General features: G+C 36.1%; 1 protein-coding gene and 1 pseudogene across 3 annotated transcripts; both read left to right on the forward strand.

The window, feature by feature from the left end:
- Nucleotides 1-40102: 40102 nt before the first annotated feature.
- Nucleotides 40103-40707, forward strand: LOC109249273 (60S ribosomal protein L13a-like; annotated as a pseudogene).
- A 9375-nt stretch (nucleotides 40708-50082) lies between these two features.
- SCAF11 (SR-related CTD associated factor 11) lies at nucleotides 50083-120305 on the forward strand. Of its 3 annotated transcripts, none has more exons than XM_019419116.2 (16): nucleotides 50083-50196; nucleotides 69180-69233; nucleotides 77026-77107; nucleotides 80269-80426; nucleotides 90692-90769; nucleotides 94110-94210; nucleotides 96299-96360; nucleotides 102962-103020; nucleotides 103372-103481; nucleotides 104464-104565; nucleotides 106244-106350; nucleotides 107248-109959; nucleotides 114856-115202; nucleotides 116182-116400; nucleotides 116750-116869; nucleotides 117130-120305. In XM_019419116.2, exons 3-16 carry the CDS (start codon nucleotides 77047-77049, stop codon nucleotides 117274-117276), a joined length of 4383 nt encoding a protein of 1460 aa, XP_019274661.2. In that variant the 5' UTR covers nucleotides 50083-50196; nucleotides 69180-69233; nucleotides 77026-77046; the 3' UTR covers nucleotides 117277-120305. The 3 variants fall into 3 exon arrangements, with proteins under 3 accessions (XP_019274661.2, XP_019274662.2, XP_019274663.2); XM_019419117.2 differs by having other exon boundaries at nucleotides 116182-116352; XM_019419118.2 differs by having other exon boundaries at nucleotides 80356-80426.
- The last annotated feature ends 1591 nt before the right edge of the window (nucleotides 120306-121896 follow it).

Below are 121896 nucleotides of genomic sequence, written 5' to 3' on the forward strand. Positions count from 1 at the left end.
GTATCTTCCTCTCTCTCTGCCCCTCCCCCACTTGCACTCTGTCTCTCTAATGTTAATTAATAAACATTACAAAAAATTCCATATTACTAAAAGCAACGTATGGATTCAGTGCAATCCCTTTCAAATCCCAATAGCATTTTTCACAGAAATACAATAAACAATCATAAGATTTGTATGAAACCACAGAAGATCCTTAAAAGCCAAAGCAATCATGAGAAATAAAAACAAAGCTGGAGGCATCATGCTCCCTGATTTCAAACTATATTACCAAGCTAAAATAATCAAAACAGTATGGTACTGATATAAAAATAAGACACACCAATGAATGGAACACAATAGAAAGCACAGAACCCCCTGCCCACCACATATATGGCTAATTAATATATGATAAAAGAGAAAGAATATATAATGAGGAGAGGACAGTCTCTTCAATAAGTGGTGCTCGAAAAATTGGACAGTCACATGCCAAAGAATAAAACTGAGATGCTATCTTACACTATATGCAAGAACTAACTCAAAATGGATAAAGATTTGAATATAAGATCAGAAACCATAAAATTCCTAGAAGAAAACATAGTTTGTAAGCTCCTAGACATCCTTCTTTGTGATACTTTTTGGATGTGACTCCAAAAGCAATGTCAACAAAAGCAAAAAATAAATGAGAATATATCAAACTAAAAAGCTTCTGAAAACTGAAGGAAACCATCAGCAAACTAAATAGGCAACCTACTGAATGGGAGAAAATAATTGCAAATCATATGTTCAATAAGGGGTAAATATCCAGTATATAGAGAGAGAATTCATGCAACTCAATAACAAGAAAATGAACAATTTAATTAAAAATGGGCAGAGGATTTAAATATATCCTTTTCTTTTTCTTCAAATTTTTATTTAAATTCTAGCTAGTTAACATATAGTGTAATATTGTAGAGTAGAATTTAGTGATTCATCACTTACATATAATACCCAATGCTGAACACAAATGCCCTCCTTAATACCCACCACTCATTTAGCCCACCCCCTCACCCACCTTCCTCCATCAACCCTCAGTTTGTTCTCTATCATTAAAAAGAGTCTCTTATGGTTTCTCTCTCTCTTTTCCCTTCCCATATGTTTGTTCATCTGTTTGTTTCTTAGATTCCACATGAGTGAAATCATGTGGTATTTGTTTTTCTCTGACTTATTTTGCTTAGCATAATATACTCTAGCTTCATCCATGTCATTGCAAATGGCAAGATTTCGTTCCTTTTGATGGCTGAGTAATATTCCATCACACACACACACACACACACACACACACACACACACACGCTATTCAGACATAACAGTGAAATCTTACTTTTTGGGACAAAATGGATGGATCTTGAGGGCACTATGCTAAGTGAAATAAGTCAGCCAGAGAAAGACAAGTATTGTATTATTTCACTTATATGTGGAAACTAAAACAAACAAACAAACAAAAGAAATGAACAAACAAAACAAAACTCACAGATGCAGAAAACAGACTGGTGGTTGTCAGAAGGAAGTGTTTTGTGATGTAAGAAAAATGGGAGAAAAGTGTCAAGAGGTACAAGCTTCCAGTAATAAAGAAGATAAGTCATGAGGATGTAATTACAGAGTGGTGACTATAGTCAACAATATTGTATTACATATTATGTAAATTTATATGACAACAGGAGGAACTAGACTTATTGTAGTGATTTCATGGTATATACAAATATTGAATCATTATGTTGTATGCCTCAATTATTCTTTAATTAAAAAGAAACAAGCAATTACAAGTAGGATGCATGTCACAAATGGAGAAATATAGTCAGTGTATTGTCAAGGATGGCAGGGAAGACCTTCCTGAAAATATGGCATTTCAACTGAAGGATGAGGTAGAATTAATTGGGCAAAGGTGGGGCTTCAGACTTGGAAAGAACTGCAGGTAGAAGGAAAAGACATAGAGGTGAGGGAGGGTATTGCATCTATAAGGAACTAAAAAATTCCAGTGTAGCTAGATGTAACAATCAAGAAAAGAATGCTATGAGAAGTGGCTGCAGAGGAAGCAAAGGAAATCTGAGCAGCTGTACCTACAAGTCATGTGAACATCTTGTTTGTGCTCAGTAAGAGTTATTAACAACCAAGTCTACTATGACTGTTGAGGGCAAGGCTCTAAGCCCAGAGCACCCTATCACTGCAGTCTCTTCTGACTCAGTGGGTACAGTCTTACTAGCACTAGTAATGCATACGTCCAGTTGGAAGACCTTATCTACTTATATCACCCATGAATGCATCCTTACATGAGAAGTTCTATATATTTTCATTTTAGAAGAGTTATAGAACAGTAGCAAAAATAGAACATGATTTTCCATATACCTCCTATTTTCCCCTTTTGTTAACATTTTACATTAATATGGTACATTTGATACAACGAATAAACCAATATTGATATGTAATTTTTAACTGAAGTCTACCTTTTATCCTAATTTTCTTCATTTTTACCTGATGCCATTTCCATGATCCCATCCAGGATATCATATTACATTTATTCATTCATGTTTCCTAATGCTCCTCTATACAGTGCCAGTTTCTCAGACTTTCCTCATGTTTAATGACCTTCAGTTTTGAAGTGTCCCGGTCATTATTTTGTAGAATGTTCCTCAGTTGGGTTATGTCTGATGTTTTTCTCATGATTGGACTGGGGTGTAATGCATTTTGGAAAGAAAGACTACAGATGTAAAGTGCCTTTCTCATCACATCACATCAAGTGGTACATACTATCAACATGACTTATCACTGTTGGTATTGACCTTAACCTCCTGGCTAAGGTAGTATTTGCCAGGTTTCTATACTGTGAAGTTGCTCTTTTTTCCTCCTTTTCATACCTTATTCCCTGGGAGGAAATTACTATGCACAGCCAACACTTGAGGGGTAGAGAGATATGTTCCACCTCCTTAACAGCAAAATATTTATATAAATAATTTGGAATGATTCTGCACAGAAAATTTGTATATTGTCTCACATTTAGTTTTTATTTAATCATTCCCTTATATCAATCATGGATATTTATGTTATACTTTGGGTTATAATCCAGTATTACCTTATTTATTTTGTTGCTAAAATTGTTCCAACTTTGGCCATTGGGAGCTCTTTCAGTTGGCTCTTGTGTCCTTTTGACACACTCACATTGTCTCAGTCTTTACTTCTTTGAGAGCTCCTTTACTTACTGGAACTACAAAACACTCCAGGATCACCTTGTATATGTTCCTTGCACCAGCTCTACTATCAGCCATTTCTCCAAGGAGCCCTGGTTCCTTTTGTTGAAGAGTCGTATTAGAAATCAAGATCTGGATGTTGGGTGTGCTCATTGCTACTAGTGTGTCATTGCTTCTAAGCCCTGTTAGCTGACAGAGAAAGGAAATATATGTGTGTACTCACCCATATTACATACATATTTATAGATATTTCTTTATGCACCCATCTGTATCTACATTAAGCTAAACATGAATTCATACTGATGTCATACCTCTATAAGAAACATCTTTACCAACTAGAGTACAGTGCTTATTATGTACAGTTCTTTTTGCCTTTAACCTTAGTTCCCACTCTTTACAAAGTTGGTAACGTGAGCACCTCCCCTCACTCCAATTTTCTTTTCTCAGAGTGTGCATTCCATCTTGAGATTGCCCAACCTCCTAAATGGGTATTTTAAAATTTACTACATTAAGGTTCACTCTGTGCTGTAGTTCTACGGGTTTTAACAAATATATAATGTCATATATTCACCACTGGCATTGTTTACAGAATATTTTCCACCATAAAAAAATCCCCTGTGCCTCACCTGTTCAACCCTCCCTGCTCCAAACACCTGGGGCAGAACTGATCTGTTTACCATCTCTATACGTTTGCCTTTTCCCAAATGTGACATAAATGGGATCATACAACATACAGCCTTTTCAGACACTTCTTTTTCTTAACAATATGAATTTATTACTTAACAATATGAATGATTCACCCATGTTTTGCGTTGTTGCTAGCACATTCTTTTTATGACCGAATAGTATTCCATTATGTGGACGTACCATAGTTTGTTTATGCATTCACTTATTGAAAAATATGTTAAATTGTCCCAGTTTTTGGCAATTATGAATAAACTGGCTTTAAACATTTGCATGTGGGCTTTTGTGTGGACATAATTTGTTCAAATCAGTTTGGTAAATACTTAGGAGCATAATTCCTGAATCATATGATAAAACTATATTTAGTTTCATAAACTCTAATCTTTATTATTTCCTTCTTCTTGCTTTGGGTTTAATTTAGTCTTCTTATTCTAGCTCCTTCAGGTGGAAGCGTAGGTTATTGATTTGAGACCTTCCTTCTTTTCTTAATGTAATTGTTTAAAGCTAAAAATTTCCCTCTTAGCATTGCCTTTACTGCATTCCACAAATTTGGGTAAGCTTATTTTTCTTCCCCCACCCCCCACCAGCTTTTTTGAGATACACTTGATTTATAACATTGTATAAGTTTAAGGTGCACAATGTGTTGATTTGATATATATTGCTAAATTATTATTACCATAGAGTTAGCTAAACCTCCATCATGTCACATAATAACCATTTCTATTTTGTAGTCAGAACATTAAGGATCTACCTCTTGCCAATTTTCAATTATATAATACATATTAGCTATAATCACCAAGCTATACATTAGATCCCCAGAACTTATTCATCTTATAACTGTAAGTTTTACCTTCTGACTAACACTTCATTTCCCGCCCCCCCCCCAACCACTAGTAACTGCTGTGTTTTCATTTTAATTTGTTTCAAGATATTGTTTCATTTCTCTTTGTGATATCTCCTTCTTTGGTTTTTCAAGGGCGTGTTGTTTAATATCCATCTGTCTGTGAATTATCTGGACTTCCTTCTGTTATTGATATCTACTTTGATTCCATTGTGATTGGAGAAGAAACTTTGAATGGTTTCTATCACTTTAAGTTTATTGAGACTTGTTTTGTGGCATAACATATAATCTATCCTGTAGAATGTCCTATGTGCACTTAGTAAGAGTGCAGAGTATTCTTCTGTTGTTGGGTAGGTTTACTTATCTTATAGTGTTGTTAAAGTCCTCTATTTACTTCTTGATTATCTAATTGTTTTACCCATTATTGAAAACGAGACATTGAAGTCTCCAACTACTATTATTGAACTGTCTATTTCTGTCTTCAATTCTGTTTTGCTTCATATAGTTAGGGGCTCTGTTGTTAGGTGCATATATAATTGTTACAACTTTTTGATGTATTCACCCTTTTATCAATGTATCATGCTCCTCTTTGTATTTTGAAACAATTTTTGGCTTAAAGTCTTTCTGATCTGATATTAGTATAGCCACTCCATATCTCCTTTGGTTAGAATTTGTATAGCACAACCTTTTCCATCCTTTCACTTATGATGCATTTGTGTTTTTAGATCTAAAGTGTGTTTCTTATAGACAGCATATAGTTGGATCATTTTAAAAATTAATTCTACTATCTCTGTTTTAATTGAGTTTAATCCATTAACATTTCACGTAATTATTGATAACTATTCTTAATGGTTACCTGGTGATCACAATTAACAATTTAACTTCTAAGAATTTAAAATACAACTGAATTTCAGTAGTATATAAAAACTTAGCTTCTACATAGCCCCATCACCTTTATGTTGTTATTGTCACAATTAGCTCTTTATGTATTGTGTACCTATTAATATATATTTACAATTATTGTTTTATACGTCTCTTAAATCATATTAAAAAAAGAGGAGTTACAAGCCAAAAATACATTAATACTTACTTTATATTCATCTACATAATTATCTTTACCCAGGTTCCTTATTTCTTCATATGGACTTGAAGTACTGTTTTTTTCATGTTTATTGATTTATTTTGCGAGAGAGAGCACGCGCACACACAAGCAGTGGAGGGACAGAGAGAGAGGGAGAGAGAGAATGCCAAGCTGACAGCATGGAGCCCAATGTGGGGTTCAATCTCATGAACTACAAGACCATGACCTGAGCTGAAATCAAGAGCCAGATTCTCAACTGACTCAGCCATCCAGGCACCCCTGAAATACTGTTTAATGTCATTTCATTTGAGCAAGAAGGAATCCCTTAGCATTTCTTGTAGAGCAGGTCAGTTAGCTCCCTCAGAGTTTATCTGTGAATGTCTTAATTTATCCATCTTTGAAGAATAGTTTGATTGGATATAGGATTCTCAGTCATCTTAGACTGCTAGGGCTACCATAACAAAATACGACAGTCTGAATGGCTTAAGCAACAGAAATTTATTTTTCTCACAGTTCTGAAGGCTGGAAGTCTAAGATCAAAGTATCAGGCAGGGTTTGTTTCTGGTGAGGCCTCTCTCTCTTTGGCTTTGTAGACAGAATCTTTTCACTGTGTCTTCAAACGGTCTGTTCTCTGTGCATGCATGCACTGAAAGAGATCTCTGGCATCTCTACCAGATTAGGCCCTACCCATATGACCTTATTTATCCTCTCACTAAAAGTAAGCTTTTCTTTTTTCTTTTTTATTAAAGGTTGCTCTGCTTCTTGCAAGCTTTTGTTAGATTCTAGAATCCCTTAAAAAGGTTTATTGTTTTTGTTGGTTTTTGTTTTTGTTTTTGTCTGTGTGTGTGTGTGTGTGTGTGTGTGTGTGTGTGTGTGTGTGTGTTTTCCCACTTACTCATTGCGTTTATGGAGAGAAGAACTTCTAGAGTTCTCTACTATGCCATTTCATTGATACCTCTCTTTTGCCCATTTTAATTTTTATTATTTTATTTTCAAAATTTTATTTAAATTCTAGTTACAGTGCTATATTGGTTTCAGGAGTAGAATTCAGGGATTCATCACTTACACACAACACCCAATGCTCATCACACCATTTAGCCCATCACCCATTTAGCCCATCTCCCACCCATCTCCCTCCATCAACCCCCAGTTTGTTCTCTATCATTAAGAGTCTCTTATGGCTTATTTCCCTCTCTCTCTACTTTGTTTCTTAAATTTCACATGAGTGAAATCATGTGGTTTGTCTTTCTCTGACTGACTTGTTTTGTTCAGCATAATATACTCTAGCTCCATCCATGTCATTGCAAATGGTAAGATTTCATTCTTTTTGATGGCTGAGTAATATTCCATTGTGCATATATAACTACATCTTCTTTATCCATTCATTACTCAATGGACATTTAGGACCTTTCCATAGTTTGGCTATTGTTGACAATGCCTCTATAAACATTGGGGTGTATGTACCCATTCAAATCTGTATTTTAAGTTCATTTATTTAATTTTGAGAGAGAGAGTAGGGGAGGGGCAGAGAGAGAGGGAGAGAGAATCCCAAGTAGGGTCCATGCTGTCAGCATGGAGTCCCACATGGGGCTTGATCCCACAAACCACATGACCATGATCTGCGCTAAAATCAAGAGTCAGACACTTAACTGACTGAGCCACCCAGACATCCCTCAAATCTGTATTTTTACATCCTTTGGGCAAATACCTAGTAGTGCAATTGCTGGAATGTATGGTAGTCCCATTTTTAACTTTTTGAGGAACCTCCATACTGTTTTACAGAGTGGCTGCACCAGCTTGCATTCCCACCAACAGTGCATCCTCACCAACACTTGTTGTTTCTTGGGTTGTTAATTTTAGCCATCCTGATAGGTGTGAGGTGGTATCTCAATGTGGTTTTGAATTGCATTTCCCTGATGATGAGTGATGTTGAGCATCTTTCCATGTGTCTATTAGCCATCTGGAAGTCTTCTTTGTAAATGTGTCTTCTGTCCATTTCTCAATTGGATTGTTTTTTGGGGTGTTGAGTTTTTGATAAGTTCTTTATAGATTTTGGATACTAGCCCTTTATACAATATGTCACCTGCAAATATCTTCTCCCGTTCTGTAGGCTGACTTTTAGTTTTGTGTATTGTTTCCTTTGCTGTACAGAAGCTTTTTATCTTGATGAAGTCCCAATAGTTCATTTTTGTTTTTGTTTCCCTTTCCTAGTAATGTGTCTAGTAAGAAGTTAGTGCAGTCGAGGTCAAAGAGGTTTCTCTTGTTTTCTCCTGTAGGACTTCTATGGTTTTCTGTCTCACATTAGGTCTTTCATCCATTTTGAATTTATTTTTGTGTATGATATAAGAAAGTGGTCCAGTTTCATTCTTCTGCATGTTGCTGTCTGTTTTTCCCAACAACATTTTTTGAAGGGACTGTCTTTTTTTCCATTAGATATTCTTTCCTGCTTTGTCAAAGATTAGTTTACCTTATAGTTGTAGGTCCATTTCTGGGCTTTCTATTCTGTTCCATTGTTCTACGTGTCTTTTTTTTTTTTTTTTTTTTGGTGCCAGTACCATACTGTCTTGATGACTACGGCTTTCTAATATAGCTTGAAGTCCAGAATCATGATGCCTCTAGCTTTGCTTTGCTTTTTCAGGATTGCTTTGGCCATCAGGGTTTTTTGTGATTCCATACAAATTTTAGGATTGTTTGTTCTAGCTTTGTGAAAAATGCTGGCGGTTCTTTTACCTATTTTTAAATGTTTGTTTTCTCATTGTTGAGTTTTAAGAGCTCTTTTGTATATATTTTGGATACAAGTCCTTTATCTGATATGTGATTTGCAGGTATCTTCTACCAGACAATGATTTGTCCTTTCATTCTTCTAACAGGATCTTTTGCAGAGCAAAATTTTTGAATTTTAATAGAGGTCAACATCCATTTATTCTTTTATGAATCATGTTTTTGGTGTTGTATATAAAACCTTATCACTAAGCTCAAAATCATGAATATTTTCTTATATGTTTTCTTCTATAAGCTTTACAGTTTTGCATTTTATATTTAGATCTATGATATGCTTTCAATTAATTTTTGTGAAGGGTATAAATTCTGTGTCTACATTAATTTTTTTGCTTGTGGATGTCCAATTGTACCAGCAGTATTTGTTGAAAAGACTATTATTTCTCCATTGAATAAAATCACCTTTGTACCTTTGTCAATAATCAGTTGACTATATTTGTGAAATTCTATTTCTGGGTTCTCTATTCTGTTTCATTGAGTTATGTGTCTATTATCTTGTCAATACCATCCTGCTTGATTAGTGTAGTTTTATAGTAAGTATGGTGGTGTGAGTTCTCCAATTTTATTCTTCTTTTTCAGTTTTGTGTTGGTTACTATATGTTCAGATCTGTGTCTGTGACCTTAATTATCTTTTTCAAACACACCATAACAGAACAACTGCCAGGCATGGTAAACTTTAAAGTATATAATATTAGGTAAATGTGTTTGAGAAAGAGGGATAGACACATTCCAAGGATCCCTTGTCATACAATCACAAAAAACAACAGGAAGATGTGTTGTAAAGGCATAAGGAAGGGCAGAAAATTTATGAGGATTACTGCTCTACACCACTGGAAAATGTACAGTTATTAACACTACGATCCTAGATCCCTAGGTTGCATATATGATTATCAGTTCAAAGACTTATTATTTATTTATTTATTTATTTATTTAAAGTTTATTTATTTTTGAGACAGAGAGAGAGCATGAACGGGGGAGGGGCAGAGAGAGAGGGAGACACAGAATCAGAAGCAGGCTCCAGGCTCTGAGCCATCAGCCCAGAGCCCAACGCAGGGCTCGAACTCACAGACCACGAGATCGTGACCTGAGCTGAAGTCGGACGCTTAACTGACTGAGCCACCCAGGCGCCCCCAAAGACTTATTTAGGTCAATGTCTGAAGTAGTGAATCTACTCACTATCACCAAAACCATTTATAACACCTTGATCATGACAGAGATCTAATTTTGCTAGAATTAACACAAAATCTTTCAAATAAGTCTATCCTTTAAAAATAGAATAACTAAGAGCCTTGGGATTTTTATGTAAAAGTAACGTCTGTGACAAAAAGCACATAAGAGATGGTCTGTCATAATCCATACTAGTTTTTCAAGTGAAGAAATTTTAAAGTGAATTTGTTGCTAAGGTCAACAAGTGCCCTATACTTATTCCTCATGTTTCTGTAAAACTTGAGTAAATCTGAGAAAAAGAGCCAATGTGACAGAAGTTTCTTCTAAAGGACTGTAAAATGTTCTTAAGCTTAAGGGACAATTCAAGGCTGCCACAGAATTAATGTTCCTGATTCCAAATTAGTCCAAGTACTCAGAATGATGGATTTTCAAACAAGCCAGAAAGCTCAGGAAATTTTATTTTTATCACCATTTAGAAAGAAACATAATGCTCATTTCTTCCCTTGAGTCATATAAATTTTAGTGTCTTCTCTTTAGTAACTAAGTGTTTCAGAATCTTCAGGAAATGTTAAATGTTAGAACTAAAACAATATGATATTAAAATAATCAGTGGGGATTCCACTTGAAATAGCTTGGTCTCTACTTAAAGAAAACCATCTATTCAGTATCTTCCTCAGGAGACAATATGGCAAAATAGCATTATATGGTCAATTATCTAACATCTCATTTCGTTGTTCCTCCATAATATAGGAGCTCTTTGTTATAGGTTTTATAATGAGATAACTTTTTCTATTGGATGCTATTACAATTTCCTTTGTGTGTTTTAATTTGAAAGGAACAATGTTGATGTTGGTGGTGTCTAAATTAAGATTGCATTTTTTATAAAATATATTTGTTAGTGGAGTGAGTCATCAATTTTGTTTTAAAAAGTTAGAATGTGTCTTTTCTTTAACATGCATTATAAAATGCATTCTAATATGCATTATAAAAATATAAAAGTTCATTTTGAAAATGGCATATTGTGACTTATGGATAATCAATATTGGCTTGCTTTACCCCTTTGACATTATATGTAAGGCAACATGAGTTTTACTTTATCCTCTTAGCAGTTGAGTGACGACATTTAAGCAGAGGTTCTTTTACTTATTTGCTTCATACACTCATTGATAACAATCTTAAACCTATGATAAAAATCTGCTTCTTCTCACTAATGGTAAAAAGAGTAGAAAGGGCTTACGTGTCAAGACATTGAATGGATATTAATATAACATAGTCAAATTTCACTGGCATCACAAATTATGTCACGGTTTTATTAAGGCACAAGTTTTACTTCCTAGTTACTTACTAATGATGATATAACTTCTCTGATTCCTTCCAAAGTATGCCCTAAGTAATCCTAGGATATCTCACTTGTCCTAAACTCCCATATTTGTTCTACTGTGCTACAAAAAACCTCTCCTACTGTTTCATGTAGCAAAGCAATTCTTTGCTGATGACTACTGCTGCTCTGTTGAGCACTGGTGGGAACTTAACACCATCATATGTTGTTCCTCCGCATTTTGTAGTCCTTCCTGCAGCTTTGCCAGGCACAGCAGTTTTCCAAAGACAAATACCACACTTAGCTCTCAAGGTGCCCAAACTGCATTGTTGTCCATAGCAGGGGTGGGCAGATCGCTCCCTCAGATTTCTAACTTACTCTATGAGTACAGTACCAAAGACATATGGGACCCAGCGGGTTAAAAATTTTAATGAAACAACACTTTTCACTTTTTCTTAAAGCCATTTAGTTTTGTCTCCCTGGGACTCAGAAATGTATTCAAGGGGCTAGACCCAAGATAGCTTGAGTAATAATTATTGAACTGTACTAAGAATCCTTATTCGACCAACAGAAAATATAGTCAAATCTCAAGCTGAGAATCTATTATGCTTAATTAGAGAGAAGCATTAACAAATTGTTTTTTCTTTTCCTTTTTTTAAAATGTTTTATTTATTTTTGAGAGAGAGAGGGGGAGAGAGAGAGAAACAGCATTAGCAGGGGAGGGACAGAGAGAGAGGGAGACACAGAATCTGAAGACAGGTTCTAGGCTCTGAGCTAGCTGTCAGCACAGAGTCTGACGTGGGGCTCAAACTCATGAATGGTGAGATCATGACCCGAGCTGAAGTTGGATGCCCAACCAACTGAGCCACCCAGGTGCCCCACAAATTGTTTTTTCTTATTAAATATACAAATGAATAATATATTTGAATTGAATATTGATGATATTTGAATTGAAATGTACAGAGGAATAATATTTTCTTGAATTTTAAACTACCTTACATTTTATTCAACAATTCTTCATTACTCCTTCAGTTTTCTTCATCATTAAAATGACATCATGGTACTTCTGGTTTCTAGTCCAACATTTAAGGAGCATAGAAGTCACCACTCAATCCTGACAACAAGTAAAAGCTGAACAGATTGAAAAACCAAAAACTATTCTTATGACTGATGAATTTATGGAAACTCAGTGTGGACAATTCTGATAGTTAAGAACTTCAGGAAGACCCACTTATAGAAGGGCTTCCATACTTTGGTGAGAACTCCTGGAGCTCTACCCAATTCTCATAGTGAATATCAGAGAAAAATACTCTCATGCTTACAGCAGGGGGAAGGGAAAGTAAACATTTTTAAATATGCCAGAGCATTCTGTTCTTAACAAGGCCTATCCTCAAGAGAAACTGTTTCAGCAGAGCATGAGCTATTGGGAGTTTCATCAGATACTAACTGACCCGGAGGGAAGGAAATACCTAACACCAGTCCACTCTTCCCACCTAAGCAGGAAATGGGGGCACTGAGAAGCACTTGTGAAGCCCACAGTCCAGAGGACAATCTTTACTAAAAGATTGAGACTAATCAGGATGCCTGGCTGGCTCAAACAGTAAAGCATGCAGCTCTTGATCTCAGGGCTGTAAGTTCCAGCCCCACGTTAAGTATAGAGATTACCCAAAAATAAATATTTTAAAAAAGAAAAAAAAAGATTGAGATCAATCATAGGACTATAGAACACTTCTCCCCACCCCCTACAATTTACTGTCATATTCTTAAAGGCCTACTTAAAGTAGTCACTTTCACCCGGTATGTCTCAGTCCATTGGGACCACCAAATTTTTGTTATAGTAGCTTATAAACTGAGTGGGTTAGAAACCACAAAAATTTAGTTCTTACAATTGTGAAGGCTAAAAAGTTCAAGATCAAGGTATCCTGTAGGTGCCTACTTCCTGGTTCACAGAAGTCATCTTCTGGCTAGGTCCTCAAATGGCAGAAGGGCAAGGCAGCTCTCTGGGGTCTCTTTTTTATTTTTAGTTTCTTTAATTTATTTTGAGAGAGAGAGGGAGAGAGAGAGCGAGAGAGAGAGAGAGAGCGCACGCACTGGAGCAGGGGAGGAGCAGAGAGAGAGGGAGAGAGAGAATCCTAGGCAGGCTCCGTGATGACAGCTGGTGGCTGACAGCATAGAGCCCAATGTGGGGCTCGGCGTCATGAATTGTGAAATTACGACCTGAGCCAAAATCAAGGGTTGGATGGATGCTTAACCAACTGAGCCACCCAGGTGCCCCTGGGGTTTCTTTTATAAGTCCATTTGTAAGGGCTCCACCCTCATGAAATAATCACCTTCCAAAAAGCCCTACTGCCAAATATCATCCCATTGGGGATTAGGTTTCAACACTTTGGGGAAAATTTTGAATTTGGGGAGAATGAAAATATTCAGTCTATAGTAGAATATATTAATATATTATGAATGGCTATAAAAAAATCACAAAGCATACTGAAAGGCAATAAACACAGTTTGAAGAGACAAAGAAAGCATCAGAACCAGAACTCGGATATGACAAGGATAACAGAGTAATCTGACCAGGAATTTAAAACAACAACTACAATTAGCATGCTAAGGGCTCCACTGCATAGACACATGCAAGAACACATAATGGGCCATGTAAGCAAAGAGATGAAAGTTCTAAGAAACAAAAGAAATACTAGAGGTCAAAAATATTGTAATAGAAATGAAGACACAGCTGAGAAAAGGATAGCCAAGCTTGAAGATATCACAATAGAAAACTTTCAAAAAATGAAAGGAAAAGAGAACAACAACACTGACAAAAAAAACCCAACAGAACAGGCTGTCCAAGAAGTGTGGGACAATTACTGTGACATAATAGAAAATATATGTATATTGGTCTCTTCTTCTAGTTTCTGGTACAGAGATCATAAAACACTTTGTTATTTCCTAAATGGTAATGTATTAGGAGCATCTTTTCTTCTGCTATTTGGTCTTTTGGTCTTTGACCCCAGTCAGTGACAGAAAGCTCCTAAATCTCCTGGAATTCCTGGGTGACAGGAGTGTCTTCTGTTCTAATAAGGTGACTCTTGGGGGGCTCCTGGATAGCTTCAGGATGGGAGTTGTTCAGCAGAAATGAACCAGAAATTTCCAAACCCCATCTCCTGTCAGGAAGGGGTGAGATACTAGAGACTGAGTTACTGACTGATCATACCTACATGATGAGGCCTCCATAAAAACTCCCAAAGTACAGGGGTCAGAGAGCTTCCAGGTTGGTGAATACATCCATGTGCCAGGAAGGTGATACATTCAACTCCACGGGAACAGAAATTCCTGCACTCAGGACTCTTCAGGACCTCACCCAAGGTATCTCTTCATGTGGCTGTTCATCTATATCCTTTTTCATATCCTTTATTATATAACAAACACAGAAGTAACTGTTTCCCTGGGTTCAATGAGCTGTTCTACCAAAAATTGAACCCAAGCAGGGAGGGGTCACAGAAATCTCGTTTATAGCTGGTTGGTCAGAAGAAAAGGTGACAAGCTGGGACTTGCAAATGACATCTAAAGTGGGAAGGGCAGTCTTCTGGGACCAAGCTCTTAACCTGTAGGGTTTGCACTAACTCCAGATAGTGTCAAAATTGAATTGAATTATAGGACACCCAGATGGTGTTGCTGAAAATTGCTTGGTTAGCGGGGGCAAAGCCCACATATCTGGTTTCAGAAGTAAAGTGTGGTAGTAGTGTGAGAGTAAAGTAAAACCAAGGATTGTTTTGTCCTAGACAACTACCAAAGGTGTAACATACATGTAATGGGGATATCAGAAGGAAGAAAGGAGAAAAAAAGAAAGAATGAAAAGAGAAAGAAGGAGAGAGAATGGGAGAATAAAGAAAAAGGAAGAGAAAAAATTTGTGAAGCAATAATGACAGAATCTCCACCCAATTAATATCAGACACCAAACAATAAATTCAGGAGGCTCAGAGAACATAAACAATAGATTCAGGAGGCTCAGAGAACACTAAGCAGGAAAAACGCAAAAAAATTACAAAAAAGACTAAACCTAGGCATAGAAAAAACCTGTAGAAAATCAAAGATAAAGATAAAATGCTGAAAGAAGCCAGAGTTAAATAACACCTTACCTATAAAGGAGCAAAGATAAGAATCACATCCAACTTCTCAGAAACCATGCAAGCAAGAAGACAGTGGGGAATGACATTAACAAAATGGCCAGGTAAGATATGGCTCATTTGTAAGCACCCCCAAAATTTGGTATCCAAAGGACCCGGGAGGAGTACTATCCACCCCATACATTTGGTAGTAGCCGTACTGACCTTGGTCTTGGCTATTGACCCTGTGATGGTCCATAAACCAGCTCCAATCCCTCTTGGTTGTGGTCTGGAAGCCCGTGAAGCATGCTGTCTTAGACAATCACCTGCAGAGCCTTTGTGAAAGTTCAGAAGTCCAGCAGAAAAGTTGCAGCACACTGCTGGAACAAAAAGATATAAGTTTGGACACGTTGGAGAGGGTAAGAAAAAGTCTGACTTTATTCACGTCACCCCTCCTATAAGGTAACACAGCTCAGTGTCAAGAGAGAGCTAATCAGCATGTTATTTCTCCTGCAGGGGAAAGTGAGTGTGTATGAGTGAGTATCTGCTTTCTCAGTTGTGTGTGATGGAGTCAGAGAGGTTCATTTCTCTCTCCCCCCACCCAAAGCAGTACTGAGTCCTGAGCTTCTCAACTGGCAGATGGGAAGTGGTTGGAAGGGCAGCAGATAGGATTCTCCAAGGGCATTAAACGGACATGGATCCTACTATCAGCAGCATGAACTCCATCAAGAAGCCTTCTCATAAGTCACTGGGGACACCTTATCTGAAGATCATCTCCAACTGCACACAGGTATCCCCAGCATTCAACCTGCCTCACCCACATACCCCACTCTGTGGCTGGCTCCCTATGTGCATTCTCAATGACAATGAGAGTAAGCTAATGAGTATAAACAGAAAGCCAGACTGTAACAGTGAGTCAAAGAGAGACCACAAATTTGAGCTTTAGTACTGCCCTTGGGAAAGCAAAGGGTAGGCTATTGGTGTCTGGCCTGTGTTGCAGTAGGCAAAGAGGCTTAAGAATTCTGCCACAAGATGAAAAGGAAAAGGAAGTTGAGCAGGCATATCCATGAAAGGTCTGAGAAAGTCTCAGAATCTGTAGCAAGGCTGATGGAAGGGATTTGTCTCTCAAAGTCACCCAGTAAAGACTGAAGGAAGTGTGTGAAGACAATAATGCAAGACATTGGGGAACATGAAAATCAAGGAAACATGACACTATCAAATGATCACAAAAATCCTCTAGTCACCAACCATAAAGACACAGAAATTTGTGTTTTACCCAACAAACAATTCAAAATGGCTGTTTTAAGAAATCTCAATTAGCTTAAAGAAAACAAAGAGAACACATGAAATTGGAAAAATATATGAATAAAATGAGAAGTTAAGCAAAGAGATATAAATAATTAAAAACAAAAATTCTGGAGCTGATGAATATAATGGATGAAATAAAAAATGCAATAGATTACATCACATCAGAATGAATAAAACAAGAAAAAAATCTGTGAATCAGAAGACATAACCTTTATATTATCCAGTCAGAGGAAAATAAATAAAGAAAATGAAAAAGAATGGATTTCTGAGAGTTAAGGTGGCGGAGAAGTAGGGGGATCCTGGGCTTGCCACATCCCTCAAACACAGCTGTATTGAGGCAGATTACTTGGAATACCTGGGAAATCGATCTGCGGAGTGACAGAAGGATCTCCACAGTTGGAGGGAGATAGCTTGGCGGATATCTTGGGGGAGGGAAAGTGGTGGACCTGTGGAGGGGAGGGAACCCCTTCTGTGGCGAGACAAAAGGGAGAGAAGGAGGAAGGGGTTGAGATAGTGCAGAATCAAGTTAGCATAAGAGGAAAAGCTCTCTGGACTACAAACTGGGGAGCAAGAAGTACTGAGTTTCCCAGTTTTTGCAAACAGCTTCTGGAGTGAAACTCTGAGGTTTTGGAAGTGCATGAGTTTCCCCAGAGTGGAGCTATGGAGTGCACTCCTTGGGAGAAGGAGGGAGTGCATAGCGTGGTGTAGCGATCTTCTGGGTGCCCTGGAAGAGAACAATCCATTTCCTGGAACACTTTTGGAATAGGGTTTATTGCCTCCTCAAGGACAAAAGACCCTATAGGTGCCGGCCAAATGCCTTTCATCAAAAGGGTGGAGAGGCTCTACTCTGGGGCAGGGGAATGGATCCGCATTGTGTCAGGTGCCTTAAGACTGGGTTTTAAACCCCAGCCATGCATCAAGTGCTGGGTCCTTTAAGACCTTGGGTTTTGAATCCCAGCCATGCATCAAGGAAAGGGCTCAGGATAGTTGTGGCACAGGGTGAGCTAATGGCCCTCACTATTCTGTGAAGCCTGCCTGAGGAGCTAGGGTTGAGATTCCTGGTGCAGGGATGAGAGATTGAGATGATGCCATTTTTTCCCCCAACACCAAAATAGTGGGACTTCAGAGGGAAGCAGAGCAGCCCCTAGTGGACGTAGGATCCACCACTTACAGCAAACCTGCCCCTTCATGCCTGGCAACTGCTTATTTACTGGGCCAAGACTGACTCTGAGCCTACATAGCTGGCCTCTTTTCCAGACCAGCATAGCCACCACCCCCCAGGCACCAACAGAAACTCCTTTCCCCCCCCCCCCTTTTTTTCCTCCTCCTTCTTCTTTTTTTTTTTTTTTTTCTTGTGGAATCAGGCTCAGATTTTTTTTTGTCATTTCATTTTATCTTATTTTTCTTTTCTTTTTTTGAATCAGGCTTTTTTATTCTTTACTTTTTCCTTCTATCTTTTCTTTTCTTTTTTTTTTTCCTTTTTTTCTCCTTTCTTTTCCTTGATATCAGCCTTATAGCTTTATGATTCTGTTTGGTTTTCTTCTGTTCCCTTTCTCTCTTTTTATGAGATCAGGCTTCCCCCACCTTTTCCTTTTTTCCAGTGTTACTTTAACAAACAAATCGAAGCAGACCTAGTTAAAGGCCCAAACACTCCACCACTGTAAGCAAGGAGGAGCTCTGCAGAGGACTGACTAGTGGGAAAGAGCAGCCTAAATGCAACAGCATAGTGCACATAACATACACCAGAAACACTTCTTGAAGTACCCGGGCCCTGGACAGTGTATGACCCTTTTTTAATATAGATGTACTCTCAGGTGCAGGAAACATAACAAGCTTTCAAAATACATAAAAGACAGAAACTTAGCCAAAAGGACAAGACTCAGGAATTCTCCCCAAAAGAAAGGTCAAGAAGAAATTACAGCCAGGGACTGACTCAAAAAAGATATAAACAAGTACATAGAACAAGAATTTAGAACAACAATCATAAGACTACTGGCTATGCTTGAAAAAAGCATAGAAGACACCAGAGAAACCCTTCCTGCAAAGATTAAAGACCTAAGAACTAGTCATTATGAATTAAACATATTATAACTGAGATGCAAAATAAGCTAGACACAGTGACAGCGAGAAATGAAGAAGTAGAGGAGAGAATAGGTGAAATAGAAGATAAAATTATGGAGAATAATGAAGCTGAAAAAAAGAGGGAAAGAAAATTACTAGAGCACAAGGGGACACTTAGAGAACTAAGTGATTTCATGAAACAAAACAATATCCATATCATAGGAGTCTTAGAAGAAGAGTGAGAAAAGGGGGCAGAAGGTTTATTTGAACAAACTATATTCCCTAATCTGGGAATGAAACAGGCATCTAAGTCCAAGAGGCAGAGAGGAATCCCTTCAAAATCAACAAAACAGGTCAACACCATGACATACCATAGTGAAACTGACAAAATAGAAAGATAAAGAGAGAATTCTGAAAGCAGCTAGGGACAAAGGTCTTTAACCTACAAGGGTAGACACATAAGGTTAGTAGCAGACCTTTCCACTGAAACTTGGCAGGTCAGAAGGGAGTGGCAGGAAATATTTAATGTGCTAAATAGGAAAAATATGCAGCCAAGAATCCTTTATCCAGCAAGGCTGCCATTCAGAATAGAAGGAGAGATAAAGACTTTCCCAGACAAACAAAAACTAAAGTTCATGACAACTAAACTGGCCCTGCAAGAAATTTTAAAGGGAACTTTCTGAGTGGAAAGAAGCAAAGACTACAAAGGAACAGAGAACATCACCAGAAACACCAAATCTACAGATAATACAATAGCACTAAATTCACAACTTTCAATAACCTGAATGTAAATGGACTAAATACTCCAATCAAAAGGCATAGGGTAGCAGAATGGATTAAAAAAAAAAAAACAAGATCCATCTATATGCTGCCTACAAGAGACTCATTTTATTTTTTTTAATTATTTTTTTAATGTTTATTTTTGAGAGAGAGAGACAGAGACAGAGTGTGAGTGAGAGAGGGGCAGAGAGAGAGAGAGAGAGAGGGAGACACAGAATCTGAAGCAGCTCCAGGCTCCAAGCTGTCAGCACAGAGCCCGATGTGGGGCTCAAACCCATGAACTGCAAGATCAGAGCTGAAGTCAGACACTTAACTGACTGAGCAATCCTGGCGCCCCAACAAGAAGCTCATTTTAGACCTAAAGACACCTGCAGATTGAAAGTGAGGGGATACAGAACAATCTATTATGCTAGGACAGGTCAAAAGAAAGTCAGAGTAGCCATACTTACATCAGACAAACTGGATTTTAAACAAAGACAATACAAAGAGATGAAGAAGGGCATTATACCATAATTAAGGTTCTATCCATTAAGAATATCTAACAATTGTAAATATTTATGCCCCCAACTTGATCGAACCCAAAAATATAAATCAATTAATCACAAACATAAACAACTCATTGATAATAATACCCCATTATAGTAGGAGACTTTAATACCCCTCTTACAACAATGGACAGGACGACTAAGCAGGAAATCAAGAAGGAAACAATGGCTTTGAATGACACACTGGACCAGACGTACTTAACAGATATATTCAGAACATTTCATCCTAAAGAAGCAGAATACACATTCTTCTTGAGTGCACATGGAACATTCTCCAGAATAGATTGCATACAAGGTCATGAGTCAACCCTCAACTGGTACAAAAAGACTGAGACCATACCATGCATATTTTCAGATCACAAAGTTATTAAACTTAAAATCAACCACAAGAAAAAATTTGGATAGACCAAAAATACATAGAGGTTAAGGAACATCCTACGAAAGAATAAATAGGTTAATGAATAAATTAAAGAAGAAATTTAAAAAATACATGGAAGCAAATGAAAATGAAAACATGACAGTCTAAAAACCTTTGGAATTCAGCAAAAGCAGTCTTAAGAGGAAAGTACATTGCAATTCAGGCCTATCTCAAGAAGCAAGAAAGGTCCCAAATATACAACCTAACCTTACACCTAAAGGAGCTACAGAATAGAAAAGCAGCAGCAAATAAAGCCCAAATCCAGCAGAAGGGGAATAATTAAAATTAGAGCAGAAATAAATGATATATAAACAAACAAACAAACAAAAAACAGAACAGATCAATGAAACTAAAAGCTGGTTTTTGAAAGAATAAACAAAATTGATAAACCCTTAGCCAGTCTTCTCAAAAAGAAATGAGAAAGGACCCAAAGAGATAAAATCATGAGTGAAAGAGGAGATCACAACCAACACCACAGAAATATAAACAATTATAAAAGAATACTATGAAGAATTATATGCCAAAAAACTGGACAATCTGGAAGAAATGGACAAAGTCCTAGACACTCACACACTACCAAAACTCAAACAGGAAAACATAGAAAATTTGAACGGGCCCATAAATAGAAAATAAATTGGATCAGTTATCAAAAATCTCCCAACAAATAAGAGTCCTGGGCCAGACAGCTTCACAGGGGAATTCTACCAGACATTTAAAGAAGAGTTAATACTTATTCTTCTCAAAGTATTTTGAAAAATTGAAATGGAAGGAAAGCTTCCAAACTCATTCTATGAAGCCAGCATTACCTTGATTCCAAAACCAGACAAAGACCTTAGTAAAAAGGAGAGTTACAGGCCAATATCCCTGATGAACATGGATGTAAAATTTCTCAACAAGATACTAGCAAACTGAATCTAACAGTACATTAAAAGAATTATTCACCATGATCAAGTGGAATTTATTCCTGGGCTGCAGGGCTGGTTCAATATTCATAAATCAATCAATGTGATATACCACATTAATAAAAGGTTAAAAGCCATATGATCTTTACAATATATGCAGAAAAAGCATTTGACAAAATACAGCAACCTCTCTTGATAAAAAACCTTAAGAAAGTAGGGGTAGAAGGAACATACCTCAATATCATAAAAGCCATATATGAAAGACCCACAGCTAACACTGTCTTCAATGGGGAAAAACTGACAGCCTTCTCCATAAAGTCAGGACCATGGCAGTGATGTCTACTCTCACCACTGTTGTTCAACATGGTACTGGAAGTCCTAGCCTCAGAAGTCAGACAACACAAAGAAATAAAAGGCATACAAATTGGTAAAGAAGAAGTCAAACTTCCAGTCTTTGCAGATGACATGATACACTACATAGAAAAACTGAAAGACTCCACCAGAAAACTGCTAGAACTAGTATGTGAATTCAGCAAAGTGGCTGGATATAAAATCTGCATACAGAAATTGGTTGCATTTCTATGCTCCAATAATGAAGCGGCAGAAAGAGAAATCAAGAAAACGATTCCATTTACCATTGCACCAAAAACCATCAGATACCTAGCAATACACCTAACCAAGGAGGTAAAAGATCTACACACTGAAAACTATAGAAAACTTATGAAAGAAACTAAAGACACAAAGAAATGTAAAAAACATCCATCCTCATGGATTGGAAGAACAAATATTGTTAAAATGTCAATACTACCCAAAGTAATCTACACATTGAATGCAATCCCTATCAAAATAATACCAGAATTCTTCACAGAGCTAGAACAAATAATCCTAATATTTGTATGGAAGTAGGAAAGACCTCGAATAGCCAAAGTAATGTTGAAAACCAAAGCTGGAGGCATCACAATTCCGGACTTTAAGCTGTATTACAAAGCTGTAATCATCAGTACAGTATGGTACGGGTACAAAAACAGACACATAGACCAATGGAACAGAATAGAGATCCCAGACCACAAATGTATGGCCAACTAATCTTTGACAAAGCAGGAAACAGTATCCAATAGACAAATTCTCTTCAGCTAATGGTACTAGGAAAATTGAACAGTGACATGCAGAAGAATGAAACTGGACCACTTTCTTACACCATACACAAACTAAAAAAATGAATGCAACCTAAATGTGAGACAGGGAACCATCAGAATCCTACAGGAGAACACAGGCAGCAACCCCTTTGACCTCAACCGCAGCAACTACTTTACTAAACATGTCTCCGGAGGCAAGGGAAATAAAAGCAAAAATGAGCCATCATCAGGATAAAAAGCTTCTGCACAGCAAAGGAAACAATCCACAAAACTAAAAGGCTACTGATGGAATGGGAGAAGATATTTGCAAATGACATATCAAATAAAGGGTTAGTATCCAAAATATATAAAGAACTTAACAACTCAACACCCAAAAAACAAATAATCCAGTGAAGAAATGGGCAGAAGACATGAATAGACATTTTTCCAAAGAAGACATCCAGATGGCTAGCAGACACAGGAAAAGATGCTCAACATTGCTCATCATCAGGGAAATACAAATCAAAACCACAGTGAGATACCACCTCACACCTGTGAGAATGGCTAAATTAACTCAGTAAACAACAGATGTTGGTAAGGATTTAGAGAAAGGGGAACCATTTTGTACTGTTGCTGGGAATGCAAACTGGTGTAGCCACTCTGGAAAACAGTATGGAGGTTCCTCAAAAAATGAAAAATAGAACTACCCTAAGACCCAATAATTGCACTAGTAGGTATTTATTGAAAGGATACAAAAGAGCTGATTCAAAGGGGCACATGCCTCCCCCCCAAAATGTTTATAGCAGCACCATCAACAGTAGTCAAATTATGAAAAGAGCCCAAATATCCATCAAATGATGAATAGATTAAGATGTGATATGTATATGTATATGTGTACATATGTATGTATATGTGTACACACACACACACACACACACACACACACACAATGGAATATTACTCAGTGATGAAAAAGAATGAAATCTTGCCATTTGCAACAACGTGGATAGAACAAGGGTATCATGCTAAGCAAAATAAGTCAGTCAGAGAAAGACAAATATCATATGATTTCACTCATGTGGAATTTAAGAAACACAACAGATGAACACAGGGGAAGGGAAGCAAAAATAAAAGCAGAGAGGGAAGCAAACTATAAGAGACTCTTAAATACACAGAACAAACTGAGGGTTGCTAGAGGGGAGGTGGGTGGGGGAGATGGGCTAGATGGGTGATGGGCATTAAGGAGGGCACTTGTTGGAATGAGGACTGCATGTCATATGTAAGTAATGAATCAATGAGTTTACTCCTGAAACCAATACTACATTGTATGTTAACCAACTTGAATTTAAATAAATGAATTTTTAAAAAAGAACAAGAATGAAGACACCCTAAGTGATCTGTGGGATAACACTGAAAGATACAATCTGTGAATTATTGGAGTCCAAGGAAGAGAAGGGGGCAGAAAAGTTATTTAAAATTATGTTAAAGAAACAACGGCTGAGAAGTTTCCAAATCAGGGGAGAGATTTGGGCATCCATGTTCATGAAGCTCATAAACATGAGGCAGTTTATCCCACTAGAACTGCTTTACAAGAAATGTCAAAAGAAGTTTTTCAAGCTGAAATGAAAAAAAACATTGAATTAGTACCATGAAAACATACAACACATGGGTAAAGGTAAACGTATAATCAAATTCAGAGTACTTTAATACTATAATATGGTAGCGTGTTAACCACTTAACTCTAGTATAAAGCTTAAGCAACAAAAAATTAAAAATACATATAGCTTTTTTAGAGAAGTGTCTATTCATGTCTTCTGCCCATTTCGTCACTGGATTATTTGTTTTTTGGGTGTGGAGCTTGGTGAGTTCTTTATAGATTTTTGGATACTAGCCTTTTGTCCGAATGTCATTTGCAAATATCTTTTCCCATTCCGTCGGTTGCCTTTTAGTTTTGTTGATTGTTTCCTTTGCAGTGCAGAAGCTTTTTATCTTCATGAGGTCCCGATAGTCAAATTTTGCTTTTAATTCCCTTGCCTTTGATGTGTCAAGTAAGAGATGGCCAACAGGTACATGAAAAGATGCTCAACGTCACCCCTCATCAGGGAAATACAAGTCAAAACCACACTCAGATACCCCCTCACGCCAGTCAGAGTGGCTAACGTGAACAAATCAGGAGCCTATAGATGCTGGAGAGGATGTGGAGAAACGGAAACCCTCTTGCACTGTTGGTGGGAATGCACACTGGTGCAGCTGCTCTGGAAAAACAGTGTGGAGGTTCCTCAAAAAATTAAAAATAGATCTATCGTATGACCCAGCAATAGTACTGCTAGGAATTTACCCAAGGGATACAGGAGTGCTGATGCATAGGGGCACTTGTACCCCAATGTTTATAGTAGCACTTTCAACAATAGCCAAATTATGGAAAGAGCCTAAATGTCCATCAACTGATGAATAGATAAAGAAGTTGTGGTTTATATATACAATGGAATACTACCTGGCAATGTGAAAAAATGAAATATGGCCTTTTGTAGCAATGTGGATGGAACTGGATAGTGTGATGCTAAGTGAAATAAGTCATACAGAGAAAGACAGATACCATATGTTTTCACTCTTATGTGGATCCTGAGAAACTTAACAGAAGACCATGGGGGAGGGGAAGGGGGAAAAAAAAGTTAGAGAGGGAGGGAGGCAAACCATAAGAGACTCTTAAAAACTGAGAATAAACTGAGGGTTGAGGGGGGGTGGAAGGGAGGGGAAAGTGGGTGATGGGCATTGAGGGGGGCACCTATTGGGATGAGCACTGGGTGTTATATGGGAACAAATTTGACAATAAATTTCATATTAAAAATAAATAAATAAACAAACATGAAAAATTAAAGAAAATAAAAACAAAACAAAAAATATATATAGCTACCATACATTGTTAATGAATACACAATACAAAAAGAGGTATATTGCAACATAAGAAATATAAACAGAGAAGGAATAAAAGGGTTGAGATTTTTTATGCAATCAAAATTAAGTTTCAGCCACTATGGAGAACAGTATGGAAGTTCCTCAAAATATTAAAAATAGAACTACCTCATGATTCTTCAATTCCTCTCTTGAGTGTATATCTGAAGGAAATGAATTTACCATTTTGGAGAGATATCTGCACCCCTATACTCATTGCATCACTATTTATAATAGTCAAAGCATATTCATATTCAGAATATAATACCCAGAATGAATGTTCTGGCATTGTGTTTAAACAACCTGATACAAAGTTCTCTCAGGAAAAAGTCTCATATCTCCGGAAAAGAGCTAGTTTTATATGATCAAAAGGAAAAAAAACCTAAATGTGTTATAAAGATCTCAATTGATGTCAGATTTAGGAGAATTTATTCCTTGAGCACTTCAAGTGACAACATGATTAGATAGGCATCAGATAAGATAAACTTATAATTCATAGCCAAAAATTCCACAAATGACCATGAAATCATCTGGCTTTAACTAAAAACAAAAACAAAAACAAAAACACCCCAGTCATATTATTCTAAGTTTCCTATTTCATCATGGAACTACTTTCACTTGACTCTAATGACCCCACCATCCTAAGAAATCAGTTACATAAAACTTTAGAGTGTTGTCATAAAAAGCACTTCATCAGTTTTTTAAATGTTTATTTTGAGAGAGCATGTGTGTGCACCCGTGCATGCACGAGAGAGAGAGAGAGAGAGAGAGAGAGAGAGAGAGAGAGAGAATCCCAAGCAGGTGGGGCTCAGTCTCACAAACTGTGAGATCATGAACCTGAGCAGAAATTGAGAGTCTGATGTTTAACTGAGCCACCCAGGTACTGCAATCAGTGGTTTAATAATGTAAAATTCTCTTCTGTTTTGCTGATTATTTATAATACTCTCAGAAAATTCTTTTTTGCATGAGGAAGACACTACACAATTTCCACTGTAGTGACTCTAATCCTCTGTAGAAAGAAACCCTAGTCTTCTTTAACGTAGAGGGATTCTAGAACCATATTGAGGTTGCTGTTTCTTCCTTCCTGCTAATCCAGACTAGGGTTGGAGTCTGAGCTTGCAAGAACTGATGGGAAATGTTATTTCTATCTTCAAGATATCTACCAATGTTCTATATGGACAGTCAAAAATGTAGACTTCTGGAGTTATTAAAAATGTATTAGATGTGTCTATGATAACCTAGAAATCTAAGACACACTAAGAAAAGAAAGCTACATAGTATTAGGTATAGCTCAATTCAATTTTTTAAAAAGGTAAATCCTTTACATTTTAATATAACTGCGTGTGAGTCTGGAGAGCTGGTAAGGAGGGAGATAGACTATATTGTTAATAATAGATACTTCCAAGCAGGTGGGAACTGACTAGGAGAGGAAAAGGGGAGTAATTTTTTCTTTGCATACGTCCATGTTCTTTTGCAGTCTGAAGAGGGCATTTGAGAAAAAATTTTAAATATATTTAAAAAGAAAAAGCTGAATAGAGAATTTTTTAGATGACTGAGTTAGCTCCTAAAACATTAACTCTTCTACAGATAACAAACTTTGGACAAAATACAGTAACTTGAAGATTCTAAAGAGTAAGTAAAAAAACAACAGGAAGTTTGGGGAGGAAAATTGCAAAATTAGAAGAGAATGGCACAAGGCATTTTACATTTTTGGGTGGAAGATGGTTTAGCCTGAGGTCAGGCCAAAGTTGTGGCACAGTGCAGGGCTCCAATAACCTGTAGGCTTTCTGGCCCAAAATACAGAGTTCAGGGCAACCTGTATCATTAAGGTGAGAGTGGAACCTTAAAAAAGACAGAACCAAAGACAGACCTCTAAATTCTGTTTCTAAAATAAAACCGAGTTTCTAGCTGACCCGCAAACTCTGAATACACTGCAAATAACTTAGATATAGGAGCTAAACTGAAATTTGACCTGTCACCAAAGAGTTTGCTGTCTTAATCCAACTGAATAAATTGCACACTTAAACAAAAAGATCAGCACTCTTTGGATGAGTATGACAGAAAACAAAATCTCCACAACATTAAATTCAAAATATTCAAGATACAATGCAAAATTATATGACATATAAAGGATCAGGAAACTGTGATGTATTCACCAAAGAAAAGCTAATGAATGGAGGCTAATTTAAAGATGACTCAGATGTTGGTACCAGCAGACTGAAGCCAGCAGACAAGCACTTAATCAAGCTATTATAACTATGCCTAATGAGGTAAAGAAAAGTTCACGATAATAAACTAAAAATGGAAAGTCTCAGAAAAGAAATAAAAATTATGAAAAAGAACCAAATGGAAACTCCGATACACAAAAAAACAATAACTGAAGCAAAAAAATGCTTCATTGGATGGTCTTCACAGCAGAATAGTGATAAAGAGGGAAAGAATCAGTAAACCGGAAAATAAATCAATAGAAATGCTCCAATCTGAAAAACAGAGAAAGAATGATTGAAAGAAAATAAACAGATATTCATGAACCTGTGTGACAATACCAAAGGTCCAAAATTTAATAAACTGAAGTTATATACCGAAGGAAAATACAGAGGATGAAGCAGAAAAAAAAAAAAGTTAAAAAAAATAATGTCTGAAAATGTGCTCAATTTGTTGAAATAATAAAAAATACAGATACAAGAAACTCCCCAGTTCCCAAGGATAACAAATATGAGGAAAATAATGACTAGGCATACTATAGTTAAACTGATGAAAACAAAAGATAAAGAGAATCTTGAAAGCAGCAAGAGAAAAATGATATGTAACATATAGATGATATGGTTAATGGTTGACTTCTCATCAGAAACAATGGAAGCCAAAAGGCATTGGAACAACACAAAGTATTAACAATAAAAAACTCATCAAACTGAATTATTTATCCAGTGAAAATACCCTTCAAAATGGAGGAAAAATAAAAATGTGGATAAAAAAATAACTCAGAAAATTTATCTCCATCAGATTTTCACTGTGAGAAATGCTGAAGGAAGTTGTTTACACTGAAGAAAAATGGTACCAGAAAGTCTTAGATCTTCAGAAAAGAACAAAGATAATTAGAAATGCCAAATATCTGGATAAATATAAAAGGCTATTTTCCTCTTAATTTCTTTAAAATACATAGGATAATTCAAAGCAAAAATTATAATTTTTTCTTATGAAATTTTTTTTTTAATTTTTTTTTAACCTTTATTTATTTTTGAGACAGAGAGAGACAGAGCATGAATGGGGGAGGGTCACAGAGAGAGGGAGACACAGAATCTGAAACAGGCTCCAGGCTCTGAGCTGTCAGCACAGAGCCCGAGGCGGGGCTCGAACCCACGGACCGTGAGATCATGACCTGAGCCGAAGTCGGACGCTTAACCGACTGAGCCACCCAGGCGCCCCTTCTTATGAAATTTTTAATATAGGTAAATATAACGCATGGCAATTATAGCCAAGAGGACAATAAGGGAGCAAAAAGATGGACCAATACAATTGCAAAGTTTTTACATTTTATGTGAAGTGATATAATATTTTTATTTATTTAAAGTTTATTTATTATTGAAACACAGAGAGAGAGACAGAGCATGAGCAGGGGAGGGGCAGAGAGAGGAGGAGACACAGAATCTGAAGCAGGCTCCAGGCTCTGAGTGGTCAGCACAGAGCCCGATATGGGGCTGGAGCTCACGAACCCGTGAGATCATGACCTGAGCCGAAGTCAGACACTTAACTGACTGAGCCACCCAGGTGACCCTGTGAAGTGATATAATATTAATTCAAGATAGACTGTGAAAAACTAAAGGTATATATTGTAATCCCTAGAGCAACTACTAAAAAAAAATGCAAAAATGTAATTTAAAAGACTAGATAAAATAAAGCCTAGGTAAAAATTTTAAAAATACAAGATAAAATGAAGTGAAATTTAAAAAAATAATTAAATAATCCAAAAGAAGTCAAGAAAGGAGGAAGTGAGGAACCAAATAGGGTGGACAATCAGTAAACAAAATAATAAAATTGGAACTAAATCCAATCATATTGATAATTGTATTATATGTTAATTGACTAAACAATCCAATTAAAGACAAAGATTATCAGAATTGATTTTTATAAAGGGAGACCCAACCATACGCTCTCTACAAGACACTTTAAATATAAATAACAGATGAGTTGAAAGTAAATAGGAAAAAAACCACATGAAATTATAAGTACAAGAAAGATAGAGTGGCCAAATTAGTACGTTAAATAGCTTCAAATGATATTTCCAGAGACATAAGGGGGCATTTCAAACTGATAAAAAAGGGCCAATTCATAGGAAGACATAACAATCATAATTCAATAACTGAGCTTCAAATTCATGAAGCAAAATTGACAGAATTAAAGAGAAAGATAATACCATAAATACATTTGGAGATATTAATATCTCTTTCTTACCAATTTATGGAACAAATAGGTAAAATATCAGTAAGAACATGGATGAGCTGAACACACGATCATCTATCTGACCTAATACAGAACACTATACTCAACAACTGCAGAATAGATGTTCTTTTAACATACACATGGTACTTTTTTATCAAGATAGAGAAATACACTTGGTTATAGATAATGTCTCAGTAAATGCTGTATGATTGACATCAGAGAAATTATGCTCTTGGAGAACAGTGAAACTGGGAATCAGTAAGAGTAAGATATGTATGTTATCGAAGAAACTTCCAAATATTTGGAAATTAAATAACACCGTTATAAATACATGGATGAAGGGGAAATGACAAAAGAAATCAGAAAATATTTAGAATTTGGCAAAACTGAAAACACAATATATCAGAATTTGTGGGATGCAGTTAAAGCAGTGTTCAGTGTAAAGTTTATAGCTTTAAAATGTTTATATCAGAGAAGTTAAAATCAATGACTTAAGGATCCCTCTTCAAAAGTTTTTTTTTTTTAACGTTTATTTATTTTTGAGACAGAGAAAGACAGAGCATGAACGGGGGAGGGTCAGAGAGAGGGAGACACAGAATCTGAAACAGGCTCCAGGCTCTGAGCTGTAGCACAGACCCCGACGCGGGGCTTGAACTCATGAACTGTGAGATCGTGACCTGAGCCGAAGTCGGACGCTTAACCGACTGAGCCACCCAGGCGCCCCAAAAGTTTTTTTTTAAGAGCAAATCAAACCTTGAGTAGAAAGAAGGAACTAATAATAAGCAGAAATCAGTAAAATAGAAAATAACTGAGAAAAGTCATAGGGGCAATTCTTTTCTTTGAAAAGATCAGTTAAATCACTTAAGTCTTAGCTGCACTGATCAAGATAGAAAGACGGCACAAATTACCAATATCAGGCATGAAAGAAGGGGTCCTCACCACAAACTTTACAGATATCAGAAGGAAAATAAGAGAAAGACAAATACCATATGATTTAACTCATATGCAGAATTTAAGAAAAAAAGAAACAGATGAACATATGAGAAAGTGGGGGGTGGGAAGAGAAGAAAGGGAAACAAACCACAAGAGACTCTTAATGATAGAGAACAAACTGTGGGTTGATGGAGGGAGGTGGGTGGGAGATGGGCTAGATGGGTGATGGGTACTAAGGAGGGCTCTTGTGATGAGCACTGGGTGTTTTACATAGATGATGAATCACTGAATTCTACTCCTGAAACAAGGTTGAATTGCATGTTAACTAAAATTTAAATAAAAAAATAAAAGTAAAATTCTAAAAAAAAGGAAAGGGAACATTTTTAATAATTTTATGCCAACAATTTCAAAACTTAGACAAAATGGACAATTTCCTTAAGAAATCCAACTTACCAAATTTGACACAAGATGAAAAGAAATTATCTTTTTTTTTCCAGTTTATTTATTTTAAGAGAGAGAGAGAGAGTGCACAAGCAGGGGAGAGGCAGAGAGAGAGGGAGAGAAAGAATCTCAAGCAGGCTCCACTCAGTGCAGAACCTGATGCGGGGCTCAATCCCATGATTGCAAGATCACGACCTGAGCTGATATGAAGAGTTGGACACTTAACTGACTGCATCAGGAGTGCTGATGCATAGGGGCACTTGTACCCCAATGTTTATAGCAGCCCTTTCAACAATAGCCAAATTGTGGAAAAAGCCTAAATGTCCATCAACTGACGAATGGATAAAGAAGATGTGGTTTATATATACGATGGAATACTACTTGGCAATGAGAAAGAAGGAAATATGGCCATTTGTAGCAACGTGGATGGAACTGGAGATTATTATGCTAAGTGAAATAAGTCAGGCAGAGAAAGACAGATACCATATGTTTTCACTCATATGTGGATCCTGAGAAACTTAACAAAGACCATGGAGGAGGGGAAGCAGGAAAAAAAAAAAGTTACAGAGAGGGAAGGAGGCAAACCATAAGAGACTCTTAAATACTGAGAACAAACTGAGGGTTGACGGAGGGTGGGGGAGAGGGGAAAGTGGGTGATGGGCATTCAGGAGAGTACCTGTTGGGATGAGCACTGGGTGTTGTATGGAAACCAATTTGACAAAAAATTATATATAAAAAATAACCATAATTAAAGCTTTATTGCAAAAAAAATTAAAAAATATAAAATAAAAATTTGGTTCAAAGAAAATGTCAGGCTCATATGGGTTCACTAGTGAATATTATGAAATATTTAAGGAAGAAATAATACTAACATTATACAAAACTTTCAAAAATTAGAGAATAAGGGAACACTTTTCAACTCATTTTATGAGGCTAGCATTACTGAAATACAAAATCTGACCAAGACAATATTGAACAAAACAAAGAAACTTCCTTTTTCAAAGCAGCTGGCAGTAAATATTTCTGTAAAAAAATATTCACTCCCAAAGGTTTGTAGACTCACACTTAAGTACCTGTAGGCTCACACTTTTTTACTTAGGTTGACTTATGATAGACATGGCTGTTTGAAAGTATATACTGGAATGAAATTTAGAGATACTTAATTAAATAACATGGGTTTTTAGCATATTTATGTATGAATCCTTGTATGAAGCTTTCTTTATTTATATTTCAATTATCTTTGTATTGTTTTTATATAGTTTTGAATCCTTTTTAAAGTATGTGTAATAGAAACAACAAAGACATAATTGAAATATTCTAGTAGTTGGAAAGAAACATAGTTAATTAAATTGGGAGACATCCTCATAGGAATACTGTGGTGATTTAATTCATGTCAATCAAATGTCAATAACAAAAGTTTTATCACATACTAGTAACAAAAAATTATTAACACTTAAATTTGAACCATATGCAATGTATCTTATACAAAGAAATATTGAAAGAAAACATGCATACATGAAAAAATATTTAAGTGAGATGTGATCGTCCATCATTCCTGCTCTGTATTCCAAAGTTACTTTACTGTTGTTGACTGTTCATCATAATTGTTAGAAGGTATGTTCCAATAAGGCAGGTTCTAAAGATGTTTCTTGGAAGTTAAAACTTAATCAAAGTAAAGACTGTATTTAAAATTTTTTATCGTTAGAGGCATTTGGGTGGCTCAGTCAGTTCAGTGTCTGACTCTTGGTCTTGACTCAGGTCATGATCTCAGGGTCGTGAGATCAAGCCCTAAGGTGGCTCCACTCTAAGCATGGAGCCTGCTTGAGAATCTCTCTCTCTGTCTCTCTATGCCCCTCCCCTGCTCCCTTGCTTTCTCTCTCTCTCTCTCTCTTTCTCGAAAAAAAAAAAAAGTTAACAAAGGGTTTTATTGTTACAGAAAGCATAAAGACTAAATTATTTTGAAACCAAATTCACCTAGGAAAATGTTTAATTTGGAAAATAACCAATTATTGCTTGCCTATATATTAATAGATCCTTCTGAGAATGACTTCATCTCAGAGACTTGCTATGTTATTTTAAAAATAAATCTATGATAGAAAGCAGAAATCAGTGGATCTATTGAATGTTAGCATTCTGTCGCCTTGAGAGGTGTGCAAATACACTTGTTAAAAATAAGAGGGGTGTCTGGGTGGCTCATTTGGGTAGGCATTCAACTCTTGGTTTTGGCTCAGGTCATGATCTCACAGTTCATGGGATCAGGTCCTGCATGGGATTCCTTGCTGATAGCACAGAGCCTGCTTGGGATTTTCTCTCTGTCTCCCTCTCTCTCCGCCCCTCCCCCACTCTCATGTGCTCTCTTGCTGTCTCCAAATAAATAAACTTAAAAAAAAAAAAAAAGTATTGCTGTCAGCTGAAAATTAGTGTGTAAATAATTTTTATATGCCAAATACCATTTTAAGAAAGAATATAGCCTTTTTTTAAAAAAATAATCTGTCTTTGATTGGCTCTATTATAGGACAGCTCTAGGGAAATGAGACTTCAGAGGAGTGGCTGGTTTATTAAACTGATGCAAATTTTCCCATATGTTTTCTTTCTTATGTTTTAATAAAGGAATTTCTCAAGAGTGAGTATATAATTGTCTAATAAAACCCACTGTGTCTTTTGGGTTACCAGTGTTTGAGAGAGTATTTTTTTTTTATTTCCTAAACAAGCTTCTTGAAAATTGCCAAAATTTTTAAAGAGTGACAATCTCACTTAATATTAAAAAATTTTTATTTAATTAGATAAAGTACCACTCTTTAGGACTGCTTTGAAAAGAACTGCCATCTTCTCTGCAGACTATTCCTAACTTTAATTAGTTGCATGATCATGAGCAAGTCATTTTATCAATCTGGGCTTCAGTTTCTTAACTTTTAATGAAGTACAGGTAGAGAAGAAAAGATAGGTAAACAAATATGATCTTGGGGCCAGAGGCAGTGAGTGGGAGAAGCTTTTCTAAGCATGACACAAAATCCAGAAGCCATAAAATAAAAGCCAGGAGGTTTTATTTCCTAAAAAATAAAACCAAAATTTCCACTTGGTGAAACAAACAAAACTTCATCATAAACAATGATGATGACAAATAACAACCAGGTGAAAATATTTGCAACAAATATGATCATGTACTAATGCTCCCTGTATATAGAGCTTAAAAGTATTTATAGGGATGCCTGGGTGGCTCATTTGATTAAGTGTCTGACTCTTGATTTCGGTTTAGGTCATGATCTCACGGTTCATGGGTTCCAGCCCCCCACTGGGCTCTGCACTGAGTGTGGAGTCTGCTTGGGATTGTCTCTATCTCTCTCTCTCTAAGCCTCTGCCATGCAAGTGCATACATACACACATGTGCTCTCTGTCTCTCTCAAAATAAAGAAATAAACTTTAAAAAAATTCACAAAATAACAAGAAAAAGACAAATATTCCGATAGGGAAAGGAGTAAAATCACAGGCAATTTCCAAAGGAAATGTTAGTCTCCAAATAATTCTAAAAAATGGAATACCCCTGGGCGCCTGGGTGGCTCAGTCAGTTAGGCATCCGACTTTAGCTCAGGTCATGATCTCAACGGTTTGTGAGTCTGAGCCCTGCATTGGGCTTTGTGCTGACAGTTCAGAACCTGGAGCCTGCTTCGGAGTCTGTGTCTCCCTCTCTCTGCCCTCCCCAACTTGCACTCTGTCTGTCTGTCTGTCTGTCTCTCTCTCAAATATAAACATTAAAAAGAGCTTTTTAAATAAAAAAATGGAATAATCCAATGAATGCAAGTTTTTACAAGTGTAATATCCTTTGTTACTCTGTCATTTGTTACAATAAAACATGGAATATCCAATGTGATGGAATGAAAAAAATTATGTGACTGGTTTGTCTTAAGAAAAAAGCTGTTTTTATTTACAAAAAGATCTTGATAACTTATCTGGGATTGGCAGGAGAAAGCAGAATTAGATAAAGTCTCTACTTAAAAAATGAACAGGAATTTTGGGATGTGGTAGGAAGAATTAAAAATAAAGAGAATGGAATAAAGCACTTGCGGAAAGCTAGAGCTTGTGTTAGGAGAAATGGCCAAGGGTCTTTTTTAAAAAAGAGAAGTCAAATATTCAATTTTAAATTATTTCCTATATGGTTCTTTGATGCAATAACTATCATAATCTCCTAAATTAGTAGTACAAGTCAAGTAACAGTAATGCCTTGCCTATATCTACTAGTTAATGTTAGTAAGAATGGACTCTGGTTGAATTAATAATAAAGGGTTTTAATACAAGGATATTGGGCAGCTCATCAAAGCACTAGGAGGGCTTGAGAACTAGGCTTGGGAGTAAGCAGCTGGTAAAAAGACCCAAATCATATCCAAACCTGGTTCTGATAGGGAAACACTTAACAGTGTGCAGAGAAAGAGAGAGAGCAACAGTGAGAGAATTTAACCTATTAGTGTCATTAGATCCCAAATTATATACAAACTAAGTGTTTCCAATTGATCATATGCCTCTGCTATAGCAACAAGGGAGATTGCAAAAGTGAATTGTTCTAATTCCTGATCCCTATCAGGACTCACAAAATTCAGATTCTAGGTACCAGAATAAATGAGAAATGATCACTACAGTGATATTTGGAGAAAAATTAATGAGAAACAGCTGTGCCCTATATTTGGGCTAATACCTGAACACTGATAAAGAATAAACTGCAAAATACAGAGGCAAACTAGGAAACCGAATCCAGCAACACAAAAAAGGACTGTACACCCTGATCACATGGATTTATCCTAGAAATGCAAGGTGGTTAATATCTAAAAAGTCAATTCATATACCATAACATTAGAATAAAGGAGAAAATGGCATGATTGTCTCAATAAATTCAAAAAGAGTATTTGACAAAATCCAACACCCTTTCATGATAAAAGTAGTCAACAAACTAAACAGAGAAGGAACTTCAGCAATGTAAAAAACTTCTATGAAAACCCACAGTTAACATCATACTTAATGATGAAACAATGAATGCTTTCCTCCTAAGATCAAGGACAAGGATGTAAGCTCATACCACTTTTATTCAAGAGTGTCATGAAGATTCTAGCAAGGGCAATTAGACAAGAAAAGGAAATACAAGGCATCAAATTGGAAAGGAAGAAGTACAACTATTTCTATTCATAGATGACATGATCTTGTATGCAGAAAATCCTAAGGAATCCACTAAGAAACTATTAGAACTAATACATGTTTTCAGCAAAATTTCAGGATACACGATCAATACACAAAAATCAATTGTATTTCTATATACCTGTAATGAACAAACCGAAAATGAAAGAGAACAATTCCATTTTCAATAGCATCCAAAAAAATAATAGTAATAAATTTAACAACAAAAAAAAGGCAAAACCTATACTCTGTAAACTATAAAAACATTGTCGAAAAAAATTAAAGATCTAAATAAATGGAAAGGCATCTCATGTGCTGGTCTGGAAAACTTAATACTGTTAAAATGGCAATAGTCCCCAAACTGATCTATAGATTTAGCCTGATCACTATCAAAATCCCAACTGCCTTTTTTGCAGAAATTGACAGGCTGATCCTAAAATTCTTAAGAAAATTCAAGAGAACCAGAATAACCGAAAGAATCTTGAAAAAGAACACAGTGGAAGGACCTATACTTTCCAACCTCAAAGCTTACTACAAAGCTATTTGTAATCAAGACAAAAGATCAACTGGCATAAGGACAGACATAAAGATCAATGGAATAGAATCGAGGAGTTCAGAAATAAACCTGCACATTTATGGTCAATTGGTTTTCAACACAGAAGCCATGACAATTTAATGAAGAAAGGAAGTCTTTTCAGTAAATGATATTGGGACAACTGGATATCCACATGCAAAAGATTGAAGGTGCATATACATAAAATTTATGCATATACATGCAAAAATTAATGGATCAAAGCCCTAAATGTATGAGCTAAAACGATTAAACTCTTACAGGAAAATATAGGTATATATCTTGGTGATATTGGATTAGTCAATGGTTTATTAGATATGACAGCAAAGCACAAGCAACAAAAGAAAAAAATAGATAAATTGGACATCATCAAAATTTAAAAAAAAATTGTTCTTCAAAGAACACCATCAAGAAATAAAAGATAAGGGATGCCTGGGTGGCTCAGTCAGTTAAGTGTCTAGCTCTTGATCTCAGCTTAGGTCATGACTGCATGTTCATGGAATGGAGCCCTGCATCGGGCTCCATGCTTACAGTGCAGAGCCTGCTCAGGATTCTCTTTTTCCCTTCCTCTCTGCCCCTTCACACCTCTCAAAACAAATAAATAATAAAAAAAGAAAGTGAAGATAATTCATAGGGTGGGAAAAATATTTACAAAGCAAATATATGATAAAATATAAAGGACTTGTATCTAGAATATATAAAGAGCTCACAACTCAATAATAGAAAAATAGCCCAATTAAAAATAGGCAAATGATTTGAATGGACACTTCTCCAAAGATATACAGACAAATTAATACAGGAAAAGATGTTTAACATCATTAGCTATCAAAGAAAGGCAAATTAAAATCACAATGAGATACAAATTCACACTCGATAGAACAGCTGTAATCAAAAGCACAGAGTTACAAGTATTGTTGAGTGTGTGGAGAAATTGGAATCCTCATACACTGCTGATGGGAATATAAAATGGTACAGCTTCTCTGGAAAAGGGTTTGGCAGTTCTTCAAATGGTTAAACAGAGTTACCATATGGACCCAGCAATTCCACTTATAAGTATCTACCCAAGAGGAGTAAAAACATATGTTCACATAAAAACTTGTACATGAATATTCATAACAGCATCATTCATAATAGCCAAAAAGTGGATACAACCAAAATACCCATCAATTGATGAACAGATAAATAAAATGTGCCATATCCGTATGACAGAATATTATTCCACAAAATAAAATTTAAAAGAACAAAAGAAGAAGTAGTGTTACATGTGTTGCCTAGGTCTAAAGGATTGGGACTGGGGGGCTGGAGAGCTGAGGAGTGACTGCTAGTGGGTATAGGATTTGGGGGAAGGGGGTGATGAAAACAATGTGCTTAATCATCCCCAATATCCCCACAATCATCCCCATTGATTGTGGGGATGCTTGCATAACTCTGTGAATATACCAAAAAATATTGTATTGTATACTTTAAATGGGTGAATTGTATGTTGTGTGGCGTATATCCCAATATAGCTGTTACTAAGAAACAAACAAGCAAGCAAACAAATACAGAAGAGAAAGAGAAATTAGTTAAGTGAGAAATTAAAACCAGAAGTGACTAGGAATAAAGTAAGTTCCTACAACTTTCAGAATCATGAGGAAGACTCTAGATTTGTCCTAGAGTGTAAAACAGGAGTTAAAAAAATTTTTTAATGTTTATTTATTTTTGAGAGAGAGAGACAGAGAACGAGCAGGAAAGGGGCAGAGAGACAGACACAGAATCCGAAGTGGGCTCCAGGCTCCAAGCTGACAGCACAGAGCCCCACAGAGCTCTAACTCACAAACCGCAAGATCATGACCTGAGCTGAAGTCGGATGCTTAACTGACTGAGCCACCCAGGGGCCCCATAAAATATGAGTTGTTTTTTTTTTAATTAAGTTTATTTATTTATTTTGAGAGAGAAAGTGGTTGAAAGCGCACACACCAGTGAGCTGGGGAGGGGCAGAGAGAGGAGAGACAGAATTCTAAGCATTCTGAGTCAGCTCAAAGCCTGATGTGGAGCTCAAACCCACAAACTGTGAGATCATGACCTGAGTTGAAATCAAGAGATGGATGCTCAACGAACTGAGCCACCCAGGTGCCCTTAAAATATGAATTTTAAGAAAATTTTATATAGCCCTTATGAAAAGAGCAACCTCTACAGACATCAGGATTACACTGCTGTTGGTGGGTAGTATATGAGGGAACTGGCATTCTCATCTCCTGTTGGTGTATGGTAAATTAGTGCAATGTGTCAAAATTTTAAACATACGTACCCTTTAATGTAGCAAACCTACTCCAAAGGATGAAGGCATATAGATGTTCATTAGAGCATGCTTTGTAACATTAAAAATTGGAAATACTCTATCTATAAACAATGCTTAACCCTAGCCAACTCAGTCCCCTTTTTAAAATAAATATTTTTGCTAACACTTCATTTATAGTCCTAAAATGAAAGTCATAGATACCTACAACGAAATATGCTAACTGTAATATTAAAGAGAAATAAAAGGAAAGCAATTAGTAACAAAATATGTATTTCAATATGTAAACACTCTATACACGAAACATACTCTAGAGGGCAGTACCATCCAGTTAAGAACTCATTATCTACAACAAGCTAGTTAAGCAATTTATGATATATCCAAACAATGGAAGGATGTATATCTAGATTTGCTGACATAGTTGAATCAAAAGCAGATTGCACAACAGTAATTACATAGGTAGTTTTATTTATGTAAATAAATAGAAAAAGATCTAAAAAGATGCTCACTAGGATGTTGATGATAAGAATTGTCTCTAATGATGAGATTTATAAGGGTTTTTGCTTTTCTCTTTATGTGTTTGCATATTTGAACTTTCTTGTCTATACATAAATTTAAAAGTTTATGGCAAGTCCCAATGGGAGAATCACAACATAGATTCCTAGGTTTCTGGAGTGAGGTCCTATTGTCTGCAATGGAGAATTAAATGCTTTTTTTTTTTTTTTTTAAGTTTATCTTTTATTTACTTTGAGAAGGAGAGAGAGAGACAGAGAAAGAGTGAGCACACATGACCAGAGGGGCAGAGAGAGAGAGGGAGAGAAAGAGAATCCCAAGCAGGCTCCACTCACCACAGAGCCCAGCGTGGGGCTTGAACCCAGAAACCATGAGATCATGAACTGAGATCAGGAGTTGGATGCTCAACTGATCGAGCCACCCAGGCACCCCTGGAGTCTTAACTATCTTTCATTGAATAGTTACTGGCCTTTCCCAGGCAGCTGCCAAAGATGGTGTTGGGGCTAGTCGTGGTACATGGATAGCCAAGGCCATCTCCTGTGTTGTCAAGTGAGCCTGATGGCTAAGACTTCCAGGCAGGAGGTTGGTAGTCATGCACTGTGAGGGCATCCATATTTCTGGCAATTTCTGCAGAAACAAGTTGCAATACTTGGTCTTCTTCCACAAATGCATGAACACCAATTCATCCTGTGGGCCCTACCTCTTCCAGTCCCCTAGCTACATCTGTTGAAAGAACGGTACAAGGCATTTTGCTGCTCAAGGCCAAGTAAGGTCCAGCCACCCTGGACTGCCTCAGGGTATTTAACAGGATCCCACTCCTGGCGCCATCACCCCTACCTCATAAGAAAAAGTGGATGGTGGTTTTTACTGCCTAAGGTTGTGCATCTGAAGCCCACTCAGAAGTTTGCCTACCTGAGGCACCTGGCTTGCAAGTTCTCCTGGAAGTACAGGCCATGATAGCCACCCTAGAGGAGAAGAGAAAGGAGAAGGCCAAAACTCATTATATAAAAAAGTGGTAATTCATGAGGCAGGAGAAACAGGCCAAGAAGAATGTAGAGAACACAACTGACAAATACAAAGAGGTCCTCAAGACCTATGAACTCCTGGTTTGGGTCCAATAAAGATGATTTCTCATGCTTGGCTTGGCCTTCATTTCTTCCATTGGTACCCTAGGATGTAGGGGACCTAAATGTGGCCATCCCAATGTCCAAGTGCCACAGGCAGCCACTTAGGAGTGGCCCTGAAAACAGCAGAGAGGAGAATACGTTTAAGTGGGCAGAGTTTTGACTTGTGCATCTGATAGTTTACTTTGAGTAGAAAGTTATGGGTGCTGGCAAAAGGCTTGTCTGCTTGGTCAGAGTCTGTGGGGAGAAAGACAAGAGATAATGGGGTCTGGGAAAGAGGCGTACGGATGAATCTATAAAAGTGGATATGAGATGTGAAGATTTTTGTTTCACATGTTAATGCCCAACAGAGAGCATCCATTACAGAAGAGGGACTAAACAACAACAAGAAACAATAACTTGTCCAGATAACATCACTGAGTCTCTGCCATTAGTTACACCAGTATTGGTACAACAGGCACACAATAAGAATGGAGACAGGAATGGAGATTATACATGGGCCCAATAGCGTGGGCTCCCACTTACCAAGGCTTATCTATCTACTGTCACTGTCAAATATCTGACTTTCCAGCAACAAAGACCAATCAATACTTGGCCCACAATATGGCACCATCCCTTTAGAAGACCTACCAGGTACTTGGTGGCAAGTTGTCTACACTGGACTTGTTCCACCCTGGAAGTAGTATCAATCTATCTTGACTGGAATATAAACATATTCCAAGTTAGACCTATTGCTGAAGTGTCTTAGCTAGTACTACTGAGAATTTAAAGTGTTTGGTCCAATGACCAGGGCATTGGTATATAGCAGTGCGTATATGGGATCCACTGATCTTTTCATAACTATACCATCTAGACAAACTGCTAGACTCATAGAGCACTGGAATGACCCGTGGAAGATTCAGCTGAGGTGCTAGCTTGCAAAGGATACCTTGTGAGGAGGGACATCATCCTCCAGGACTCAAGGTAAACTCTAAATTGATATTCATTATATGGTTCAGGGTTCCCAACATAGAGAATACATGGGTGCAGTAGCTGTAGCATGCAAGTAGGAATATTTCTGTACACTGATTACCAGAGATTCATTTGCGGGATTTTTAACCTTCTTTCCACAGTGGTTAGAGGTTTTGGCAACCTCAGGAAAAGTCCCATTAAACCCCAGCTACTCCTGGTCACTTTAGGATCTTCATTCCAAGAAACCAGCAGGAGAGTATAATTGAACTTGATCTTCAGTAGGACAGCTGTTATGCAATAGAGACAGGAAAGAATACATTTCATACTCAGGTAATCCATTTGGGTATCTTGGTTTCCACTTGATCAACTTAGGTAGTACATGGATAAGTGCAATAGCCACAACTTGAGAAGGACTTGGTGATCAATGGCTAAGTCCTCTGAGGGAAGAGGGTCTAGGTCATTGCACTAAATAAGCTACCTTGACAAGCAGAGGGTGAGGGGAATCTAGAATGGGTGGCAGAGACAGGAGATGATCAGCCTCAATTATGGCCCCAAGAACAGCTTTAAGGGCTGTAATTAATCTCACCAATGCTTTTTCTAATAAATTTCTCCAGGAAAAGAGATCTGATAGAACTTTGGAAGAGATTCTCCTAGAATGTATTATATATATAAACAGGTTGATGGTCATGGATATCATGGTACACTGCAGAGATCTCCCCATCCAGGACTGAAATCATTCCACCAGCTTCTAGAAGTATTGGAGGATGATAGATTTCAACTGAATCCTACTTCAGAATTTACTTCAAGTTCAAGTAAGCTCAAGAAGATTACTTTTCTGGGCTCAGACAAAATGACTGGTCACTGAGGTAAGCATAAAGTCCTCAGAGCTCTCTGTAGAAAGGCTGAGGTCTTTGCTGGATTGCATCACAACACAACTTCTTCCTCTGTTCAATCTTACTTCCTTTACTCTTTCCACAGGTGGATCCCAAGAGCACTCCCCAATGAAATTTCTGTCCCTGAGCCTTCATCTCAAAGTGTATTTCCTAGGGAATGTGACCTGTGAGAAGTTCCCCTTCCCTATGTACCTTATAACTGTTAAGACCTTTTGTAAAAAATCAAAATTTATTAAATAAAAAGGGGATTTATTGGCTCACATAACTGCACAGGTATCAGGATTGATTTGATTCAGTGGATTAATGATGTCAAGGACCCAGTTTTGCTCCATTTCTCTGCTCTGCCTTCCACAAAATCAGCATTATTCTAGAGCTAGCTTTGTTCACATTGACAGTAGCTGCAGTAATTCCAGGGTTTATATTCTCAGCCCTCACATTCCAAATGGAAAGAGAACAGGCTTTTAGTAGCTTTATTTAAAGAATAAGGAAAAATCTTTCTCAGAGTCACTAGCAATTCAAGGTTCAGAGACACAAATTGGTCAAAGGCTGGGTTTCTTAAGCCACTTACTGGCAAGAGGTATGGGATTACCTTGAGTGCTTTAAAATAATCAGTTCACTCCTGGAATTGTTGGTATGTTTTAATCTTTGCCTTCTACAACCACACAGATGGGGAGGGATGGAAGGGATGTTATGGAGACAGATATATTCATTTGCTAGGGCTGCCATAACAAAGTACCACAGCACAGAGTGCTTAAAGCAGAGAAATCTATTTTCTCACAGTTCTAGAGGCTAGAAGTCTGAGATTAAGACGTTGGCCTTTCTCCTTAGCTTAGATGACCATCTTCTCCTGCCTTTGCAGGGTTTTCCCTCTGCATGCATACATCTCTATGTCCTAATCTCCTCTTGTTATAAGCAACCAGTAATATTGGATTAGGGCCTACCCTAAGGACCTTATTTTAACTTAATCACCTCTTTAAAGACCTTGTCTCCAAATACAATTACATTCTGAAGTGCTAGGGATTAGGACTTAAATACATGAACTTTGGGGGGACACAATTCATCCCATAACACAAACTCAACATCAGCATCAATTACATATTGAAATATTTCACTTGCTTGACTGTTGCAGTAAATTGTCAAGTCTTTAAGGGCAAGAACAGTATCTTATTTATACCACCTATGCCTAGCACAGAGCCTGGTATACACTAGGCAGTCAATACAAGATAACAGCTGCTTGCTAAGGACTATAGTTTGTTGCACCTTGTAAGTATGAGGTCACTGGTGACTTTTTTGAGGAGCAGTTTCAATGGAGTGGTGGTGACATAAGCCTAATTGTTGTGGGTTTAAGAGTGAATGGACGAGTTTGACAGTATAAAAATTATGACTTTCTTATGACAAAAGCCACCATGAACAAAGTCAAAAGATGATTATGATAAAAAATAGTACCTACATATATGGAACACCAAGGGTTAAGAGCTCTGACAAAAAAAATCCTATAAAAAGACCAGAAAAAGATGAATACAAATAGTATGAGAACATACAAAGGCTATACGCACAACCCAAAAATACATGAAAAAAAGTTCAGCCCTATCAGTACTCAGGGAAACACTAATTGAAGTAACAGTAAGATAGCATTTAATGCACATTACATTGACAAACGTTTAAGATTCATGCTTCAGTCCTGGCAAGAGATGGATAAATAGACATTCTTTTACCTTTTGATTGGCATGTGAACTGCAGTAATTCTAGAGGTAATCTGGCAGTGTCTCACTCGAGACATCTTTGGTCCCAAGTAACAGAAAACCCAACTCACCCCCCGCAAAAGTTATTTACAGAGTCACATAACTGAAAATCTAGACATAGCTAGATGGAATCTACTTGAATGTTATCATTAGAATCTAGTTTCTTTCCATGTCTTAGTTCTGTCTTCCTCTGAGTGAAAATCATTTTCAGTACAGGTCTCTTTTCACAAATAGAGCTTATATACTTATAGCAACAATATAGCAGAGAAGAAAAGTCCCTAATCTAATTCTTATTGGCCTGAATGGAGTCATGTGCCCATCCCTGAAATGTAGAATATTATACCTATAAAGTGTGCTATTATACTCTTAGTGACCAAATAGAGAAGCCAATGGAGGAGTCCATGCCATTTGTAAATCCACAGATTAATAGAGGAAGACTAATTCATCTAAAGATAATGAGGTGCTGTTACCAGAAAAAGGGGAGATGGATACTGGGTGTCAAAACAAGCAAACAAAATGCATATATAACCTCTACAGGCAGTATCTATCAAAATGTGCACATATCTTTTGTCTCAACAATCTCGCTTTAAGGATTTGATTCTGCAGAAAGAAACTGCACAGTTTAAAAGAGATACACATATAAGGATACTCATTCTATCATTGTTTATAATGGTACAAAATCAGGACAAATCTACATTATCTACTAATAAAGGAATGGCTTAAAAAATTATGGCACATTGTTTATTGTGCAGCTAGTTAAAAGAATGAGGTAGATCAGAGTGCCCATGATAAACGCTTCAGTAAGAAAAAGGTGCAGAAAAATGTTGATTCATTATTTATAAAAATCAAAACCTTTATTTGTATGTGTTTCTATAACCATTGGGAAAAGTATGGAGAGAAACAATATTTTTAAGTTTATTTATTTATTTTGTGAGAGAAAATGCGGGGCTAGGGCAGAGAGAGAGGGAGAGAAAGAATCCCAAGCAGGCTCCACGGTGTCAGAGCAGAGCCTCATGTGGGGCTTGATCCCATGAATTGAACCATGAGATCATGACCTGAGCCAAAACTAAGAGTCATCCAGGTGCCCCAAATCATTAATCTTTTAACACTGATTTTATCTAGGATTGGGATGGGGAGAGGAAAACTATCCTTTTCTTTATTTGCTTCTGAATATACTGTTATACTTCTGTGTTGTCTGAATTGTTAAAATGAATGCTTATTACCTTTTAAATGAGTAGAAAGTGAAATGAGGAAGTAGTCTTAGATATAAACCATTTTTAGATTTAGAGAGAAGAAAGAGAAGTTAATCTCCGGTAAAGAAGAGATTGAAAATATTGAAGACAGAGTAACCCATAGGGTGGGCCCTGAGGGGATGGAGAGGATCCATTTCAGAGCAGAGTCCCGAGAGTACCAAGACTGTGATAGCTTCACTGTTCCACGGGGAAATGCAAATAAACAGCACAGTTAATAAAAATTTAGTTCTTTAGTGTTGAAAGTGCATGTTTTAAAAAAGAAATCCAGGTGATAAGAGATGGGAGGACTTTGAAAATGTATACTGTTATTCATCAAGATTAAAAAGTTAGCAGCCCTGTCTGTGTAGGTTCCTAAACTGTTAGGAATGTTAATGGTCTATAAATCCCAGAGTCTGGGAAAAACAGATCTACAACACAAGTAGAAGGCCAAGCATTAAGCAACACCTAGCACTTCCTCCGTGGTGGAGGAAAACAAGTGTGCGTGAATGTGGACAGTTAGAGACAGATTTTGTAGGGATAGGGAAAGAAGGTGAGGAAGTTAAAGGCTATCGTGAGATCTTTTGTTGGGCTCAGGGTTGAGGGGCTCCGCGGCAGTGACTATGAGGTTGAGACTTGAGGGGAGTCGCAAAAAATGGTAAGAGGTGCTGTGGGGAATGGGAGACCAACCTGAGAGAAACTGGACTTTTCAATATGGAATAATACCTATGTTTTTGCTCAGATTTGGTCTTCTATGAAATTGTCCTTGGTCCTTTTTGTATTCTCTCCCTCATTTGACACTCCTTTTCCCACCCAGCCCTTTTGTTTTTATTCTTTTTATGACACTTATATTGTTTCTTAGTTTGTTTTTGTACTTGTCTTATCTGTACCCACTAAACTATATCTGAGACACTGGCCATTCATTCTATAACCACCTCACAGCACCTCTGACATAGTAGACGCCCAATTGATTAGTGCTGAAATAAATTTAATTCCACATAGAAAATGGGTAATCAGTATCATTTTGATTAAAATTCTTCACAGTTGTGAAAACAGGGATAAACCGTTTGCCCTTTTTTTTTTTTTTATTCCTGTAAACTAACTTTTCCCCATGGCATGTATTTTTCATTCCCTACAAAGATACTGTGTGTGTGTGTGTGTGTGTGTATATATATATATGTATTTTTTTTCATTATAAGAATCTTAAACCGTACACCCTTGGAATTCAAACACTCCTGCTATAAAAATGCCACAGAGATCATTAAAATAAAAATTTCCACTGTAATAGATATGAAAATTGAGGACCAAAAAACTTAGGCAATTTGTTCAAAACTGCAAAGGTATCAAGTGAGAGTCCATATTGGAGTCATGTTTCCATCTTAACTCAGTGTCTTTACACAGTGATTCTACTTCTTAATTTCAATTTTATTTTGCATTCAACTTATAGTAGTAAAATTAATTATAGCAGTTATCTCTGGTAATGCTCTGTCAAAATCAATACACTGATTACCCTTTATTTTTAAAGATGCCAGTATGGGTTTCTGTTGCTGTGGGACATGTTTGATATTTTAAGTGCCAGGTAAAATACAACAAGCCATTTGGGCATTCAGTTGAAGGTTGTTTTATGATGCGTATCATTTGTGTAATTTATGGTTATAATCAAATTTTAAATGTTGACAGTGATGGTTGGTATATCAATCTTTACTCTTGCATTTTACAGTTTATCATTTATTTAAAACTCCATATCTCTTTATTATATCATAAATAAAAAGTATTGGAACCACAGAGAGAGTAACAAATTGTCACATGCAAACATAATTAGGAGGATGCTGCATGTACAGAAATACACATAGTCTTCTCCCTGGGGAGGCAAGAGATGGCCTATTACAAACAACCACCCTCTTTTCCGTTTGCACATGAAAGTAGAAACCACTCGTGCATTAGCATTAAGAGCATTTTTCTCTTAAAACATGCTTACATAATACCTGAAGCCAACTGTAAAAAAGTGGAAATTAATTATCTGCTAGAGAATAAATAGATCAAAAGATTCATGTTGTTCAGTATGGCGCTTACTCAAAAAATTAAAAATGGAACTACCCTACGATCCAGGAATTGCACTACTGGGTATTTACCCCCAAAATACAAAACCACTAATTTAAAGGGATAAATGCACCCCTATGTTTACTGCAGCATCATTACCATTGCCAAACTATGGAAGTAGCCTAAGTGTCCACTGCTGGATGAGTGGATAAAGAAAATGTGGTATATATATGCACGACGGAATATTATTCAACCATAAAAAAGAATGAAATAAGTCAGAGAAAGACAGAGACCATTTGATATCATTCAAATGTAGAATTTAAGACACAAAACAAAAGAGCATAGAGAAAGAGACAAACCAAGAAACAGACTCTTAAGTATAGAGCACTGATTGTTACCAGAGGGGAGGTGGGTAGGGATTAATGAGTACACTTATCATGATGAAAATAAAATGATAAAGAGGAAATGGCCCCAGGAGGGGAAAAAAAACCCCAATTCATGTTGCTTAGTTTTGCTGAAATGGTATAGTGCTATTGTTTTTTTTATAGTTTTCTATTGGCAGATATTATCATTTAACCTTTAATTAAACTTAAGGACGAACACTTTCTTAACAAATAAATATATTTTCACAAAATACCTACAGAAGAATGTTGCCCCATTAGTCTCCATCTGAAGTTACACTCCTGGGTGGGGGGGGGGGGTCGCATTCTCTCGGTTGAAGATGTGCATGTGTACGTGACAAAGCTACACCCTAATTCTGTTGGATGGCTCATTACAGTGCTTGTAGAATAGTGACAGGGAAAGGGGTTTGATAAAAATTTTGTTCTACCATCAGAAAAAACCATTTTAACTCCTCTAGATCATGGTTCCCTCAAATTTTTCAAACAGCGAAGCCCATCAAAATCCCCAAACCTTGTATCATTGTAAAACTCCAAAGACTTTGAAACAGACACAAGGCTGCTATTCATATATTCCTCCAGCAATATTTACCAAGTTCTTACCGAGTGACAGGCACTGTGCCAGGAGCTGTTGTTGTGAAAGTGGTAAGACATTGGCAGTGTGGGGCAGACACGGAGCAGACCGAACACGGTGCATAGGATGACGGTGCCATAGAAGCGACCTCACAGTACGGGGAGCTGGGGGGTGGGGAGGACACGGCAACTGGCCTGGTTTGGGCGAGGGCGGCGAAGTGGCCAGCCGGCGGGGCATCGAGAAAGCGGGGAGGATTGTCATTCTGGGCAAGGCTTGGCGTGGTTAGGGAAGCGCACTGCGCACAGAAAGGGAAGGGGGCTGGCAGCAGGGAAAGATGCGAGCCGCAAGGCTGGATGTGACTGGGACCTGGGGTAAACCATGTTGGCCGCCTCCCGCGGGAGCTGTTAGCTGGACGACGGCGGGGGCCCCGGACTGGAAGGGCCACCTGGAAGAAGAGGGGTGGATGCCGGCGCGGGAAGAGCAGTCAGGGGCGTGCAGAAACTGTACGCCAAACTACGAGGTTGAAGTCAGTGGCTTTGAAAAAGTGTAAAGGTGTTTCTGAGGTAAAACCAAAGATCTAACGACCCGACGGGAAATAAACAAGGCACACATGTTCCACGTCGCAGGTCCCGACAAATTATTGAATGATCACGTCATTGTCTGACCACAAAGTGGAGGTCCTCTAATCACAATCAAGTTTTTAATTTTTCGTTGTGGGAATTAAGATAAGGGGATATCCTAGGCTCGATGAGCCACAGGGAGAACCTTTCCCCTAGGCATTTTTTAAATGCCCGCCAGGAAGAAAAAAGAGTTTGGGTTTACAAATTAGGGACACTTCAACCTCCCTGTAGGGTGTATTTTAGGTGGGCAACGGTGCTGGGTGAAAACTCAATCCACCGCCAAACAACATAATAGCATTCTTCAATATCAGATTACCATAAAGATAGGGTAGCAAAAGCCACGCAAACCATCTCACGTCCAGGTCCCCAAGGGCTTCCTTCATTGTCCACGGCGTCTTAGCCGACTGCGCCGCCAAAGCAGCGCCAACTCGAGCGCCTTACACACTGCGCCTGCGCAGATTCCGCCGAGTGGGAGGATGACAGCCTGCGGAAGACGTTTCCCAGAAGCCCGCGCCACTCGCTGCCGTCCTCCCTCCCGCTCTCAGGCCGCGTGACGTCACTCCGCCCGCCACGTTCCTCGTCGCTAAGGGTGGTTTGCCAGCGCCCCCCAGTGGTCCGGTTGAGCGCTGCAGCGGTACGCGCAGGGCCCAACAAGCGAGTAGGGAGAGGGCTGCGGGTGCTGCTGCCGCCGTCGTCACCGTAGCGCGCCGACATGTGGCGGCGCGGCTGAGCGGAGCGGAGCGAAGGGGGAGAAAGGGGGAGGGCACGCGCGGGGAGGGGAGGGAGGAGGCCAGACAAGGCGGGGGGAGGGGGAGCAGCGGTGGCGCAAGTCGCGCGGAGCAGCGCAGCCCGGGTCCGCTCCTTGCTCCGCCGCCACCTCCCGACCCGGCCGGTAGAGCCGGCGCTCCAGCGGCCCCCGGAACAACTCAAAGCGGACGAAGGAGTCCATGTTGGGGAACTTGGCGTCGTGACGGGGACCTAGGGACCTGCAGTGGGGCCGCCGCCGCCGCCGGAGCAAGCGCCTCGACCTCGGCCTGAGGTAAACACGGGCCGACCCCGGGGGCGGATGGGCTCAGGCGGCTGTCCGGGCGAAGTGGGGGCTGTTACGGGGCGGCGCAGAGCGGAGGAGCGGGCCCGGGGCGACAGGAGGGCGGACAAAGTTTCGGAATCGCGCGCGGCCCAGGCGGCGTCCTGCGCTTGGAGGAAAGTTGGAGCTGCCTCTCGAGGCAGGGGAAGCTGCGGCGGGGAGGGCCCCCCTTCCTTCTCGCTACCCCCGCGAGGGAGGCCCCGCTTCGGCCGCCGCCGCCTCACAGTCCACACTCTGTCCCATTTCCTCCTTGTGGCCTACCCGCCTCCCCGCCGCTTCAGCCGGCGAAGCTTGTCCCCTGCCGGGTGCGGGGTCCGGTGGTGGCGGTGGTGGTGGGGGGGTGTTGAGGCTAGAGGTTCCACGACCGAGTCGCCACACAGGCACCCCCTCCCTGCAGTGGAAACGTGTCTGGCTGGGCTTCCGGGCGCTCTCCGACCCCCAAGTTCGCTTTACTTGGAAGACTTTGCTTTTGTCAATAGTGTCCAAGCCCGCTTGTGAAACCAAACTTTACTACGTCGTGACCTCTCAGTGCGCGAATAGGGAAGAGCCGGTGCTGCTAGGCATCGGCGTTTACCCCACGTCCTGAATTTCGAACTGTTCTCCCCCCCCCCCCCCACAATTTTTAAACCCTTTTCCTGGGCTGACCACAAAAGGGCCGGATCTAAACTTAGCTTAATGAGTCGCTCCTCGTCTCACCTAGGAATTTTGAACCATCAAAGACGTTTCTTACAGATTGCTGGCTGTCTTCGCACCCATATGCATTTTGAAAATTGTTTTAAAAGTAAACACCTGGTTTAAGTAGTTGATGAAAACACTCAGAGATTCAAATGTTGTGAATTGTAAAATACCCCCAGCGTGTTTCTGTAGCGTATTTCTGACAGCGTCTACGAGTTGAGTGATTATCATTAATATTGGATTACGTTTTAATTAACATCTTTTATCATACCAACAGTGAACTGAGATATTTAAGCAAAACTGATCGAAAAGTTTTTAATGTTTGGCTGGTAGATGGTGATGTTAAATTTTCCCAATTTGTGAATTTTCATTGAATTACGGAAAAAGCATATTAATAGATGTAATTTTCATTTTAAAAGTTAACTCAAGCATAGGACTACTTACCTCAGCAGAATATTGAAGGCAAAACATTCTTAAATAATTGCTGTTTTTGAATTTTATTGGTAATTGTATTAAAATTTTGATAAGAATCAAGTCTCTTTCCAGACCATTGCTTTCTCCTTCCTATTTCTTTGGCAGTTAGCTTAATCATCTCACCTCTGTGCTATTGGTTAAGAGCTGCAGTAAAAAGCTTGTGGGACTTTTATTTTTTTGTTGTTTTATTGGGCAGATTAAATTTTGAAATTGTCTTTGGATTTTTTTTGTTTTATTCTCTTAAGGATAATCTGAATCTACTTCATATTGTGTTTATGCAACATGGGTTTTCAAATTTGTAATTCTTGCTGTAGCTGCCGCTTTTTCATTGTAATATTTTTCAGTGCTTGCAAATATGTTTATAATCATTCAGTTTTACTTCAGATGGTGACCTTTTTACCAGAGAATTTGAGTACATTTTAAGATTTTTGGTGGGCTAAGATTTGGTCGTTTGCTTACTCCTTGTGTACTCACACTGCAAAAACATTGTTCAGTATGTCATGAGGGTATAAAACTGTAGAAAAGAATAGAAAATTGTTTGTAAATATGCTGCCTGAAACGTGTCATGGAGAAAATCTTAAGGGTGATTTTTGGGTTACATCTTTATGTGCTGTTATTGGAGTCCATGAGTTAAAATCGAAATTTTTCAGGGGTCACTCAGCTTCCGCATTATTTTTTGGGCACGAGGCAGTGTGGCTAGGCATTTTTCCTGAAAAGCTGTGCTATTAACTAGAGATAGGATGAAACAGTGCAGTTACATGATGTTGTTGATCCACCATTAGTAGCATGTTTTAGTAGGAGGAGAGTACAGTATCATACTACTCATTGACTTATTACTGAACTTTTTAGGTACACCAGTGAGAGGTGGTTGTAAAACCTAACTAAAGAGACTGGCATATGTAGAGGTAATAAAAAGAGTCAACCTTAGAATAATTTTCATTGGAACTTCCCATTAGGAAGCTCTGCCACCATCTATCCTGGTGTTTTAGTGATGTAGATTGGATCTTGACTTACCTAGTGCAGTGAAATAAAGAGGCTCAAAACCTAAATTGTTAATTATGGTCTCTGTCCGAAAGAATAAATGAATAGCTTTGCACCTTATCTTGCATCTGAATTGTACTAACTGGTATTAGTACTGAGTAGAGCTCAGAGTTAAAATCTTGGTGTTCCCAAGATTCATTTTTGTGTTGTCATTGTTGTCTTTTTTTAAAGTTGTGACTTTGTTCTTTCTAGTACTTAGGTACATAAAGTTTTACAAATATAAAAACAACACCATCATATCTCACTTGCAAAATAGTTTCCGAAAAAGTCTCACTATGACTTCTGTTTACCTATGATGTTTAACACTCAACAGCCAGAGTGATCCTGATGAAACTTGTCAAATCATGTCACTTCTCTTTTCAAATGGCTTCCCTTCTCAGTCATAGTAAAATGCATAGTACTTATGGTCTACCAGGCTCTGAGTGTTTCGCGTCTCCTCTTCCTCTCTGATTTGATTACCTCACTTTGTCCAGTCACCTTCCACTATGCTACTGAGAGTTTTCTCTGACTACTCTGTAAGACAGCAGACCTTCCCATGTTTCCTACCACTTTTTAAGCCAGATTTTCTCCATAGCATTTATCAATTTCTAATATACTGTATAATTTATTATCTTAAATTTATTGTATTTCTTCTTCGCTTTAATGCAAGTTCTGTGAGAATAGGGGATTTGTCACTTTGGGTCATTGTTTTGTCCCCAAACACCTGAACAATGCCTGGCACATAGTAGGTGCTTAGTAAATATTTAATAGATTAACCTGCTTTCAGCTGGAGACATTAAAGCAATAAAAATAGTAATTGTGGTTTGAAACTTTATGCAGTCTTTTGCATAAACTGCTAAGTTACTTTTATCCATGATTTACGTTCAGATCAGGGGACATATTTTTAAAGTAGAGGATGACAGAATGTGACCTTGGAACTGATTTATCAGGGTATAGAAGGAACTAAGAATACTTTGCTAAGGGTAGAGTGGTATAACTATCTTACTGTTTAAAATGCTGTCTTTTAGAAGCCAAATTATACTTATTTTTGGTAGTTACAGAAAGCAGAATTATGATTATGGTGATGGGTTTTGAAAGGGAGGAGAAGCAGCAAGAGTGGATGTGGGAAAATTAGTTAAGACTCTTATAGTAGTGTCCAGAAGAGATGAGGATAGCTTGATTTGGAGGTGGGCAAAAGTGAATGAAATTTGTAGTCACCAGCCCTCTGTTGATGGATCCAAAGTGAGGGAGATAGAAATTTCAGAGGTAAACAGCTGGGTGGAAGGTGATACCACATAAGGACCAAGGTTCTTTTGATTCTGACATACTGTATTTAAGGAACCTCTGGTGGAAATTTTTATAGGCAGTTAGATAATATGGTTCTAAATTTCAGAAGAGAGGTATCAGCTGGAAATAGAAAATTGAAGTCATTTATATAAGTAGTTGAAACTATAGGTGGAATTAATTGTCTAAGGGAGGGAATATAACTAGAATGGAATCACAGTGGCCCCTAATATAAAAAGTTTGAGGAAGGAATGTAAGCTCCCAAAGAATACTGTGAAGGTCAAATAAGTATGAGTTGAGTGTGGTATTGTAGAAACCAAAGGAAGAGAGTATTTCAAGGGGAGAGTAATCAGTAGGGTCAAGTGTTGATGAGAGTTGAGTAATGTAAGAGCTTAAGATTTTTCATTGAATTTACCAATATGAAGCTCATTGGCCTTTTTAATAAGCCAGATAGTAAGCTTCTTATTTTCAAACTGATACTCCTGTAATTGCTTAACTAGATGTAAAAGTACTGATATCAAAGGTTAAGAAATTATCTGCCCACATTACAGAAGAGACCTAATGTTTGTCAAATATTTGCTATGTGCCAATCACTCTGTTTTAGACATTTTACATAAATTTTCGTTTGATCTTTTCAGTAGCCTTGAAATGTTGGGTGTATTAATCCATTTTACAGAAAGGAGTCTGAAGCTCTAGAGAAGTTTAATGACTTGCTAAGAAATACTCCACTCCATCTGACTCTTGGGCCTTTAGTTACTCATTATATTAGTTGGCCTCTCAAACTCTAGGTCAGTGCTGTCTAGTAGTAGACTTTTCTGTGATGATAGAAATACTGCGTGTCTGCTGCCAATACAGTAGCTAATGTGGCTGTTGAGCATTTGAAATGTTGAAATTTGAAATATGGCCAGTGGGACCGAGGAACAAAATAGTGGTTACTGTATTCGACAGTGGGTATATATAGTGGGTCATTGAGAATCCCATAAATAATAAAGCAGAGTCTTTACTTACAATAAGAAGAGGTGCAAACACATATTCTTCATTTGGAGGGAGTACCATTTTACTTATATGCTAGTTTTAGGTACTATAAATGAATATTGTAGATAATCTTTTTCTTTTTTTAAAACAATTTCAAACTTTTCAGAAAAGTTCCAAGTAGAATACAAAGAACTTTCTTCCTCTGAACCATTTGAGAATAAGTTGCAGACACCGATCCTGCTTAAGTCCCAAGTACAATACAAAGAAGTTTTTTAAAACCTTTAGCCATTTGAGAGTAAGCTGCCGATGCCTTCTCATCACCCCAAAGATAAAGACTTTCTTTTACATAAAATATATCAAAATAAGGAGATTAACATCACTATATTACTACAATCTAACTCTCAGACCTTGCTCAGGTTTTGTCAGTTTCCACAGTAATTTCATTTGTAAACAGGAGGATCCAGTTCAGAATTCTGTATTGCATTTAATTGTAATGTCCTTTTATACTCCTTCAACTTAGAACAGTCCCTCAGATTTTTCTTGATTTTCATGACCTTGACACTTCAAGAGATTACAGGTTAGTTTTGTTGTTAGATGTCCCTCGATTTAGATTTGCCTGATATTTCCTCATGGTTGGATTCAAATTGTGTTTTTTGGCAAGAGTGTCTCAGTAATGATGTTGTGTGTTCTCATTGCATCCTATCCTATGGCATATGATTTCAGTTTGTGCCATCGCTGATGATGTACACTTTGATCACTTGAGTTAGATGAATTCTCCCAAGCTTCTTCACTAAAGTTTTTCCCCCCTTCTCTTAGTAATTAATAAGTATTTTGTGGAGAAGTATTTTGAAACTTTATAAATCTTTATCACATTTGCTATTTATTCTCAAAATGTCCCAGTTTGGCTACTGAAAGCCCCTTCCAGCTAGTTTCTGTGTTTTGACTTGCTTTGAGCACTTCCTTACCGTTTGATGCAAGAAAATGTCCCAGGTTCACCTTGTACATACTTTCCCTGCTGTAGCCATAGAATCAGCTGTTTCTCCAAGGAGTGGTTTCTTTCAGTGAAAGGTATTTAGAAAACCTAGATTTGGGTGATGTATATATTTCTGTGTCTGTATATAGAAAACCATGAGCTGGTACCAATTTTTCCAATTTCAAAACGTGTTTGTTTTCTAGCATTTGTTCTTGTTTTCTCCCTTTCCAAATTTATAACTCTCTTCTCTTACAAGGAGAAACCTGATTCCCAATATCCTTGGGATCAGTCACCAAAATGTAGCCAAATTTCTGTTGCCACTGCTGCTTTCTCTCCTGTGAATATCATTTTCACTCTTCTTAGGCTCTGATTTCTTGTGCCAAGATGCATTCCTCACTCTAGGCTCCTCAGATAGTTCATACTGAGGATGTCACCATTCTGCTTGACTTCTATCTAGTACCTCACTCTGGGCTTCCTCACCATCCTACATATGGACACCTTGCTCATTAATGTGGACTCCCAACACCTCCAGGGAGAAAACCAACATACAGATATGTTTCTTAAAGATTGTACTTATTGTTTCTATAAAAGATTATCACACCAAAACTTTTAATGAAAATTATGATCAGATATGTTCTCACTTTAAAATTTAAACCCTCTTGAGACTCTCACATCTCTGTTAGCGATAAGACTAATCTTCCTCCTTATTTTCCCTTTTATCCGAGAGTTCTCAGATGTACTTTTAGGGGAATCTTCTTAACGTAATTTTGACAGTAAAGTGAAAATAGTTCTTTGGAGGGGCGCCTGGGTGTCACAGTTAAGTGTCCAACTTTGGCTCAGGTCATGGTCTCATGGTCCATGAGTTCAAGCCCTGCATCAGGCTCTGTGCTGACAGCTCAGAGCCTGGAGCCTGCTTCAGATTCTGTGTCTTCCTCTCTCTCTGCCCCTCCCCCACTCACGCTCTGTCTCTTTTTCAAAAATAAATAGACATCAGAATAAATATAAACATAAAATAAATAGTCCATTCGACCTAGCTTTGCATTCTAGTTGTCCCATATACTGATTGTCACCTTTTATTGGTGACTTAATAGTGTCCTCACCTATTTTAATTTTTAAGTAACATTTGCCTAAGTCTAGTGGTAATAGTAGCTATCTCCATCTCTGTTGTTTTATACCCTTAAGTTAACTCCATTTAGTGATTTTCAAACCTTTTTAATGCAGTGTTACTAACATTCAATGTTGGTGGTGTTTAAAAATTTTAAATGTACTGTAGTATGGTATTTTGAGGATTAAATGTGCAAAGATATATCAGGTGGTTTTAATTTTTAAAATGTACTGAGGTTTGGTATTTGAGTATTAAATGTGCAAAGACATGTCACAGTTTATTGCTGGATGAGCATTTTCCCTACCGATAATCTTGTGATCCAGGTTTGTTGATATCTATGTGTCTCTTAGGTCTGGGAATGAAACATGGCCTTTGCCCTTGAGGGGCTTATTCCTAATCAGGCCTACTTTATTGCTCCCCAGTATTCTTCCATTTTTTTCCTAAGTAGTTTTCCATACATTTCTTTCTTCTTCCACTTCCTGCTGCTGCATTATTTTCAAAACCCCCATTTTAAACATGTCAAAATAGATAAATGGGATAGAGGTGTACTTTTCCTTAGTGATTTTCGCTTTTTACAGAACAAAATTTAAGTCCTGCCTTGGACTTAAACTTTTAAGTCCATTTACATTCTGGCCCATAATTATTCTCCTTTGCTGTCCTAAATGAGTTCTTTCTAACTAAATTAGTCCTGAAAAATGCCTGTAGCTCACATTTGGCACTTAGCATATGCTATTCTGTTGTTCATCTTTTGTATCCTATTTCTCCAGCTCTACTTTTTGCAGCAGGAAGGGGTATAGTATCTTTATCTGTCTTTGTATTCCAATGCCAGGCTCAATACCCTGGCCAAAGTAGTAGTTCAGCAGCTTAAAGTAAGCAAAAACAAATATAAATAGTAAAGAGAGCAGCCACAGCAACACTGCCTTGAAAATTCTCTGGGATCAGTGAAACAGCTTACAAATGATAAATGATGTTAAGGTAAATATACTTGTAACACTATTTTGTATGCTTAGATCACCTGTCAAGAAAATTGTTTCTTTATTGTTCTAATGGGAATAAATATTAATAACTTACAGAATTTGTAAGCTATCATTCACCTGAAAAGCTTATCATAGAAGAGCCTTCAGATAGGACAGCTTTAATGCATTAAGGCCATATTTCTTTAGGAACTGTTGTACATGTGCAGTTTCTTAGATGTCAACATGAGTAATATGAGGGAGATGCATGAAACAGAAAATAGCTTTATTTTTTCAAAACTGCTACAGAAGTAGATGAAACTAAAATTGAATGAAGGAGAAACAAAGCCAATCAAGCCCTTAAGAGAAATTTAAAATATATTTTATATTAGTATAGTCACTCCAACTTTCTTTGACTACTGCTATGGTATATCTTTTTCCATTCTTTCATTTTGACCTATGTCTTTGTATTTAAAGTGAGTTTCTTAAAAAGCAGAATCAGACCTATAAATATAGAGAACAAACTGATGGTTGCCAGAGGGAAGGGGAGTGTGGGAGGATAGGTAAAATGGATAAAGGGGAGTGGGAGATATGGGCTTTCAGTTATGGAATGAGTAAATCACAGGAATAAAAGGCACAGCATAGAGAACATAGTAATATTCTAATAACATTGTATGGTGACAGATAGTAACTATACTTGGGGTGAGCATAGCATAACATGTAAAGAAGTTGAATCACTGTTGTACACCTGAAACTAATGTAACATTGTGTGTCAACTATACTCAAATAGAAAATTTAAAAAAAACAACTGAGTTTCTAGTAGACAGTATGTAATTCAGTGTTTTTGTAAAATCCAATCTGATGATCTTTTATTTAGTGTGTTTAGGTTATTTACATGTAATTATTGATATATACTATTTTGTTCCCCATTTCCTGCCCTTTTTTCAATTATGTGAATATATTTAATATTCTACTTTAAATTCGTCTATTGACCTTCTGACTGTATCTCTTTAAATTATGTTTTAGTGGTTGCTTTAGGCCTACTCTTGACAACTAGAAATGTGGCCAGTTTGAATGGAGACATAGGCTGTAAATGTAAAATACACACCAGATTTCAAAGACTTCTACCAGAAAAAGAATACACAGTGTCTCATTTCATAAGTTTTTTTTTTTACTGGTTACATGTTGGATGTTAATATTTAAGCATATTGGGTTAATAAAATATACTAGATTGATATTTTAACTTTTAAAATATGGCTACTAGAAAATTTAAAATTACGTATGTGGCTCACATTGTATTTCTGTTGAACAGTGCTGCTCTAGGGATTATAATATGTATACTGAGACATTCACAATCTATGTGGAGTTAATATTTTTACCACTTAAAATGAATGTAGAAGCCGGACAACTTCCCCAGTGACCTTTATGTTAAAGTTGTATGATTACATGTATATGGAATGAAAATCCACCAGACAGTAATGTAATTTTTGCTTTCAGTAATCATATATTTTTTAAAGAACTTAAGAGGAGAAAAGTAGTCTCTTATTTTAGCTGTTGACTATTTTCTTGTTCTTTGTTAATGAAATTTCAAGTTTCTCTCATTTCTCCTCAGCTTGCAGAATTTCCTTTAGTATATGTTTTAAAATAGCCTTGCTTTTTCTTTGTTTTTCTTAGCTGAAAACTTTCTACTTTCATTTCTGATAGATTTCTTTATTAGATATAGAATTCTGGGTTGACAGTTCTTTAGCACTAAACATGTCCTGCTTCTTGGATCCCATTGTTTCTGAAGTTTGCAGTAATTTGAATCATCAATTTCCTCTGTATGCTGTTTCTCTATTTTAAATATATTTTTTTTCTTTTACCTTTACTTTTTTGCAGTTGATTATGATTTGTCTGAGCATGTTTATCTTTCTTTTGAGTTAATCCTATTCGGTGTGTCCTAAAATTTGTGAATTTTGAAATTTGGGAAGGTTTTGGAAATTATTTCTGCAAAAATTTGTTTATGTACCGCTCTTTCTCTCATTTTTCTAGAACTCAAATGGCAAAAATAGAACTTTGAATGTTGTCCAGAGGACCCCGAGACTTCATTTTCTTTCACTCTTTCACTTCTCTGTTCTTCAGATTAGATCATTTCTTTCTCACATTCACTGACTCGTTCCTTTATATTTCCAGTCTGTTGTTGAAATCTTATTTCAGATACTGTATTTTTCATTTCTAAAATTTCCATTTGTTTCTCTGTTTTTTTAAGTTTAATTTTTCTTAATGTTTGTTTATGTTTGAGAGAGAGACAGAGCTTGAGCAGGAGAGGGGCAGAGGGAGATGGAATCAGAATCCAAAGCAGGCTCCAGTCTCTGAGCCGTCAGCACAGAGATCATGACCTGAGCTGAAGTTGGAGGCTTAACTGACTGAGCCACCCAGGCGCCCCTGTTTCTCTATTTTTTTATAGCTACTGTTTCTCTCCTGAGAACCTCTGTCTTCCATTTATTACTGAAGTGTTAATACTTTTAATATCTAGTGACTTGGATTAAGATCTGTTTTCTTTTCTGACAAAGGGCTAGTGAATTCCAATCCTACTACTTATAACTGACTTTGTGACCTTAGACAAGTTACTGAATTTCATTGTATATAAGATGGAGATGTCTTTGCAAAATATTGTAAAGGCTAAATGAGATAACTTAGGAAATGTCAGAATGTAATAGCTAGAAATAGTATGGAAAACATACCCAGAAGTCCAGCTCCTGGGGCATTTGAAGCATTTATAATAAAATTACATTAGGAAAGAATCCCAATATTTGCCCATGCCTGATGTGAATGTAAAAGAATGTTCTTTCTTTTTTTATTTTTAAAGTAAGTTTTCATTGTAAGTCATGTATTTCCAGATTAGAATAGTAATGTTTTATAGAAGTAGGATTGTGTAATGCCTTGTTATGTGTGAAATATTCATTTGAGAATACATTGATTATATACCTATGTAACATGAAATGGTATTTATCTGAGATAACTATCTAACAAGTTTAAGAAGTTCAGATAATAGGCAGAGCTGGAGTAAAGAGAGAGTGAATGTCTGGCTTACTACACAAACAATTGCTTTTTTTTTTTTTTCAATACTTGTTTCACTATAGCAATTTGTACCAATTTAGAAAGTATTAGAGAGTGACAATTCTTGAGGAACCAAAGAGTTCCTCAAGACATTTAGCATCTGTACAAATTAGAGACTAATTTCTGGAGTTGAAACTATAATGTAAGTAAGGTTGGTAAAATTTTGTTTAAACAGAACAGAGGAGTATTTCAGAAGCAGTGTTTTGAACATTGTCCCTTTTTTCCCTGTTGTCTTAGATGAAATCCCATTTCCATTCTTCTGCAACAAGCATTCGTATGCAGTCACTTATTGTCATTAATTCCTCTTCTTTAATTCTTAGGATTTGTTTCTTTATTTGCAGGTGTTTCCTGTGCTATATATGTTTTTGGGATGTGGGTTGACCAAGATTGCTGTTTCGGGTCGGGAGTCTTTCTAACATAGGACAAGGATTAAGTTAAAGATATAATTGACAGTGTTTCTGTTTTGGATTAGAAAAAAAGATAAAAAGATACCAGTTCTTCCTCTGCTTCCTGTACTTCCATCCAGGATGCCTTTCTTCTCTTGGCTTTTCTGCTTGTGAGAGGGTATGGTGTTGATCCCAACGGCTCCTCCTGGGATAGTTCTCTTGGGAAGTTTGATTTGAAATGAATCTCTTCTTCTTCTTCTTTTTTTTTTTTTTTGTCTTTAATAGGCATAATACTTAATCTTCTGAATGTAAACTCTGCTTTTCCACACTTGTTACTCTTCTCAAGGGACCTATAATAGGCATTGAGGAATTACTGATAAAAAAAAACAAAAATGTAAGAGCTCTAAGTTTGCCTCTATCACTTGAATTAGTTATATTATTGTGTTTTAGTAGATGGGGATGCAAAAATGGAGAGGAGAATCTTGAAGACAAGTGAAGATTGCAGTCAGCTCCCCTTTCTGTTCCCTCCACCATACCTTAAGCAGCGGTGGAGTTATTAAAGAAGAATTGCATAAATATTGAATAGTTTTTTTTAAAGTTTATTTATTTATTTTGAGAGAGAGCACATGCAGGCACAAGCAGGGGAGGGGCATGGGAGAGGAAGAGAGAATCCCAAGCAGGCTCCACACTCTCAGCACAGAGCCCAATGTGGGACTTGATCTTAAGAACCATGACAGAATTGCATGAATATATGTTGAAATTATTGGACGACATAAGATGATACTGCCCTATAATGTTTCTCATTTGAAGAAATAGTGGAAGCCTTTCGTATGATTTATCAAACTCTTTATGGTAATGTATCCATGCACATAGAAAGCCCTTGTTTTTTGTTTTTGTTTTTTGTTTTTTTAATTTTTTTTTTAACGTTTATTTATTATTGAGAGACAGAGAGACATAGAGCATGAGCAGGTGAGGGGCCAAGAGATGGAGAGACACAGAATCTGAAGCAGGCTCCAGGCTCTGAGCTGTCAGCACAGAGCCCGACGCGGGGCTCGAACCCACAAACTGTGAGATCATGACCTGAGCCGAAGTCGGACGCTTAACTGACTGAGCCACCCAGGTGCCCCTTGTTTTTCTTTTTAAAATAAAGTACTGTGGGGTGCCTGGGTGGCTCAGTCAGTTAAGTGTCTGACTCTTGATTTCAGCTCAGGGCATGATTTAATGGTCGTGAGAGAGCCCTGTGTCAGGCTCTGTGCTGTGTTTGGAGCCTCCTTAAGATGCTGTCTCTCCCTGTCCCTCTGCCCCTACCTCGCACATGTATGCATGCTCTGTCTCTCAAAAGAAATAAAGTATTGGATCATAGATGTATTCTCATAGAGTGGACACCTGTCACATAAGAGTGTAACCCAATTGGGGAGTGAACTGTAGTGCCTTTCTTACCCCAAACAATGAAAAACTGGTCAGCTCCATACTGACCAGGTATTGGAACTGATCTATTAGTAGTGTATTGGAACTGATCTATTTCTACAACACTGCCCTTGAATTTAGTGGGGTTGTGGGGCGCCAGGGTGGCTCAGTTGGTTAAGCCTCAGACTTCGGTTCAGGTCATGATCTTGTGGTTCATGAGTTCAAGCCTTGCATTGGGCTCTGCTGTCAGCACAGAGCCTGCTTCAGATCCTCTGTCCCTCTCTCTCTACCCCTCCCCTGCTTGCTCTCTTTCTCTCAAAAATAAACATTAAAAAAAAGAAAAACTGGAAAAAAAAGAATTTAGTGGGGTTGTAAAATTGTGCCTGTTGCTTTTAATCTCTCTGTCTCCATGGGCTATAGAATACACGATCTTTTAGTGTTGCAGAAATGTAGGAACCAGAAATAGAACATTCAGATACCTCCTCTCAAGCTTATCAGTGGTGATATAACCGTGGGTGGCTTCTGTGTTGGTGATAGTATAGAACCATTGGAAAGACAGACTATGAATGTGTCAGTGAAGCCATACTTTTGTTAAAAATGTTAACAATTTATGTTCTAGCCCAAAATTGTTTTTTCATGTTAGTCTTTACTTTTAAAACATTTTAAATTTTACTAACATATGTTAAAATTGATCTTTTTTGGGTGTGTAGTTCTGTGACTTTTAATACATGTATTTGTATTACTACCATCAGAGTCAGGATTTAGAATGGTTCCATTACCTCCAAAAAGCTCCCTCATGCTATCTTTGTAGTTAAACCTTTCTCAGACCTTTCCCAAATTGTTATCAGGTGACCACTGATAACAATTCTTTATCATTACAGTTTTTACCTTTTGCGAATATCATATAATAATGCAACTGTGTAGTCTGTGACCTTTTGGGACTGGCTTCTTTCAGTATATTGTCTTTAAGATTCATTCAAGTTGCTGAGTGAAGCTCTGGTCCATTCCTTTTTTCTGTTTCTGTTTTTGTTTTTATTTTGTTTGAGTAGTATTCCATTGTATGGCTGAATGCACCATAGTTTGTTTATTTAGATTATATCTAGTTTATCAGTTCTTTCTTATACTATCTTTGGTTTTGGTATCAGGGTAGTTGGGAAGTATTTATTTTCCATTTTCTGGAGGAGATTGTGTTGAACTGGTATTGCTTCTTTAAATGTTTAGTAAAATTCACCAGGGAAATTATCTGGGCCTAGGGATTTCCTGTTTTGGGAGGACTAGATTTAATTTCTTTAAACAGTACTAGGGCTATTCAGTGGTATGCTGCTTAGTTTCGCCAGAGGTTTAAATTTTATTGATTTTTTTCCCCTAAAGAATGGGTTTGGGTTTCATTGATTTTTCTGTTTTTCTGTTTTCAATTTCATTGATTTCTACTCTATTTCCTTCCTTCTGCCTGCTTTGTATACATTTTTATTTAATTTTAGTTTAGTTTTTTAACATAGAAATTTAGGTCATTGATTTGAGACCTTTTCTGACCTTTGATGCAGTCATGCTTTCGCTGCATCTCACATATTTTAACTATTGATATATTTGGATTTAATTCTACCATTTTATTTTTTTGGTTCCCTCTTTTCTTCTGTAACCTCTTTCTTTGGATTCTTTGAACATTTTTTAGTATTCCATCTTAATTGTGTTTTTGCCTATATATCACTTTTTTAATGATTACTCTAAGGATTATAATATGTCCATTTATTGTTCACAGTTTCCTTAGAATCAGTATTTTATCATTTCAGGTGAAATACAGAAATCTTATCACCCTGTAGGTCCCTTTACCCTTTTCTCTGTATGTTGTAATTGTCTTGTGCTACATTTACATACATTGGAAATTCTGTTAGAAAGTGTTGTGATGTTTGCTTTTAATTGCCAAACATTTTAAAGAATTCAAGAGGAGGATAGTTAGTTATATTTATCCAGATATTTATCACTTCTGTTGCTCTTTTGTCGTTTCTCATGTTGTATTTAAGGATGATTTCACTAGATTGAGGATTCTAGGTTTACAGTTCTTTTCTATTTTAAGCACTTCAAGAATATTGTTCCACTTCCTCTGGTCTATGTAGTTTCTTTTCTTTTTCTTTTTTTTAAGATTTTATTTTTAAGTAATCTCTACACTTGATGTTGGGCTCCAACTTAAAACCTCGAGATGAAGAGTCACATACTCTTCCAACTGAGTCAGCCAACTGGCCCTGGATAAATGTAGTTTATGATGAGATGTCACTAGTTATTCAAATCATTAACCCACCTTCCTCTCATAATTAATTCCTTGTTTTTTCAGTCTGCTTGCAAGATTTTTTTCTTTGTAACTTTTAGCAGTTTGACTGTGATATGTCTAGGCATGATCATTATCCTGTTTGGAGTTTGTGAGACTCTTGAATTTAGAGGTTTATATATCTTTCACCAAATTTGGGAGTTTCTGGCCATTATTTCTCTTCGTCTTCCTTTTTTTGTACTGCACTCATTTTCCTCTGCTCGGACTCTTGATGTGAATGTTAGGGTTTTAGTGTTCTCCCACAGGTCCCTGAAGCACTGATATTTTTTTCAATATTTTTTCTGTTGTTCACATTGGGTACCTTTTGATCTGTCTTCAAGTTCACTGACTTTCTGCTATTGAGTCCAGTATATTTTCTATTTTAGTTATTGCATTTTTCAGTTCTAAAATTTCCATTTGATGGTTCTTTAAGTATTCTTCTTCTTCTTTTTTTTTTTTTTTTTTTTTTTTTTGCTGTGACTTTCCAGTTTTCAATTTGTTTCAAGAATATTTGCTCTTGGGCAATTTTATACCTGCTTTCAAGTCTTTGTCAGATAATTCATCCAGTGCTCTAGTATCTGTGTTATCTTAGTGTTGTTTCTGTTGATTCTTTTTTCCCACAGGAGTTTTGAGAGTTTTCTGTTCTCTCTGCCAAGTAATTCTGGGTTGTGTTTTGGAGATTTTGAACATTATGATATGAATCTTAGTGTCTTATTTAAATGGTATGGAGAATGTTGAGATTTTTGTTTGGGCAGGTAGTTGATTCAGTTGGATTTTAGGCCACAAGCTCCAACCAGCTTTCTTTAGGTTGCAGTTTTAATCTGTTCTGTTTTCAAAAGCTTTGCAGTACTATTTGGATTTTTCCCATATATGTACTACCCAGTAGCCAATCTGACCTGCATGGGGGTTTATCCTATATTTTAGTCTTCAGAGCCTCCAGTATGCTACTTAGGGTTAAATCTATAGGTTTGCAGCTTAGGGGTGAGCTAGGAGTTCATAAACAACTTATAAGTTGTTAAGTGCTTTCCTCTCTGTTATGTCCATGGTATTTTCTAGGTCCCTGGGACCTCCCCCCATCCCTTTTCTATCCTCTGGCTAGAAACCCCAATCTTCATTTCATTTGTTCCACTGTGGTGCGTATTTTCTACAGTTGTATCTGAAGCCAAGTGCCAGAAGACAGGAGAAAAATTGAAATTATTCCAGTTTCTTCAGTCAGTGAAGATGGTCCCTTTCCTTAAGAGTTTTAGGCTCCTGCTGGCTGTGCTGTTAGCACTGTTGCAGCTGTCACCGTAAGATTGCTTGGGAATTGGGTTGTGGGGAGTGAAGAACAGAAGAAAGAAGAGATTTCCCTTACTCTTTCTAAGAAGTTAGGGGACTCCTTTTCTACTCTTTGGATAGAAATAGAGGGCTTTTTCCTAGAGCTTTTGCTTTCTCCATTGTTACCAACAGCCACTTTCTGGGTTTTAGGCTCCATTAAGCTCAGGCTGGAGCAAAACTGGATGGGAAAAATTAAAAGCCCACTACCAGTTTGATAATATATCGGATACTGGGCTCTTCCCCAGTCTACCTGCTATTATTTACTTTCTAAATTTCAATTAGCTGCTCCATTTATTCTGTCTGGGTTTTATAGTTTCAGTCAGTGAGATTAACAAGGAGGAATGTGCTTACTCCATTTTACTCAGAACCAGAACTTCTCAGTTTACTTATCAATTTTGGAATGTAATGGCTACTTGAATCTCCTTATTTCTGTTAAATATGGTTTGTCAGTTACATTTTTTTTTTTTTTTTTTTTTTTTTAGTATATGTGTGATCTTGTAACAGTGTAACCTCTGTTGAGGAGATGATGTTACATTAAATGTAAAAGGAAATAGGAAATTTAATTTCTCTTTTAGAGCATAGCGTTCATGAACTCTAATTTTCATAATTATTTAAGATTTGAAAAACTGTTTTCCTGTTTTCAGCTTAATCTATATTTTCTGCCTGAGGATTTCCGGCTTGCCTTTCACTTTGGAGATGTTTTATTCTTTATTCATTCTAACCTTTTCAAAGTGCTTTGTTTCAATAATTAAGTTATAGGTCACTGTAGAGCTTAGTATGAGGTGGCATACCTCGTATTAGTTGACTCTTTTGGCTCTCACATGTTGCAGACACTGCACAAGAATTTTAGAGACATTCTGAAGCATATCTTCACTTCCTAGATTGCTATGTGAAGCTGATTTTGTTATAAGACTGGTAAGTGTAGATGACTTCATCTTTTTTATTTTCAGTTTACTTGCTAAGCAACAAGATACGAGATTATTTGTTCATCAGTGAATAGTGCTTGGAAAACAAGCTTTTTTCTGGATAGCGGCCTAGAACCAAGGAATTGAATATGAGGTTCCTAGAAATTCCTGTTGTTGATCAGCTGCTGACAAGCAACCAAGTCACTAATAATCTTCTCAAAAACTGACCCAGAAAGTATTTCTAGGGACCAATGTGCAGTAGTAACTTAAAGCAGAGCTCGTGGCTTATCTGTTCAGGCTGCTGTAATAAAATATCACAAACTGGGTAGCTTATAAGCAATAGAAATTTATTTCTCATAGTTCTGGTGGCAGGATGGTTGGGTGAGGGCCCTCTTCCATGTCACATACTTAACCTTTGCATCCTCGTGTGGTAGATGGGGCTTCGGATCTCTCTTAGCCTCATTTATAATACAGGCCCTAATCTCATTCATGAGGGTTCTACTTTTTATGACTTAAGCACTTTTGAAAGGCCCCACTTACTAACATCATCACCTTTAGGAGTTAGGATTTCAGCATATGAATATGAATATGAATTTTAGGGGATGCAAACATTCAAACCATAACAGCGTGTAAATGAACCCACTAAAAGTAAAATTGATTCAAAGTCTTGCATTTCATATCCATTTCAGTTTTACTGTTGATAGTTATAAAGTTCGGGTGAAATTGAAGCTATTGGTAGAAATGAAAATTTTGTTGCTGTTTTTGTAAATTTAGATGTCATAATTTGTTGGTTCTTTATTGTACTTTCTGGTCAAAAATTTTATTTTTAACTGAAAAAAACGTGATGTTGAAAAAATACATAACTGTTGTGATCACGAATAAAGAGAAATTGGTGTGTTAAAGGAATGAACATTTTTTTTATTAAAGACCTGTTATTTTTTTAAATTTAGGATGTTCAGTTAGATAATTCATATACTCGGATAATTGCACTGAAATGTATTATTTTATAAAATTTGAAGAAAAAGATACTTCTATCAGTATGTATGTCCCAACCATTAATCTGAAAAACTTTCTTGGAGGATAAGCCTTCATGGTGTGGGTTCAGGCACAGAGGTGTCTTTTATGTTTGCCTGATGGTCATTTCCGTATAGGAAGTCTAACATCGTGAGAACTTCAACTTACCTGTGTATCCTTTCTTTGTTTTGAAAATTAAAATTCTGTCATGTTAAAATTGGTAATTCCAGTTCTGAGTCCTTTAAGGATGGAAATGCCACAGTGGTACAGAATGGTCAGGGGGTTAGAAAAATATACTTTTAAATCTTTTGGTCACAGTTGGGAAGCCTTTTTTACAAATGCACATATGTTGCAAGGATTTGGTGTTCATTATGTGCTCCTGTTAAATCTTGTGCTTACCCCCATTGCAGCACCTGGGTACTGCATTGTAACTGTTGGTTTCTGTTTTTGTTTTTGTCAGGTGTGTCAGTATGGAAGACCTAATGGTACCTAGAAAATAGGGACACTGACTAAATATTTATTGAATGAAAAAATAAGTTAAAGACAAGCTGTAGGAAAGTGGGGAGTCTGGTGTAGGCCTATTTGAAAAAAGAGGGGAAAAAAGTGATTACTAGTTAAGTGTACTTAAGATCTGGAGTTCAGGAAGTAATTTAAATTCTAGTAGTTGTTAAATTTCTGTATGTTTTTCTAAATTGTCTTCATAGGTGATATGACCAGTCTGTTAGTTGGGGTAGATTTTTTCTAATTCTCCGTTACATTGTTTTCAATTGGTTTTTTCCTGTATGCTGAAATGTGACTTCTTGTGCTTCTCTCACTAAACAAAATATTATTATTTTTGCCTCCATTACCTGTTTGTATCTTCATATGTGAAGGCATAGGCTTAACTGTGTCATGCATTCTAAATAAATTATCACATTCAGGGCCCTCTGGAATAAATCATTCTTTATATTTTGTTGTTCTCTTTTATTCTAAACCCAAGATAAATATGGGAACAGCTGGGTGAAAGTGAAGTAAAATAGGACTGATTTTCATAATTCCCTCCCCAGAATCATTTGATGGAAAACTGATTGCATAACTGCTTGACCTGAAGAATTTTAAAGGTAAGAGAGCTTGTGAATATTTGTATATATATAAAAATATATTTGTATTTTTATATACATGGTTTGCTGGAGTTGCCATATTAAAACTGCTTAGTAGTATTTTATCTCCTGTAATTATATAAAATAGGAAATATGATACAAAAATCCTAGGATTATTTTTTTGGAGTCCTAAACTTTGTCTTTCTTCAACCTTTTTACTTCTAGATAAATAGGAATTTTGATAAATACTATCAGTATAGAATAAAGAACGTATTTATCCTTGTATAAGATCTGTTTGAAAAGCTATTTGACAATTTAAATTTTGTGAACTTTTTACTCTTCACATTCGTTCTATATGTGGATATTTGAAATACAGAAGTTTTTTTAACAATGAAAATCTGTGCTTAGAGCATATAGGTTTACCAATCTTATATCTTATGGTATACCTAAGATTTTTGGGGCAGGGTGGTGGTCATGTTCTTGTGTTTGTGCCTCTGTGCTATTTGTTGAGTTCTTTTTTGCTAGTCTTGCTGCTAGGCACTTTAAAAGGATTATGTGATTATGTAATTTAGTCCTCATAATGACTGGTTACTACTGTTATCCCCATTTGATAGATGAGGAAACAGGCTTAAAGATGTTAAGGTCACTCAGCTAGTAAGTGGCAGACTAGTTGAAATTTGAACCTAGACAGATTTCTTTGTAAAACCTGTACTTGAAGGGACATTCCTGTCTCTATACTGAACAGTACTGGTGTTAAACCTCCAGCAACCAACATGTAGGTTAGGGATATTTTAAACAAAACCATGTCAGAATAGCCCATTAGAAGCAAAGAAGTGTACTTACAAAGTCTAATAAAATTATACAGTAGAAATCAGGTAGAAAAAACAAAACTTTGGGAGCATTTTGTAAGGGACTTAAAAATCAACAGTGACAGTGCAGGATTGAGTTGATTATGTAGCAGAGAGACTGGAAAGGAAATAATTATTAAGCTGAAGGAGTTCATTGCCTTAACCCTACTCTGAAGTGAATTAGTTGGAGGCACTAGAGCAAATATCTGTGATAGTTTAAGCCAGAATGATAAAATTAATGTAGATAAATCAACAAAATCTCAGAGCCTTCAGGGGAGTTTTAAAAGGAACTCAAGGACAACATTGCAGAACCATTGACTCAGATGTGTAATAAGTAACTGTTGTGCCAGAGTATGGGTTGAATATGAATGTAGATAGATAGATGCCTATGCTTAAGAAAGCTTGAAGAGTTCTCTGCAATGAGGGACTGAGCCACATCTGTAAACTTTTTATGGGAAGGGCCAAAACGTAGTTCCCTTAGGCTTTGCAGAGGATATGGTTTCTGTTGTAATTATTCATCTCTGCCATTGTAGTGCAAAAGTAGCCTTGGTCAATATATAAAGGAATAAGCATGGCTGTGCTTTAACAAAACTTTATTTACAGAAATACTCAACCAGTTTTTTGACCACTGGCCTACCATAATGGATACTGTCCCTCCCTAGACATCAATAAAAAAATAGCCTTCCTATGGTTTCTTCAGCTGAAAATAACATTATCAAAGGGAAGATCAAATTTTTGAGTAGATGATTGGAAGGCACTTAATGCCTTTATTTAAGACTGGAAATGGGATGGAAGATCCTGCATTTAATAGTAATGGTTCACATTTAAATGCTTATTACTGCTAGACAATGTCATGAGCACAAGTTTGCCTGACACCAGTACCCAAGTCATTAATCACTGTAATATACCACTCAGAGTACCTTACTAAATACCCGCTCTTTTTTAATTGAATTTTTTGGACAGAGGATTGAATTTGGGGACTGGTTTATCTTGGATAGAAGATTGGAAATAAGGGAGAAAGAAAAATAGAGTATCTGAGAGAGGTTCTGGGAGTCACTGGATTCTCTGAATACCTTAGCCATGTGAATCAGCGTAGTATTTATATTTAGCATCTTCATGAAGATGTCCTTGGCATAAGTATACCCAACACAGGGCAGCTCTTACTTTTTCCCAATATCCCTTTCATTCAGACCTGGCTCCCATTTATCATATCCGTGCCCTTTATAATGGCAGGATTGGGTTTGGAAGTGGGGTGGGAAATAGAGTTAAACTGCCTCATAGCCTTTCATATGCCTTCTTTATTTGTACCCAAAGGATCTGATTGTACTTTTTTTTAATAAAACTTTTTTTAATGTTTATTTATTTTTGAGAGAGAGCGTGAGTGGGTGAGGGGCAGAGAAAGAGGGAGATAGAATCTGAAGCAGGCTGCATGCTTTGAGCTCTCAGCACAGAGTCTGACCTGGGGCTTGAACTCAGGAACTGCAAGATCATGACCTGAGCCAAAATCGGACGCTTAACCAACTGAGCCACCTAGGCACCCCGCCTTTTTTTTCCTTTTTTTTAATTTTTAGAGAGCGCACAGATGGGAAAGGGGCAAGGGAGAGAGAGAATCTCCCGATGTGGGTTTTGATCCCATGACCCTGGGATCATGACCTGAGCAGAAATCTAGAGTTGGATGCTCAACTGACTGAGCCACCCCCTGCCCCTGATTGTACTGTTTTGACAGAATATTAGTAGACTGGATCAATTTAGTTTTTACTCAGAAATGTTATTTTGTATTTTTTCAGTCTTGTGTTTGCCTTTGTCTTTCACTTCTGTCTAGGGAAAACAAAGAAATGGGCAATTGACATTTTTGTTACTCTTCCCTATTTTTCTGTTCTTACTCGCACTAATAATAATAATAGCCATTTATTGCATAGCAGTGGAGCTGGGATTTGAATCTAGGTCTAAGTCTTAACTAGGATGTTGATATCTTTAGATACCATGGACTTGCTTGAAGGACAGTAGGGAGGAAGCAAGAAGAGCGAGGTTTGAAGTTGAACTGGAGAGGGAAGAAATTCTGTTTTGTAGTAGATGGAAGGAAACAGGTTTTGGAAGAGAAAGAGGAGGAGGAGAAGGGAAGGATAGGAATTTTAAATGGAGCTAGCCATGGCTAAAATGTTTGGTTTCTATTACCAGGAACCTCTGGTCCCTTACCTGATTCCTTGAAACTGAGGTGCTTCAGCGACTACTATAATAGAAAATACACTGTTAGCATCTCACCTGTAACTTGAAACCATTTTCTATTATAGAGGATGGTAGTTATATCCTAGGGCTGTGCTGTACAGCACAGTAGCCAGTAACCACATTGGATTACTTAAATTTAAATTAATTAAAACCTAAATAAAATGAAAAATTTAATTCCTCAGCTGTACTAGACTCATTTCAAGTGCTTGATTGAACAATTCCCCATTGGGCAGTCCTGTTCTAGAGAACTGAACTCTCTTCTGCACTGCTGTTAACTTGAATGCACTGTAATGGCTGGCCTGGGATTCTCACTTCCATGTATTCCAAGGTTTGTGTGGGAGAATGAGTTTTGAGTTCCTGAAAACTTATTTCTATCAGTGCTTTTTTTTTTTTATTCCATGTCTAAAAGTTGATGGCTTTTATGATAAATTTTTTAAATTAAGTCATTCTTCCTAAACTTTTTATGAACATATTTGGAGTAGTATTTCTGATACATACAGAAGCAATATATAATGAAATAAAAAGGGTAACCTGGAAGATATAATGAAGATCATTATGTTAGGGGGACACCGGGGTGGCTCAGTAGGTTGGGTGTCCGACTTCCGCTCAGGTCATGATCTCACGGCTCTCGTGGGTTTGAGCCTGGTTGAGCTGTGCACTGACAGCTCAGAGCCTGGAGCCTGCTTCAGATTCTGTCTCCCTGTCTCTGTGCCCCTCCTCCACTCACATTCTGTCTCTCTCTCCTTCAAAAATAAATAAACATTAAAAAAATTTTTTTAAAAAGATTATGTTATGGATCTTGGAAAGGTGGAACCTGGAAGACACATTAAAGATTGAAATTTGTAAATTAAAGTCCTCTGAAAAGTAAACAGAATTAACTTAAAGCCAAGAATGAACAACCATTCTTTGAAATTTATTTGAGGTAAACCAAAATTAAAAGAAAATTTGGTTTAATTTATAAATAATTAATTTACCAGACTTAGCCAAACTCATAAGTAGTCTAGGTAGAATGTGACATGATTAAGAGTCATAAATAGTTAATATCATGAAATTGAGTTATATCTAACTTTTTGGGTAACCACAAGGAGGGATAGTCTTACCGACCTACAGCTTATCTCTTAGGTTTTTTTATTGACCACAGATTTTACTGGCTTAGGACCATGAGTCTGTATTGTATTCCTATGCTCACTTTACTGGAAATTTAAAGCAAAATAGGTATTAAAAAACATGGATTCTTAGATTAAAAACTGGAATCTAGGCAGATAGAACAAATAAACATGAACAAGTTAAAAGTTTATAAGTTGTTGAACTAAAACTTGTTGACTTTTATCTAGTGAAATTCTAAAACCTTTATCATTTTGAATGAATAAACTGGTAATGTGGCATAATTATTTTAAGTTATGACAGTAGTTATTTCATGATGTATTCAAGAAGAAGCACATAACTTGTAAGAATTTGGAACACAGATTTTACAGCAGATTTCTGACTTGAGGAAGGGCAGTCTGTAACTGATAAACTGTTGCTTATGTACTTCTTTGCATGAGTTAAAATAGAGAAGACAGTATTTACTGTAAAATTTTAATTATAATTTATATATTAATATAAAAATACAAGCTTAATATTATTAAGGATGGAAATGTGAAAACAGCATAGATTAGACTATCCAATAGGACATAAATTATTTAGCTACATAAAGGAATGGTGTATTGCATCTTTTGAGAACTGACTAGAACTTTAAAATATTGTTTTAATTTTCAAATTGACATTTTATCACATTTAATTAACTCTCAACTTAAATATTTTTTATTCTTAGATACTTAGGATGCCAGGGGAGATGGTATGGTATGAATTTCCTCAAATAAAGATTATACTCAAATATAGATCATACCAGGAGCTCAGTATGCCTGTAAAATCAGTTAAGTTGGGACTTTGTCTAGAACAATGTTTCTCAGGCTTTAACATAGATAATGAATCAGGTGTAAATCTTGATAAAATGCAGATTCTTATTCACTAGGTCTGGAGTGGTGCCTGAGGTATCCTGCTTTTGTAACAAGTTGTCAAGTGATAATGAATTGATGAAGTGATTCTGAATGAATATCAAGTAGAGTAACCTATGACTATCTGAATATTTTTAAAGTAATCTTCTGTCAGTTCCACTGTTGTGGTTGCTCAGGTCAGAATACTTTAGAATTATCCTATAGTCTTACTCTCTAACACATACCTCGCATTCAGTCTGTCTAAAATTCTGTTGGTTGTATTTTGAAAATAGCTGGAATTTGATCACTTTTCATCACCATTGCTACTATTCTGATATAGGCCACTGTCTTCTCCCTCCCTAGATGACTAGTCTCCTTGCTTTTTCCTTGGCCACCACCTCTGCTTAAAACCTGCTACTGGCCCATGTCACTCAGAGAAGAAGCCAGTGTGTTTACCTCAGCCTTTAAGGTGTTGCATGATCTTATTACCTCTCTGTCCTCATCTGCTACTTTCCCCCTTTTTCATTCTGTTCTAACTACACTTGTCTGCTTGTTTTTCCTTGAACATATCAGACGTGCCCCCCTCCCCCTGCCTTTAGACTTTCATATTTGCTGTTCTTTTCTGCCTAGAATGCAGGTCCTCTGGGTATTCACATAATTTTCTTTCTTGCTTCTTTCAGATTGCCAGTTAAAATGTCACATTATCAGAAAAGTTTTCCCTAAATACTTTGTATGAAATAACAGCTTCTCCACTCTCTCACTTATTAACCACACTAAGTGTATATTTATTTTATAATTGTATTATTTTATTTTCCTCAGCATACTAGATATTTTAGTTTATTGTTTCTCTCCTACTTGAATGTAAAGGCAGGAATTTCTGTCTTGTTCAGTGCTATACTTAGAACACTGACTAGAGTATACCTATGGCACTCAGTAAATCTTTGAATTAAAAAAAAAAAAAAGCCCACAAGAAAGTCTTTGGACGTCTTTCTACCTCCCTTCAGAATAGCCCATTCCATTTGAAGGTAACTGCTGACCTTCTCCTTAAGCTTTCTGTTCTTCCAGGCTGACCATTCTACTACTTTACATTTTTTGTGTATGACATAGTTTCCAAGGCTGTTAACCAGTTTAGTCCTCTTTCCTGGACATTCATCATTTTGTTGTTTCTAAACAACAGTATCAGAACTAAAACAAACGTTGCAAATGTACGCTGAGGGGGAAGTTTTCTCTTGTTTTTGACTTTCTGCCTTTATTAAGGCAGACTGTTATTAAATTTAAATTTTTTTTTAATGTTTATTTATTTTTGAGAGAGACAGAATGCAAGTGGGTTAGGGGCAGAGAGAGAGGGAGACACAGAATCCGAATCAGGCTCCCAGACTCCGAGCTGTCAGCACAGAACCCAACGAGGGGCTTGAACTCACGAGCAGTGAGATCATGACCTGAGCCGAGGTCAGATGCTCAACCGACTGAGCCACCCAGGCGCCCCTAAATTAACTTTTTAAAGTAATTCTAATCCTCACCGATTCTGGCTTTTTCATTCTACTAAAACCTCTAAATCATTCTTCTATGTTCTTATCTTCTGCTTTATAGTTGGTTTTTGAACCAAAGTATGGGTCTTTGCTTTTCTGCTTATTTAGCCTAGAAGAGAATTTTCCTGGGCAATACATACGTAATACAAAAATTACTTCATATAAATATGGGAGAATCATAACTGGTGAGATTGGGGATTTCTTGTGCCTAGATATTCCAAAATGTATTTGAACAGCTCATTGTAATAATCATGTGTCTCGCATCAATTCAAGAAAAAGTTCTGAGTTGACTTAAAAAATAATTTAACCTCATAAACTTGTTCCCCTTGACTAACAAATTAATTTCCTTCCCCATGTTTCTCATTTTGCCTCTTGTAATCACCATTTTTCTTAGTCTCTAGGCCAGCATAATCTTTGACTCCTTCCCTGTATTTATTTAGTCACCATATCTCAGATTCTTCAGTTTGCTAATTCTTTGCTTTTCCATTCACTTCACAGCCAGTTACTCTAGCTATGCAAATCTCTCTGGTTCTAATCTCTCCCTGCTCTAATCCATTTCTATGCTTTGCTGGCAGATCATTCTTATAAAATATTTATTTATTTACATCACTTTTATCATTTTCAGTCTTCTTCAGAGGAATCTATTAAGGCTGGATCTAAACTTTTCAGTCATTGGAGATCATCTGTCCCTACTTGATTTACATTGTTCTGCTTATCGCTTTACTTACCCATTACTGTAGTCTTTCAGATGAACTTCTTGGCATATATTGCTCCTTAGTACACATACAGTCTCTCTCTCATACTTTTATGCACTTACTCTTCTTGTTCTTGTCAGATTGGCCTAGTTAAATGCTATTTTATTCCTTTATACTATGTTGTACCTTAAATGCCTTAAGCTCCTCAACACACATAACCTATATTACCTTCAGTGAAAACTCCAGTTCAAATCGATCTCTTTTCCCTAAGCTCCAATTATATTTATGCCTGTACCACAAAATTTATCATTTAGTCTTTGTTGCTTAATACTTGTATAAGGTTTTTACTTGAAAGACTGTGCTTGATGGCAAAGAATATAAAAGAGTACTGGATTATCCATAAAATTGATTGCCTTGGCTTGTACTGTATTCTTTTATGTGTAAAGTAATTTCTTACAGTTCTGGGTTTTTGTTTCTGTTTTTCGTTGATATTTGGAGAAGGCAAACATAAAAATTCTCTATTTTAATTCATCCTATAGGATACCCTTTTTCAAGGAGAAATGAAGAAGAAAACTGTATATACCCTAAATGTGGGAGATCAGGAGTATGAAGACATGGAAGGTAACCTTTTGTTTTTTATAAAGCTTGTGTGTGGAAAGTAAAACTTAGGTTCTAACCTGTTCATTTGTATGCATTTCAAAATATACAAGGAATTTTTTGTTTTCACTTATTTTTATTGTTCTTAAATTCTGAAATAATCTTCCTGAATAAGAAGTGCACACATTTTTTACTCCTCTTCCCATGTCTTATTTTTGATTGGCCAAGGTGTTTGGTTTGTTTCAGCCCTTTCTTTTTCCTCTTAAATTTTTATTCCCTACTGGTCTTACAATATACCTTTTTTGGTTTTTGATGTTGAAATCTTCTTTGTTGGTTTTTAAAATAGCATTGATCTTTTCCTCTGCTTCTAAAATTAATATTTGAGTATTAACTGTTAATAGGAGAAGAATTAGAACACTTTAACTCTGATCTTTCTACTCTTGATTTATAGGTTATAGTCATCCATTATTGATTTTTTCAAGCACCACAAATTAGTTGATATTTTAATATAGATAGTGTTTGGGGGAATTTCTTCTTCCATGTCTTTTTTTTCTTCCTGAGAAAGACTTTTAAGTTCTTTTAGTGAAAGTATGTTGGTGGTAAACTTTAAACTTTTTGTATTTATTTTATTTTTTTCAAAACTGTTCAAAGATAGATGTATAATTCTGGATTGATTTGTTTCTCTTAGCACTTCGAAGATATTATTTAACCATTTTCTGGTTTTCTTTTCTTGCTATCAAGAAATCTCTTTTCAGGCAGACAGCTTCTCCTCTGCTGTCCGGTCTGCTGCTCCCTTGGGGTGTATTCAGTAAACCTCTATCTCCTTTGTTCTGCCCTCAGCTGAATCCTTTCACTGCCTTTGCCACTGGCTTCTACCCAGTCATTGCCCCAAATTTGAGGGCTCCCATCTGATTGGACAGACACCTCGTTTAGACACCACAGGAACCCTAAAGACATGACGAAAGAAGCTGGCAGCACACAATTCCTTTTAAAGCTGGCTAGATCCTGTATTTCCCTATAAAACCCCCCAGTCTCTTCCTCAGGGCAGCCTTGAAGGTTTTTTGAAGTCTTAGACTGCTGCAGCCTCCTTTGCCTGCCAAAGTAATAAACTATTTTCCTTCTTTATAAAAAAAAGAAAAGAGAAATCTCTTTTCAGCCTAATTGTCAGTCCCTTATAGATGATCTGTCCATTCCCTCATTTGGCTTTTTAAAGTTTATTTATTTTGAGACTGAGCATGCACATGTGCCCAGAGGAGGGGCAAGAAAGCTGGAGAGAATCCCAAGCAGGCGCACTTGGGGCTCAGTCTCATGAACTGTGAGATTATGACCTGAGCTGAAATCAAGAGTTGGATGCACCTGTGGACCCCACATTTTACTTCTTAGATCTTTTTTTTTAAATTTTATTATTTATTTTTTTAAATTTACATCCAAATTAGCATATAGTGAACAATGATTTCAAGAGTAGATTCCTTAGTGCACCTTACCGATTTAGCCCATCCTCCCTCCCACAACCCCTTTCTTCTTAGATCTTTTTATCTTTGATGTTGTACTGATTTGCTACATTTTTTCTGGCATGGATTATTTTTATTTTTCTTGTAGCATACCTATATGTCCTTCATCTTTTAGATCTTTTTTGTTTACTTTCTCCTTTCTCAGCCATTACTGCTTTAACTATGCATATTCTTTATTGTCTTCTGGGCTTCAATTAGTGTGTTAGACTTTGTTCTGACCTCATTTCACACTCTCCTTTCTCCTTTTATGTCTCTTACTTTTCTCAAATTTCTTCCAGTTCACAAATATTCTTTCCTTCTGGGTCTACCATGGTGTTTAATTATTCTGTGTGGTATTTGAAAATTCTTATATTTGAAGCCAATGGGTATCTAAGTACATTTATAGTTAATAAGTATAATATATAAAATATTAATATAAAAAATAAATCTAAGTAAATTCTTATTTCTGCTGATTCTTACTCAAGGCAACTTATTTTGTTAGGTTTGGTATTGTTTGATTATGAACTCACATTTGATAAATTTTATCTCTAGAATTCTGAGGGCCTAATAAGGAATGTTTTTCTTCAGAGGATTTGTATTTGCTTTTCCCTGAAGCCATGTTTTACTTTAGTCCCGTTGGGGATCTTAACTTAATATTAAAGTTTCTTAGGATCAGTTCCCCTATCTGGGTTGGTTGTAAGGGTTAGTCTGTAGATATGAACACTAATATGGACACTTGCTCCCAGGATAATCCCCATTTTTCCATTTGCTTTGTGTACATTGTTTGCATTTAGCTGACCATTTCTTTATTTTTGTTTCATTTTATGTTGAACCTTGGAGTTTCCTTTAGTTTTGAGCCAACAATGGATACTCTTGTAGGTTTAATTGCTGGTGGGCATTTAGATTAGTACAAACTGTAAGGGATGTAATTTGACAGTATCTATTCAAATTACAAATGTACATACATGTTGATGTAGCAATTTATTTTTTAGAAATTTATCTTGTAGATATGCTGTTAAAAATGTGAAATGACAGTTTTTCATCACAGCATTGTTTGTAATAGCCAAAGGTGGAAAACAAAGAGAATGTCCATCAATAATAGGTTAAAACAGAAAAATGCAGACTAGTGTGTATAGTGGTCTAGTATTTGTATGAAGAAGGAACTTTAAAAGGGCATGTTTTAAGAGTTGCTTGTCTATGCATTAAAAAAGAAAAAGGTCTTTGGAAGAACATGGAAGAACTTAATAGTTGTTACTTGTTGCATTCAGTGGGACTGGATGCATGGAGTAGAGCTTTAAAAGGGCATGTTTTAAGAGTTGCTTGTCTATGCATTAAAAAAAAAGGTCTTTGGAAGAACAGGGAAGAATTTAATAGTTGTTACTTGTTGCATTCAGTGGGACTAGACGGATGGAGTAGATTTGAATGGGAGATTTGTCACTGTAACACATTTTTGCTTGAAGGTTTTTGAACCATGTTACTATTACTTATTTTAAAATTAATGAAAAATTCTTTTTACTCCCCTATTAAAAAAGCATAAATAAGTAAATGTTGAAGGTATTATGCTCAAGGAGTATGTTTATCTAATTACTTTGTAGTAGGAGGGCCCCTTAGAATATCTAGTTCTGGTTACTGCCACAAACATATGTCATTTGGTCTGGAGAACTTGAAAGCATATGTGACTGCTTTACTTTATAGGTGAAGAAAACAAAGATAATACTGCTACCACTGGTCTGTTGTACAGTGAAGCTGACAGATGTCCTATATGTCTTAATTGCCTATTAGAGAAAGAAGTTGGTTTTCCAGAAAGCTGTAATCATGTCTTTTGCATGACCTGTATTCTTAAATGGGCAGAGGTGAGTATGGCAGTAAATTAAATATTACTGTATTTTAGTTCCCTAACATGGTATCATTCCACCTAGAGTTGGTAATGCCTTTTATAAATTATTTCATAGTAACGTATTTTCCCCTTACTGTGGACAAATTTCCTTGTATTATTCAAATTCTGTTAGTATATTTTCTTCTAGTTTCTTTTTTACACATATTTTTTGTTCTTTATAATTAGATTTTAAGTGCATATCTTTAAAAAAATCTTATGGGAATAATAGATTAAATTTTTTCTCTTTGGTAGAAATGCAGTAATTCATACATGGTGTATTTTACCCTCTTGGGATAATACTGCTTATTACTAATATTACCTTCTGCCTGTTTTATGCTTTATATTTTTCAGAGAATTTTGTTGTTGTTTATTTAATTTAGGTAGAGAAAGGGTGGAGGGAAGAGAAGGAGAGAGAATCCCAAGCAGGCTCTGTGCTCTTAGTGCAAAGCCTGATGCAGCTCTCGAACTCACGAATTGTGAGATCATGACCTGAACCGAAACCAAGAGTTGGACGCTTAACCAACTGAGTTATCTAGGGGCTCCTTTGAGAGAATTTTTAAATAGATTATTTGATTTCTTCTTATATCAGCTTTGTGGAATAAGAGCAGATGAAGTAGTGTCCTTAGATTTCACAGATGAGGAACTTGAATTTTGTGTTCCTAGAACTTGACCAGGATTTCATAGCTTAAAGAGGCAGAGGTGAATTTAGAACTGTATTTTCTGATACCATTTTTAATATATTGTGAACTAATTTCAGAGTCTGAGTTAGAGACATTACTGAGATTCTTCATAGATAGATAGTAAGTGATTAAGAAACAATACATTTTAGGCTTACAGGGTATTATGTTGACTTAGTTCAGGCCAAGTAGATTATGGTACTGGTACCTTGAAGATGCATTATAAACCCCATTGTTATGAATTGTGAAGTAAAAATTTATTGTCATAGGAATCATGCTATATTTTTGAGTTAGTAGTTTTTCAGTGTGTAAAAATGAGATAAGGAGATGAATCTCAAAAATATTTTTAGCAGTAGTTGCATTCAAATTGTTTGATGTCCCTATAAGCACATTGGAATTAATTGCTTATTACATAGTTGGGGTTTTCAGAGTTCTGTGTTTTACTTACATTTTCATTAATAGTGTAGAAAGGAGAAGGTAACTGTATACTGACTCTGTGACCTAGTTCTGGAAGGAGGAAAAAAGATTTGTTATACCAGTTGAATTCATAGTATACTTGGAAACAGCTCTAATTAGGTTAAAGCCTAAACTGTTCTTGGCAAGAAGGGACTAAGGAGAGGTACAAATGTATTTTGGGAAAAATATATTGAGTTTAATTTAATTATTTAATATAATAATAAATCTCCATGTATTTGTAAGGGGCATTGACTAATGAAATAGGAATGCATGTTTTTCTCTGCCACCAAATTAAAGATTTAATGTACCTTGGTTTGCTTTGTGATTAAGTATTTTAAAACTAGACATTTTGCTTCCAGTAGAGAAGCAACATTATGAGATGGGTAGAAGGTTTCAATTCAGTGCTTTTATAAGATTGTATTTAGTGATCACATAATTGTAAGGTTCAGCAGCATAGTCTGAGTATGTGCTTTTCTCTGTGAAATTAGAATGTATCAAATAGACCTGATTCTTTATCCTTATACTCTACATGCATCTTTAACACAGTCATGGTGTTTATCATGGTGTACACGCTCCAGTTTTCTTTAGGGTATATATCTAGAAGTGGAACTACTGGTAGGTTGTGGACTGTACATATATTCAACTCCACTAGACAGTCCTAAACTTATCTATGTTTTTAACTCTTGTTGAATGTTTTTAAGTTGAAAATACTTGATAACGTAGTGTTGCAATCAACACTTTTCTTACATGTAATATTTTCTTTCTTTTGTGTTACTGCTTTGGATAGAAACATTTTGCTGAAGCCAAATTGCATCCATTTCTTTCTTTCTTTCTTTCTTTCTTTCTTTCTTTCTTTCTTTCTTTCTTTCTTTCTTTCTTTCTTTCTTTCTTTCTTTAATGTTTGTTTATTTGTGAGAGACAAAGTGTGAGTGGGGGAGGGGCAGAGAGAGAGGGAGACACAGAATCCAAAGCAGGCTCCAGGCTCTGAGCTGTCTGCCAGAGCCTGACACAGGGCTTGAACTCACAGTGAGATCATGACGTGACCCGAAGTCAGACGTTCATCAGACTGAGCCACCCAGGTGCCTGGAAATTGCTTTTATTTTACTTTTTTGAAAGTTTATTATTTTGAGAGAAAGAGCATGTGCATGGGGGAGAGGCAGAGAGAGAGGGAGAGGAATCCAAAGCAGGCTCCAGGCTCAGCGTGGAGCCCAATGTGGGGCTCGAAACCAGCACCATGAGATCATGACCTGAGCTGAAATCAAGAGTTGGTTGCTTAACTGACTGAGCCACTCAGGTGCCCCAAAGCCAATTTGCTTTTAGAAGAAAGTAGGGGGAGGAGTGCCTGGGTGGTTCAGTCAGGTAGGCATATCCGACTCTTGGTTTCAGCTCAGGTCATAATCTTGAGGTTCCTGGGTTGAAGCCCTGAGTCAGGCTCTGTGTTGACAGCGAGGAGCCTGCTTGAATTCTCTCTCTCTCTCTCTCTCTCTCTCTCTCTCTCTCTCTCTGCCCCTAGCCTGTTCAAATGCTCGCTCGCTCTCTCTCTCTCTCTCTCAAAATAAATAAAAAAAAAAAAAAGTAGGGAGAGGCGGCAGGGTAGTTGTGGTATTGTTTAAACAAAAGTGATTTACCTTGGAAGCAGAGAATAACCAGAGAATGTTCTGAATTATTTCATTGTCCCTAATTGGGATAGCAGCCATCATTAAATTGAGCAGTAACAAGAGCACAATCCAATAAATTATTCATTATAAATAATAAATGAATATTGGTTAACAAAATCACTTAGGCTTTGAATTAAATTTTCTGTTTGAATCTTTTACTGGTATGATAAAAATTGGATGTGTTTTGAAGTATATATGTACTTTGACAAATAGAATCAGTTCTCAGATTCACTGGTGTTTTGTTTTGTTTTTTTCATGGCCATTATTTGTTAAGCTCTCTCCTCTCGTTTTCCTTAGCTGCCTTCTGTTTTTAAGGAGATGCATGCAGTTTACTTTGGACTTCATAATTAGGATATGTATATCTGTATTCAGATTCTTGTAACCAGCCAGGCCCTATACAAAGGCTTTTTAAAATACTTCATTAAATTACCATGTCAGTGTTTATTTGATATTCAAGGGAAGGATTCTGAACTCTAATTTTTTGCTAAATACTTCAAGGGATAGCCAGAAATGAAAATAATTTTTAAAAATTGATCCGTTGTTTAAATTTTACCGATGTTCCTTTTTAGTAATAAGGTAGAAATCAAAGTGAGTTTTACAGTTAAAAATCTATATAATAAGAAAATGGTACAAAATGTATTTAGAATCATCTTCCTAGCTTATGTGTCTTTTAGAAATTGAGCTGAGCTAGCTGAAATTTGTACTTCAGGTTCATTGAGATATGATTCAGAATGGATATCAAGAACCAAAAAGAGGGACTCATTTATTTACTTTCATCTTAATATTTTAGGCATTGAAGAAATTCTCCTCTGTAATTAACTGAAGGTAGTGTAGTGTATTTATTTCAGACACCCTCCTGAAATTTTTCATGCTCCTAAAATACCCTATATCCAAAGTCAAATGTAGCTTTAATCTTTTCATGCTCTAAAATTTTGGCTCTGTGGTTATTTAATACAAAAGCCACGTAAGGACTTTAAAGTGATCAAGTAACTGAGCTTAGTCTGTAGGTATTTTACATAGTTCACCTTACTCAGGGCAGAAAGATTGAAGATAATGGAACCTGTGGTGGCCTTCATGGCCCATAACGTAGTTTCCTGCCCTTGGGGACACTAGAATAAGTTGAAATTAAGCATGTCCACTATGACCATGTTTAATTTCAAGGAACTCTATTGGTTTGTAAAATAATAATGATAATGATGTAGAAATAGAATATTGAACTAAACAGTAATTGACACTTGAGGGAAGTTGAAATTTTTATTAGTTTAAAGCATTAGTATTAGAGCTGAGAAATCTGAAACTAAACAAGACCTTTGAAGTGATAAAATATGTATAGAGCAATACATTAAAGTTAAGCAGCCACTCAAAAAGTTATTTTATCTAAATTATCTACCTATATTTTACTTATATTATATATATCTTACCTGTGTTATACCAGTACAGTCTAAGCATATTGACAGTTTTTACTTTGTGCATAAGTTTAACCTTGATCCTCTGAGTTTGCACATTTTAAAGTAGATAATTAGAAAGGTGAAGGCTAGAGAAGAAGTCTACACATGACTGTAGTAGTGACAGCTGATCATAACTGTGATTTTCTATAGACAGTAAGATACCTTTTCCACACACACACTGGTTGAGAAAATAGGATTTATTATTTGGCGGATTGCCGAGAAGTTAAAATTTTTGGCCCTAAAACAGTTAAAGTTTAAGGCCTTGGAAGCATTTCATGTTTGAAGTATTTAAGAGTTTTTATTATCCTGTTCAAAGGGACACACAATATATGTGATTAGGAGGTTCTGATTACCCACTGGGTTTTTTTTTTTTTAATCTGTAAAGTAATATAAAATATTTCCCTTACCTTGTAAATATTTTTTTAATGTGATTAACTTTCCTGCTATAAGCAAATTATCCTTGTTCAACTTATTTATCCCAGTCCTGCATTTCATATCAAATGCTGACAGCTTCAGTTTGAGAAAGTAAGGTTAATGAAACCAAAATTGGACAACTGGCAAAGGTATGTTTTCTTTTGTGAGGCTAGAAATGAAGAGAGTCTTACTGCGATGAGTACAGTTCTTGAAGAAGTCAGACGACAGTATTCAATGCAGTCGGGTGAGGAATATATTTTTGAATTAATAATACATAACAAAAAATCAGAATATGAACAGTTAGTTGACTTATATCCTGACTACTGATGTGTTTTATATACAGATGTTCTTTTATGCAGTGAGGAGAAATTTACACATTGTGGTAATTAGAATACTTTTAAATAACATAATCAGCAAAGCTTTAATTGTCTGGATTTCTTCAGTTTCTCCTGGAATTTTAATTTTTCTCTATTCCTAAACCTATGTTATGTAGTTCTCTGTGAACAAGAATTTAAACATCTGTGGAAGAATACTGTTAGTCCTTATCTTTTAAAATTTGTAAAGCCTTGTCAAATACATCATTTCATTCAATTATTACAACTTGTGCAATTGGTGATTCAGGACTGTCTACCTTCATACTTAAAGTGGATAAGAGAGGTTGCTAGTTCTGAGCCCTCCAGAACTTGGATTTGTGACTAATTATTCCAAATCCCCTATGGTTTTCACCTTGTGGATTAATCCTTTGGTAAAAACCTTTGATAGAGCAAAGACTATTTTTTACATTTGAACACATTTTTTAATGTGAACACTCATTATCTAAAGTGAACACTCATTATCTAAAGCATAAATGTAATACATTTTCATTTAATACTGTTTTTACCAGTTGGGTAAATTAATGTGTATTTTTGTATAGCCTAGCTTTAAATGTTAGAATTTGAAAATGATTTATACGGGTAGTTTATGGAATTTTCTATTTTATTTTTCTAGAAAAAGAAAGTATTAACTATTACATGTAAAAAGAAGTTAGAATTAAAAGTTATTCTTACCCAACTGTTGTGTCTTATGAAGGGGTTCCTTTTGAGTAGTTAGATAAAATGCTTTCTTGGTGTTAATTTTTGTCACTGACAGTCATTTGTCCTTTAGGAATACATTCTGAGAGTTGTTAAAAAAAACCCTACAGTTTTACTAATTATGGATTGACAAGGATGTATTGAAAGAAGTGGTTAATTGTGATAGGGAACATGTAGTCTGACTACAGGTGAGCACTTTCTTTGGAGGTCCAGGCTAGGTATATTGGCACCATCAACAAGAAAAATAAGTTCTTGTAAACAGATTTAAAATAAGCCTCTAATATTATGCATTCCTAAATCATCTTTATTTGCTTTTGAACTGTAGTTTTATATAACATGCTCTATTTGTTAGAAGGAAAGATAGATTTTCTAGAGATTCCCATGAACAGACAAACCTACTTAATAAGCATAGGTACTGAGATTTAGTCCTTAAGCACTTATCTTTAACACTTGCTTCTCTCTCTCTAGGAGGGGCTATCTGTAGGCAGCCTTTGTGATTGAGGATAGAGCAGCAACAGGAAGCAAGAAATATTAGAAATCAAGAATCCTGAATTCCAAATAAGGAAGGTTTCCTGTTCTTACATTTAAATATGGGTTTGTCTGAGCTGGGAATTTACAACGCTTCAGAATACTAGGGTATGTTTTACTGAAATCATTAGGAAGATTTTTTTTCCTAGCAAAATTGCCTACTTAACTGATACAGCCTTAGTACAGAGCATTCACAATAAAATGTATGCTCTGTTTTTTAATACATATTACGGTGTAAAGCAGTGATCATATTCTATTAATTTTGTAGCTGTATCACAAAATTGAATGGTGATTGAATTACTTTATGAAACTAAATTAGATACTTACAAAGTATTGAAATGAAAGTCATATTGGTTGAAATAGGTGATTAATTGAAGACTAATTTTGATTGTATATGAGGAATAAAAATGGCGAACAATCATGGGGTTTTTATTTTGGTTGTATATAAGGAAAACAAAATTTGGGATAATTTTCTTCAAAACTAAAATCACATTTTTTAAGCACAATTAAGTATATTCAAAATTTTCTACTTTAGTTTAAATGTGTATTTTCAAAAACCTACAACTTAAAAACAAAATTAGTTATGTTAGTAACAAACTATGAAAGCTAAGTAAAATATCTGACATTTTCTGAATTGGTATCTGCTGGATTATAAGCGTGAAATACCCTTGGGACTGTCTTAAAAGTAAGACGGTATAAACCATTTTCAAAAACCTGTTTGTAAATTTTATTTACAAAAATTAACAAAAATTTACAAAAATTAATGTGTAATTTTATTAATACCTGCCAATGATGGTGTCTTTGAACTTTGCCATGTTAAGGTAGCCTTGTACTTTTGTTATAGTATACATTAACAAAAAAATTAAAGATCCTCTTAATTTTTAAAAATATGTTTTGATTTCTTTTTCATTCTTCTTTAGTCTTAATTTATTGAAGTATTCAATGAAGACTTGAGGATAACTGAATTTCTTTTCTGTTTCCCCTCTGAAATGTTTTGTTAAACTCTTCTAAGGTCAGAAAGGTATACCATCATTTCTCAACAGCCATTGTAAATGTACTTTGTCTACTATAGGTAGCTTGTTTTCTGACATGTGCTTTCCTTAACTGAGGAGGATAACTTGGTTTTCAGCATTTTTTCCGATGGCTGAGCCTGAGCCAAAGATAACCTATTTACTTATTTTCTAGTAGCAACTAGATTTAGAAACTTTAAGTATATACAGATTGTGATAATATATATCAGTGGTTTTCCAACTACTTTTTTCTGTTTTCTTTCATTTTGTAATAGCAGTAGAACCCTTTCTTCAGATGAAACCTGAAACAAATCTGTGGCAGTTATGCTTAAGGAAAAAAAAGAACAAAAACAAAATCTTACTCAGAACCCCATTATTTGAAACAGATAAAAATGGAATGGCTCAGGTTGAAACTCTTAGTTTGAACACTAAAGGCAAGAGTGCCACTTACTGATGTCATCCGAGAAAATTTAATAAGAAAATAAGGTTATGCAATTTCAGAGTTTCTGAACGATTGGGTGCATCTGATATAGAGTAAATTTCTTGAACACAGCGGCTTTCTTTAGATCTTAGTGTTACAAATTGAAATAGATATAGTAAAATGAAACATTTTAATTTCCATGTATGCCATGAACTTTGCAAACCCAACAGAAAATCATTAAGAACTCCTGTCTCTCACATGCATGTATAATAATACATCATATTGTATTATCATTTTTGTTAATAAACCAATCTTTTGTTGTTGTTCAGTGAAGTTAGTTGATATTTAGAAGACTTTACCCAATGCTTAATGTATGCCATACACTTCTAAAGTAATTCCGTTGATTCCCTTAAGAACTTCAGAGATAAGTTCTGTTATCCCCATTTTCACAAATGAGGTAACCGAGATACACAGAGTCTGTGTAACTTGCTTAAGGTTATACATTAGGGCAAGATTTGAAAGTAGACAGCAATCCAGAGCTTCTGTACATCTTTCTTAATGGTTTTTTTTTTTTTTTTAAACATTGAAGGAAGCAAAAAAACATGAAGGAAGCATTGTTTTATCTTTTTATGAATGTTTATCTAAATTTACCTTTGAAATAGAAATAAGTATATTCTGAAACTTTGGTTATTTATAAGAAGTATGTGAAAGGTTTTACTTTTAAATATTCTTTTTAATTATAAACATATTAATATAACTTCTAGTTTAAGAAATTTCATATAGTAAATGCTAATGTAAACATTCACATTGTCAAATTCTTTGAACTAGAATTGCTATTTGCAGTGCAGTTTTTAAAAAGATATGGACAGCTTTATATCACTACTTGTTGCAAAGCTTCTTATGGTTGTTTTCTGTAGGGAAAGTAATAGCATCCTAAATCCATAGTACTTGGAACTAAGCTGAGCTGGCTTCTACCAGTCTGAACCGATTTAATATAGTAAGGTCACATTTCCTAATTCAGATGTGGTAAAGCATTTTTTCAAGGCCTACTTACTTAACAGGAAAGAAAAATTACTTTTTAGCACAGTAGTAAAGTAACTCAATTTATATTTTGGCTGCTCTCAAAGTGATTCACAGACTTTGTGAAAATGTATTCTATGACTAGAGGCGACATTTGTCTGATCTATCTGAACTTGTATAAGCATATCTTGATATCTTCCAAGGTCCAGAAAGGCAAAAATCACATTTTTCACTAGGGAACATAAGATAATTTGTCAAAATTCCATTACTATCTTGTGGTCTTTTAGAGTATTGCTAATTACATTGTTAAAATCCTGTTTTACTTTTGTAATCGTGTGTAGTAATGTCACCTTTTGGTATTTTCATATTGTAGAGAATCTTCCCTCCTGCCCTAGTGGACAATATACTCCATTTTAAATTATTTAAATAAGATTTTTTTTATATTTAAGGTAATCTTTACACCCAACGTGGGGCTCAAACTTATGAGCCTAAGATCAAAAGTTGCATGTTCTACTGACTGAGCCAGCCAGATGGCCCTTAAATTATTTAAATAATATAAACCTATACAAATATTTAAATAGTATTAACAGAGAAACACTTAATAGTTGATACACATTAATTTTGAAAGTACAGGAAAATACTATTTTTATCAAAATAAAGTTCATTTAGAATCAGAGTGATCAAAAGACAATTTTCCTTAATCTATAAAGAATGCCTACATTTCTATTTGAAAAAGACCAGCAACCTAAAAACAAGGTTAGGCAAAGGGCGTGAATAAACAATTTAAAGAAAAGGAATTTTGAAAAGCCCTTAAAAATAGGAAAATATGCTCAATCTTACTTATAAAAAAGGAAATGTAAATTGAAACTGTTACAGCATATCGTGCTATTAAGAATGGGGCCACGCAGAAATAGTAATATAAACCAATGTAAGGTACATAATTAAGAGAAAAACAAAATTCGGTTTAGCTGTATATTAAGAAGGTACACCATATATGTGTATATGCATTGGATATCTCCTAAAGGATAGTATAAGGAATGACTTGCTGGTGCAACTGTCTATTCAAAATAATTGATTTGGAGAGAAATTAATTAAGTCATAAAAAATTAAAATCTGTAAGGGACCTGCCCAAGGCATTCCTTCTACCTCTGACTTAGAATTGCCCAAGTACTTTCTTTAGATAGCAGAGCTGTTGATTTCAGTCTAGTTCTCCTTTCAAATTGCCAGTAGTTCTCAACTGGGCAAGCAGGTCTTTGTAGGTATTCTCTTGATAACAGAGATTTTATCTCTCTTGTTGATCTTTGTATTGCACTTAACCTAGCGTAGAGTAGGAGCACAGTAAATATTTGAATGAATTGAACAAGTTTAAGGTATTTATTACTCTGTGACATGATACAAGTGGAACGTATTTTATCTTTATCTTTGAAAGAAGAAGAGATTATTTTTCTATTTCCTTTTCTAGTGGAAAGCTTAATGTGTTATAGTTTAATGTTGATCTAAGAAATGTTTATAAAGTTATAATTTGTTAATCATTTTTCAGATACTGGCTTCATGTCCTGTTGATCGAAAACCATTTCAAGCAGTGTTTAAATTGAGTGCATTGGAAGGTTGTGTTAAGGTAAAGCTTATATTTTACTTTGCAACATGAGCCGTATAAACTTAGTTGAGATGATTTCGCTTTAATAGATTTTCAGTTTGAGTATATTTATGAATTGTTCAACTTTAGGTTTAATCTGTGATTATTATTTCTCTTCAGCATGTAAAGCCTAGGCTTTACTACAAGGACAAAAATTCTGAACCTTTTTTTTCTTTGTCCTCCTTTAAGAGGTCAAATCCATGGTGGTCACCTTATGATTTTCCACAATTTTAGATGGTTTAAAAGAAGTTTCACATTTAGTGTTAATTGCAAGATATTTAAATTTCTAGAATGTTTTTAGTGTGAGGACTTTTGTATGTCAGAAACATTTACTGATTAATTGGATTGTGCTTTGAATACTTTTTTCATTGAAAAGGGGTTTGAAATGGAATATTAGATTCAAAAACCAAGCACACAAAAACTTAAATTCAAAATACCCACAAATTGTTTTTCATGAAAAACATTAAAATGTTTGGAAGAGTAAGCCAATAAAACTAAAAATAAAATGGTGTCTTTGCTTTTAAATGCTGCTGCTTGAAGGAAAGTGAGTGATTAGTGAAGGATAAGGGGGTTTGTAGGGATCCTGAGAGACTTCTCATAGTTTCCAGGTTGGCGTGGGCAGATGACTTTATTCTTTTATGAAGTACAATTTTATTGTAATGCTTAATCCTAATCACTTTCATGAAATTCACATATACATACCTTGTTGATGTTATTTATGATTATGAACCATGATTATGATTTGTATTTAGATTTATTTTTGGCTTATAAATAAAAGAAGAAAAAAGAAATAGGAACATATTCCTGAGTCAGTGAGTAAAAGGTGAAAAGAAAAGGAGAGTGAGTAGTTAAACTGTATGAGAAAAAGATTTCTTGAGGTATCACTAACAAGTCAGGAATGGTGTATAGCTGAAATTACTTTAAGAATTAAGAATTCTTGGGAGTATCTGGCTGGTTCAGTCAGTACAGCATGCAACTCCATTTCTGGGTTGTGAGTTCAGGCCCCACGTTGTGGGTACAGTTTACTTAAAAAAAAAAAAAGGAGAAGGAGAAGGGGAGAAGGAGAAGAATTCTTATTATATATAAATGTGATGTTGTTGATGGGGGAAAAAACTGTTCTCAAATAGCACTATAAGTCCGTAATAGCTTGGAAGCAACATACAGCTATTTAAGCACATAAATACCTCAGTGTAGGTATTTATAATTTGTTTTGGTATATTCTTACCAGATGTGTCTCATTGACATAAGGAACAAATGAGACTGCAATTCAAATAAAACGACATATGTAAAAAATGATTTTGCTTGTTGTAATTCTATTAATTCTATTTAATTCTATTAAATTATATAAATTCGTATGTTTTAGAGAAAAGATACAACATTGTATAAATGTGTAATATTATGATCAAATTTAAAGCATGGCTTCTCTGAAAGACAGATTGTCTATTTTTCCAGACTATGTATATTATGTTGCTGAATATATATATATTGGCATGAACTAACTTCCAAAGATATTTTCCTATAAAATTTTGTTTTGCTGCTTCATGTGAAATACTGTTTTGTTGCTCGGAATAGAAATTTATGTTTTATTTAATATGGTTTATATTTTACTTAAATTAGAAGTTTGGTGTAGTGTTAGCCTAATTTGGTTAGACTTCAAAAAATATTTCTTATGGCATGATATTACCTACATACTCTTAAATGTTTTCCTTTGATCTTTACTTCTGAATCTTCACTTTATTATCTTTATCCCTTTCCAACTAAACTTGAAGGAGATATCTGTACTTGGCTCCCTCTTCACAATTGCTTTTTAACTCCCATTGAACATTCACCCCTATTGTTTTATTTTCCTAAATCTATCCTCACTAAGGTTCAAAATAATTTTTTGTTTTCTGCATGTGGTGCTCTTGACTGCCCTTTATTTTCTTTGGTTTATAGGATATGCTTTTATGAATGTTTGTATGTATGCTTGCTTGTTTTACTTATCTGACCTTTCACAATCTTCTTTCCTATCTCTCTGCCTTTTTAGAAATAATTTCTTAAATTTTAAGTGCCTTTCAATTTTCTAGGGATACTTTTTAAGACTTCTTGAGTACTCCAGTAGCTTTAAACTCTTACCTATATTTGTATGGCTTCTAAAATTCTATCACTAGCCGAGACCTCTTTCCTTAGAACCAGATTTATGTTTTCAACTACTTGTGGTCATCTCTATTTAGAATCCAGAATTCATCTGGGAGTTTTCCATTTTTTTCTCTCTCCATCATCTTTGCCTAGTCCTTCTGCATACTATCTTAAATTTGTTTCTTCTTCATTCCTCTTTTGTTACTTCTTTGTAGGCTCTCATGCTGTCATCCATACTTGTTCTGCCAATAGAAATATACTACAAGCCACTCTGTAAAATTTTTAGTAGCCACTTTAATTTAAAAGAGTAGAAAGATAACAGGTAAAAAATAATTTTACGAATATATTTTATTTAACATATCTAATGTAGTATGAGTACATATAGTATTTTCAAAGGATTATTATTGAGAGATTTTACCTATTTTTGTTGTTGTTCTATGTCTTTGAAATCCAGTGTATATTTTACACTTAAGGTACAATTTCAATTCAAACAAGCCACATTTCAGGGCTCAGTAGCCACGTGTGGCTAACAACTGTTGTCTCAGACAGTATAGATCTACACAATTATAAGAACTTTCTTCTGGTTTCCTGGCCTTTATTGTCTCTCCTTAACTGGTTCATTCTCCACATCACTGGCAAAGCTTATCCTAAAAATCAAGTTTGATCATCTTATTCACTTGCTTTAATAACTCCATTTATTTCCTGGTTCCCATGGAATTGTTTTCTTATTTGAGGGTCTTTACAGTGTGGTCCTAATATATGACATCAGCTTTATATCCTGCTGATATTTTCTTCCCTGTCTGTATTGGCTTCTCACTGTTCTTCCATTCAGAATATTTTTTCCTTCGATAAATTCCTACTCGTTAAGACCAACTCATAAATTACCTACTCATTTAAGTCTTCTCTGTTATCCTCAAATAGAGTTAATTTCTTAGTCCTACATGTATAAATAGATCTGCGCTCATGAGCACTTTATCTGTTTACATGCCTCTCACTATTTTGTTTCCCCAGAGCTTAGCACACTTACTACTAGCCTTATGGTTTAGCATGCTTGTGAATGAATAAGCATGTGTGTTTGGGCTACCTTTTCATTCAGACAATTTTGTTTCTTTAATTTTTTTATCCTTTCAAAGGAGAATTGGTATGTGATCATTTGTGATACTGGATTATCAACTCTAAACACATGATTTTGCTTTTCTTCTAGGTTCAAGTAAAAAGACAGTTGAGAGAAACAAAAGACAAGAAAAATGAAAGCTCTTTTAAGAAACCGCTCTTCTATCGTGAAAATTCTAAAAGCTGTATGAGGTTAGTGATGAACTGTAGAAGTGGAGTCCAAATGTGTAGAACCAGAAGATAGCTAATAAGAAAAGTGCTGGGGCGCCTGGGTGGCTCAGTTGGTTGAGCGTCCCACTCTTGATTTTGGCTCATGATCCCAGGATCATGGGATTGAGCCCCTCGTCGGGCTCCATGCTGAGTATGGAGCCTCCTTGAGATCTCTCTCTCTCCCTCTCCCTCTGTCCCTCTCCCCCACTTGCACTTTCTCTATCTCTAAAAAAAATAAATAAAATTAAGAAAAAAAGTGCTTTTTTTTTTTTTTTTTTAAACAATGTGGAGTTTAAATGTATTTAATTACTTCTTTTAAAGCACACACTTGGTAATTTTAAAAAAGACTGGTTGAAATCTTGAGAGTAGAATTTGAATTGTATCTTTGATGAATTGTTTTGTTTTAGTTTTTTTCTGTAATCTGTTCAGATATTTTTGTGAAATAAAAATGTTATAGCAGTGTAAATTAAAGCTTACTCATTTTTTGTATATGACAAACCAGGAATGAATAAGCACTGTTGCACTGACCGCATATTTTGAGTAGCACTGCTCACTAGTATTTATGGACAAAAAGTAGGAAGTAACTAATAATATAGCACATATTCTTCATGAGACAGTTACAATTGAAGCTGCTTATTATCTTTTTGATTTTACTTCTTTGTATTGTAGCAAGTGTAGCAGGCACTTGGTACCTACCATAACAACCATTTGTGTTTTAAAAAATGTTTTAACATGTTTGGATTTATTTCTTCAAGTACTGTTTTTAAAACATAATTGCCTAGAAATATAGTGCTTATTAGTACTTGAGTTTAATAGGTATTTAACATTTTTTGAAGTAAATTGAGTTAATAGTTTACTGGAAATTTATTATTAATACTTAAATTGTTCTAATACATTTAAAATTTAAGCCCATTTTGATCTGACATATATTCAGAGCTGTCCAAAATTGTATTCTTAAGAAATATATATTGTAAAATACATAACTAAATCTGATTCATTAGTACATTTAATCAGAATATTAATTTCTTAACAGAGTATATTTATTTAGTTACTAAAGCAGTTGACAGTAATTCTTAAGGTTTATTAAATCATGCCACAATTTATAATCCTGCAACTCTTCAGCTCTTTTTGGAAGTTATGGACTTCTTTGAGAATCTAAAGAAGGCTATAGACACCTTCTACCAGAAAAACATGTCATAAAACCTACGTTTGTATATGATTTTAAGGGATTTATGGGACGCCCATTCCAAGAGCCCAACCATAAATCCAAGTTAGTAACTGCATTACAGAAATTTTATTAAGATTTTCTTTTAACTGTATGAGTCAGTTTTTGGGTTTTGCATTTATTTTTAAATAGAAGATAGTAGCACACTTTCCTCAGGCACACTGAAGAACTTCTGCAGCTTCATTCTTGATACATTATCACTAGCTATGACTGTCACGGACATGCATTTTTGTGCTTTCTCTGAATTACCCTACCTGAGAGTATAGTGGTCATCACTGTACATCCTGTAACAGAGTCATATCGTGGGTCTAACACAGCTGAGGTAGCCCGTATGTTTGACTGCTTTTTCTCAGAGATTTGTGGTAGTGGATGGTATACAGAAATAATAATTTGCTTTTATCCACCAAGTCATCCCCTTCATGATTCCTCCCAAGGTGGAAAGTCTATCAACTGTTAAATATAGTACATTCATTTTGGACTCTGGATGTTTTTAGCATCTCATTCAGTCTTATATTTCCTGCATGTAACCTAGTCTTTACAGCACTTAGATATCCATTCATTGTTGCCTCTCCCTTCTGAAGCAGTAAAAAACCCTGACACCCCCCCCACCCCCCTTCCCGATACTTTCTAACAGTTCCAGGGGAAGAGATTGTGATGGTTTTTTGTTTCTTGGTAATGAACCTCCATTGTAAGTCATAGGAGTGGGAGTGGCCACTAGTCATGCTTTCTTTGCTAGAATTTAAAACCTCGTGCATAATTTCATTTTGGTTGACGGTGAATTGTAAATAAATGAGCGGAGTGACAATTTTCTTTTAGTTATTTCACCTCTTTATTGATGTTTGCAGGAAAAAAGTTATAAAAGAAGATCTATTATGTGCAAAACTTTATGATTTGAAGATGACACACAGTAAGTGACTTTTTTTTTTTTTTTATTTGTATTTCCTACCTTTTTTTGTTTCTTACTTTAATACTTGTGTTAAAGTTCTTACTTTTGGTTTGGAAAATAGTCATCCCTAGAACCCACTGAGCTCTGTACATTGTGTCAGTCCTATGTAAACTGTTTTCTTCCTGGAGTGGTTTTTGCTGTTCTCTGTCCCAACCCTTTTTATGCTCTGCTTGGAGGGAGGGAAGAGATTGTGATTGAGTACATGTGTGTACGCATGTGTATGTGTGTTTGTGTTAGAAAAGGAAGAGAAGAGTGTCTTCTAATTAGTTGGTGGTTAGCAGCGTGCACATGGTCTTACCCCAGTCATTAGTGCAGAAGTCCTTAGGGGAGATGAGATAAAATACCTTGCCGTCCAGAAACTGTAAGTAGCAGCCTTACAGTTGCTGGGAGGTCTGTGACAGTGAGTAGTTCAGTTTCCAGAAGTTGTGGTTTGGCCTCTAGCTACACTTCTAATTTGAAACTTTGTTTGGAAACAAAGCACCTCTTACATATTTATCTACAGGAGCAGTTAAATGTTACTGTCTTTTGTTCTTGTGTAGTACATGGTTCTCTCATACAGGAAAGCTTTGCAATAGGGCCTGAGAAAAATGGTATGGTAGTGCTTTGTGACTCTTCCTCAGTACTGAGGCTGTTCAGAAGAACAACTTACTGAGCTGTTTGTAAACAAGTGGTGAGCATTTATTTTGCAGGTTAGAGTACAGTGAATTTTTATTTATAGATAGAAGTAATGAATTCATTGTTCTTAAATGATAATCAACTCATTTTTTATACATTTATGAAGTTTGGATGTTGTTACTTTTTCTGGTTGGAATTAACATGACCTCTCAGGTTTATAGATCCTCACATTTCCTGCCTCTGAATTTACTATTAACATGAATTGCACTACAAGGACTTCCATGGTCAGATAGCATTTTTCTTTTGTTAAAAACCTTAGATATCAAAACTTTGTTTTTCTGTCATTGCTATATATTAGCATCCTTTTTTATGGATAGTCTTTGCTCAGTAACTCTAGGAACTGATATAAAATGTACTGCTGAGGAAGATTAAATGATGTTATAGATTTTCTCGCTATAATGTTGCATGCTTTCACTATAGTAATCTTAATTTTAAGACTATTGTAATTTTCTGTAGCATATATCTTCTGCCTGGACTTATTTTTTAGGGAGAAGACTCTTTCTGCCAGAAGATCTAACACTGTCCAAGGCCTCTAACCTAGTGCTGTGCCTACTTAAGATGCCTGAATTATTTGTTTGATTTAGGATAGTCAGAAATCTTCATTGTAGTTTATGAGTAGGTACTACAGAAGTACTGATGCACAGTTAATTATGAGGAAATGTTTTACAGGACTAAGAGATTAAGTTAATGTGAAGGTAGAGTTAATGGCAAGTTATACAAATTAAATACGTCTTTGTTTACCCAGTTACACTGAACAGGAGCCATTGTGTCTTAAGGGTACTTTAAATTTCTTTTATAAAAAAACTTGAGAAAACCCTGTCCCTTTACCTGGGACTGCTTAATTTTAGAAGCAGGAATGTGAATTTATGCCTGAAGTTATTTATCTTTATCTTATATACTACTCAAACTAATGAATAGAGCATAAGAGGCTATGAAATTTTTTTATCTGGATTATAAATTATTAGTATAACATTTTTAGTATAACATTAGTAAAAGTCTAGCAGGCCTCGTAGAGAATTTTATTGGAAGTTGGGCCTCTTGGGTTTTGTACTGGCTTTTCCATTAAATCATCTGTGACTCTAGGAAAATTATGTAAACTGTTTAATTTAGTTTCTTCATTTAAGGAAGATAGTGTTGCCTCACTGAAGATACTGAGGAAGGTCAGCTAACCTACCTTTTGGCAGATTTGTTAAGGAAATGTCACTTTTCATTCTTTACTAATGCTAGATAACTGAGTTGTCATATTTTTTTTAATTTTGAACTCTTTCATCTACTTTGTTCTTAGAATGAACATTAATCTTTGGTTTGGGCTAATATTTTATAATTGATGTAGTTTATAAAAAGTATACCCTTTTCAGGCATTTCTTAATGGAGTACTCCTTTAAGTATATGCTAAATCCATTTAATTATTGCTTTATTAACTTTGGAATCAATTAATCAAATTGTAATTGGGTCCCTGCCAAGTACTGGGCTCTAAGCTAAGAACCTTTTTTATACTAGTTTCTATCGTAGAAAAAGATGTTTTCATGAAACATCTTTTGGGATTAGTATTTCATGAAACATGTTTTAGGATATGCTGAATTCAAACAAGACAAGCTTCCAACTAAGCATACCAGATTGATAAGCATAGCACCTGTTTAATTCTCTAATCCTTCCCAAAACCCTACCAAATTGAGAACAAAGGAATGAAAAATTTAAAGCCACAAGACAAAGAACTGGAGAGAAGAGAGAGCAGATAAAAGATGTTCACAAGTCTTGAAAGTGATTGTGTGAGGTGAATGGTAAATTGTCTTAGCAGATGGGGCTCCTAGCTGGCCTAGTTAGTAGAGCATGCAACTCTTGAGTTGTGAGTTCAAGCCCCACGTTGTGCGTGGAGTTCACTTAAAAAAAAATTGTCTTAGCAGAAAGCTGAAACCTAAACTTTTCATGGGGAGAGTGGAGTTCAGAAGAAATCAGTTCACATACCACAGATCCTTAGACTGTCTTGAATCTGAAGGTCTCCATTATCTTTGAAGGCAGAGATAAGGGTGGTGCCAAAAAATAGAATTGGTAAAAATGTTTTAAAGGACTTTATCCTGCAGATTCTTGGTTGAACAGGGTAGGGGGAGGAGTCTACACCCAGGCAAAGACTGGAGGCTTACTCTCTAGAAGGAATGATTAAACCAGATTAAACTCTGGCACAAATGAGGATAGAGGAAATAACCCTAAAGAGAGGGAAATTAAGGCAAATGTTAAGGCCTCTAGTTCTCTACCCATGGTCTTTTCCCAAAGCACTAGCAGTCTTGTGTATTTCCAAAGTGGGAGATAGGAGACATCTTCTGGGTTATTGTCTTGCCTAAGAGAAAAGACCTGAGATATTGATATTTGGGAGTCTATAAATGAAAAAGCCAGATCTTTGCTTGATCATCCTACAGTGAAACCCATTAGTTGAAAGGCTCTGACCACCGATCCTCACCATTTTCAATCAGTATTTTAGTGTCCCACAAATTAAGGATCACCAGGTATTTGAGGGAAACCTCCAATATAACAGAGGTCAAAACAGAGATAAATAAAAGGAACCTGATAAAACAAACCAAGTGCTGGGAAATAGGGAACAACTTAAAAATTAATATGCTCAGAGATAAAAGAAGGGATACTTCCTCATTGAAACAGGAAAGACTAAAGAAAGAAAACTTTTGGAAATGAAAAATATAGTAGAAATTTTAAAAATTCAGGGATAGATGATAAGCTGAGAAATCTCAGAAAGTGGGATGAAAAGTTAACCAGACAACATATTAGTCTGTGAAGTTCAGTACTGAATAATAAAATTTCAAAAAGGAAAAAGTCCAAAAGGCAGAAAGTTATCAAGAAAAGTTACTACAAAGAAAACTTCTCAGAATAGTAGGGTGTGAGTATCCAGATAAAGACTTAACCTAACACCTGGTAAATTAGGAAAGAACTGACATGTTTCATAAAATTCCAGAACACTGCAGATCACAATTTCCTAAGAGGTTCTGGAGAGAGAACAGACCATGTATAAAAGAATGTTATCAACAACGGATGGAGCACTAGAGCAATGCCTTGAAAATTTGGGGGAAAATAATTACTAACCAAGGACATTCTAAACCTTGTTAAACTGTCAGTCAAGTGTTAGGGTAGAATAAATACATTCTCAAACATGTAAGAGCTCAAAAATTGATTCTCATACACCCTTTCTCAGAGTTCTACTGGAGGGTGTGCATGCTCCACTAAATGAGAAAATAAATGAACAACGTGAGATTCAGAAAATGAGTTCCGACCCAGCACAAAGATAAAGGGATTATTAGAATGATAGAAGATAGTTGAGAATGATCTGTTAAACAACTTGTAGAGAGTTACCAGTTCAGACTGGAGCAGGAAAAAGGAATAGTATTTCCAAGAGAGTGGGAAACAGACTAGGTGGATGCATTAATGTGTTTGTATTAAGAGGAAATGTATACTTGTAGAGTTAGTTAAATCAATGATAGGTGGTATAGAGAAAATATTAACCTTAGGAAAAGCAAGATGTTGTAAAAGAAAAATAATAATTAAGTTCGTGGTTCAGCTGTGAATAATGTTTATATAGTTACAATAATGTAGTACTGCTTATATCAAATTTGATATATTAAAAGGAACAGTAGGTGGAAGCACCTAAGGACGTGGGTAGGGAAGTGGTAGAAGAATAAAGCCTTTATCTGCTATGGTAAAAAAAAAAAAAAAAAAAAAAAAAAATTAGAAAATACCTGAAACCAAAAAAATCAAGGTAGAGTAGTATAAGCATGTTATTTAGAAATAAAGAGGCAAATATTAGAAAAAACGCTGAAGGGATTTGATGAGTGCTTTTAGGGAATGGGACTTTCTCTTTAAGCCTAGAAGTGCTGTTTGACTTCTTAAAGTATATACATGTATTACTTTATTGATAAAAAATGAAAAGGGGTGCTTGGGGGGTGAAATGAAAAGGGGTGTCTGGGTGACTCGGTTGAGCGTCCACCTTCGGCTCAGGTCATGATCTTATGGCCTGTGAGTTCGAGCCCCGTGTCGGGCTCTATGCTGACAGCTCAGAGCCTGGAGCTTGCTTCGAATTCTGTCTCTCTCTCGCTCTGTCTCTCTGCCCCTCCCCTGCTTGTGTGCGCTCGCTCGCTTGCTCTCTCTCAAAAATAAATAAAGAAATGAAAAGGCCTATCATTGCTGTCCAAAGGTAGATTAGTAGGGTGGATTTGTGAAATGGTCTCTAGGAGACCACAATTTAGATAAATCCACCAGTATTGAATGTTTTTGAGATTGTTATTGGAGTTGCTCAGTAATTACCTGAAAATTACCCAGAAATAGGTGAAATACCATTTGGACTAGATACTCATATTTAACATTGGCCAGAAAACAAACAGTTCTTCCTGTAGAGAGCATTCTAATGGCTTCCTGAGATAGGTTTGCAAGTGAAGGAATGCTGTGTAAACGCAGTATACTCAGTAAGTAGTAAATGAATGAAACCTGAATGAAAACAAAACCTTACCTACCCATTAGGGTATAAAAGACCCTGTATAGCTACAACACAGCAAAACTATGTGTAGCTGAAGGAAATAGTTACTTCTAAGAATGTGGCTGGGTACCTATCACACTTTTTTTATTGCTGGCTTCTTTATGCAATTAAAAAAATCATTATCATCTTTTAAATATGCATTGAAGAATAAGAAAATAAGCTCCTGGAACTCAGCCAGCACCCCTCTTTCCCCATTGTTGAAATTACATTTGTTAGAACACTTCTGGGTGGGAAATGTGTGAAGGATGCAAAAATAGCAGGAAACCAAACAGCTGTTGTGTAGTAACTTAAAAGGAAATTAGTATGCTATTAAGTAGAAAGTAGCCTATTACCAACTGGACTGACAGAAAACACCCCAAATACACATGAGCAGGAAACAGGCCTCCTCACTAGAATGATTTATTTTTAACAAAGGCACTAGGCTCTTTGTGAGGCAAGCAAGGCAGAAGACTGAAAAGATCTATTGTCATTTTCACTGTATACTTTTTCTGGAGTTCTGAGGTGAGAGCAATGACCATAGTACCAGTAGCGATTTATTGCAGACAACAAGTGTATTGATAGGTAGAGATGACTACTAATATAGGCTTCATGAAGAACAACTAGGAGCAGTAATCTATAAAGATGTTAACACAATTTTTGTGGTTAGCAGAAATTGTCCTTTATTTTTCTTAGTGTGGAAATTTGTATCCATTGAAATAAATTTGCAGATGTGACAGGTAAAACCAGAAATACCCAAATCATAAGCAGTGTAGCCATAAACATTGCTATAACAGAGGGCTATCTTATCAACACTTCTGCACTTCTTAATTTTAATTATAAAGTTTGAGGAAGAAGGAGGGTACTTGATGTTGGTGCCAGGAGCTAAATCATAATTTATGGTTGACAAGGGCTGATGATCCCAGTTCTCTGGTCAGCTCCTACTTGAGGTCAGTTAACTGCCTGATTTTTAGGTTATAGCTGGAAAGAACATATTAAGTGTGTTACTGATATGAAATAATTTGACATCTTGTGTGTGTATGTGTATTTTTTTTTTTTTTTTGTAACAAGACGGTTTAAGTTTGCATAGGCTGCCAGAAAATGTTGACTAGAATTTTCATACTGATGCTCTGAGCATGCTCCACACCAGTTGTATTGTGTTGTGGCTCTTTCTTTTTACCTGCAGCTTAACAAGATAAAATTAGCATTTGGAAAAATTATATAAATGCAAATACTATTATTTTAAATTTAACTTTTCTACATATTTTAATTTTCTCTTGTCAGTATGCCAGTATATGCCACTATCAGTACTGGTTTACAACCTTTTGAAATAAAAATTAAGACAAGGTAACGGAGTCTTTTTATGTCTTTGTACAGGAAACCCTACACACAGTGAAATGGAAGGAAAGAAAAATGCAACAATAAAGATAAATAAGGTTTGTAAAAATAGGGGCACCTAGTGGCTCAGTCTATTTAAGCATCTGACTTCAGCTCAGGTCATGATCTCATGGTTCATGGGTTCCAGCCCTACGTCAGCACAGAGCCTGCTTGGGATTCTCTGCCTCTCTCTCTCTCTCTCTCTCTCTCTCTCAAAAATAAAATAAACATTAAAAAAAAAATCAATAAGTTTTGTTCAAAGAAAAATCTTTTTCTTATATAATAACACCTTATGGTTGTTTAATCCATAACTCTGTAACTCAGGTGTATCAAAATGTTTAAATTATAACTATTACCGATTATGGAGGTTTTTTGTTTGCTGTTTCACTAACTTCTTTTTACTTTTCTAGCCCCGAAGATCAAATCAGTGTACAAGTCAGTGCTTCAGAAATTTTTTCTCCAATATGTTTTCTTCTAGTAATCACATTGGAGAATCTTCTTTTACCTGTAGAACTTACTGGTTAGTATTTATTACTTTTAATGGATGCTTTTATACTTGATGTTTAATTATTATAATTAACTTTCAGTAAAAATTTAAGTTTTGGCTCAATAAACATAAAGGCTCACCTTGTATTTTGTTTTTGTTTCTTCTGGAAAATAAATTAGTTCAGGGAAGGAGATCACCTATTATTTTGTGACCCTCTGTATTATGTGATGACTGCCTATGGTCTAGTGGGTTTTGTTTTCATTAATAATAAATTGTTCTACACAGGCTTTTTATTTGATAGATAAGTAAAGCTACTTGCTAAATTTAATCAAGAAGAACCCTTTTAGAGTAGATCCAGTCGTCTTTGAATCTGTAGTGACTGGAATATGGATAATAAGTAGATGTTTGTGGAATCTGAAGATTAAGTTGGGGTTTTAAAATCACTTAGCTTTGGTTAAATGAAGAAGACAGGTTTAAGATTGTAGGATTTAATGTTAGAGCTTGCCTCAAGGTACCAAAGAAAACAGTAACATCTGAGTAGCCTTTTAAAAAGCTGAACTATATCCATTTTGATTACAGTAACTATATCTTCCTCTATTTTTTCCTTTTGTCTTACACTTAGTTTCTGTTGGGAAATTGTTGCAGATACAGTTTCTACTGGGATTGCTTGCTACAGCTTTGGTTCATGGTGGGTTCATGGTTCATAGAAAATAGTGTTGCTTTTTTCTCTCAGTAACATGGATATTATTCTAAATTGACTTTTTAAAAATATCCTGTCACCTAAGATATAAATTCAACCATTATTTTTATGAATCAAATCAATATGATTTTGATTTGTAATGTAAAAAATTTACAGGAATGAATTCATTTTGAAGGTGTTTAGAAAAAGGTACTTCTTTTAAATGTGGTTTATAATGTTAGGTACAAAAATTTTTCCTATTCATGATATAACCCACTTGTTATGCTGAACTTAAATTTTTGGAGTTCTGATGAAGGTCTAAAATTTATCTTTCAGTACAGAATTTATAGAGGTCAATGAAATGAATACATTGATTAGGCAGAAGAGACAGGAATTGGAATTGTCATGGTTTCCTGATACATCACCTGGGATTGGAAGGTAAAAAAAAAAAATTGTTTACCAAAGTGTTTGCATGTTAACATGAACACAGGATACCATTAAAATACTTAAGCACAGAGGTATCTTAATCAATAGTTGTGTTTCTAAGAAAGTTTTGTGCAAATTAAACGTGGTGTTTCAAATACCTAAAGAAGATTGCTATTTAAAGAACTCCTTAAAAAGTACCCCTATTTATCTGTTTAATAAGTATTAAGATATTTGAATCATTTAAAAGAGAGAGCACCAAAATGATAAGATTCATTATTAATAATAGTATTCAGATCTGTCATCCTTCTGTTTCCCCCATTCCAATCTTATCTTTGTGCTGTTAGCTGATGCACTGCTTTTGTCATGACCTTTACATCTCTAAAAGAGTCTTCTCAATAACTATTTGATCAAGTCTTTATACTTTGCCCTGGCATTCATGACTTTCTATAATACAGACCTTTCTTAGTTTAAGTCCTGAAGCTACTGTCACATTGCTAGGTGTATTATATATATACTTCAAGTTCCCATGTAAAGATTAAGGTCCTTGCCTGAGTTTTATATTTATTCCTGTAACGTTATAACTTTACCTTATATAAACAGTACAGTTCTGCATAGAACGATGGTGGAGCATCAATAGAAGTAAAAATAGGAAGTCCAGATACATATAAAATCTCAGAGTTATATATATTTTTGTGTGTGTACAAGTTGCACAGTGTTTTTGAAGCTTTTCTCCACCTAGTCCATAATCTCACCTTATACTGGATAAAGTAGTTTTTTGTTAGGAGACCTGAACTGAACAAATAAGAATCAGAAAAAAGCTGAGAGTGGATTGGATTTGGATGCAGAAACTTAGGTCCATAGGAACACTAGGAGCTTAGGTTGAGAAACTTTACAATATAATAAAGCAATAGAAATCAGTTCTTTTCTAAAAAAAATTATTTATTTTGATGTTTTTACTTTTTGATACATGCTATAAAACAAATCTAACAAAAATATGATAACCATGTCTGTATGATATGCTTCAAATTCAAGTGATACTGTTCTGTTTCTAAGTTTTGTTATTTATTCATGGACTGATTTCTCTTTAACCTTGCTAATTTCTTTAAAACCTTGATTTGATTAACTTGGCTAAATTATCTCTTTGGTTGTCCAGAAAGGGAAGGGGGGCGGTGCAAGGGGCATGAAGGCACTTTCTGGTTGGTGGAAATGTTGTTTCTTGGTTTGGGGTGGTGGTGGTGCTTACACAGATATATATATATTAGTCACGGGTCATCAAACTGTATACTTAAAATCTGTGCATTTTATTTATTTATACATTTTATTATCCAAGTTGATTTTTTTTAGAATGGAGAAGAATAAAAGCTAAAAATTTTTTTGACAAAATATTACATTCAATTACTTAAAATAAAAACATGTATTATATATGAAGTTACCGTTCAACCCTCTTGCCATTAATTTATCAGAAAAACTTGCTTTTAAAAGGTTTTTCTTTGTAGCCAGTTGGCAGCCATCTTTGAACAATGAGTAACCTTGAATTTACATTTTTACTTATTTTGGCAAAAAATAATTTAAGTACACTGTATTTTAAAGTTGCTAACCTCATTTGGAAAAATTAATAATTTTAAATAGTTGGTGTAATTTTTTTAAAACATTTAAACAAAAATGTCTTTGTTTTGTTTTGAATTTTCAGAATTGGTTTTAGACCCTGGAATATTGAAACACAAGTGCTTCCTCTCATCTCTTCTGTGTTGCCAAGAACTATTTTTCCAACAAGTACCATATCTTTAGAAAATTTTGGTAAAGTTTGTGAAATGTTTCTCTAGTTTTTAAAAAATTATTAGCTTTTTTCGATATCCTAAAAAGTGTTAATGACTTAGAAAAGCTATAAAAATAAAATGTAGATAGTAAGTTCTATGGATTTCTGTAAATATTTGGACAGGCATTGACTTTTAAATTGTTCCAGTTAGAAACTTTTTTTTTTTTTTTTTTTTTAAGAAATTACATCTTCAATACTTTGAGGAACTGGTTAGAAGTCTCCTTTCTGTTTAGGGCTTCAGTGTCCAAAATGTAGACCTTTTTTTTTTTTTTTTTTTTTTTTTTAACGTTTATTTTTGAGACAGAGAGAGACAGAGCATGAACGGGGGAGGGGCAGAGAGAGAGGGAGACACAGAATCGGAAGCAGGCTCCAGGCTCTGAGCCATCAGCCCAGAGCCCGACGCGGGGCTTGAACTCACAGACCCTGAGATCGTGACCTGAGCTGAAGTCGGATGCTTAACCGACTGAGCCACCCAGGCGCCCCTAAAATGTAGATCTTTAGAAGTTACATCTCCTATTAATTATGAACAAATAGTTTCAGTCTTTATATATTTGTGGATGACTCTTGTTTCCTCTTGCCTACGTAATACCAAGATGGTAGTTGTCAGACCAAACATATTTTCTTTTTTTTTTACCCCTTTAAATTGCCCACATGAATTCAAATCTTGTGATAACTCATTTCCATAGCATTAAAAGAACCAGATAAATACCTGCTGTTACTTAGATGTTAGTAGCTATGTGCTTATTCATAATTTGATTCATAAGTATATTTTGTTTCACTCTATTATAGACATGTATTTTATGCTAACATAAGCTGAAGCCAGACTATTATCATTTATTGAAACAAACTTTTTACTTTAAAAAAATATATATCATTAGGTACCTCTTGCAAGGGATATGCATTAGCACATACTCAAGAAGGAGAAGAGAAGAAACAAACTTCTGGTACATCAAACACCAGAGGATCAAGACGAAAACCTGCAGCAACAACTCCTACAAGGAGATCTACACGTAATACAAGAGCTGAAACAGTCAGTCAATCCCAGAAATCCCCAGTATCAAATAATTCTGGGTGTGATGCCCCAGATAACAACAATCCATCTGTAAGTGTGTCCTCTTCAGCCATGTCAGAAAAGCAAACAAGACAGGCTCCAAAACGGAAGTCTGTAAGAAAAGGAAGAAAACAACCTTTATTGAAAAAGAAACTTCGGAGCTCTATACCTCTCCCTGAAAAATCATCTTCCAGTGATTCAGTAGATGAAGAAACAGCAGAATCTGACACACCACCTGTGTTAGAGAAAGAGCACCAATCAGATGCAGAAAGTAGTAACAGTTGTACTGTGCCAGCAAGTGTCGAAAATGAGTCTGCTAATGGCTTGAGAAGTTGTAATGAACAGGTAGAAGAAAGTGAGGAACATACTGAGAACTATGATACAGAGGAAGCAGTGGAATCTTCATATTCTGAGTCTCATACCGAAGATACTTCTGTACTAGTTGGAGAGGAAGAGGATATTCAAAAAGTCGAAAATACAAGTGTAGAGGCTAATGTTTTGTGTTTAGAAAGTGAGACTCCTAAAAATATGTCTGGAAAAGGAGGTGATCCATTGGAAAATCAAGACCAAACATCTGGACCTTCAGAATCAGAGGTAAAAGCAGACAAATGTACAGATTATCCTTCAAATGATCTTCCTACATGTTCAGGATCTGAAGTTGAAGTATACCAACCTGTACCAAGCTTAGATGAGTTACCAGAGAATTCAGAGTCAGTGGTTAATGAAGAAAAAGTTATGGAAAGTTCTATAGCAGAAATTGTTGATCATAAAGATTCAACAGTAAAAACAGAACAGCTTGTAGATGGCCCCAAATTAGAATCTTCTGAGGGAAGCATTATACAAACAGTGAGCAAAAAATCCATAGAGGGCTCAGAGGCTCAGTTGCTTGAGCATGTTGAAACTGAAGATGTAGAAATAATTGCAACATGTGATACTTCAGAGAAAGAAAGTTTGAATAGTATTCAAGACTCTGAAAATAATTTATTGAAAAATAATCTTAACACCAAATTAGACAAATCTTTAGAAGAAAAGACTGAATCTCCTGTTGAACATTCCAGATCTACAGAATTGCCTAACACACACATTGAACAAATTCAGAAGCATTTTAATGAGGACAACAATGAAATGATACCTATGGAATGTGATTCATTTTGCAGTGACCAGAATGAATCTGAAATTGAACCTCCTGTAAATGCTGATACCACACAATTGAATGAAAATTCTGTGGAGCACAGTTCTCAAAATAATATGCCATCTTCTGATCCTGCAAATGGAAAGGCTGAAACTGTATCTCAGCCATCTGAAAGCCCAGTAGATGTGATGGAGAAAGCCAAAAAGCCTCGTACCCGAAGATCTAGATTTCACTCCCCATCTACAACTTGGTCTCCCAACAGAGACACTGCACGAGAAAAGAAGCGGTCTCAGTCTCCATCTCCCAAAAGAGAAACTGGAAAAGAAAGCAGAAAGTCTCGATCACCATCTCCCAAAAAAGAATCTGCAAGAGGACGTAGAAAATCTCGTTCTCAGTCCCCAAAGCAGGATATCACAAAAGAAAGGAGACGATCTCAGTCTCGATCTCCAAAAAGAGATAGCACAAAGGAAGGCAAAAGATCTGCATCACTCTCCCCCAAAAGAGACACTTCGAGAGAAAACAGAAGATCTCAGTCAAGAGTGAAAGATTCCTCCCCAAGAGAAAAATCCAGGTCTCGGAGCAGAGAAAGAGAAAGTGATAGAGATGGGTCACGGAGAGATCGAGATCGAGAAAGAAGAACCAGGAGATGGTCTAGGTCCAGATCTCGTTCGAGGTCACCATCAAGATCTAGAACAAAAATTAAGAGTTCATCATTCAGTAGAAATGACAGAGACACTTACTCTCCTCGGTGGAAGGAAAGATGGGCAAATGATGGTTGGAGATGTCCACGAGGAAATGATCGGTACAGAAAGAATGATCCAGAGAAACAGAATGAAAATACAAGAAAAGAAAAAAATGACATCAGTCCAGATGCTGAGGATCCAAATTCTGCTGACAAACATAGAAATGACTGTCCCAGTTGGGTAACAGAAAAAATAAATTCTGGGCCTGATCCAAGGACCAGAAATCCAGAAAAGTTAAAAGATTCTCACTGGGAAGAAAACAGAAATGAAAATTCAGGGAATTCTTGGAATAAAAACTTTGGTTCAGGTTGGATGTCTAACCGTGGTAGAGGTAACCGTGGCAGAGGCACTTACAGAGGTGGTTTTGCCTATACAGATCAGAATGAAAATCGGTGGCAAAACCGAAAACCCCTCTCAGGGAATTCAAATAGTTCAGGGAATGAGTCTTTCAAGTTTGTGGAACAGCAACCCTATAAACGGAAAAATGAGCAAGAGTTCTCATTTGATACACCGGCAGATAGATCTGGGTGGACATCTGCATCTAGTTGGGCTGTGAGAAAGACTCTACCAGCAGATGTACAAAACTATTACTCAAGACGAGGGAGGAATTCTTCAGGTCCACAGTCTGGATGGATGAGACAAGAAGAAGAAGCAACTGAACAAGGTAACATACTGTGTTTATTTAGTAACACTTTTATTTGAGGAAAGGGATTATAAATTTAAAACTTCATATATATGAATTGTAATGATCTGTACTTACAGTTTAATAATGTTAAATCCCATTTAACAAGTCACTTTGCATTATATAAATATATACATATATGTCAGTATTTATTGCCTTTTTTACTGCCCCTCCCTCCAATCTTGTCAAAGGCTTAACTAGGTTAAGTACAGTTGGCTACAATAGAAGAACTTGGGATTTTTTTAAATTTAAATTCAAGTTAGTTAACATATAGTGTAGTATTGGTTTTCAGGAATAGAATTTGGTGATTCATCACTTACATACAATATCCAGTGCTCATCACAATTGCCCTCTTTAATACCCATCACCCATTTAGCCTATACCCCCACCCAACACCCCTCTAGCAACCCTCAGTTTGTTCTCTTTAAGAGTCTCTTATGGGGACACCTGGGTGGCTCAGTTGGTTAAACGTCTGATGTTGGCTCAGGTCGTGATCTCACAGCTCATGAATTCGAGCCCCACATCAGGCTCTGTGCTGATAATTCAGAGCCTGGAGCCTACTCTGGATTCTGTGTCTCCTTCTCTCTCTGTGCCGTCCCCCCCCCCCCCCCCCCCCCAACCCCTGCCTGCCCCGCTCATGCTCTGCCTTTCTTTCTCTCTTAGAAATGAATGTTAAAAAAAATAATGAGTCTCTTATGGTTTGCCTCCCTTTCTGGGTTTGTTTTTTTTTTTTTTTTAAATGTTTGTTTATTTTTGAGACAATGCAAGAGGCAGAGTGCAAGCAGCAGAGGGGCAGACAGAGGGAGACACAGAATCTGAAACGGGCTCCAGGCTCTGAGCTGTCAGCCCAGAGCCAGACGCGGGGCTTGAACTCGCAAACCATGAGATCATGACCTGAGCCGAAGTCGGATGCTTAACCGACTGAGCCACTCAGGTGCCCCAAAGCCTCCCTTTCTGTTTTTATCTTATTTTACCTCTCCTTTCTCTGTGTTCATGTTTTCTTTCTTAAATTCCACGTATAAGTGAAATCATATGATATTTGTCTTTTTCTGACTGATTTCGCTTCACATAATACTCTCCAGTTCCATCCATGTTGTTTCAAAATGGCAAGATTTCATTCTTTTTGATCACTGAGTAATATTCCATTGAGTATTCCATGAATATTATTCAGTGATATCAAACTGAGGGTTGCTGGAGGGGTGTTGGGTGGAGGGATGGGCTAAATGGGTGCTGGGTTAAAGTAATGAGGGCACTTATGATGAGCACTAGATATTATATATAAGTGATGAATCATTAAATTCTTTTCCTTCTTTATCCATTCATCAGTAGATGGACTTTGGGCTCTTTCCATAATTTGGCTATTGTTGATAGCACTGCTATAAATATTGGGGTACATGTGCCCCTTCAAATGAGCATTTTTGTTTCCTTTGGATAAATACCTAGTAGTGCAGTTGCGGTCATAGGATAGTTGTATTTTTAACTTTTTGAGGAACCTCCATACTGTTTTCCAGAGTGGCTGTACCAGTTTGCATTCCCACCAACAGTTCAAAAGGATTCCCCTTTTCTCTGCATCCTCGCCAACATCTGTTGTTGCCTGAGTTGTTCATGTTAGCCATTCTGACAGATGTGAGTGAGGTTATATCTTGTTGTGGTTTTGATTTGTATTTCCCTGATGATGAATGATGTTGAGCATCTATCTTTTCATGTGTCTGTTGACCATTTGGATGTCTTCTTTGGAGTAAAGTCTGTTCATGTCCTCTGCCCATTTCTTCACTGGATTATTTATTTTTTGGGTGTTGAGTTTGATGAGTTCTTTATCGATTTTGGATACTAGCCCTTTATCCAATATGTCATTTGCAAATATCTTCTCCCATTAGTTTTTTTTATTGTTTCCTTCATGGTGTAGGAGACTTTTATCTTGATGAAGTCCCAGGAGTTCAGTTTTGTTTTTGTTTCCCTAGCCTCTGACGACATGTCTAGCAAGAAGTTGCTACAGCTGAGGTCAAAGAGGTTGCTACCTGTGTTCTCCTCTAGGATTTTGATGGTTTCCTGTCTCACATTTAGGTCTTTCATCTATTTTGAATTTATTTTTATATATAGTGTAAGAATATGGTCCAGTTTCATTCTTTTGCATGTTGCTGTCTAGTTTACCTAACACCGCTTGTCAAAGAGACCATCTTTTTTCCATTAGATGTTCTTTCCTGTTTTGTTGAAGATTAGTTGACCATATAGTTATGAATCCATTTCTAGGTTTTCTGTTCTGTTTCATTGATCTTTGTGTCTGTTTTTGTGTCAGTGATGATTGCAGCTTTGTAATACAGCTTAAAGTCTAGAATTGTGATGCCTCCTGCTTTGCTTTTTTTCAAGATTGCTTTGGCTACTGGGGTCTTTTTCTGGTTCCATACAAATTTTAGAATTGTTTGTTCTAGCTCTGTGAGAAATGCTTTGTTTTGATAGGAATTGCATTGAATGTGTAGTTTTTTTGGTAGCATCGATATTTTAACAATATTTATTCTTCCAATCCATGAGCATGGAATGTTTTTCCATTTTGTCTCTTTTCCAGTTTCTTTCATAAGTGTTCTATAGTTTTCAGAGTACACATGTTTTATGTCTTAGGTTAAGTTTATTCATATGTATCTTACGGTTTTTGGTACAATTGTAAATGGGATCGATTCCTTGATTTCTCTTTCTGCTGCTTCATTATTGGTGTGTAGAAATGCAGCAGATTTCTGTACATTGATTTGATATCCTATGACTTTGCTGAATTCGTGTAATGGTTCTGGTAATTATTTGGTGGAGTCTCTTGGGTGTTCTACATAGAGTATCATGTTTCCTGCAAATAGTGGAAGTTTGACTTCTTCCTTGCCAGTATAGATGCCTTTATTTCTTTTTGTTGTCTGATTGCTGAGGCTAGGACCTCCGGTACTATGTTGAACAGTAGTGGTGAGAATGGACATCTCTGTCATATTCCTGACCTTAGGGGAAAAGCTCTATTTTTCCCCATTGAGGATGATATTAGCTGTGGTTCTTTCATATATGGCTTTTATGTTCTTGGGTATGTTCCTTCTATCCCTACTACTTTGAGGGTTTTTATCAAGAATGGATGCTGTATTTTGTCAAATGGTTTTTCTGCATCTATTAAGAAGATCATATGGTTCTTACCCTTTATTAATGTGGTATATCATTTGATTGATTTCCGAATATTGAACCAGCCCTGCAGCCCAGTAATAAATCCCACTTGATCATGAATAATTCTTTTAATATGCTGTTTGGATTCAGTTTGCTAGTATCTTGTTGAGATTTTGCATCCATGTTCATCAGGGATATTGGACTGTAATTCTCCTTTTTAGTGAGGTGTTTGTCTGGATTTGAAATCAAGACAGTGCTAGCCTCATAAAATGAATTTGGAAGTTTTTTTCCATTTCTTTTTTTTTTGGAACAGTTTCAGAAAAATAAGTATTAACTCTTCTTTAAATATTTGGTAGAATTCCCCTGGGAAGCCATCTGGCCTCATACTCTTCTTGTTAGATTTTTGATTACTGTTTCCATTTCTTTGCTGGTTATTGGTCTGTTCAAATTTTCTGTTTCTTCTTGTTTCAGTTTTGGTAGTTTAGTTTCTAGGAATTTATCCATTTCTTCCAGATTGCCCAGTTTGTTGGCTTATAATTGCTCATAATATTCTCATAATTGTTTGTATTTCTGGAGTGTTGGTTGTGATCTCTTCTCTTTCATTTGTGATTTTATTTATTTCAGTCCTTTCTCTTTTCTTTTTGATAAATCTGGGTAGAGGTTATCAATGTTGTTAATTCTTTCAAGGAACCAACTCCTAGTTTCATTGATCTGTTCTGATGTTTTCTGATTTCTATATCATTTACTTTTGCTCTAATCTTTATTATTTCCCTTAGAAGAATTTGGGAGGTTCTTGTGTAAGATTTAACTTTGATATCTTTAAAAAAATTTTTTTTAATGTTTGTTTATTTTGAGAGAGAGGGTGAGCAAGTGGGGAGAGGGGCAGAGAGAGAGCGAGAGAGAGCGACAATCCCAAGCAGAGAGAGAGGGAGAGAGACAATCCCAAGCAGGCTCTGTGTTGTGAGTGCAGAGCCCAACACAGGGCTCAGTCCCATGAACCATGAGATCACTACTTGAGTTGAAACCAACAGTCAGATGCTTAACTGACTGGGCCCCCCAGGTGTCCCAACTTTGATTTCTTTTATCTCAGATGTGCACACTTGAATTTTTTTGATCATTGTTCTCATATAAATAAGTTAGCCTTCTAATAATGATTTATCTTTCCTTGGCTTTTCTTATTAAGAACATTGCAAGAAAAAAGCTTTGTTAAAAAAAAAAAAGATAAAAAGTTACTCTTGTAATTTAGCAACCTGATTAGATTAAAAATTTTTTTTAAATGTTTATTTTTGAGAGAGACCGAGACAGAATGTGAGCGGGTTAGAGAGAGGGAGACAGAGAATCCGAAGCAGGCTCCAGGCTCTGAGCTGTCAGCACAGAGCCTGACGCAGGGCTCGAACTGACGAGCTGTGAAATCATGACCTGAGCCGAAGTCAGACACTCAACAGACTGAGCCACTCAGGTGCCCCACCTGATTAGATTTTATATGATTACTTCTTTAGTAAGTTTCTTGAGGTGCTGATTCTTTGGTAATGTTGAACCAACATGAACCTGCTCTTAATAATAATTTTAGTTGAATGCTTCTTTTAACCAGTCCACGTTATTTAGAAAGATAGGATTAGACTAAATGATTAGAGATTGGTGTTCTGAGTCTGTTAATTGCTGTTGACTCTTACTATAACCAGTGGTTCTTTGCTTCTCTAAAGAAATTTTAACATGATTTTTTATTATAAGCCTTTTTTCTTTTGATAGATTCTAACCTAAAAGACCAAACAAACCAACATGGAGATGGTTCCCAGCTACCTATAAATATGATGCAACCACAAATGAATGTAATGCAGCAACAAATGACTGCACAGCAGCCGCCTATGAATATCTTCCCATATCCAGTGGGTGTTCACGCTCCTTTGATGAACATCCAGCGCAATCCATTTAACATTCATCCTCCGCTACCCTTGCATCTGCACACAGGTGTGCCTCTCATGCAGGTAGCTCCTCCTACAAGTGTATCTCAGGGACTGCCACCGCCACCACCCCCTCCCCCACCATCCCAGCAAGTCAGCTACATTGCTTCACAGCCAGATGGAAAGCAATTGCAGGTATGTTTTTAGCATCTAAAGTGTAATCAACATAGTCGCTATAAGAATTTAACTGTTAGCAACAGATGTTCAAAAGAGGGTTTCCTGGCATCCCCAAACAATTATTCGATTAGGTTTACGGTAAACTTTCATAGCCCCTCTTCACTGTCCTTCCTCAAACCTCCCACTCTTCAAATAAAATGAATTGGATGCATATTATTGAACCAAAGCTGCATATATGCTGTTGTTTATGTCCAAACAGGTTTGTTTTTTCAGGTTAAGACAAAATTTTGAGAATCAAATGATGGGTGTTTTAAAATAATTCTTAATTTATTGGACTTTTTAGGGGGTGGGAACTTGTGGTGATGCTTTTATTGTCTTGTTGGGACAAACGCCAGAGAAAGCTGTTCATTATCCATTACTGTCTGTATTTCATGTTCACGAGTTTACCGTGTTCAAAAAAAAGAAGTGCCTCTGAGGCATATAGAAATTTGAATAATACTTTGTAAACACTGTGTTCCTTATAGTTCTGTGCCTGCATTTCACAAATTCTAGAATCCTGATAGTGTATAATTGGAAGATAAGGGGGATAGGGTTCTAGAATTTGGGACCTCATACATTTTTCTGCTGTCAGCTCTCTGCAAGCTATTTGACTTCACTGTCTCCTTTTCTTCTGTCTTTAAAGTGGGGGCACATACTTCAGTTAATTTTCAGAAAGAGCCTTTTGGAAAAGATAACTTTTTTAAGTGCTATTCTTTTCCTTCTTGTTGCTTTTAGTGTTGCTGTCAGAACATCACAAGTCACATGTGTAATTTAAAAGTCACTTGACATATTTACATAGGTCTCTGTTTGAGAATGTTACTTATTTTTCTTCAGAGTCCTTTAGATATACATGACCTGAAATACGAATTTTGACTCACTTTGAATTTTTTTTGTTATTTCTAATATATGGCTAAAAGAATACAGTAATTCATTAACTAATGATAACTCTTTAAAACAGGGCGTTCCTAGTGCTTCTCATGTAAGTAATAACATGAGTACACCAGTCTTGCCTGCTCCGACCGCAGCCCCAGGAAATTTGGGAACAGTTCAGGGACCAAGTTCTGGTAATACTTCATCATCAAGTCACAGCAAAGCCTCTAATGCTGCTGTAAAATTGACAGAAAGCAAAGTAAGTGTTACAGTGGAAGCCAGCGCAGATAGCTCGAAGACAGACAAGGCAAGTTCAAGGTTGAGAGCAACCTACATAATTCTGTATATGCTAAAGATGAAAAAATAAATTATATATTGTATAATTGGTAAAGGGAATTTACTGTTGATAGTCTTGAATTCCAATGCTATTTGAAGGGTTCTGTCTAGATATGTTGATGCCCAGTGAGTTACTGGTAATATTTCATAATTATTTTTAGAAATGTTTGGTATGTGTGTTAATAACTTTTGTATTCATGACATTATTTGAAGAATTCCTTGAAATAATGTAAAAGTGAGGTGTTTTTAATTTCATATTTTAAAAGAAATTTTTTTAAAGTATGTGGGCAAATAATAATTATACTTTTTCCTCTTACCAGAAATTACAAATCCAAGAAAAAGCAGCACAGGAGGTAAAATTGGCCATTAAGCCATTTTACCAAAATAAAGATATCACCAAGGAAGAATATAAAGAGATTGTACGGAAAGCAGTAGATAAAGTAAGTTCTAGCTTTAGCAGAGTTATATATGTAATTGTTTTGAATCATCTCTATTTTAATAAAGGAATGCTTAAGTCTAATTAAAATAATAACCACTGACTTCTAATTCTGGTCTGCTTTTCTGCCTTTTGAGTAAGATCATATGAGATATGGAACATATAAAAATGTCTGATTATCTCTTTGGGGTTGGTTTTCACAAATCTTTCCATTTTGCTTTAATCCTTATAAAGTATGAGAAAAATATTCCCCTTTTTTCGTAGGTTTGTCATAGTAAAAGTGGAGAAGTAAATTCTACTAAGGTGGCAAATCTGGTTAAAGCCTATGTAGACAAATACAAATATTCACGGAAGGGAAGCCAAAAGAAAACCCTGGAAGAACCTGTGTCCACCGAAAAAAACATAGGTTGAAATGGGGAGCACTGTAAAGGACACTATCAAGATATCTGCAAAGTGCAATTTCAACTTGTACCTTTAACTGAAAATCATACATAACTGTGATTGAAATTTGGTTTTGATAAAATTATTTTTTTTAATGTAGAATATAAAGTTTTGTTCTGAATAAATATAGTTCTGCACTGCAACTTCTTTATCCTTTCCTCCTCCCGAAAATGAAAGCAATTCAAGGGAAAGTAAAGGGGTTAAAGGAGTGTGCATTTTTACTAGGACTCTTATAGTGTGGATACTGGAAGATGTACAGCTTTTTGATTTGAACAATGGAGTGCATAAATTAGAGTCTTCTAAGTGCACTGGTTTTGGAAAAGATATATATAATACATTTATTCTGTCAGGCTAAAAATAAAGTATGAATGATCTTTATGATTTTTCCCTTTATAGAAAGTTAAATAATGTATTACCATGAAGAATATTTCTAATAACAGAATATACCAGTTGCAGGGTTCCTAATGTGTATTTTTAAAACACACGTCTGAATAAATTGCTTAGATAGAAAACAGATTATCACCTGAGTAAAATTCAGTGTTCAAAACTTTGGGACACTGTTACTGAATCACCAAATAAAGGTTATGCTGCTTGTTTTTCTTTTGTGCCTTTTTTCCCCACCAATTGAAATGAAGCAGTTTGATTTGCTAGATTTACAATTTTGGAAGTCTAAAACTCTATGTGGAATTTAGAAGAACAGTTTGGAAAAAGTGTTGACTTTATAAAAATTATGTACTTTCATGATATCTTCTACCTGTCAGAGAAATGATAAATTATCTGTGCCAACTGGAGAATTGCAGTTGAGTGGTGACCCTGCCTTCCTTGGGATGAAGGTAGAATTATGAGACGCACTTCAGTGGCTTTCATTGGCTCATCTATCTAATCACTAATGAATTTCTTTTTACACTTGAGAAGTATCCAAATGCTTTACAGTGAGTAAAGTGTTAATTAGGTGACCATATGGTGGCCATTAACCATGTTGCAAAATTCTAGACATTAAAACCTTGGTTTTGGAAAGGGAGAGGACTTAATGGAGTCTTGGTTAGGCTTTCAGGGACTAGGGATTTGATTGTCTTTTTTTAAATACTAGAATATGTTAATTTTTACAAAAGGTAAGTTCAGAAGGTTATAGAGCCACTATTTTAATTGGCATCTTAGAAGAAAAAAATGGGTTATCCATGATAAACTTTCATTGCAGTAATAATTTTCAATAGATACCAAATAACAAAAGCTATTCAGATAAGATGTTAATGGCTCAGAAAGATATATGCATCAGTGAGACAGACTGACCCTTGTATTAGCTAAACTAGAGAGAGCAATACTCTGTAGGACTGTGCTTTTCTGAAGTAAAGATGATCTGTTTGTCAAGTTTATGTGCATAATACTTTCTTGGTGCTAGCTTTGATAAGGCAAATATTTTGAACTGTTGGCCCCAATAATGATTGTGCTAGTTCATAATCTTTACTAGATTAAGAGTGTAATTCCAAAAAGTGTTAGAAATATTTCCAAGGAGTCTTGATCTTTATTCTGCATTTCTGGGCATTTGTAATATGGTATTCTACTGATTTATATATATATTTTTAATTAAAGTTTGTGTTTAGATATGAAGGGGAAAGAAGTTTAGAAGTATATTTCTTCTAATAAAATATTAAGACTGTTTTAAATATCAACACACACCTCCTCATTTGTTTGTTTTGAACTCTAGAAACAATTGTGTGAATTTGCAATCTGTTTTCAGTTAAAGCTGGTTCACACTGAAAATTTTGTAGCAAATTGCCTAAGATGATTAATCACACAGTGCATACTTTTCCTACATTTCTTTCAGTGATGTTTGGGAATACAGTTATATTTTAAAATTTGCTTTATACCATTTAAAAGTTTTGAAGAAAAACTAGGTGGTATGATGGTCAAGTCTCACATCTTTGGTTGCAGTGCCATGAATTATTTCCACCTGTCTTGAAAATAACAAGTGTGTATTCCATATCTGCTTGGGGTACTTGGTTAGACTGCATTTAAAATGCTAATGAAGAATGTTACTGGATTAGAATTCAAACTTTTAAAACTTAGAAATACTTAAGAATGTATTAGAAAGTGCATGCTTTATGTTAAAAAAAATGCTTTAACATTCCCCATTCTTGCTTTTCTCAGAAATCTACATTAATTTTGCATGTGCACAAACTGAATCAAAAACATTTTGTGGAATTATAAATTTCTTGTTATTTATTAAGATTCAGTATTAACTTGACCTTTGAAACCTTGGTCCCATTAACTTACTAGTCACATTGACCAATGTTTTAGGCTATAGTGATGCCTAGAATTTTGACTAAAAGTAGTTACTTACTATTTTAACATTCCAAAAGTTTTGTGATTTCTTTTTTTCCTGGTTACCACATTTTCTCCATGATCTTCCATTAAATGGCCACAGTGTGTACTGTTTGAATGTTCCATCCAAAAGATACAGCTTCAGAAGCACAGTGGTTGCCCCATGGTCCATGAGACCTTGTTTGTAGTACAAGGATGGAGTTCTGTCTACTGAAACAATACTCTTAAAACAGAAATGTAGTATGTAATATTTTCTAATAAATTCTTTTGATAAACAAAGAAGTGTCTTTAACATTTTATTGTTCTGATTCCTGGGAAATGCTGACTTTTGCCTCATTATAACTGTTTCCAAAGACATGTTGAAGTATTTCTCAGATTTGTACACATAACTAGCTAGCATCATAAATTAATGTCCAAGTTGTAAAGCAAGCTTAGAGTTAGCTATAAGCATATATTTTAATAGCATTTTTTCCTAATTACAAAATCATTGTAGGAAATTAGAAAAGCTTTATTTAAAAAAACTTGTAGAAGAAACGGAAAAATGAGAAAAATCACCTGTAATCCTGCCATTTAAAGGTAACAATGCCAATCAAACTGCCCAGAACTGTTGTAACTTACCCATTTCACTTAATGATGTATTCAGAAGTTTACATTTTAATAAAAATTCTACAGCATGATGTTTAACGGCTATATAGTATTCTATCACATATCATACGTACCGTTACTTAAAAAAAAAAAATTCTTTAAGTTTTTAAATTTATTTTTGAGAAAGAGAGCAAGGAAGGTGCAGAGAGAGAGGGAGACACAGAAGCCAAAAAAGGCTCCAGGCTCTGAGCTGACAGTTCAGACCCGACACAGGTCTCGAAACCACGAACTGCAAGGTAATGACCTGAGCCAATGTTAGACCCTTAAATGACTGAGCGGCCCAGGCGCACCTCTTCATTGCCTTTTTAACAGTACTTCATATTTCCTGTCCTGGAGATATTAAGGTTTTAATATTGAAGCCATCTTTCATGCATTTTCCATTCACATCCCATCTCCATTCTCTCAAACAATTGCTGTTTCCTCTATATCAAACTGGAATTCCTTTGCAGTGAAATCCAACTCCTTTAGTTCCCAGAGTGTTGCCAACTGACCTCTTTTAATAGTCCCAACTATGACTTAGATTCTATATGCGCCAGTTCATTGTAGACACTAAAGGACTAATCTTCTGATAACACAGCATCATTCAACACAGAGTGCCCACCTCGTGTGTTACACACTAGGGAAGAGTAAGCAAAACAATACTGTTTCTACTCACAGAGCTACATAATGTGGAAATAACATCTATTTATATAACTGGTAAGGAATGACAGGACTATAAGGTGATCCAAGGATCTGTGATAGGGTAATTGGACTTAACAGTGATCAATGAGAATCCCTGGGAGAAATGGCACTTAAGAGCTAAAGATAAGAACTAAGCAAGGAGAAAAGAGCTGGCAGAGGAAAGAGGTGCAAATGGTCTGTGGCCTCAAAGTGTGGCAACCCCAAGCCTAAATTGGCTAGAGTGAAGACTGGTGGAGACTTCTTAGGGCAATACATTTTGTAAAGAAAAACTTGAAATCTTTCAAGCAGAAGGTGTTTGATATGAGCAGATATGCATTTTGAAAGATTACTCCACTCATAATCTTTCAATGGCTTAAAAGTGGTTAATAAACATGAAAAAGTGTTCAACTTCACAGTTAATGTTATAAATGTTATTTTATCAAATTGATAAATTTAATTCTGGCAAGAGTGCCATGAGGAAATAGTACTGGTTAGAATTTGTACAATTTTTCTTTCTAAAAGGCAACTTGTAAATAAGTATAAACAGCCTTAAAAGGGCTGCCATATCCCTTTTCCATAATGATGAAAACATACTGGTTCACATAGTCCTTTCTAGTATTTAATAGAGGAAAATTGGAGGGAATGGTTAATCTGTGGTTCATATGAAAGTATTTTACATCTGTGGTTCATATGAAAGTATTCCACAGCTGTTGTAAATGTTTTCAGGGGGAAAAAAAACATTAAATGGAGAAAAAAATAGGTCACAAACTGCAGCTGACCTTTCAACAATGAGGGGGCTAGGACTCTAGCCAACCCCCTGCAGAGTCAAAAATCCCCCATAGAATTTGTGACTCTCCAAATACTTCAGTACTACAGCCTGTTGACTGGAAGTCTTACCAACAACATAGTAAACATATTTTGTATGTTATGTGTTATACACCATATTCTTACAATGATGTAAGC

The sequence above is a fragment of the Panthera pardus genome, unplaced genomic scaffold (assembly GCF_024362965.1).
Source record: "Panthera pardus isolate Hobbes unplaced genomic scaffold, ASM2436296v1 HiC_scaffold_6, whole genome shotgun sequence".
NCBI classification, from domain to species: domain Eukaryota; kingdom Metazoa; phylum Chordata; class Mammalia; order Carnivora; family Felidae; genus Panthera; species Panthera pardus.

Excerpts from the sequence above, each read along its gene's own strand:
- SCAF11 (XM_019419116.2), top strand. The coding sequence starts at position 77,047 with ATGAAGAAGAAAACTGTATATACCCTAAATGTGGGAGATCAGGAGTAT. Across the intron at positions 104,566-106,243 it reads ACATCACCTGGGATTGGAAG|AATTGGTTTTAGACCCTGGA; the intron begins GTAAAAAAAAAA and ends TTGAATTTTCAG. Across the intron at positions 109,960-114,855 it reads AGAAGAAGCAACTGAACAAG|ATTCTAACCTAAAAGACCAA; the intron begins GTAACATACTGT and ends TTCTTTTGATAG.